Raw genomic sequence first — 144,179 nt, forward strand, 5'->3', positions numbered from 1 at the left:
CTGACTGTGCTGTTTCTACATGTAGCCCCCAACCTCCACCTATAAAAGCTCTTGCCCCCTGACTGGCAGTGGGGGTGGGGGAGGCGGCCTTTGGACTGGAGTCCACCCTCCAACCCCCATCCACACCCCCTGTTGTCGGCATCCAAAATAAAGCAAACTTTCCTTTCCACCAACCTTGTCTCTTTACTGGCTTTTGAGCGGCAAGCAGCCAGACACCACATTCGGTTACAGTTACTGCAATTCAGAAAATTCACAGAACGAAGGAGATAAAGAGAATTATTATCACAAAAGATTCAGAAAAAGCATTTGATAAAATTCAACATATATTCATGATATAAAACTCAGAAATTTGGACACAAAGAAGCATCTTTACTCTTAAAAACAGTTGGCAAACCATGGCCCTAAGACAGTGCAACTTGTCTTTGTTATAAAATAGAAGTACTTATGCACAGAGCTACATTCATCTGCATGTTATCTCTGGCTGCTTTTTTGCTCCATTGTCAGTTTTGTAGTAGAGATAGAGGTTGTATGGGATACAAAGACGATGATTCACATACCTCTCCCTTTACAGGCAGTTTGTTGACTCCCGAACTACAATAAAATGACTGAAATTTCTTGGTGAGATTGGGTGAGATTTTCTTATTGGAAGGATGCCTGCTATTCTATTCACTATTTTACTAAAGGACGTAGCCAGTACATTGACAAGGAAATAAAATAGAAGGCATAAAGACTGGAAAAGAAGACATAAAAATGTCTTTATTCACATATGACATTATTGGGTACATAGAAAATCTGTAAGAGTTACAGACATTAGTATATTTCATAAGTGAAATTGTCAGGGTCACTAGATAACCATCAATACAAAAATTAACTTTATTTCTATATTGCAGTTGCAAAATATTAGTAATGAAGAGTTAAGATATTTTCAATATATTAAAGAATTTTAATCACTTAAAAATAGCTCTACTGAACAGTATGTCAGGTCTTTACACAGAAAAATACAACATTATTGAGATAAAATAGAAAATACCTCAATAGGTTGAGGCTTATACTATGTTACAATATTGAATGCTCAATATTATAAAAATGTTTTTCTCCCAGTTTGATCTATACATTCAGTGGAATCTGAATAAAGGTTCCAAAATATTTGGGAGGGCAGCAGAGTGGGAATTAATACCCTTATTTTAAATGCACCATGAAATGCCAAGAAACAAAGATTGTAAAGAAAATTTTGAAAAATAATAGTTATAGAATTTATGCTGTTATATTCGTTATAAATCTGACTCAATATGTATAGTCATTTTATGAAGAAAATTATTCACCTGTATTGAAAACCTTTAAAGAAGACCTAAATTAGAAAAATTAAATATTCTTACCATGATAAGGCAATATCATACACACGTCTATTCTCTCCTCACAGGATGTTTTCATAAAACTTGAAGTCAATTCTAAAGTATACATTGAGAAGCCAAGCTCCAAGAACAGCCAGGACACTCCAGAAGTAAAAGTTGGTGGGAAAATGTCTGACTGGTATCTTTATTTATTATGAAACAATTTAATTAAGACGGGATGGTCTTAGGGCAAGATTGGAAATGTAGATCATTGGAACTGAAGAAAGCTAGACAGAACCAGACATGTATGGACATATAAATTATAAGAAATGTGGCATTACCAAACAGTGAGGAAAGATCAATCTTCTTAATTAAATTTTCTGATTCAATGAGATATCTATATAGGAAAAAATGAGTATTTACCCCCATTCGTAGCATAAAATATTAAATTGAGTTCAACTGTAGATAGAAATGTAAAAAGCAAAAGGAGAAAATAAATTTTTTCAATGAATACATGTGAGAATTCCTTCATGAACTTGATGTAGGAAAAAACTTTTAAAGAGTTTACACAAACTTCTAAACAGAAAATAAATAATTCATTTGAATACATTAGATTAAGAGCTTCTGTTCATCAATAGGAAATAGTAAGAAAATGAGCAGTACACCACAGAGTGAGGGAGATAGTTATAAAATTTATAAGTAACATAGGTGTCATATTTATAATACATAAAAAGGGTCAATACATAAATAAGAACAAGACAGCTAACTCAAAAAATAAAAAATAAAAAGTACAAAACCATGAACAAGGAGATCACAAATGATGCTATTCAAATGGCCAATAAACATTTGAAAACATGTTCAAACCCATTATTCATCAAGGGAATGCAAAGTAAAAACTGGGAATATTACACATACTTATAAGAATAAATAGATTTAAAAGTGACTGCTGATAGGAACATAAATTGTTTTAAAAACTTTGGAAGTCCTTGGGACTTCCCTGGTGGCGCAGTGGTTAAGAATCTGCCTGCCAATGTAGGGGACACGGGTTTGAGCCCTGCTCTGGGAAGATCCCACATGCCACGGAGCAACTAAGCCCGTGCGCCACAACTACTGAGCCTGCGCTCTAGAGCCCACAAGCCACAATGTGCCACAAGTAGTGAAGCCCGTGCACGTAGAGCCCGTGCTCCACAACAAAAGAAGCCACCGCAGTGAGAAGCCCTTGCACAACAAAGAGTAGCTCACTGCAACTAGAGAAAGCCCATGTGCAGCAATGAAGACCCAATGCAGCCAAAAATAAATTTAAAAAATAATTTAAAAAAACAACAACAACAAACTTTGGAAGTACTTTTGGCAGTATATAGTGAAAATGAACATATGTATAACCTGTCACTCAACAATTTCACTCCCTGGGCAACAAAATACGTGTACGTGGATGTTCGTAGCAGAATCACCTGTAATAGAAAAACAACTAGAAACAATGTAGATGCTCAACAGTAAATTAAAAAATAACTTTAGAACTGGATGGTGGAATGTTTATATAGCAATAGAAATGATTTAATTATTGCTACACCACCACCATGGATGAATCTCTCAAGCATATACAGCTCATACTGAATGATTCCATTTATATAAATTTAAATAACAGGCAAGCATGTTTATGGGTTTAGAATTTGGAATAGTAGTTACTTCTGGAGAGCAGGAGTGATTAGCAATTGGGAGAGCTTCTGCAGAGGGCTATTGGGCTGCTGGGCAGTTCGTGTAACTCATCAAGCTGTACACTTGTGATATGTGTACTTTCTCTATTTATAGACCCCACATCAATAAAATAGCTAATAAAACAAGAAAAAAAAGACATCATTTGTCAATACAAAATGACCTCATAGTTAAGAGTGCAGATTCTGGATGCACAATATCTTGGTTTGCACCCAGGCTCTGCCAGGTACTATATGGATAATCAGGAACAGCTTACTGCCCTCCTTCTTCACCTGTTTCACCATCTGTAAACTGAGGATAATGTAATTCCTATTTGTTCTGAAGATTAAATGAGCTAATACACGTAAAGCCACTGAACAGTGCCCAGCACTTATAAAGCTCTAATTAAATGTAGACTATTTTTGTTTATTAAGATTCAACTCTAGGGCTTCCCTGGTGGCGCAGGGGTTAAGAATCCACCTGCCAATGCAGGGAACAGAGGTTCGAGCCCTGGTCTGGGAAGATCCCACATGCCGCGGAGCAACTAAGCCCGTGCGCCACAGCTACTGAGCCTGTGCTCTAGAGCCTGCGAGCCACAACTACTGAAGCCTGCGAGCCACAACTACTGAAGCCTGCGTGCCACAACTACTGAAGCCCATGCACCTAGAGCCCGTGCTCTGCAACAAGAGAAGCCACTGCAATGAGAAGCTCACGCACCGCAACGAAGAGTAGCCCCCGCTCGCCACAACTAGAGAAAGCCTGCGTGCAGCAACGAAGAATAAAGGCAGCCAAAAAAATAATAAACAAATTAAAAAAAAAAAAAATTTAACTCTAAAATGAAATGATTTATTAAGGTAGTCTTTGTAAGGAATCTGATTGAGATTTCTTCTCCAACTGGGTCCATTAGAAAATGGAGGCCGTAGGGAAGGGTATTGCTCATGGCATTAATGGTATTAGAAAATAGGGGCCAGTGAAATGCTTTTCCTGCTCTTATGGGCAGGAGGGTGAAAGTGGGATAAACATATGAAGACTGGAGCCACTCTGTTGGCCGTATGATTCACCCAATCAAACAGAGTCCTTGAGAACACCCCCAAACAGGCGTTCTGGCTTCATAGACACATAATCTATGCAGGACGATAGGGTCCCACAGTTGGTTTAACATTCTGCTGTTGGCATGTTGAAATTCTTAATAATTTTTGAACAAGAGGCTCTGAAATTTCGTTTAGCACTTGGTCCTGCAAGTTATGTGGGCGGTCCTGCCCAGAAGTGTTCTGTCAAGTGCATAATCTTTGTCATATATACAGATTTGTTTGAAAGGACTTGTATGGGTGGTAAGAGTGTCCAGAGTTAGGAGAAAAAAGAAGTTCCATTTTCTGCCTATTTGGCAATAACTCACCACCCCATTCGCACTCACCTGTAAAGAATCCTAGCTCTCATGACAGACTATGAATGCTCTTGAATACCTTCGCTCTTTGTGGGAGATTGATTCTAATCTCCCTGAGAAAGCTATGGAAGTTCTTTACAAGGAGCTGATGATTAAAGAAGACTGTATTCTGAATACCAATCTAAGGTATTACAAGAACAGGGGGAGAGAACATATCTATATTTATTTGATTGATATGTTTACGTTTGTGAAAGATTGCTAACAATGTGAAAAGTTCAGTGAGAAACAACGTGAATATTTCTTTCATAATAAATTCCAGATAATAATTGGAACTGACTCTATAACAAGTCTTGCTTCTTTTTAAATGCAATATTTCACCAATTATTTTGACATCATAAGAACACAATGAAAATCTACAAGTTCCCAAAGTTAAGGTCTAAAGAATTGCTGATATTTTGAAATAAGACAGAGGAGCTTAAAATCTAAAGGACAACTTCTTGATTTTTCTTTTAAAAACTCTGAAATTTGCTCATGATTGTACAGACTAAATATATTATTGCTTGAATTTTTGCCATTTACGCTGAAAACTCTAATAGGCCTAAATGTAAAATTCATTTATAAGTCAAAATTGTCTTAATACCGACTTAATTTTACTTACCTTTTTTATTCCAACAGGTTTCCCATCCTGTACCTTTACTATAGTTAAAATTTTGAGGACAAATTGTGAATAGACTGGTTTACTTAAATAATGGGTAATATTTTGTTGCAAATGTAAAAAACCCAACTGAGCCCAATTTATTATCACATAACACAGGCACATCATATTACCTGCACAACAAAGATTTCTATGATTGTTGAGGATGTGTGCATGTGTCTGTGTGTGTGCATGTATCCATGTGACATGTGAGGACGTTTATAAAGCATGTTGAATAGAATTTCTCTGCAAAAATTTTCTTAAGTTTCCCAAGCAGCAAAAGTTAACATGGAGTGAAATGAATGTTTTCACAAAGAGAAAGGACGTAAACATGAAATTAAACATAATTTAGAGTTATGGTAGTGATGATACCTACTATATCTAATATCAGCTAAAGCTAAGAAACAAAAGATTATTCATTGAAATGATAAATAGAATGACTAAGGTAACTAACTTGAAAATACTAACATAGTGATGGAAAAAGAGCAATATGACCAAGATTTGACTTTAAACAAAATGCCGAAAACAATGTACTTTATCTGTTCAGTAGAGGTCACAATTATTTCCATTGTCTAACACTTTTCCCCCTAATTTCTAGATATATTTAGACAAATCTTTATATGAGTTTCTCCAGTTTATTTGAATAAAAATTCCAAACCTGTAGAATAGGTGTGAGTCCAAAAACACTGAAGGCACAACTTTAGACTGATAAGGAAAGCTAAAGGATATATAATTATTCAAAATTTAGAAGCTTAATAATACTTATAAAAGACTGGGTAGTTGTATGTAAAACCTGGAAGCAATAATGGGTGGCATTTAGAAAACAGTTATCTAAATTGCTTGCAAATTGCCTGCACCATATCATTTTTATTCTAGGCAAAAGTTCTTACTCCCATTCCTAAACTCATCTGCCCTTTCCAAGTTCTAAGGCCATTACTGAACTAGAAATTACTTATAAAGAAATGATTTGAGAGCTCTGTATCAGTGTATAGTGATGCAATATCAAGTTACACCTTTTGCTAGTATTTTGTTAAGTTAAAATAACTAGCTCTGATATATTCCACAGTTCTATTATTGGGTCCACCCTAGTTACTATATCCCATGTTGTACTTTTCTGATTAGCATACATCTGTTTCATTTCCTTTTGCTTACCCACCTGTCTTAATGTTTCACCTCTTGTCTGTCCTCCCTTGAGACCTGAGGAGTACCTGATTAATTTTCTTGGATGTCATCTCTCCACCTCTATGTTTCTGTCGTGATCCCCCATAGTGTTGTGGATGGTTCTGCTACCTGCCTTTTCTTGCTGTGCTTTCAACATGTGACTTGACCTGAACTTCTCCTGGTTGAGCTTTACTAATGCTATCCATTCAATTGTAATTGCACATGTAGCTATAACTTTAATACCATGTTTGTTTAGTTTCCTAAGGCTTCTGTAATAAAGTAGCACAAGCTAGGTAGCTTAAAATAAAAGAAATTTGTTGTCTCACAATTCTGGAGGTTAGGTATCTGAAATCATGGTGTTAGGAGTGCTGGTTCCTTCTGGAAATGCTGAGGGAGAAGCGGTTCCATGACCCTCTCCTAACTTCTGGCAATTATCAGCAAAACTTGGTGTTCCTTGGCTTATAAATGCATCACTCCAATCTCTGTCTCCGTCATCACATGACATTCTCTCCTTCTGTGTCTGTGTGTCTTCTCTTTTTATAAGGATATCAGTCATATTGGATTTATACCACTCTAATCCAGTATGACCTCTTCTTGACCTGATTACATCTACAAAGACCCTATTTGCAAATAAGGTCACATATACAGGTTCTGGGGATTAGGGTTTCAACATAGTTTTTGGTATATACAAATAGTACCACGACACTATGCTTTAATCATCTAAAAGAACAAAATAACAGCTAAAACATGAGTATTTATTATACATCAGAAAATTCTCTGAACACTTTATACATAACATAAACTATTCCTAACACCAAATCTGGAAAATAGATATTATTATGATAATCCCTATGTTACAGGTGGTAAAGCACTACATAAGAATGCTTATTGCCTAACGTCACAGAAATGCTAGTTACACACAGGGCTGTTACCTTAATATCTGCATCATACAATTCCCCAAATTTATAAATACCATTATTCTTATGTTTATTATTTATGTTAAATATAGCTAAATATTTTCTAAGTATAAAGTATATCTAAAATTCAAATCTAATATTACATTTTGCATTATTTATATCTGATTTATTTTCTGTAATCATTCCTCCTAAATAACACCGTTTTCTTCAGACCAATCCCAATATTAGAGCATATTTTCTATGCTGACTATATAATGACTTGGAAGTCAGAAAATTTTTTTTCTGGGAACAAGTAATTTAAAACTGTAAGGAAATGTGACTAAAAATTTTTGAGGCTGGGAGCAAACCAAATATAGGCAGCTGCATGTTTGTATATGTCTGTGATTGTGAAAGTAGGGAAAAGGGTCCCAAACCCAATTAAGGAAGCATAAAATGTAAAACCCAAAGTGAACAGGAAGGTAATATATATCAATTTATGTAGTAGGGACATGGATGGCCAGAAATTCAATCTATCACATATATCAAAAGTGAAGCTTCTTCCAGGATACATAAAAAATCTGAATGCAACCGACACAAGAGATTACATTCTTAAAATCCACAGACAGGAAAGGAAATGCTTAAAATCGTATGTCGTGCTGATTTGGAATGAAATTGGATTCCTTCAGTAACTGACCAAGGTACTGTCAAATCCAAATCATCAAACAATGCACTGTGCACTTCAAAAGAGGGATCTCTCAACTAATGAATAAAAATGCCTATGGCTAATTCCTTTGTCATCATCTAAGGATCACTGTCACTAGAGAATATTAAGAAAAATATTTTTGAAAAGCCCTCCATTAAGATTATAGATTACTGTTTCTTCTCAAAAAACCAAGGCAAATGTGAATATAGCTTTCTAATTCTTAATGCAAAATTTGAAGAGTTTACAACCGTCATAAAAGCTTCTGTATTTTCAGTCACACTTCAAATTTTTCCTATTTTTCCTGAAGGATATTACATTACAATAGCTCTTCCTCCTCAACAGCTTTTATCTTAAGAACCAAGATCATGAGTTGGATTAATCTTGTCTGAAAATGGAGTAGATCATACTATCGTTGAAATAGGAAACAGCCATAGGGGTCCTGCTTTAGTGTCTTTGTGCTAAAGTAAACTGGATAATCATTGTATAATTTTCGCCCTGGAAGAGGGACAGTTGTTTTTGATTATTCTTGTCAGTAGATGTGAAAGATACATGGTTTTAGAAAAAATTTATTTTTAAAAATAAGCATAGAATTAGTCAATGCATTTTCTGCCATAATTGGTGTTTCTTGTGTGTTTTTTTTTTCTCTTTTTACATACTCTTAGCTTCTCTTATTCTGCAAAAATTTCCTCATTCATTTTAAAGTTCTTTAAATTTAAAGTTCTTTAAGTTTAAATTTCCTCATTCATTTTAAAGTTCTTTTTAGGTAAACAAGACAGTCAGGTGTGCCAGAAAGCCACAGAAATGCTCATGGTTCTCAAGCTCTGAATATATAATCCCTTTGAAATATATGCAATTAACAAGAAGTATAACGAGTAATGTAGACAGAAGATAAAATTCAAACAACAGGGAGACAGTCTTGGGAATGCACTGGGACTTATTTGTGCTTTCATCAAATAATTAGATACCTGGCATGTATCAATGATGGTTTTAAAAAATGAAATACAACTTGGGTTCAAAAAAGGATATTATATATACATGAGGATAATTTATTAGAACTACTGAAATTTGTTTTTAAAACTGCTTAGATTTGATGACTCACAAACAAAATTATGTGGAAGGGGAAAATAATTGAAATACTTAGAACTAACACCAACTCAGTGAAAGGTGATTAATCCTGTTTCAGAAGAAAAGAAATAGAATCTCAGAACTGAAGGTCACCTCCAGACATAGCTATGCTTATCTACTTGGAGCAGATTTTTTAAATCCTATATTTAAAGATATCTGTGATTGATATCTCATACCTTTCTCTAGAAATGTAACCTTCTCTTTAGTCAAATGTCCAATCAATAGCATCTGCTTAGGTCTAAGTTCCTCCAATATTATACTTAAGAGTCACCTGAGAAGCCTGTTAGTAACGCAGATTGCCAAGACCCACTCCCAGAATTCTGCTTGATTTAACGGGTTTGGAGGCTGAGGTAAGAGACATTATAACAACTTCCCAAGTGATTCAGATATAGGTGGCTTGTGGACCATACTTTGGGAAACACTGCATCAGTTAACCCAAACCCCTTTAAAATCCCTTGTCATGACCTTCCAAATTCCTGACTCTGGAATCTAGCCACTCTAAATATATGAATATCCTTTACTACCTGTATAGGTATAGGCATATTATAAAGACAAGGGAACTTGTGATACTAGTCAGGAGTATATTAAACAGCTCAGATTAACAGAAGTGGTGATTTAGCTTCAGGACAGACTTGCTCTTTGCCCTTATCTTTTGGTTGTAATTTTCCATTTGCTTCATTTCTATGATCGATTCCACTCCTGTATTATATTTCCAATGTAAATATTAAGTCTATTACTAACTTACTAAGAAGATCTAGTCTTTCTTGAGCTTTAGGTCTTTCTTTTTTGAATACATTTTGACTTTCTTCTAAGGTCAGATTTCTACTTGAACCACTCACCTATTGGCAGATCCTTTTCCATCAATGCTCAGTTGTACAGTATTGACCACCTTTGAGCCTACATGTCTGCACATTAGCATATGCCAGCGCTCCTTAAGTGTCCCTTCTACAACCTGAAATGATTTCTAGCTGTTAGCGTTACAAAGCCCCAGCATCCCATTTATGTAGTAATATATGCACACAGTACCTCTACTATAAATTATTCTAAATTATTCCTCAAATCACTGTCATGTAAAGTCAGATGACTTCCTCAGTATCATACAGTTTGACTTGAGAAACAGGCTTTATTGGGAAAACTTTTGGATCAAGTTCAAATAATAGAAATCACAGGTTCTCCAACCCATTCATCATCGCAAAGAGGCATGCATTCAGTGGAAGAGGGTCTCTCTCCATACCATTGTTCTTTCTTACAGGGCAGGCAAGAAAGCAACCTGGTCTGTCAGAAGATTAAGAGAATTTCTGGGCACTAAGCATTTACCTGTTTCCTGGAGTTGTCAAGAAAAATCTAGCTGCCTAGAACTTGAAGAATTTGTGGTGCATGGGTGGTGAGTGGTAACTCTTCCTGCCACAGAGGAAAAAGCCATCAATACCCTTAGACTGGAGAGAATGCTGCCTGAGTTATTAAGAAAAGGGGGTATCCACTGGTCCTAGTTAGCTTGTTCTCCAGATAAACTAGAATGACCTACAATGGTCGTTTAACACAATTCAGTAAGCATAGGTTTACTTATGTTTATACAGACTATCTTCCAACAACCGTGGTTTCAACCACAATTTCTACCATAATTATATCTAAGGAGAGTTGGAACAAGAAATTTTACTAAGTTACAGTGTTGGTCATGTAGTGGACTATTCATTGCATTTTTTTTTTGAATTTTATTTTTTTATACGGCAGGTCCTTATTATTCATCAATTTTATACACATCAGTGTATACATGTCAATCCCAATCGCCCAATTCATCACTTCATTGCATTTATTATCTAAATACAAATTAAATAAATATATGGCCACTGTTTTTTTTCAAGTAAACATTCAATAAACACAAAACCTTTACAATGTAACAATTAAAACCATCTTGTTTATAACCCTTTTGGAAAACAATAGTGGAATAAACAAAGTATTGAGGCAAATTTTTGACTTCTAGACTGAGTTCACAGATTATAAACTTCAGATCACCTGACTTTTTAAAACTTTAAGTTATTTTTTTTAATAATGTGAGCAAATTGGGTTTTATGTTCTCTAGATCATTTAAAGCATTAAAATTGTATGCCCCTGAGTTTATGTGTTAACATAAACCCCCTAAATTAGCTATAAGACAGTTATTAAATGGTATTTTTCTCCATAGCTTTAGGTACTGTGATATGCCTTCAGTATAGAAATGTCTCCAACTTCCATAAGGTGGGGCTGTTTCTGGTATGTATCTGCTCACAGAGGAATAGCTCTACCCTATTGGGTATTCTGCTTTTCAGTTACAATTCTTTCTAAATTGGTTCATTTTGATAACAGCTGTTTGCCCATTTTGAAACACTTTTCATGTCTTTTTTCTTATTCTACCTCTGTATTGAGATTAATAACAGCTGACTCTTGTCCTTCTCATTAATATTTCATATGACTGAGCCAGTTAATATCACCCATTTTCCTATTCTTCTGGAGTCTAAACAATCTCAACTTACTGAGATCTTATGGACCATTCTATCTGACTAATTTATCAATTTAAATTTACCCTTTTTCTCAGGAAAAAATTATAAAATTAATATTCTAATGAGGATTTCTTAATGTAAATTGTTTTAGTGAGAGTACATCCAGGGTGAAACAAACTACTCTAAGTTTTTTTTTTTTTTTTTAGGTCTTTGCTGGCTATCTGTTTTAAGTATAGTAGTGTGTACACGTCAATTCCAAACTCCCAATCTACCCCTCTCCCGCACGCTTCCCTCCTGGTAACTAAGTTCTTTCTCTAAGTCTGTGAGTCTGTATCTGTTTTGTAAATAATTTCATTTGTTTTGTTTTGTTTTGTTTTTTTAGATTGTGCATGTAAGTGATATCATGTGATATTGTCTTTCTCTAAGTATTTAAAATAGAGGGAATTTGATGTAGATAATTGGCTTAATAGATGATGGAACAGCTTAGACAACAGAAGTCGTGATATTGCTGGAGCCCAGCGGACAGGCCCAACAGGCAAAATCTGTCATTACAGAGATTTGCTTGGAGATCTCCTAGTTAGTAAGAGGCGGCAATGACAAGAATCTGCTAGACAGAAAGTAGGGAGAAGTAACCAGCACCTCCGATCCTTTTATCCTCTAATATCCTACAGCACTTCACATTAGACCAACCCAGGCAGAAATGAGTTGTCATCAGCCACTGGGCAACATTGCCTTTGAGGGTCATTCCCCCAGTGAGGTTAAATAGAACAAGTAATAGGGCATAGAAAGTGCCTGAGGGCAAGTTTCACACCTGTCAATTAGAGTATGTATATTTCCACACTGCTATAAACATTAGTGGATAATGTTGATGGCAATAATTATTGGCTATTAAAAAAAACCTAACCCCAGGACTAATATCAGAATTTTTAAAAGTACATTTCTTTTATTTTGATGTTAAACTATTGGATATAATATAACTATGAGTACAGAGTTAGCCAGTAGAAATATTCAAATAATATAGTTATAAAGCATTGGGAGGAGATAGGAAAATCCGAATTAAATCTTCGCATGTAATTGTGAACATCAGTAAATATTGCATAAATCTGTCAAATCAATAGCTGATAGCAGTGGTAAACAAAGAAACACAAATAAAATCAGAAACGTTTGACATTAGTACTGATTCAGGCAGAAGGCTGAGCTAACATGGATTTTTCTTCAGGCAAAATGGTATAAGATTTATGGTTAAAAATAGATAGTACTATATTGTGAAAATATAGAATTGAGCTTGAAAACAATGTCATGGTGACAAATATCAATAGAGGGCCCCATAGAGCTTTTGAGGTACAGGGCTTGAACAGCTCCAATCATTCGCTGCACTTGCCACATATTTTAAGATTATTATTTAATTTTTCTCCAGAATTCACTTTAAAATAACTTTGCTTATTTCTGAGGAGGATTCTTTTTGAATTAAGTTTGAGAATGCATTGGATTTATAGATTGAATTAAGGTAACTTGACATGTGTACACTGTTGAGTCTTTCTCTCAAAGGACAGAGCTGGAAGTCCAGGGAGTTTAAGGTACTGAGAGTCACAGGGCAAAGTATTTGAGAGGAGAGAGCTTCACAGAGAGAGAACCAGAGATCTGCAGGGGGTTCCCCTGAAGTGGAAACTGTCCAAGCAATGTATTAGTCTGCTAGGGCTGCCATACAAAATACAACAGAATGGGTAGCTTAGAAAAGAGAAATTCATTTTCTCACAGCTCTAGAGGCTAGAAGTCCAAGATTTAAGTGTCAGTAGGTTTGGTTTCTCCAGAGACCTCTCTCCTTTGTTTGCAGATGGCTTTCTTCTCACCATATCCTCACGTGGCCTTTTCTCTGCTCACACGTATCCCTGGTGTCTCTTCCTTTTCTATAAGGACATCAGTCATATTGGATTAGAGCAACAGTCCCCAAACTTTTTGGCACCAGGGACTGGTTTCATGGAGGACAGTTTTTCCACGGACCGGGGGCGTTGGGGGGGCCGGGATGGTTTCAGGGTGATTCAAGCACATTACATTTATTGTGCACTTTATTTCTATTATTATTACATTTTAATATATAATGAAATAATTATACAACTCATCATAGTGCAGAATCAGTGGGAATCCTGAGCTTGTTTTCCTGCAACTAGAAGGTCCCATCCGGGGGTGATGGGAGACAGTGATACCCAAAGTGCTTTGCTTAGGTCCAGTCTATGCCGTAATCTCGTTGCTGTCACTGCAGAAAACCCTGCTTCACAAAAATAGGATAGTGGAGGCAGGCTTTTCAGCTTTTGTGGCAATCTCAGGCTATTCCGCTTTGACTTTAATCCAGAACCTATGGAGATTTGAAGTTGTCTCACACATACTTTTAAGGCCACCGTCATTTGCCATCTCAAGCAGTTGATCCTCTTCTAGCACGGACAGAATCGATTCACCTGGCTTATTCACAAATGGGTAGCGGATACATTCCTTCCCAGTTCGGGGATCTTTTGTGATTGGGAGGTAATGCTAAAACTCTTTTGAAAGCTGAGATAGGTGATCATGCACCGGCTGGGAGAAAGAAGGCCCTGGCTCAGTCTCTTTCAAAATCTCTGCTAATGTTTGAAACATGTCAAAAATCCCAGTGTTCACTCGTCACCGCCACAATTCCAGTTTGGCTTTGAATGCAGCCACTTTATCTGTGGACTTGAACACAGCTGTCGGTCTCCCCTGAAGTGACAGACTGTGTTCGTTGAGCAGGTTGAATATGTCACACAGTAAGCAAGTTTTGTGACCCATTCTGTGTCACTGAAATGTGCCGCCAGTGGTGACTGTTTTTCTAAAAGAAATCTCTGGAACGGGTCTCATAACTCAAAAACTCTGACCGGTGATCTACCTTTAGAAAGCCATCTCACTCCTGTGTATAAGAGAAGACGTGTGTGCTCTGCGTCCATCTCCTCACAGAGCTGCGTGAAGAGACATGAGTTAAGGGCATGTACTTTATGTGGTTGATAATTTTAATCACATCCTGCAAAATGTTGTTAAGTTCAGGTGACATTTTTCGGCTAGCCAGCATTTCTCTATGGATGACAGTGTGTAGACTCACATTCAGAAGCGACCTCTTTGACCCGAGTAGTGAAACCAGAAAGACGTCCGGTCATGGCAGCCACTCCGTCCGTGCATATACCGACACAAAATGACCAATTCAGTTTTCCTGATATGTAATCATTCAGAGACTTGAATAGTTCTGCAGCTGTGGAGTTGGTTGGCAACAAAAGTGCACATAACATATCCTCATGCACATCTTCCTGAAAAATATATCACACAAAAACATGCATTGTTGCCTTATTGTCAACATCAGTAGACTTGTCATCCTGGACTGTGTACCACAGTGACTCATTAATCCTAACAGTTGTGCCTCAATATTCTCTGCTATTTCATCAATTCTTCTAGGTATGGTGCTAGTTGAAAGAGAACACGTGCCACCTTTTGAACTTCAGCCTCTCCCAAAAGTTCACAACAAATGTCCTTAGCATCAGGCAGGATCAAATCTTCACCAATAGTAAAGGGCTTCTGAGCTTTAGCAATGTGGTCAGCCACTAAGAATGATGCTCTCAGTGTAGACATATTTGATGAAGTGGTGTGTCACCTTCAATAATTGCTTCTGTTATTCGTGTTCATGTTTTTTCTTTTGAAAAACTCCAAAGACTTGCCTTTTAATGCAGGGTGCTTGGTCTCCATATCATGAAGCAGTTTTGAAGGTTTCATGGCTTCGTTGGATAGCCGGTCACCACATATTATACAAAGCAGACTTGGAGAATATGAATCACCTGTTGCAATGAACCCATAATTTAAGTAGGACTCTTGGTATTTTCTTTTAAATGCAGCTTTCTTTTTGTTGGCAGTCTTAGAGTCTTTTGCTGTCTCATCATTGGGTCTTTCCCCCTTTTCAAAGAAGCTCTCCAGTGACGTTTATTTTTTACTCATTTTGGCTAGGGTTAGCTTGTGGGCTTAACAAAACTGTGACTGAGACAAGTGCATGGTGTGGGAAAGAGACACGGATGTAAGTGGTAAATAAAATAATGGGTGGGCCACAGGCAGACTAAAATAAGTGTCGGATTCTGACTTAAAGCCTGTCACCAGATGCAGCTGTACAATTGAAGTACATCAACTCACATGCCACTATAAAGCCTGCCACCAGATGCAGCTAATTGTCACTTGCCACTCACTGATAGGGTTTTGATATGAGTCTGCAAGCAATTGATTTACTGTGGTCTCTGTGCAGTCAAACCTCTCTGCTAATGATACTCAGTATTTGCAGCCGCTTCTCAGCACTCGCATCACCACCTCAGCTCCACCTCAGATCAACAGGAATTAGATTCTCACGAGGAGTGCACAACCTAGATCCCCTGCGTGCACAGTTCACTGTAGGGTTTGCGCTCCTATGAGAATCTAATGCCGCTGCTGATCTGACAGGAGGCGGAGCTCAGGCGGTAATGCGAGCGATGGAGAGCAGCTGTAAACACAGATAAACCTTCACTCGCTCACCCGCCGCTCACCTCTGCTCTGCAGCCTGGTTCTTAACAGGCCCCGGGCCGGTACCAGTCTGTGGCCCGGGGGTTGGGGACCCCTGGATTAGGGTTCCACTCTTAAGAGACCTCATTTTACCTTAATTACCTGTTTAAATGCCCTATATCAAAAAATAGTCCTATTGAGAGTTAGGAATTCAATACAGGAAATTTGAGGGGACAAAATTCAGTCCATAGCAGCCAGGGAAAGAAGTACCCAGAAAGTGGAGAGAGACTGTGAATCATACAGGACCAGGAATAGTTCATGTCTAACATCCATGGTAGAGAATCTCCTAATTCATAGAGTACTAGATAGAATACTCAGAAAGAGGGACTTCCCTGGTGGTGCACTGGTTAAGAATCCACTGGCCAATGCAGGGGACACAGGTTCTAACCCTGGTCCGGGAAGATCCCACATGCCGCGGAGCAACTAAGCCCACGAGCCACAACTATTGAAGCCCGCGCTCCTAGAGCCCATGCTCTACAACAAGAGAACCCACCGCAATGAGAAGCCCGTGCACCACAACAAAGAGTAGCCCCTGCTCGCTGCAACCAGAGAAAGCCCACGTGAAGCAACAAAGATCCAACGTAGCCCAAAATTAATTAATTAATTAATTTAAAAAAAAAATAGTGACCTTTAAAAAAAAAAAGAATACTCAGAAGGATATTGCCTCATTAGTGGGACAAAATGGCCCCAGACAAATAAAGATTAAAAGTAAGTGTAATATTATCAAATTTAATTTAAATAACATAATTATATCCCAGAACAAAGCTCCAAAAGTTTATAGGGATACAATATAGCTGGCATCCACAAAGCTAAAATTGAAGATACCTATATTTCAATCAAAAAGTACAAAAGAACTGGAAATGCAAAAGAACTGGAATGCAAAAGAACTGGAAAATGTGACTTACAATGAGAAAAAAATGCAAAAGAACTGGAAAATGTGACTTACAATGCAAAGAACTGGAAAATGCAAAAGAACTGGAATGCAATAAAACTGGAATGCAAAAGAACTGGAAAATGTGACTTACAATGAGAAAAAAATGAAGAAACAGATGCAGAAATGACATAAATGATACGATTATTAGAAAAGGACATATAAAAAGCTATTATAATTATATTCCTTATGTTTAAAAAAGGGAAAGGGATATATTAAGTAGGAATATGGAAATTATAATAAAAGGACAATCACATTTCTAGAGATGAAAAATAAAATGACTGAGATGAAAAAGAGTGGATAAGGTGGTGGGCCCCCCAAAATATGTCCATATCCTAATCCTTGGTACTTGTGAATGTTACCTTCTTTGTAAAAAGAGTCTGTAGATGTAATTAAAGATTTTGAGATGAAGAGATCACCCTGGATTATCTTGGTTGGTGGTAAATCCTATGACAAGTGTCTTACAGGAGACACACTGGAGGGCAGGATGAGCAGAAAGAGATGCAGCCACAAGTCCAAGTATGCTGCGAGCTGCCAGAAACTAAAAGGAGCCAGAAACGATTTTCCTGTAGCGCCTCTGGAGGGGAAGGAGTGGGGCCCTGCTGACACCTTGATTTGGGATTCTGCCTCCAGAACTGTGACAGTATAAATTTCTGTTGTTTTAAACCACTCAGTATGTTGCAATTTGTTAACAATAGCCTCAGGAAATTAATATGGGTGTTAGCAGAGATTATATTACTGGGAAAAAAAAGTCTTAGAGCAATAATAATTACTCAAAATGAAACAAATACAAAACAAACAAACAAAAAAAGACAAAAGAAGAGAGCACCAGTAATTTTGGAGAAAACTCCAAGTAAGCTAATATGAGAATCCTCTCAAGGACAGGGCAAGGTGATAACAAAAATATTGAAGAGATATTGACCAAAATATTTCCTAATTTGATGAAAACTATAAACCCATAGGTCCAAGATATTCAATGCACCCCACACATAAGAAAAAAATAGCAAAATACACTGTCATAATATAACCAGTTTGCTTAAAATCAATAATTAAGAGACCTTAAAAACAGACAAAAATAGTATGTATTATACGTAAGAAAAAAGATAAGAATGACAGAAGACTATTCCTTTTAAAAAACCCAACCAGAAAACATTACATCAATTTCAGTAATATTATCTATGGGAGAGAGAGTAGATCCGATAAGTTTAAATTAAATCGTATTTTTTTAAAAAAATTTCACTTAAACGTGGCTCTATATTCATATTTGGCAGGACTGGCTATTACATTAATCTGTTTTTTATTCTGTTTACAATAATTCATAATTTAAATTTAAAAGTAAAATTAATACAGATGGCCAAGAAGCACATGAAAAGCTGCTCAACATCACTAACTATTAGAGAAATGCAAATCAAAACTACAATGAGGTATCACCTCACACCAGTTAGAATGGGCATCATCAGAAAATCTACAAACAACAAATGCTGGAGAGGGTGTGGAGAAAAGGGAACCCTCTTGCACTGTTGGTGGGAATGTAAATTGATACAGACACTATGGAGAACAGTATGGAGGTTCCTTAAAAAACTAAAAATAGAATTACCATATGATCCAGCAATCCCACTAATGGGCATATACCCAGAGAAAACCATAATTCAAAAAGACACATGCACCCCAATGTTCATTGCAGCACTATTTACAATAGCCAGGTCATGGAAGCAACCTAAATGCCCATCGACAGACGAATGGATAAAGAAGATGTGGTACATATATACAATGGAATATTACTCAGCCATAAAAAGGAACGAAATTAGGTCATTTGTAGAGACGTGGATGCATCTAGAGACTGTCATACAGAGTGAAGTAAGTCAGAAAGAGAAAAACAAATATCATATATTAACGCATATATGTGGAACCTAGAAGAATGGTACAGATGAACCGGTTTGCAGGGCAGAAATTGAGACACAGATGTAGAGAACAAACGTATGGACACGAAGTGGGGAAAGCTATGGGGGGGTGGGGGTGGGGGTGTGATGAATTGGGAGATTGGGATTGACATGTATACACTGATGTGTATAAAGTGGATGACTAATAAGAACCTGCTGTATAAAAAAATAAATAAAATTAAATTTAAAAATTAAAAAAAAAAGGGATCCTGGAGATCTCCCTTTCCCCTTCCACCATGTGAGGACACATTAACCAGGAAACAGGCCTTCACCAGACATTTAATCTGCCTGTGCCTTGATCTTGGACTTCCAGTCTCCACAAATGTGAGAAATACATTTCTGTTGTTTCTAAAGCCAAAAAATAAATAAATAAATAAAAGTAAAAATTATTTTCCTTCCAGAGGCTGTAACTTTGGCTCTGGAAGGATGAGAAAAGAGATTTCTGTGTTAACAATAAATGATTCCATATCACTTATGCTCATGTACATATAAAGTGACAACATGAAATGGAAAAACTCTAAAATTAAATATATGTATTTATATTTGTATAAATATATATGTATTCGTTCTGTATACAGAACGAAAAAGTAAGCTACAGATCAACATTCCTAATCAATGTAGATGTAACAATTCTCAACAGAATGTGAGGATACTGAACACAGAAATATATTTTAAAATACAATATTTACCATATTTTAATACGTGGGAGAAATGCATTCTGTATTGATGCATTTTTGTCACATCCAAATTAAAAAAGAAAAGATGTGTACTCAGGATCCAGGGTTCATCAAATTAATAGTTTCAGTAGTACTTCACTGGGGACATCCTGAAAGTATACTGTCTTTATTTGTGATAAGGTGCCAGTAGCTTTAACCATCATTGCTTTGACACCATCAGTGTAACTGACAGCACCCTGGAAAAGGCAAATAATATCTTAGTATTATTATAAAAATAGTTTTGACCTTACAAATTTTTAAAAGAGTCAATGTTTCCTTAGGTGGAAAGTTTACCTGTAGCACAGTAATTTGATCAGATTTACTTTAGTTTCTTTATAATTCCCCATATTCTGATGAAAATATTTGAGTTTTAAAATACCAATTTAATTTTCCTCCCACTGAACAATTTTTTTTTAACATTTAATATATTTATCCATCTAGTCAACTTTATATGAATGATCCTAATATGTTAATGCTTCTTACATATGAATAATGAAAAATTGTGCATTTTTATTACTAATATGTGAAATAAATATTTTTCCTTCTGCATGCATTAAGAAAGGAATATATATGTATGTATTACTTTTATAAAACTTATCATTGCACTATATAGTGGAAAAGACCTTTGCAGAAAAACAATAGCAATTAGGTCATAATATATAACAGCTACTTTGGGTAGAAATGTTCTAAGAACTTGCCAGCCCGGCATGAGTGTTTCAGTTCCCCAATGAACAGAAGAGTATCACAGCTCAATTCAAAGCTGGCTGCATCAAGCCCTTCAGACTTGCTTCTTATTCAACAACTAAAGTTATCTAAACTGGTCTATTCCCATTTGATGCAATTGATGGGCAGAAAGCGTTTGTTGGCTCTTCCTTCTTCCTTTTAATAGCTGCATTCATCAAACATTTATTGCATCTACTATTTACTGGACACTTTGCTAGGCACTGGGGATGAAGAAATCATATAAGACTTTGTCCCTGACTGCAAAGAACTTGTAACCTAATTTACAGTCTAAATATGACTTCTCAGCCCCATAGCGCTACAGTTGCTCTCAATATAAAAAGGGATTGACTACTTTCTATCATCTAATTCATGGTAAGACTGTTTTGGGGAAATGTGAGTTCATCTTGGGCTCTAGTGATGGATAATTAGTCACCTTTTAGTGCACATTTTCTATGTACCAGACATTAGGTTATGTACTTACAAAAATAAAGAATATTTCATTTTGTATTCATAAGTAACTCCTGAGAGACATTTGAATCTCTTTGTTTGACACTGGTGAAAACTGAGGCTTAGAGAGGAAAAGTCATTTTCCTAAAGCACGAAATACATGGGCTGCAGATCAGCCCAGGTCACTTTATCCACAGTTTGTGCTCCTCTCATTCTATTAACTGCCTTGCTCAGGGACAAATCTACTTATGCTGATGAGAGTTAAGCCATCTCTAAAATATTCTAAAAATACTGAATTTTAATCCTGAACTCAATACACACCAGGAAAGGGGATGAGGAATAGTTGTCAGAAGCAGGTTTATTATTGTGATTGATGCCAGGTTAGTATCAGGGCTACTAAGAGCCTTATTGGAACTTATGGAGTATAGCTGACATTATAATGCTTGTTTTACAATCATCCTTTATCATCAGATTTCATGTAATCCCTATATATATATAATGTATTTGGAAATGATCTGAAACTAAAGATAACACTGAAACTTGAAAAATCACAATTTGATTCTGGCTTGGACCTGTTCCTCAACTGGACCAAGAAACATACAATTAACATGGCATTTGTTGTTTTTTGTTTTTTGTTTTTTTCATTTGTGGTTTACATCTTTCTTTCGGGGGTTGTCTCATTGTTTTTTGGTCAGAGGCCACTGCAAGAACTATGCTTTGCAGGAATACTTTTCATTCCAAAATCTTTTAAATTTTGGTCTGTGGAAGATTTGTAACTAATTCAAGCTTGATTTTCACTCTCTTCATCAATTTCAGCTAGTTTCTTTTCCTTGGCATTCACAAAATACACCTTGATTTTTTTCTTCTTTATTTATAAGATTCTCTCATTTGGGGGATACAATATATGTTCTACAAACTATTTAATGGCCATCTCAAGATAAAACTGACCTCTGATGTCTTCTTTGATTTATCATGACTCAGACTGAGTTCGTCCCTACTTTTAGTCTGTTGCCACATTCCCAAAACCTTTTCATTTGCTTTGAAGTCTAAAGTTTTTTCACATGTGTTTATTTGATCTATACTAATACATGAATTCTTTTTGATATCTGCTATCTTAAACTGCTTTATTCAGTCAATGAAAATGCGATACATTCTTAAGAAGTACTGTGTGTGAGAATGATTTAAAAACAAATCCAATAGCATTGTTCCACAGAAAACATTGAAGGACCCAAATTTATAGCAAATTCCATGGCAGTTTTAAAGTTGAGCTGCTATAGTAAACTGGGCATTCTTGATACTTGAACATGAAATGTGTGCACAGGGAAAAGAAATAACATTGTACTTTACAAGCACCGTATTGTAAGTGGAAAATACAATGTCTTAAATAAAACTGTATTTAAAATTGGAAAAAATAAAATAAAAAATAAATCCAAAATACCCACTTTTATAACTACTGAACATTGTCTCAAATGTTCTATTATTTTTTATTGTTTCAATTTTAATTAGTAAATTCACAGTGTATTTACCTCACCTTACAGTTCACAAACTAAAACATATTCACATCTGTTATTTCAATTACTTTTACCTAAATTTCTGGAAAATAATACAGGCAGATATTTTATTTTTCCGGTATCATAGTTTATAGGAACAAAATTAAAAATTTTTAATTAACTTGTCCAAAAAAATCACATAAACTTTAGGCTGTGAAATTGGCACTGGAAATCAAATCTTCCCATGTCAAGCCTTTGTAATTCATCTTGATGTTTTCCACTTCTTAGGGACATACCATGATATTTTTTTTATCGATCAACAAGAATAGATGCAAATGAAAAAAAATTTTAATGGTCTTGTCTTAAAAAATTCTTGTTAAACCAATATCACGAAACTGTGTTTTACAGATGTGCATTTGAATCAGTAAAAGTCATATCGATGAATTAAGATGTTGTTTAAACTTTCATCATGGATCACAGACTACTTCAGGACAGGCCAACCACTCCCAAAGCTTGCAAAATAATGCCCTTTAAATGTCAAACCTCTTGGCAGTCTTTTCAACATTCGATTAGTACTGTTTAGAGTAGACATAACCCAGCAGCTCAGCTTTTATAGTAAGCCTACGTACTCATCTAATGGTGAGATGTGAGAAAACTGTTATCCTGCAAAAACTGCCCTTGGATGAGTATGATCAAAAAGTACTGACCATATTTGATCTTAGAGCAACACAAATCATTTACAAAACAAATCTTGCTGCATTGAGAGGTACATTTACAGATTCTCACCTTCAGTTTTTTTTTTCATTTGTATTTATAGGCATAATACCTGAGATATCCTATATCCACAAATGATATTCTAAAGAAAGATTATCTGAACCCCTTTTTCAAGAAATGTCAGAATGCTGGAAATCTGCAACTCTAATTTTTACAAGTCAGTTATCCTGTAGAATGGCAAGCCCTTGCTTTGTGAAGGCAGGTGGTATATTAGAAAGATGTCAGCACTTGGAGGCAGAAGAAAAATTCTGCCATTCCATTACTGAGATGTGTAAGTGTTCTAGGTCTGGTTGAGGAGACCAAAAAAGGAATCAAAGATAGCTCCCGTTCTCAAGAAGCTTGGCCTAATTGATGAATTAACGTGAAATGTAAATTTAGAATTATCTACATGTTTGAAAGGTATAGATTAGGTATTATGGAAGTTCAGATTAGGGAGAGATTTACCACAATATTACGGATTGCAGAAAATTTTGAGAATTACACGATAGTAATTTGGAAGGCTTCAGTATATATATGACTTTAACTTGTACAGAAAAAAAAGGAGTTCTGGATAAAGTGAACTAAATAAGTAAAGGAAGGGTAGCAAGAAATTACGGGACACAGTTTGCAGGAAGATGTGTATCAATTTGGTTGGTAGAGAAGTTACATAAGAAGCAGCCTTAGAAATCAAACAGGGCCAATTATTTCAGACAATAAATTCAACAGAAAATCATGAATGCAAAACTAAAGTATAGTTTACTGTAGAAATAAGAAGCCATTGAAGGTTTTGAACAGAATTAGGATTAATCTTAGGGAAGTCTCGTCTGACGTTGACATATACATTTGTTAACATGAGTTAGAGACTAAAAGTAAGGAATTACCTTTGAGCCACTACAACTTCATTAAAACAGATTAGAATTAAAGTATAAAAGAAACACTGCCGAGAATTGGTCTCAGAAATGTCCTGGAGGGAGCTTTGACAAGGCATGGCAACAGATGGAATAATCACAACAATTTTAATTTTTTTAAACTTTGATTCATCAAGTATCTGGTGAACTTAATATGAGACAATTTAAGACAAAAAAAATCACACAGCAAAAAACACTCATTATTAATAAAAATGTTGCCACTCCATGTTTTGCTTTTTATAGGCCACTTTATTAAGTATTGTACATATATTATCTTACCTATATTCTGAACTATTTATGAAATGTTTTACTCATATTTTATAGTGAGGACGCAAGGACTCAAAGAGGATAAATATTTTGCTCACATATCAGAAAGTGCATGTGGCAGATTCAAGATTCATTTTTCAGTGTTTCAATCCCAGAAAAACTAAACAATTTTCACTTTGACCCTTGCAAGCCATTCATCCACTATTACTTTTTCCATCTATCTTGTTAAACACAGGACTGACCAATCAATGACCTCTAATCTGTGACACAAGTTTTGATGACGTTTGTCCTATATTAATATCTGAATATCTTTATACCTTCCAAGAATTTGAACAGTGAAAAATTCTCAGTACAAACCTGTACTTGATCTTTGTCAATCTTCCTTATAAATTCTGAAATCTGATTGTGTCCCCCATGGCATTCATTATAGAGCTGTCCGCATTGTACCATTTTAATAATGGTGGAAGCTAGTGGTTTTGAATGGGTTTTCTCCGTCCACATGCAGACATGGAAAAATGTCGATAGTAAAGTACCTTAGAGGAAAAATATTGAGAAGAGACAATAAATATATTGAAGTGCAGAAAGGGAGCTGATACAGAGAGAAGACGGTAAAGGGTCATGCTTGGGAAACAAACTTGTGGAGATTTTCTCCAAGAAGGAATATGAAGTTCACTTTTCAGTATCCAAAAAAATATTAGCAACTTCGGGCTTGTATTAGGAAAGGACTGATAAATGAGAGGATGCATTCAATCAGATTGTGATGCAGATTAGAGGAGGTTTCAAAGGCAAGGTCAAGTCATTATTGGGCTTGGGGGAGCATCATGGTTATATTTGACCACTCTATTGCGGACAAGAAACTAGAGAATCAAAGAGTGTAATATGACCAAGTTCTTATAAATATTTGATACCTGGAATACTGGCTTTAATGATTCATTTTACATGACTGTTTTTAATGTCCCTTTATTTATTCCACATTTGTGTAAGGCAAATTAGCCACTTGCCTTTCAGCAATAATATTTAATTTTTGCCTTTTGTGATATGTTTGCTAATATAATTCAATCCATTTTTTTCTATTTTGTTGGCTCTATTAACTTTGAACATCACAGCAATTGAATATATATAATTTGAAACAATTTTATAATAAATGAGGGGTCAAATTTGAAAGAATTGAGAAATTTCATATTAAATGAGAAATACTGTAATATTCTTACGTGTGTGTGCATGTGTGTCTGTTCTCCTGTTCACATAACGAATGCGAGTTTCATCCATGAGGTTACGTATATCAATACACTGTTTTTATTGCTGAGTAATATTTCACTGTATGACTATGCAACAATTTGTTTATTCATCCTTCCCCTGATAGACTTTCTTGTTTTTTGTTGTTTTTAGTCTTGGCTATTACGAATAAAGTTGTTAAAAATGTTCTTGTAAACATCTTTGTGAAATATATATGTATATATATACACATATTTATAAAAGTTTTAAGATATATAGAAGTCCATATGTATATACGTATAGACATACACATAAAGTTGGCTCAATAGCTATGAATAGAATTGCTTAATCAAAGATAGTTGTATATTTAACTTTACATTATACTGTAAAACTTTTCCAAAGTGGTTGCATTATTTGAGACACCGTTAGCAATGTGTAAAGTTGAAATCACCTACTTTTTTTTTTTTTTAATTATTTATTTAATTATTTATTTATTTATGGCTGTGTTGGGTCCTCGTTTCTGTGCGAGGGCTTTCTCCAGTTGTGGCAAGCGGGGGCCACTCTTCATCTCGGTGAGCGGGCTTCTCACCATCGCGGCCTCTCCTGTTGCGGAGCACAGGCTCCAGACGCGCAGGCTCAGTAATTGTGGCTCACGGGCCCAGCCGCTCCACGGCATGTGGGATCCTCCCAGACCAGGGCGCGAACCCGTGTCCCCTGCATCGGCAGGCAGATTCTCAACCACTGCGCCACCAGGGAAACCCGAAATCACCTACTTTTTATCGGAATTTTCCATTCCTTAAATTTAGCTTATGGTCATTTCTTGTCTAAATAATTAAAATAGGCTGTCACTAAGTCTCCCACACTACAGTCAAGCTATTCTCTATTCAGCGTCTTCACAGTGAATTCAGATTGATAATGCAAAAATACATAATGTAATACTTCAGTTCTTACTGCACATTTTTAAAGTCCGTCAGCCAGCATCTTCTCATCTTTAGCATAATATCCACTTTTTATGAAGAAGATAGCATTGAATGCCATGACTCTGCTTATCATAACCTATATGATCCAACCATAATTAATTTCTTGCGGCATTTCTATTTTTTTATCTTCTTCCTGTCTCTGACACTCTCTCTCCCTTCCCCTGAGCTAGCTATCACCTTTATATTACGCTGGAAACAGTATAGCCCTCATTTCCAAAGGCTTACAAAACTGACTGAAAGTTTCTCTTTTACAACTGAGACATTTTTACTTATATCGATATTAAAATTGATTTTTGCAATAGATTAAATTTTCCATTGATTTTTGTCTCCCACATGAGTTTGGCAGCATCTTGAAAGTAAAAACAGTGTCTTATTCACTGTCATGTATGTGAGAAATAGAAATTAACATAAATATTTGCTTTATAGTGATGCATGAATAAGTATAGTTATTAATAAACAGTTAAAATTAAATTATTATGAATCTGAAAAATATCTGATATTTTTCAGGTATGGCTACAATTTAAATTTTGTTGCGAAAAGTGTAATTGAAGAGTGATAATAGTTACCACTTAGAGACACCAGTGTGACCATTATTTTTATATAGCACATATTTGGAGCTGTATTTTGTTAGTTATTGAAGTGAAAATAGAGCCCTAGAAATAAATGTCAGGTAACTCTCTGGAGGTAACTGTTGGATGTAAGATTCAAATCCAGCTGTCTCAATCCAGATGGTATTGTCTCCAATAATATTTTTTGCAACTATTGCATTGAAGGTGGTACTCTTTGATAAGACAGTCTAAGAAATACTGAGCAGGACATTTTTGGCATTCTTAAATAATGATACCTCAAATATTATCTTCTCTGCCTCTGCAAATTGCTAGATCTTCTTTATTTTTTATAAATGAACAGGAATAATGATTTTTACAGATGAGTAGGTATATGTTAGCTTAGATGTGTTACTATACAATACATACGTATATATATTCTTATTTATGTATTTACCTGTGTGCAAATATATGTATATGTACATATGTGCATATATTTGCATGTATATGTATTCATATGAATATCTATTTGTTTATGTCATATATTTATATAAACATATTTCTAAGGTATATCTGCTAAGTCCTCTTTGAATAAATTTTCTCAAACTAAGCATCTCCCAGGTTCTACATGACCAAGTGAGTTCTCACTGAATACTGGGTATTCACTTTAACACTTCAATTAAGGCACTGAATCTATAAGGTAAATGGAAGAACATCTTTCTAATATATCAGTTCTGAAGCAGAGCTGCTTGTGCCTGGATTTTGTAGGGAGTTTTATAGATGGTCTCTCTCTCTCTCTCTCTAATTCAAATGCATGATTTGCCTCTTCATTTGGCATCTTATTAATTCTCCCTTTCTCCCAGGCATATAGGATTCCAATGATTTGAATCACTTAAAAGCAACTTCAGTGGCATGATTTACAAAATGATCCTTCCACCCACTACCTGCCCTTGCAGCCTCCACTAGGGATTTCTAAATGAGCCAAGTATATTGAGTCTTATGCTTCTGTCTTAAGTAGTTTTTTCTCACAGGAGACTTTCCAGTCTAATGTTAGGTTGCCCCATCAATGTCCAATATTTGTCCAGACCCAAAGCAATAAGAGGTTACTTGTTCCTCAGGAACAATTATTGGTGGGCTTCCAACAAATTTTCCTGAAATGAACGTCCATACTTGAATCTCACCTAAGCTTGAGATATGATTGTTATATATTTTAAATTATATTTCCAAACTGGATAGAGTCAGTATATTGAAAAACTATTGATTTTATGTACTTAGTTTGAGGAGAAAGATTTATGAAATTAGCATATTAATTCTAACATATACTTCTATACTTTTGTAAATTATACTTCCTTTTATAATTTTGGTTATTTGTTTTAATTTATATGTTTACCAGTTTGGAAGTCTCTTTGTTGTGAAGGATGGATCCACTTCCAGCATTTTCCCTTGTACAATTAATTTTATTTTTCCTTTTTTTTACCGACTGTCTTCACATGTTCCACCCTCTATCCTGAAGAACGATAAAGCAACAAATAAAAAAACTCAATTTTTGCTCCTGGAGGAATCTTCTTGTCTCCTCTCTCCCCTTCTCTCTAACGGGCTATTAAAACTATCAAACACTTCTCTGAACACAGCTATATGAATCTACATATTGATATGTTATTCAACGTGCTAAGAAAAATTAAATAAAAATGGTTAACTGTCATATTCAGATAAAGCCACTGTACACTAAAAATAAAAAGCATCAAGTTTTTTTTAAATAACTTTATTTATAAGGGAAAATAATTCAGCTGATCTCAATTTTCTCAAAAGCAACCTTCAAAATCACAGTCCAATTGAGTTACTCCTGCTGTATAGTTAGAGAAGGAATGTGTTATCTGTGGATTTTACAATCAGTTCAAATTTCCTCAAGTATAAAGCCAATATAAAAATTATTTTAAACATGCAAGAACTCATTTTGTGTTCATGAGAATGACTTGGGAAATTACTACAGGATGAGCTTTAAGCAACCAAGAAATGACTTGGGAAATTACAGCTAAAGGACAAGCAGTGATAATTGAATATATTTATATGAAAAGTAAATATTAAAACAAATATGAGTATTAGAGCAACAGAAGGATAGCAAATGTTCTGTCTTCTAACCAAATGGATATGATCAAATTAAAACAAATTAGCTGAGGAAGAACAAAGATGAGAAGTAAAGTGAGTCCATGGATTGTCTCCTTTATAATATTGAAAGTCAAATAGTATCAGTTGGTTGGAATACCAAGTACTGAAAAAATAAGAAGAAAAAGAAATGTGCATGTGTGAGCATTTCCTTGCCCTGGACAGACGCACAAGAATGCAATTATAGTACCTACAATTTGGGGAGGAATGGGGCAATTGAGATTAATATGTAATATATTTAAAAAATCATGCACCAACATAATACTGAATATTTTATTTTGTATTTAAATTTTGTAACCTTCATAAGATATGTCTATTTATAACTACATATATCTTACATATCTATTTCTATAACTATAGTCCTCATATATATTTTTTATGATAAATATATAATAATATATCAAATAGAGTATGCATATAATATATGCATTATAACCATTGTATTATGATATTTGACTTGTTTACAGCTTGAGCTATTAATATTTATGCCTCTAAAACATCCCTGTACATGCTTTTTTTTTGCACCTATGTACAAATTTGTATATATACATAGGAGTGAAATTACTATGTCAAAAGACATGTCTAGATTTAAATACAAAACAATTTTCTGAAGTAGTTGGATTTGCAAAATATTTTGATAATTGTTTTAAAGCTGTGTTAAATATTTAACTACTCTATTTTATTCAGTTATTTTTGTGATAATATATGTTATATAATTAAAATAGCAAACATTTGTTGACTACCAACTACATGCTAAAGGCAGGTGTTATAAAGCCGAATAAAATAAGGTGACTGCAAGGACATCACAAATTTGTTACAATTAATGGAATTACAGCAATATATTCAGGTTGCATGTGGCATTGACATGTTTCATATCTTACTAAAATAGCTCTTCACTGGAAGATTTTAAACAGCAGATGGCTACGTCTACTAAAACTAGGAATATCAGAATCAATAAAAACTATATTTTTATTTGATCCAGGTACCTACTTTGTACAAACCATATTGCATCATAATTTTCCACTTGGATTTAAATTCTGGTATCTGTACTCATCACAGGCTTCAGGGAAATCAGCAACAAAATAAAGACATAATAGCTAAGCTATTAACTGAGAGATAGATACAGCTGGATAAACAGACAGATAAACCACAAACAGAGCAAATAAAAAGCACCAAAAAAAACCTCTATCTGAAATTCAAAACTTTATGTTCTATAGCATTGTTTCTTCATTGGCATACTATTTTATCTTGAGAACTATTTATCCAAGCCTTGAAAATGATTTAGGAAATTAATTAGATCCACAGAAATTTCATCAGCTTAAAATTTTTTTCATAAGCTTTGACTGAACACACAACACCAGTCCCAAGAACTGCCAAATACATGCACATGTTCAAAGTTATATTACACAGAGACATGTAATCTCACATATTATTACCCCTATATGAGAGAGCTACATCCTTCAAATCCTTCATCTATATGGACATGGGATTTGCATATTTTAGTTGACTGTCATAAAGGACATTCATTGAAATCGCTTCTTCTTCACTTCCATAGCTCAAGACTCTCCGCCGGCTTGTGTGTACTATCGCGGTAAAGTCCTGATTGATCTGTTCTCTGTGGTCTTTACCTCAACTTCATTTCTGCATACCTTCCTTCTCCTATAATCATTCTGAAATATAGGCATAATCATATTTTAAGCTCCTAAAACACTTGAGTAACTCCAACTTTGTATAAGCATATTTCATACTCCAGTTCTTTATATAGTTTCAAACACTAAGTATGCATAAAAATTATTGGCTAAGGAATGAATGTAATGAAGAAAAGGTAAGCATGGAAGATTGTTACAAATTATATCTTTCAGTTTTTAGTTTTAATATTTCTCATATAACATCCTCTTTTAGTTTCCCACCTTATAGAAAATCTTTTTAGTTACTGCCCATTTCTCAGGTAAGTTTTTTCTACATGCCCCAAGTTTTATAGTATCAAAATTGCAAACTTTGTCATCCTTCAGACAACACTGAGTTAGACTATGATTAGGACTAGTCTGTGTGTGTGTGTATATATATATACATACATATATTTTTTAAAGGTATTTATAAGTACTACATTATGAAAGAACTAAAATTGAATTAAGGTTGTCATTTATCTTAAAGTCACATATTTTTTATTTTGAATTGACTCTGATTTATAATGCTATATGCCAATAGTATTTACTAGAATATGAAAAGAGATCAATCATATTTAGTATATTTTGTGTAGGATGCTAAATCTGTCATATTTTATGCTTATTAACTTATTCATTGCATAGATATTAATTGACTACTTATTGTGTGTCAGATATTATTCATGTCAAAGTTTACACTATGGCTGAACAGTTAATTGTCTTACTAAAACAGACATCTTTGCAACTCCAGAAAATGCAAATATAAATATTCTCTGATGTCATGAACTGCAATGATAGGGAACAGTAAAAAAGCAATTTTCATGCCTATAAATTTCTATCATTTTATTTTATTTTTTTGAGTTATAAAGAGATCAAACAAAAATTCTTTATTATCAACCAACAGAATAATAAAGAATTTTTATTAACTTTTCTCCAGGAGGTATTATTTGTTGCCATTATTTTTTTTTTTTTTTTGCTTCTTTTTCTAATTTGATTGCTTGGAATGTAGCAGGAGTTTTAGAATTATATCTGAAAATAAGTTAGGAGGAAAGTAAAGAAGAAACTATTCATAGCACAAATTTATTGAGAGGATTATTGATTTAATTAAAATTTTAAATTGTTTTAACAAAATGATTTATACTTCCCAATATTAAAGGACAATTATTAGTTTTACAGATTCATAAATAGAATTTGGGAATTTGTGTTCCAGATTCTAACAACTGTATATTGTATGGCCCTCTCTTGATGCCTCTGGACAACACATTATCCTAGGTTTGGAAGAATTGAGTTAGGAAAATATCCCTTTGGTAAAGTTGATTTTACATTGAAGTTGAATATATTTTATTTATATTTGATTCTGTATATTTTAATCCTAACGACTGAAGGAATACCAAATTTTATTAAGTGTAAAGTGAAAAAAAGATCATATTGACTTACATTTTTATTATGACTGAGTGACACTGAAAATCCACCTGCTTATAATGTAGATGAATGTTAATAGTTTTAGGAAAATACTGTACACTTTTCTCAATTGCTTTAATACAAATGTTTTAAATAATACTGAGTAATATGATGAATTTCAGCTGTAATTTAAATCATTTTAAAAAGTTTAGAGGAACAATATGCAGTATATTCTTATCTTTCATTATTCTCAGCAAAATTGTTTTTATGTGATCATGAGATATCTAAGGAATATACTGACCTCAAGTTGTTATATTTTCTTTTAATTCTCTCTCTCTCTTTTTTTTTTTGGCTGCGTTGGGTCTTCGTTGCTGCTCACAGGCTTTCTCTATTTGCCGCGAGGGGGGGCTACTCTTCGTTGCAGTGTGCGGGCTTCTCATTGCAGTGGCTTCTCTTGTTGTGGAGCTCGGGCTCCAGGTGCAAGGGCTTCAGTAGTTGTGGCACGTGGGCTTAGTTGCTCTGCGGCATGTGGGACCTTCCCGGACCAGGGATCAAACCCATGTCCCCTGAATTGTCAGGTGGAATCTTAACCACTGTGCCACCAGGGAAGTCCAAGTTGTTATATTTTCATTATATTGCTATAAAATAGAAATTAAAAATAAGCAAATACCCGTAAACATTATAATAATTATATTTGTGTTATAGCTGAACTGATGTTGTCTTATTTATAGAAACAGCTGAATCTTTGAAACTTTGTGATTTATAACAATTGAGGTTGATTAATGTTTATTTTCTTAAGTTTTAAATAAATGAGATCACATATACATTATAACAGTACTTGATTTATTAAGATAAGCTAATCATGGCAGCAAACGTTTAACATGATAAGACGTTGACTATAGCAGATGACTGGGAGAGTTTTAGCCGAGAAAATTCTTTTTTTTTTTAATGAGTCAAAGATCAGTTCCACTCTCTGGGGAAATGGAGTAAAATATACCATTTTCTCTAATAATCCCATCAAGTATTTGTCAATATCACCAACATTATAAGGTTTTTTCATTTGATAAATATGTGAAAATGGTCAAATTTCCAAATCTCAATGATCCTTAATTTCTTAATTAAAACATTCTAATATTCCTGAAATAAAGTAACTTTTCCATAGGGTTGAAATAAGGATTAAAATAAATAATGTAAGTGAACTGTTAATTAAAATTTAATACATGCGGATTATTCAACAAATATTATCATTATTAATATTTTTATGGACCATTGTTTTGTTGTATGTGAATTACACTATGCCAGATGAAATACTGAATTAAAGTGAAATATAATAGAGGTTCTAGTTTTAAATTAGCTTAAAATTTATCTGGGAACAAAAATATTAATAAATAGATAAGAATAAGAACACTGACACACATACTTACCCACACACAAAAATAGAAATGTTTAGATAATAGGTGGATTGTAACAACCCTAGTAAGCATGTAAAGTATTCTAAAGATTATTGTAAATTCTAAATTCACACATTGTTATTCAAAATATTGTTATCAAGGGAATAAATAGGCAAAGTGTGTCATAATTCCCATTGCTAAATGACTGTGTATCTGTAGACAGAAAGAAAGATAAAGAGTCCTTAAATATGTTTGAAGGAGGTAGGGTTTCTTTCTTTCTTTCTTTTTTGTGTTCAGATCAGATGTGACTCCTTACCTGTGATGGCAGAAAAAGAAGTAACTCTACCTGAGCCTTTTAGCAAAACTGCACAACCCAAAAGGACAAATTCGAAGATCATTTGTGAATGTATTTTCAGATAAAAAATGCATCACGTTCCCCTCATTCTTAATCTCTCTACTGTCTCATTCAAAACTTGAGGAGTGAGACATTTTATTACATTCTGACCTCCTCCGTGACTAGACAGAATGGTGCCACTTATACAAAGATAATGGCTATTTTATTTTAATGACAATCATTTTTGTACTCAGGTGTTCTTAGTATATAAAAAGAAATGCTTATAATTCCACAAAGAGATGATCATTGTGGCTAGATTTATTGAGAGAAGCTGGGACACATACTAGACTGAAAAGAGAACAGGATATGTCACAGACACATGGTAAATGAGTTGTGACTAAATTCTCGATTTTCATTTTCAAGTTTTGTAGAGCCTGCAGTCTCACTCTAGGGGTTGGTACTATTTTTATGGTAGAATATATCTACAGATGATCTCCTAGGTGTGATTTTATTAATATTTAAACAGATTTTAACAGCAAGCCAAACTAATTGTTAACAGCATTTTTTTCATATTTATTTTATCATTCTGGCTCCAAAATATTTACTCAATATGGTATCAACATAGTATCTCAAATTTATGAAATATTACCCTATGGAAATCATTTTAACTATAAATATTCAGCAACTGGACCATATTTAGCTACACTTACATCAATCAGCAACCTATCCTAAAACAGAAAGCCCACCCACAGTAAGATAATTAACAGATTAAGGAGTCATTTACAAAAGAGTAGATGGGGTATTGAGCAGCAAGAGGATAGTGCATTCATTGTTGTTTAGCCACATGGAGCTGTGACTGCCTCCCTGGGGAAGAGGGCACAGGCCCGTTGCTAGAATCCAGAAATACAGAACAGTATACTTGTGAAGTACAGTGTACTTTAAGTAATGAATTTCACACAGCAATACAGGCAGCCCATAGTGATTGCACAGAGGCTAAGGGGAGTAAGTGAATGAATCCACACTTCTCCCTTACTTTGATATTCTTCCATGGTGTCTTAGTCTGTTTGGCTGCTCTGACAAAACACACAGACTGGCTGGCTTATAAACAACAGAAATTTATTTCTCACAGTTTTAGAGGCTAGAGGTCCAAGATCAAGGCATCAACAGATTTGGTGACTGGTGACAGCCACTTCCTGGTTCATAGATGGCTATCTTCTCACTGGGTCCTCACATGGAAGAAGGAGTGAGGGGGCTATTCTACTCTCCTGGCCTAATCACCCAAAGGTCCCGTGTCTGAATAACATCACCTTGGGGAATAAGTTTCAACTTATGAATTTGGTGGGGGACACAACCATTGTCTATAACGTTCTGGTGTTGGGCCCCCAGATTCATGTCCCTCTCATACGCAAAATACATTCATTCGACTGTAATATCTCCCAAAGTCTCAACTTGTTCCAGCAGCAACTCAAAGTCTAAAGTCCAAAGTCTAATCTAAATATCATCCAAATCAGATATGGGTGAGACTCAAGGTGTAATTCATCCTGAGGCACACTCTTCTATAGCTGAGACTCTGTATAGTGCTTCTAAAACACAATTGTGAAACAGGCATAGAATAGACATTCCTAATCCCGAAGGGAGAAATAGGAATGAAGGAGTGACAGAAAGGAGTGATTCTGATAAATCTAAAACGTAATGGAACAAACAGCATTAAATCTTCAAGCTCAAAAAATAATCTCTTCAGCTCTCAGGGATTGGAGTCTATGCCTACAATTCTTCCAGTTTTGCTTCTGCTGTTCTTCCCAGTTGGGCCCTCCCACCTGCACTTCTCCAGGGAAGCAGGTTGCTCTTCTGATTTGGACTCTCTGAGCTGACTCTGCCTTCTCCAGGGCTCTCTGCTGGGGCCCCACCCACCGAAATCTATGTGAGGGCGGCCTTGCCCACATGGCTGAGCTCGTGTACTCTGTGTCCCAACAGAGAAAGCACTGAAGACACCGCCAAAGTTTGCTACCTGCTCCCTCTGGAGGGGTGGTTACTGTGACTGCCCTTCACTGAGGCTGGCAAAGCCCCACCCGGGGTAGCTCCAAATGCAGTAAGTGGAGCCTGCCATTTGAGATGGTGCCAGCAGGACCTGCTGAGGTCCCATGAATGCCAGCAGCCCCTCCTTTGAACCCAGTCTGCCCATTGGACGTTGAACCCAGAGCCCCTGACAGGAGGGATAGTCCTGTTGATCTCTGAATTGCCTTTGGGGTCATTCTTCCATTGCTTTGGACAGTAGTTCCTGCCTTCTGTTGAGATGACTGACTGATCTTCTTATCAAATGGTCATTTGGCCCTACCCTTAGTGTTCTCTCCCAAACAGACTTTCTCATGCCTTTCTCATTCTTGTATGAGAATTTTCCAAATTTTAAAGTTCTGGTTCCTTTTTGACTCAAAATTTCATTTTCAAGTCATTTCTCTCATCTCACATTTCATTATAAGCAGTCAGGAAGAACCAGGTCGCTCCTTCAACACTTTGCTTAAAGATTTCCTCTGCCAAACACTAAATTTCATTTCGTGCAATTTCTACCTTCCACAAAACACCAGGACATGAACACAATTCAGCTAAGTTCATTGCCACTTTATAACAAGGAACACCTTTCCTCCAGTGTCCAAAACCATGTTCCTCATTTCCATCTGAGACCTCATCAGAATGGCCTTTATTGTCCATATTTCTACTGACATTCTGTTTAGGATTACTTACGTGTTCTCTAAGAAGACTAAGGCTTTCACTACAGCTGTCCTCTTCTCTTTCTGAGCCTTTACCAGAATCTCCTTTAAAGGTCTATTTATGGTAAGATAGGTTTTGGCGTGCCCCTCAAAACTTTTCCGGCCTTGGCCTCAACCAGCAGTTCCAAAGTCACAACTACGTTTATATATATTTATTACAGCAGCACACTCACTTCTTCGTACCAATTTCTGTCTTAGTCTGCTTGGGCTTCTGTAACACATGCCATAGAAGTGAGTAGCTTAGAAACAACTGAAATTTATTTCTCACAGTACTAAAGGTTAAGAAGTTCAAGATCAAGACACCTGATCAGATTCCATGCCTGGTGAGCTCCTGCTTCCTGGTTCATAGACAGCCCTAGAGACAGGCACTCTCTAAGTCTCTTTTATAACGGCACTAATCTCATTCTTGATGGCTCTGCACAGGTGGTGGTTGACGTAGCCCATTTAGGTCATCCACTTAATACACAGAAAATGGTGAAGAAGATTGGAGAATGGATCCCAGTTGCAAAAGGAAAACATCGTGGCACACCATTTTTAATTAAAATTTAAATTATCAGTTCAACGACTATTATCAGTTTGTAGCTATTTATTCAATGTTAAGAATAAGCAAGTTATTGGACTTGACTTAAAAAAAGATTAACATAGGTATCCTTACTTTCAATAAATAGGAAATTTTTATAAAGGAAATGTAATGAATATGTGTTATAACAAGACTGGCGATGTAAAATACTATGAGGACTATAAACAGAATGTTAAAGAACTGATGACAGAGTAAATAAATCCCTACATATAAGTAGAAAAACCTTTTAGAACAGGGAGAGAACAAATTGAAATAAAAATTTCTTAATTTTTAAAAGCATTATTTAGGAGTTTGAGAAGAAGGTAATACTTGAAGAAAAGATCGTCATATAATGATATATTTTCTTTTGCTGGTTTACTGAGTTTCTACAAAATTCTACCTATTTTGCTTAATTTACATGCCTCTATAATCTTCTGAGATGCTAGTATTATCTGGAGCCCCAGTGCCACCCAATCTATAGTATTTTGTTATAGCAACCTAAACTAAGACTAAGACAGTGATATTTTCCCCCATATTAGTGATTCTTTTGTGAGAATAGTCCTTCTGTTGACTCAGTCAGTCTTGTATGCCATGCTGGTAAGTTTTCTCCCATTTTCAACAAATGTTACAGAATTAAAACTTGCCAAGTTGTGACTTATGACTTTTCTGGTTTTATCTGATGCATCCAAATATTTCACAACTTCTGCCAAAGTGGCAATGATGAGAATATAAAAATCACAAATTTAGATCCAAAGAGTTTGTATTTAACTTACCAGGTAGTGAGGAGATACATAATATTTTGAAGTCATGGTAGGAGCTGAGCTTTAGAGAGATGATTAAGATGACCATGTATAGAAAAGTTGAATAAGTACAGAATGGAGACTGGTATTGAAAGTCTAAGTCAGGAAAGATTTGATTATGTGACTGTGAAAGGAACAAAAAACATACCAATCTCAGTGGATTAAAACAACAAAAATTATTTCTTCATATCACATTTCTATCACAGGTCAGCCAAAAGTCTCTGCTTATCATGGTTATTCAGAGATTAAGACATCTGCTGCATCTAAAAACATGCTACCATGGTTACAGAGCCAGGGAAGCTAGAATGAAGTGAATGACTCTTAAGGGTCTGCCTAGAAGTGTCACACATCACTTCAACTTATGGTTTATTGGGTACAGAAAGTAAAATGACCCAGTGTAGTTCTTATGGGACAAGAGTAAATCTCCATGTGCAAGAAAAGAAAAATCAAACTTAGAATGAGAAGAATTAATGACTGCCACATAAAAGTAGGAAAGGAATTTGATTGCATGGATAATGTGAGGAATAGAATTGATTAAGTAGGAATTTTTAAAGTACAGTCTATAAGACAGTTAAATCTGAGACTGTGTTTCCATTGTTTCTTTTGTCTATTTTTAGTAAGGTACCCACATTTCCCCTTTTGCTTCTTAAGGACTTCTAATATCAGCATCTAATAAAGACTTGCATTAGGTTGCTGTACACCCTCTCACATGTGAGAGGTATGGAAGCAAACTAATCCAAAAAGTCTTTGAAATTCTAAACCTGACTATCCTAAAAGTTTTCGGGGCAATTTATTCAAAAGAAAGCTATGAATACAAGCTTGCTTTGAGAAAAAGACCACTTTTTTAGGCATCCAAAATGAGATGGGAAACAGGATATAGATTTGAATCTAAAGACAAACATTTCAGAGTCAGCAATCTCCAAGAGAGTTGAATCTCTGATAAACCAAAAGGTTATGTACCCACAGTTTGAAATGTCATCAAGTAGTGATCTGGAAATCTAGGCAAAAATAGCAAACAAGTGAATTAATGACCTAAACTTCTATAATTTTATTGCAAAAAAATAAATAAAGGGGGATTTCTTAAGGTTAAAATTAAAACATAAATTCAGATTAGAATACAACAAAAGCAAAATTATGGGAATCACATCTCTTATCCACCTATCTACTTGAGTGTTAGTCAAAATACTCTGACAAGGTAGAGATAAATTTTACTTTTGCATTTTAATTCAATGCTCAGATTGTTGGAACCACCTCCACCTGTTTAAATGTTAAAAAAAAAAAAAAAAAAGCTGGCAAGAGGCAAGTATAACAACTTAAATTATAATACAAAATTTAGAAAAAATATTGTCCTTTCACCTAATCAATATTTAAAATCTTATTATACATTTTACAAGGGGCTGCATAATAACAACAGCAAAAGTCATCTGATAATCAGTCCTATCATTTCATGTGTATTTGATAGTTAATTGATTCCACTGAGAACCGATTAGTTAATAGTAGAAATCAGCTTCTATTTATGTCATGCTTTAAATAACGGTAGCTGACCAGAAATTAGGTTTGTTAAGTTTTTAAGATATATGGATAAAAAAACATAATAATATGACATGGGATTTCTTTTTAAAGAAAATGTTATCTGAAGCCATTGCTTTAGTGTTTGGGGTAGCTTTTATTGCATAGCCATCCTAAAAATTTTGCATGCACTAAGCCAATGCATGCACTGATTATTTTCATTCTTTTCTACCACAGACTAAATACCATATATATGTATAATAGCATAACCTTATGAATTTATGGTTTCCAAACTCAACTAGACCAATTTTTCTATCTTAAGTCTACCTCTACTCTTCCTAACTTACTTCCAGGAGAAACATGCTTAACCTGACAGTACGATAAACATAGGAGTAATGTAGATCAGGAGAGATATGAAGTGAAAGGTTTAGAGTACTGTATGTATGTGAAAACCTATAAGTAAGACAGAAAGACAATATGTATTGGAAGATGTCTAGAGTCTGCAACATGCAGAATAGCAGAATTATTGATGAGTTAGTGGGCAAGTCATGGTAATTAATTTGATCTTTATTCTATATATATAAAGGAAAGTCATTAGATGACTTTAAGGAGAATTGCAATTCAATCTACACTTTTAAAAATATAATTTTCTCAACTTGGAGAAGAATTAATTGGAGGAGAGCAAGGCTACCAAAGACAGTAGGGAAGGAATAAAGTAGACGGATGGGAGAAATACCTGGGAACTAATTGAAACAGCTTGATGACTGACTAGAAGTGGAAAGATAAGGAATAAGATGGCATCAAAGATGAAGCCAAACTTTTTACTTTAAACATGTATTTGGATATCATCTGATGAGAGAATGAACCCTGGAATGAATAACTATTGAGCAAAATGTTACTTAATTTTACTTTATAACATGTTTGAATTGCAGGTAGGTGGTTTAAAAGACATTTGTGTTGGACATGTGCATTATGAGCCACAAGCCTATATGTGACAGTAAATCCAAAGAGAGTATTTTCTGCTTAGGACGTCTGTGTCAACTAGATGTCCTGGAAATGAGCTGTTAGTTATATCAATATTTTCAGAATGGATAGAGGCTGAAATGTCAGCAAAGCAGGATCAATATATATTTGCTAGAAAGATAAGAGGGAAAAAATCAGGAATGTGTAATCAAAGAAACTGAAGTTGCTGGAAATAATGAAGATAGATAGAGGATTGTATGTCCAAATAGCACAAAGCTCAAAGGAGATGTTCAGTTTACAAAATGGTGGAAAAGTCAACTATGTGGACCCTGCCTTTCAACCATAAAGACAGAGCATGAAGTAGGGCATGGCAATGTTAAAAAACTGCCAATGGACCAAAAAAAAAAAAAAAAGCATCTACTAATAGATCCAGAGAATATTTGAATAAAAGTTGAGCTAGTTCTGACTTTGCTGTTTTATGTAATCACACCTTTTACAAATAAAAATATGACATCTCAAAATCAAATATATAATTTTATTTCTTATAGTTTATAATGTTTGGATAGTTGGTTATCATAACAAAACTATTGACTGGTAACAGATTACGTACACTGTGCCTTTAAAAATGCACAATTAAATGCTATTTCCCAGTAAATTATTTATATCAATAAATAGTAACAAAAACAAATTGACAAAATTATCTCAATGTACCAATGTGATAGATAATTCTTATTGAGTTGATGAATTTCAATATGCCATTCAATACTTTCCATTAATGAGAATTACTATGATAATAAATACTTAGATTAAAAATCAAAATCCTTACAGATTATCACAGTCCATATGATATAACATTTTTCACGTACAAGTTACAATGAAGAGATTTTTCAGTTGGTTTGCAGAGTTCTATATAAGGAATCAAATACTTGAACCTGAATCTTATTTATTTAAATGACTCCCTTCATAATGCCATGCAAAATTTGTAGTTTTCGTAAAAATCAAATGTAACTATTATAAAATGCTCTATGAGCTATGATGTCAAACACACAGACGAATATATACAAATATATATATATACACACACATGTGCACTATTAATGTATTATTTTATTTAACTTTTATAAGAAAACATAACATACAGTATCACATATGTCAATTTGTTAAACTTGTTTTCTTAAATGCAATCATGACAAACATAAAAGTATAAAATTTTATCTAAGAATGCTCATAAAAGGCTTTTTTAAATACTTAAATAATTTGATTCTGTGATATGCTTTATAATTATAATGTAGACTATTTATTGATGGTAAATGAACCAAAGAAGAAATTTCAATGTTCCAGCTCTTCTTGAGGAATAATGCTAATATGAATGCATGTTTCTGATCAGCTTAAGTGAAGTCAGGAAAAAATTGTAACTTGCAATCTTCATACCAAAATCTGCTATTACCTCTTTAGCATTCCAGATCTGTAATGATTATTAAATTATTACTTATTACTTATTTATTTATAAAGCATTTTCTAAAGCTATAGTCGACTTTTTTTTCCAAATATGGTGTAAAAGAGAGCAGGACTGACCTGGTATTGCATACTTCCTCAATTGCTTTGGACTCGAATTAATTCTTACTGGTATCTGGGTAACCAGAATATTTCTTGCTTTGATAACATATAGCTCAATAATTTTCAATGTTGAAAATGAATGTAATTTCTAAACTATACTATCTTTTTATGCATTACAAGTACATTATTCATAACTTATACACTGTGTGGGAGATATTATAATTAAATAGCAAAATTTGCTTAATGATAATTTATAAATCTAAAATTTAGTAGTATGAAATATAGGAACATTCCTCATTAGCACAACAGTTTTAAGGCAAAATCTCCCAATCTGTGTTACGTGAGGGACAAGTTATGGGAGATATTAATAAAATCTTTGTGAAAAAAAAAGGAGTTCACAGACAAACTGGTAAACAATACATATTCTACCCCCTCTTCATGACTTGCAATATTCACCTGCTATTATTAATATCTGTCATAAATCAGCAGACAAAAATATACTTAATATAGTTAAGATGGTATCACCTAAATCAATTTTAGTACAGAATTATTTTGTCACAATGTGACTATGGTTTTTTTGCAGAATATTATTTTGCAGTCCTACAGGAAGGCACTTTGAAAGATGCTTACTTAAAGCAAATTTTAAAATTGAGAATCTAATTGTGAAGTTCTGTGTGCCAAGTATTGTTCTAAGAACTTTAGAAACACTATCCAGTGTAAGCCTCCTAACAAAGCTATGAGAGAAGTATGATTTTAATCTCTACTCTACCAGTGAGAAAACAAGCACAGACAGGTAAAGTAAATTTCCCTTAATCCCATAAGTGCAAAGTTCTTAGGATACGGACCTGGAGGTTGTGGATCCAGGGTACAGATTTAATATATTGTGCTGGATTTCATTACCATTTTATCTTTATTTATTTTGTTTCATCTCATTTCATTTTACAGACTGTAAATACTAGAATTGGTTGTACAAATTAGGTTGAGTGTATCTATCCACACCTGCATCCCTGCTGGGATACCACTGCATCTTGCACAATAGAGATAAATTCCACAGGAAAAAGCAGTTCCAAATAGAGCACGGGTTAAAATTTTAACAACTCTCTTGACAGCCGAGCAATAGCAGATCCCAGTGAGAGCTAAAATACATGGTGAGAGAGGTTTGAACTCTGAACATGACTAGCTTGAGTGGACATATTTACGATTCTGAAAAGGATATCATTTGGACATTTTAGAGTGGGATTGAAAAGTAGCCCACAAAACCCAGGTGATTACTGCAGCTATCAGAATGCATCTGTATTAACAGTCCAGGTAATCCCAGAGACTCTAGTACCTTACTCTTCTTTGCCCTCAAAAAACTGAAACGTATACAAAGGGAATAAATGTTCATAGGTGAGGGAGTCATTGATTCTGCTATAAATTAGAAGGGTGTTAGATGAATTTCCATTGAAAAATGCATTGCATAGGTCTTTAAATGAAAATAGTGTTATTCCTCCATCAGTTTGTGATTAGGTTAAAGTGCTAGTCATTGAATCAGTTGGGACAAGAACTGAAGAATTTGCACTACAGATATTCTTGTTGTTATGAAATAAATAGATCAACATTTTCTGAAAAAGTTAAGTTCACCACACTTGGACTCAGGAGACTGACTTATGTTGGATCTTTCAGTTACTAGTGATTTAATTTTTTGATATATGATTCTTACATTACTTGATTCCTTTCCCTAAGCGTGTTCAAACGCATAATTTCTAAGGTATTTGAAAAGCCCAAGGTCGTTTTGTAGTCAGATATTAGGAGACGCAGTCATGAGTTTGCAATCGCATCTTCTCTACAAATGGTCAGACACCAAAGGAGGTTAAGAGGAAGTTTCTGTGATGTCCTGTGTTGAAACTCAATGTGTTTACACACAAATGTGTTGTAAACAGTAGGGGCTGGGTAGTTGCTCTACAGTCACATTGAGAATCTCCCATACCAAAAAAAAAAAAAAAAAAAATGCTCATTGATTACCTTCTATGTACCAGTATTGTGTTAGCATTACAAAAATCAGCAGTGAGCCAGATAAGTCCCAGCTTTCACTGAAGTTCCACAGTACTTGTGAAATTTGGCTTATGAGATTTCACAACCAAGAGCTTTCAATGCAAAGATAGGAATAAATACAGTGTACAGGTAGACTAGATGAGACAGCACAGGCTTTGTGAGTCACTAGAAATTTGTTTCCATAAGTAATGACATAGAAACTGAGACAAGAGGGATTCATGATCATTATCTAGGTGAAGAAGGCAGGGTATTACAAGATGAGAAAAACACAAATTTCAAAGACTGGAGGTGAGATGAATGGTGTATTTGGGAATTGCAATTAAAGTTTGACTTGAGTATTGAATTTAAGAATAAGAAATGGTACTGATAAGGCAGAATTTGTTGGCAGGATCCAGGCCATTATGAAATTTCCCAAGCGAAGGCATTAAAGGAGAATGGTTCCTTTAAGGTGTAATAATTTACATCTGAGCAGTGCTGGAAAACAGGAACAGAAACGTGTTCCTGATTTCTATTGCTCTTTCCAAACTACAAGAGGTTGAAATTAAGTTCTGTTAACATACGATATTACTCCCATTCTCTCTCTTTCTTCCTTCCCCTCAACCACTTGTCCTAGATGTAGAAGACTTTTCATGGACCCATCTCTGCTGTTTTTGAATGTTCTTGATGAAAAAATGGATGTGATGATACTAGTCTCGCTAAGTTCATGCTAAATTGCCTCAACTATATGCTCCAGGCGTAGCTGTCTGTCGGGCACACCAAGAAGTCCAGTCTCAGCAGGAATCTCCAGAACCATCAGAGGGTCCTCATGAAAATGGTCTCAGTGCCTTGTTTAGTCCAGAGAATTCACCATTGTTTCTTCATTATCACATCTTCATTATCTCATCACAATGAGAATATTCTAAGATTCTTCAATCTGTAAGTGTTCTTACTCTCTGCAGTTTCTTTTTCCCATTTACTGGAAAAACAAAAAGATGATTTGAGTCTTGCCTCATTTTTTTGATGTTGTACTTTTTAAAGGTTCATTTCAAATAAGACTTTACCAGACAAGGGTACAATTTAGTTTGTCAATATTTTCCTTAGACTGCCCCTTCTAATCTTGCAATTAAAATATTGATAATTTTTATTAAGTATATTTTATAAAACGTGAATAATTCAAGCAGTGAAGCAGCAGAGAGAATGATTGCTTTATAAATCATTTATTCAACTATATAATCAGTCATATGAATTAGAATAATCACAAGTTAGGGGTAAAATATACAAATTAAGCTGAATTTGGGGAAAGACTGGAAAAAGAGACCCTTTTAAATACAGCTGTTGAGGTTTATAATGATCAATTAATATTTCAAACCTTATTTGGTAACATAACTGCCATTTGCTAGAGTGTTATTATCAAATCATGATGGCTTTAGGCTATTTCCAAGAATAAATTTCAGCTTCCATGGAAAAAAATCTTATTACACTAAAAATATTCAAAACAATACATTTATAGGAGCTATTAGACAGGAGTTTCAGAAACTCCGTGGAAAAGCTGACCTACTTATTTGGGTCAATATGTTTTTTAAGTGTCTCCTTGAAGAGGGTAGTGCTCTAGGAAACTGAATTTACCAACGTTTGGTGTCAAACATTAATATCAATAATTAAAATGTTAAAATTCATTTCCTATAAATTTTCTTTAGAAACTTGCTCAAGCATAAAGAAATGAAAGGGAAAGCCTTACTTTGAGATGTCAATTATAGATTCTATTGAAAATACTACACAGCTTATTAAAATATTCAAAATCTCATTTAAGTTGAAATTATTATATAAAAATACCTTTTAAAATCACCAGCTCTCCTGGTAATCAATGTTCAATGGAAGAATGGATAAGCTCAACATTTAAAGAATCTTTCAATTTACTGCCAATCTTCAAAATAAAGACTTTTAATTATTTTGGCACACCTCAATTTATTATTCAGTATAGAAAAGAAAATGATCTGTATAATACAATTGCTTCTAATAACTTTGGATATACATAGAAGGAGTGTGAAGTATAAGGGGGAGCAGTTGTTAGGCCTTTTAAAGCAAATGATAGTAAGGAATCTTAAATTTTTCTTAGGACCCAGCAAAGTAACTTTACCTCTGTGTTTCTTAGTCTGCAAAAATGGAAATGATGATGCTATTCCACAGGTTTCTGTGTGTTTAAAATGAGAAAACTATGGGTGAAAACATTTACGAGCTGTAGAAGCAAACCATCTGATTTCTTTTCAGTGACAATTGGTAAAATGAACATAATGCTATACTGTAGGATAATTTTGAAGATTAAATGAGATAACTCATAAAGTAAATAACAAAGTGTCTGACATAGCGTAAGCACTGAATAAAAGGAGATTTTTGTCACAGTAAGAAAGTAATAACATCCCATTTTGTACTTATTTATAATATCTTTATAAAGACAAACATCATATTGAAATATAACATATGCTATTGATGAAGGGAGAATACATTGTTTGTAATATATTCTTCAGTTTTATTATATATTTCCTGTGCCAAATCTAAAATAACATTAAACAGTCAACATTCATCTTGCCCTACAATTTGTTTCTTTATATATAATCTTGTCTTTCTCCTGGTCTCTGTCAGAAACTTTAGCAAAGACTGCTTCCCTTTTAAAAGAATCTGCTAGGTCAATCCCAGGTCAACATTTAACAACTCTCTAGTGGTCAACGTGTCTTATATCTCAACTCAAGAAAAAAAAAGAAACATAATAAAGATGGTCATAAGAGTGCTCCCTACTTGCTACTCTGAGACCAGTGTGATTTAAGAAAATGGATGTGATAGCCATTTTGTAATGCATGTAGAGAAGTGTTGCACAAAAAAACATATGTAATAAAGGTGGTTATAAAAGAAAAAAATTGAAATTTATATCTCAGTGCTATTTTAACTCTATGCTTGAGATCATATCTTTTATTAAATAAATGTTGAGAGGGTTGGCACACAGGGACTAAAGTGAGGGTGTAGGTAGGAACAAAGCTGCTTTTTCTTTCAGTATAAATGAAATATGAGTTTGCCAAGGATGTGGAATAGAAATTTTGGATCTCTTAACTATCTTGAACAAGTTGCATTTAAATTTGATGAGATAATACTTCACCTATAGGAACAAAATATAATTTACCTAGTGTAGCTCATTCCCTCAAAGTTGAAAGGCTTATTAAACGTTGCATTATGTAAAAAGTTTTGAAGTCTATTATAAAAAAATGATGTCTGTTATGTCTTCACTGTTCTAAGACTGATTTTTAATATGGCTCTCTATCCACTAATTTCAAAGTCAGGTCAAAGCTTAATCAGCCTTTTCTTTCTCTTCCCTGGTAGAAGAGCATTTGTAAAACTAGATGAGACTCTGATCTAAATTAACAATTAAATTTCAAAGCGCAAAACCCAGCAATGCAGGTACTGAGTGAAGAATTTGATAAAGCCAAGTAGTTTTGAAATTAGTAAAAAAAAAAAAGAGAAACTACAAAGTGAAAAATGGAATATAAAAGGTTAGAAAAGAGGTCTGTCTGAGCTTTTTCACTCAGGGTCAAAGTGACTTTCTAGTGCAGTGATAAACAGGAATTATGAAACAAAATGATGTTAAAATCACAAGGAAAAATAAAAAGCGTTGTGACATTATCTCTGTGCCTTATTTCATATCTATCAGCCTCAGCACAAATGACAATTGTAAGCAGATGTTTTGCTGAATGTTTCTTCTTTTGTGAGAAATAAGAAAGTTAGGGAATAAATATAAATAACTGCATTGAAGATAGATCAAAAGGTAGATTTCGAGCTAGGCATAAAGTCATATTAAGCTTAACGCCTTCTGAAGAATTTTCAGTGGTATAAGTTATCATACAAAAGGGCCCATATTAATGTAACAATTTTCAGATATACATTTTTAATATCTGAGGAAAAGAGTGGTAAACAATGCAAGCAATACAATCAAATATAATCTTAACTCTTTGGTAGTATTTTAAAATCATCTGAAATTTTATAAAAAATGTTAAAAAGATCTGGTTCTATTATATTACATCCTTCTGTCAATGAGAAAACCTGGAATACACCATCTTAAATGTACAATTAAAGATTCAATTCACTCTAAAAACGATTTTGGGAGAGTAGTAATTGATACAAGCTTGTGAAACTGGGTTAAAATTTTCTGTGTCTCTAATTGTAATTCACATACATTAGTCAATGGAAACAGCCATTAATAAATCTTCTAAAGTTTAAATCACTCATTTAAAGTTAATTATGCCCTAAAACTTTGCCAGTATTATGCTAGGTCTGAGAATAAATAAAGGAAGAAGAGGCTCTGTTTTTAAACAACTCAAAATATTGTGGAAAAGAAAAACAAACAGAAAATAAAAATTCTATGTAAACCTGGATGCATGAACAAGATAACAGTTCAGCATGGAAAGAAATGCATGATTTCAGTGCACACTGGCCTCTGCTGACTAAAATGCAGCTGGGAATCATCAACGTGGCTGCCAAGGCTCTGCCTGATCTGGCTCCCAAGTTACATGGCCCTTGATTATTCTTCAACCTGTATTACACTGATATTATGTGCACTCACAGTACCCTAGCCACACCGTTCTTCTGTCCATTGTCTGTTCTGTCCACTGTCTATTCTACAGGCTAGGATTATTCCCCTCACTTGGAACTTTTGCACTTTCTATATTCCTTTATACTAAAATAACTTCTTTACGATTCTTTTCATAGGCAACTCTTTATTTTTTTCTAGGTCTCATTGTCGGTATCAACCCCTCAGAAATGCTTTCTCCATCTTGCTATCTGAAGCAGCCCCTCTGCCTGTTATTTTGAATAGTTGTACTCTTTCTGTTTTTCTGGAAATTCTTTGTTTCTTTACGCGGTTGTCGGTTGTCTTCTCCACTAGAATAGATGCGCTATGAAGGCAAATAACAAAAGTTTATTTTTTGTCCTGCTATCCTCAATTCTTAGTGCAGTACCAAGAAGCCCCAGTTTCCTAATTTGTAAAATAGGGATAAGTTATAATATGACTTCATGGTGGTGATTTTTTGAATTAAATAAGAAAATGCATCTAAATATTTGAGTGACTATAGTGACTGCCAAAAAATATATATTTTTTCACACCTAAATTTTTGTGCTGATAATCTTCTACATGCTACAAATGTTTGGCTGCAGAGGGGAATAAATACTGTATTTAAAATACATTCAGTATATAGAGATAACAAAAGTTTCTTATTTTATGTATAATGGATACCAATGATATAATAATTTATACACATAAAGGACATTATACACATATACAATAATAATCAGTGTTATAAATAACATATATTACATATCTATCCAAATACTAGATGTAATTCTTTATGATGTGAATAAAGTTTTGTGTTAAATATCATCATGTCAACAATAAAAATGACTAAAATAAACACATAATACTTCTGACTCTCTATACATATATATTCAATTTAATGGGATGGTCTTGTGAAAGAATAAAATTGGTCTTAAATGTAATTTAAAATTGTAAGTTAAAAAATGCTATTATGAAGCAAATGTAAAGTAAAAAAGAAAATAATTTGTCTTTTACTAAATTTCCAATTTTAGGATGACTTCTTTTCTTCTTATTATCAGAGTGTCTGTAAAAAATTAAATGAGTATAATGATGAGCAATTACAGAATGAGATATCTTTGGAAATCAAATCAGCCTGTATCATTACTGCTTTCTTGAAAAACTGATACTGTAATTGTTAGAATAATACCTGAACCTGTGGTGAGCTTATGATCTTACGAATACATGGGGAAGGCAAATGAGAGCAGTTATAAATATTGCACCATTTGTCTCTCACAAAATTTAAAAAATGAAAAAAAAATAGTAAATTCGAAGAATAGAAAAATTCTATTACTTTTTAAAAGAGCTTTTTATTAAGAAGGGCATAATTTCCATTACTGTACCTTATAATTACCTTAAAAATTGGCAAAATAATGGTTGTAAATGGAAGATAAATTTAAAATGAAAAAACAGTCCTAGGTTGAAAGGATGCAGCACAAAACAGGGGATTCTTGTGAAGGGAGAGAATATCAGTGGTGGGTGGGAAGTGGGAGGAAGATTTGAGGAAATACCTTAGATACACATTTTACACCAAAAAAACCCCACGAACAAACAAACAAAAAACCCTCAAGCACACCATTAGACTACAGCTGGCCCTGAATAATCTTTTCTGAAACATAATGTTTGAAAATATATTCAAAATGTCACTCTTTCATTTGAACATTAATTAAAGTCATGGCCTTTAATTTTCCTGACTTTATAAAGAGTAATGAAATTAATGTGACATTCTGTGTTTTATCTTCTCCCCATCTTCACCCCATCATAGTTCATATGATCACTTTCTCGATAACACTTTCTGCTTCTGTTGAATGCTCTCTCAATTAATTAAGTTTTCTTGTTATTTTAAATATTAGTTATCTATGCTTCTTTAGTAATTTTATGCTCCATTTTCTCAATTAGTAGTTATAGCTACAGACAATATGCCATTAAGAGGAGGGTTCATAGGTTATAGATTATGATCTTCTTCTAAATGTGAGCTGACTGTTTAGATGCCATGTCCATAGTAAGAAAGAAAGAGAGACAGATTTATTGTAACCTTTTTCTTGTTTATATCTGCCTTCAGGTTTCTATCAGACTTAATTATGTTAATACAACAAATATTTTCAAACACAAAATGCCTTTGAGGAACAAAGAATAGAAGCAGTTGATAACTTAAAAAGTCAGCCTTGTCTTTACTTTAAAAATATGTCAGATTTATGGAACTGGAGTGATGGACTGGAAATTTTGTTTTTCAGAATCTTAATTTGTTAATCTGACACAAGCCTAGTCATATAGTTCAAAATAAGCTTATTTTTCCTTTTAATTTCTATAGAATTATTTTATGTTACATTTTAAATTAAAATTTTTTAAATGGTCATTGTGAGGGACTTAATACTGTACTTTGTAAGAAAAAGATCTTTTGTTTAAAATACTGGGCAACTCACTGAATCTGTGGTAAAGTTGAAATATTGTCAAGATCTAGAGATCAGGGATTCTAGGAAACACTCATCGTAAGGAATACACACCAACCATTTTCAAAGTTTACTTTTTGGAGAATATCCTTGAATTGGTCTACTTTTTTTATCATAGTTTTTCCCCTCTGTTCCAGAAAAGAAGTGTATCTAGATTAACTTCTGGCGTATACACAATAGTGTGAAAAGTAATTCTCTACCCAAAAGGAAATTTGAATTTTTAATCAAGAGATAATTTGGGGACAGTAAAAATAATTCACAACCATAATAATAATAATTCACAAAGCCTCTTTCACTTCCCAACATTCTTTTAAACTATTATCTCTGATATCTCATGAGTAACCCAATCATTTATTCTCTCAGTGGCTACAGCAGGTAGGTGTTTTTGTTGTTGTTGTTTGTTTGTTTTTTAATCATGAAGGTAGTATAAATAGATTCAGATGAAATTCAGCAGAAAGTAACTTCGTATGTTACTGGTGAGGTAGCCAAAATACCAGTAAACCACTACAAAAATTTTCAGATGGTAATTAACAGAATTCCATCCAAAATAACACCAAGGAATTAGTCTGGTGAAGACACAATTGCCACTAATATAGAACACTGTACCCTGCAGATTTTACCAATTGAATTGAACATGATATTGCTGTGAGCTCCACTACTACTGCACCACAAATACTGGACGCTGCTGCAACAGTGCAGATATGACGTCAAATACACAAGCAGTGAAAGAAAACTAAATAAATTAGATTACAGCAAAATTTAAATCCTTTGTGCTCTAATTGCTACCATCAAAAAGTGAAAACATTTGGGAAAAAAAACCTTCAAATCACGTATCTCACAAGGGACTTTGATCCATAAACTATAAAGAACTCTTACAACTCAATAATAAAAACACAACCAATAAAAAGACAAACCAATAAAAACTGGGTAAATGCATATTTATGGAATCTAAAAAAAAAAAGGTACTGATGAACCTAGTGGCAGAGCAGGAATAAATATGTAGACAGAATTGATTTGACATGGGGAGGGGGAGGGGGAAGCTGGGGTGAAGTGAGAGAAGCATCTACATATATACACTACCAAATGTAAAATAGATAGCAAGTGGAAAGCAGCCACATAGCACAGGGAGATCAGCTCAGTGCTTTGTGACCACCTAGAGGGGTGAGATAGGGAGGGTGGGAGGGAGGCTCAAAAGGGAGGTGATATGGGGACATACGTATGCATATGGCCGATTCACTTTGTTGTACGACAGAAACTAACACAGCATTGTGAAGCAATTATACTCCAATAAAGATGTATAAAATAAAAGTATTTAGAGTTTGAAATAAAAAATAAAAAAACTGGGCAAAAGATTTAAATATGTTTTCCACAATCAACTTCTCTAACTTTATATTAATTTTTTAATCTTTCATAAATACCCACATCTCTTGCACATTGGATTTCTTGCCACTTTTTTATGTTATTTTATTTTGCTATTTTTTGATTTGCTTTTACATCCCCTAGGCCTTTTATTTATTTGCTCCTCCAAGTTAAAATGCAGAGGGAGAACTCCTATCATCCTGTAAAATTTCTACGTGCACTTCAAGACTCAGATCAAATATATTTCACTCATTAACATTCATGAAAACGTCTGTGGTGAAATTAGTCTCACCATTATTTTACCCATGTAGTAGTCTATTTGCATCTTTATATTGTTACTTATTTTTGTGGGTCATGTTTGTGTACGTAACTGCCTCTCTTTTGAAGGCAAGAAAAATACCTTGGTTCTCACTTTTTTGAGCTTTGTATTTCCCAGGAATCTAAACAGGGTCCTATAAATATAGAAGTTCAATAAATTTGAAGAATTGAATTCAGCACACTCATACCCAGTATTATTTAACAAATCAAGATATATTATTTCACACCTATATGTGAGGTAAATGTTAGTTATCACTTGGGAATACCTGGATGTATACTTTGCTTATGAATGCTATACACTTTACAATTGTGTTTTGGAAAATTTCCCTTTCCTAGGATAGGGGGTTTATTAAAATTTATTAATTTTAAAGTTAAAATCTCTTGGTTGAAACAGGGGTATAAAAAGGTATTTCAGAAATAAATTTTAACAGAAGTTAAAATGATTTATATTTTTAAAGAAAGAAATTTCAAAACATTCATTACCAGGCAATTGCATAATATGATGTATTCATAAACTCTTCTATGATTTTAGTTTTAATTAAAATGTACATAAAGTGTTTAAACATGGTTGGTGTGTATTTTCAGTATTACTCAATCATTAAATAAACTGTGAGGAAAAATGCTAACTTGAAGGCAGCAAATATATTCCTCCTACTTGTTTAAAAATAATCTCTACAAAATATTACATATTTAGCATAGTGATTTTACAATAGTGTTCAGAAAACTCTGAAATATCAGGCAAGGTTCCTGGAAGTTTTCCTCTTGGAAAGTTAATTCAAAGCTCCCAGTGCTGTTTCCATCAGAAAAAAACAACTTTTACATACTGGAATTTCATATTTTTTTGTGTTTGAAATACAGTTTCACTGGTAAAATATTATTTACAAATATTTAGTTTTATTAAATGATTGACAATAACCTCTGATATATGTGAATAAAATATTTGGTTCAAAATTATTTAAATATTTCAGTACAGTTTATTATCCCAGAATTAGCCACATTATAATTTAACCACCTTTCAGAAAATATTTTGAAATAGTAGTTTTTGGGGATCAATAAGTAAGCTATTATATAGAATACTGAAAATAATTTCCCTTTATTTTAAGGTGGCATATATACTAAATCTATGATATTTTATAGTAAAGTGCTAGGAGTTTTTTTTGTTTTGTTTTGTTTTGTTTTTAGGAGTTTTTAAATAAATGGAAAATTATGCCAATTAATGATTCCAGGTGGTAGATATCAGTCATGAGAATTAATAACACAAAAGGCAGTGGTTCACAGACAACACGTTTGGTGATATTTAAGTATAGTTTATAGGCAGAAGAAATGTGCTAATTTAGGAGACCATGAAGGAACGCTGAGTAATAGACTAGGAGGTATAATTTCAAACTACAGAAAGACTATCAAGGAAGGAAAGACTATCAAAGAATACAGCCTTAACTGATATTAATTTGCAGTGTGACTGAGGAGACTGAAGACTAAGAAAATATATTTCCACTTGGCAACAAGTATATCATTGCTTAGTTTTGAGAAACGTTTTCAATAAAATAATGTTGAGGGTCAAATGATAGATGGCTAAGCACTAAGTGTTTGATGACAATAACAGCATATATTTTGTATAAGAAATTTTGTAGCATAAGGAGAATAGATTAAAAAAATTAAGTAGGAGTGGATTTGAAAATTAAGCAGGGGTGACTCCGAAATGGAAGACATAGATTTAGAAAATGATGAAACACTACGACCTCATACCCACTAGAAGAAATAAAGTGGGAGAGAAGTGAAAACAGATGAGTATGACTGAAAAAAATAATTTGCAAATTCTTGCAAACCATGTCTTCTTTCTCAGATAAGGTAGTATATATATTAATTATGTTTATATATTAATTACGTTTTTGTGGAAGATGCTAAAACAAAGTCTTAGATTAGATAAAAAATCAAAAACTATACATTAAACTAAGGAAAAGTTTATTTCAAACCTTTGGATATTTTCAAACTCGGATATTATTTCAATTACATGCTCTGCAAGTGTTTCCTTTAAGCCAAGATGATCTATTAAGAATACGTAGAGAGTAAGATGAATCACAATTATTTTAGATGGTTTCTTTCAAACCGGATAATCACCACTAAGTTCACAATGAGACCTGACAGCTATAAAAGTACTCTAATATTTTCTGAGGAGAGTATCACATGCTGGCACCTTATATCGCTGACTAAGATCTAATCGAAAAGTTTTAAACTGTAGCACATGGTAGAATAACAATCAATCGATCTTAGGAACACCTTTTTAGGTAAGATTTTATAAACTTAATTTTTGGGTATTTTCCAAGTTTCTGTGCAACCCTGGTGTTATATGACTTCATAATATTTCATTATGATACCATTTATGCCCATGTCTAACAAAATGTGTTAATTAAAAATGTTTATTCCCTAGCACTGACCTCAGTTTGAATTTTCATATTTTTCCCTTCCTTATTTTGCTATCATAATGATACTAAAAAAAAAACTGTATGTATTTTTGTATCAGGCAAGGTTCTCCAGGGAAACAGAATCAATAGGATATATTTCTTTGTTCGTTTATTGTAGGAATTGGCTCACATGGTTATGAAGCCAAGAAGCCCCTTAATCTATTGTCTGTAAATTGGAGAATTAGGAAGCCAATGGTGTAATTCAGTCTGAGTCTGAAAATTTGAGAACCAGGAGCTGTGATGTCCAGGAGAAGGTGGATGTCCCAGCTCAAGAAGAAAGCAAATTTGCCCTTCAGCTTTTTTCTGTTCGGGCCCACGCTGATGAGAGTGGATCTCTTTATTCAGTCTACTGGTTCAAAAACTAATTTCTTCCAGAAATATCATCACAGACATACTCTGAAATAGTTTTATTAGCTATTTGGGCCTCTGTTAACCCAGTCATGTTAACACAAAATTAGCCGTCACACTGAATAGTTTTTTCCTTTCCTTTTTTAATGTTATGGATTATTTTCTTAAAATAAATACCTGGGATTGAGATTATCTGTCCAAGATGTGTAAATATTGTGTGACTTAAAAAAATGAACCTAAGCATTTATATGTATTCATCAGTATAGAATCATTATTCCAACTAGTAAACCTTTTGCAGTCAGTACCCGAAGGGTTTAATGAGTTCATCATTTAAACCACATTGTCTGCAACAATAATATTTATATGCTAAGATACTAAAATATTTTCAAATGTATATGATTTGGTGCATGTTTTTCAGTGTAATAATTTTTATAAATTATAAGAAATGCTACCTATGACAAATAAACATAATTTATACTCTAGCCTTCCATGAATGACTAGAGCTTAATAGAAGAAAAAATGTATTCTTGTCAAGATTTATCTCAAAAAATTATAATTCATATTAAATGTCCTATATACTAAAAAAAACTTTTTTCTAAATAAATATTTATAAATTCATATTATTTTATTTTCTCTCTTATTCCAGAAATGTAGCTGGATTTAATTTTTGAAGAATTTCAACATAAAATTATTTATTTTGTTCATATTTCCTTATGTTCTAAAGTTGTGATTTTAAAATTTGTATTCTTATATAGGTGATTTTAAGCACATGCATTTAAAAAGATGCAGTAAGAGAAATTACACATTTTATTTTTATATTTACTGTAGCAGGGGTAGAATATTTTACTGTGATTTTCTTAGATTTTTCTCATAAAATAGACAAAATATGGTTTGAAATTATCATGAACAAGAAGAACTGGTGATAAACCATCTAAAATTACTGGGACCTCTTTGAGTAAGAACAAATATTTTTAATATGAATATCTTTTTTTGTAGCCAATCAGTTGATTGTAAATTTATGTCATGTATAATTTGGTCATTTTAAATTTCAATTAGATGCATACTTATGACACTTAATTTGAAGTATTATCATGACAATACTCTGAATTTTAATTAGATATTTAAGAGATGGCTTGACTATGAGGATATGTTTTATAATACTTAAATATAAAAGTACTTTTACTAACAATTATATTTTTGCTTATATTTCATTATTTATATAATTTATCTTTTCATTGAAAGGCAGTTTACGTCCAAAACCTAATGCAATACATCTATTTTAAGGAGAGAATAATCAATTATCTTTCCTATATTTTACACTAAATATATTTCTTTTATATCTGTGTATGTTAATATATGTGGATCTCCTACCAAGAATGCATTTAGATGCATATATTCTTGTATTTTTCCCAGCTCTCTAATGATACATATCTAGGTCAGTTCCTACTCTGGAAAATAACAAACACCACTGCATTGCACATTCTTATAATGTCTCCTTGCAAATGTGTGCGTGTGTTTCTCAAAAAGGTGAATAGTGGGAAAATTGTTGGGTCACACTGTATTACTATATGTCATCGACTATATTTATAGACTATTCATTACATGCTCTCAAGAAGCAGTTATCCCAAATTTTCATTAGTATTTCATATTATTTGACTTTGACTTTTTCAAATATCAAAGGATCAAGTCTATACCTTTTAAAAATTTACCTTGCATGCTAACTCATAAGGTTATAATCTCTTTATAGATTACCTTCATGATATGCCATTCTATGAATAGCTAACTCACATTTACTGCTCATTTTATTCTAATTTATTATGTTATTTAATTTTCAGGAATTTATTGGAGAGTGTCAATAGCAATTTTTGTCAGCTCTATTTATTGTAAGTATTTCTCTCAATTTGTCTGCTCTACCAAGGATCAGAAACACAAAAACCAGGATTGGTTTACTTGAATGTTAAAATATGGACACCAGTTTCAAACGCCATACTCATGCTGCCTCAGTATGAGCTTCCTTCCTTACATAAATATAAGACACAATGTTCAACTTTCTCTTTTCCATTCAAACAAAACATTTTTTTTACTCTTTCATCCAGTATCCATTGACCAAAATCTTTTTATAGTTTCATTTTACGTGAATATATTATATGATATTGCTCAGTAATCATTAATCTATTTAAACAACTTTAAAAGGACTCTGTTCTTAATCAGTGTATATATTATATTTATATAGAATATGAATATAAATAAGATACATTATTTATATCTTCATTATTAATATAATAGATAAAAGAATTTATGCTTACACCACCTATATTCTTTTTTTTAAATTAATTAATTAATTTATTTTTGGCTGTGTTGGGTCTTCATTCCTGTGAGGGCTTTCTCTAGTTCCGGCGAGCGGGGGCCACTCTTCATCGCGGTGCGCGGGCCTCTCACTGTCGCGGCCTCTCTTGTTGCGGAGCACAGGCTCAGTAGTTGTGGCTCACGGGCCCAGTTGCTCCGCGGCATGTGGGATCTTCCCAGACCAGGGCTCGAACCTGTATCCCCTGCATTAGCAGGCAGATTCTCAATCACTGTGCCACCAGGGAAGCCCCTCACCACCTATATTCTTAAGATTTTTTATTTTCTTCTCAGACAACCTAAAGTTCACATACTGTTAGCTTTCTGAGAAAGCTTCAGTGAAATTCCTTAATCATGTTAATGTAAAATTAAATTAAATATAAAGCCTTAAGTATAAGGAAGAAATATACAATTAAATTTAAAAATTCAGAACATATGTTACTAAAAATCATGGTTAAGTATATCATATATTCCTGAAGTAAAGAGTGACTTTTAACACTAATGAGAAAACCTGTAGAGGCAATATGTAAACACATTCTAAAAAGTAAATTTTAAATACCTAGAATGCTTCCAAATTAAGGCAATAAAGTTTAAATTATGCAAGTTAAAATGACTTTTAAAAATAACATTACATAAACCCATCCCACAAGCCAAACACTGTCAAAATCTTGGTGTATATTCCTTTATGCATATACTCTATGTATATAATAATGCAAATTTTATTTTATTAAAAATATTTTAGTTTATCCATCCTGTACTTTAACTTGCTGTTTATTCTCTTTAACATTAAAAAGGATATAACATGCAGAATTAAAATTACATTGCAAACCAGTGAAATATCTATAACACATCTTATTAAAAGCTATTTAAAAGTAAAAATTTAGGAGATAAAAACAACAAAAAAAATTGCCAAAAGATAGACTGGTTACAATTACCTGAAAAATATATTCAACTTCACTAGTAATTAAATAAATGCAACTTAAAATAGAAATTTAATGAACTTTAATTTGTTCATAAAATAATTTTTTAGTTAAAATACTAATTTTTTAATAGAGATTTCTGTACAAAGATACTTGTAATTCACCCATACTGTTTTACACGATTGAATTGGCAATATATATCAAAAGCTTTAAATATGTTTCTATCCCTTGGAAGTGGTGACTGGTTAATTAAATTATAGTAATATTAAATATCAAGTCATTAATGGCACTGAAAAAGTATAATGCCATATTTTAATCGGTAAAACAAGTTTAAAGAACATTCAAACATTTTCTTTAAATTATGAAATGCACTTATTTCTATTTTTCCTCTCAACTCACTCTCTATCCCCACACCGCCAACTGCCGTTGATGGCCTGGGATCCTCAGCTGATTATCCTGCGCCTTTTCTCAAACAGCCCATTTCACATACCTCTCAGGAAACAGTAAAGTTTAGGTGAGTGTTGATTACCTAGTCAGCTAACAAAATGTTTCCCATTAGCAGAATAGATCTAGGGAATCCTTTGTGGCACAAAGGATTTGTTTAATTTAATGCTTTGCTATTGGCCCATGCAAAATAAAATTGTATCTTGTTTACTGGCAAAGACAAAATAGCAAAAGACGGCCAGTATTGAGAACTGTGTTATAGAATAATGACACCAGCATGTATAAGCTGGGCATCCTGTAGTATTAAAAGCGACAGGCAACATTTTATGAATTCTTGATTTGTTCGAAACTTGGTGCGCACTTTGTATAATTTACACATTTGTTTTTTATAAGCCTAAAAATAAAAATAAATATAAATATAAAATGTGCAATAGCAGTTTATAACATATTCAGACTCTTTTTATGTTCCTCTAATAAAGGCTGAAAATTAATTAAGGCCTTTCTAACAAAAGGCCTTAATTAATTAAAAAAGTCATTTTAAAACTTCAGATCATTATATCTGCACAGTCAAGAATATTTTTGTTATTAATGTGTTTACCTCTTACTTTTATACTATGTAAAACTGTGTGTTGGGCCAGAAAAAAACCTCACTGGAAAATGATCCACCTAAACCAGCAAAGATTCCAAATACACATTTTAGGTGTTATTCTTACAATAGTATATGAAGAGTATATAAATGGCTGCCATAATTCATTGCATGCTCTTAAATACATACTGTATTTTAACTTCATAAAGCATTTGAATCTCGTATTATTTGTTGATTCCTTTTATATAGTGCTCTTTATTATTTCTTAACCTTAAAGAATTAAAAATGATCAATGATATAGTTGAGTGGTAAAGCGTGTTGGCTCTGGAGTTAGATTTTGTTGGTAGAATCCTGGCTCCATCAGTAAGTAAATGTGAGAAATTGAACAAGATACTTTGTCTTTGAAGAGTATATAACACTTCCTAAGTGTACAATAAATATACCCAGATATAAATTAAACATTGCAACTGAGGTAATAATTATTTTATTTTACATTTGCTGAGGCATAGGGGCCTGGTTTATACATGTACTTTAAGTAAGTGAAAGCTAATTTTTTTCCAGTTTTGGTATTTTTTTTCATACTCAGAAATACACTTAGTTTATTTCCACTGGTATAGTGAAGTGAGTCAGAGAAAATGCCTTTCCACATTTCAGTTTATTTGGCATCTCTTAAAGAAGAGTTCCAAAAAAGGAAACAGCTACTTGTGTGAAATTTAGCAATAAAAACTTGATTTTCTCCTTTGATTTTCTTCTCTAGTTATTCCTAAAATGCTATGATATTTCTATTCCCCAGAAAACCTCTTCTGTAAACAAAATTCTGGTAAATATAATTGAACAAATCTGAGCATTAAGATTATGTCAGTAAAATACAGCAGAAAACAAATTTGAAGTTGACATTAATATAGCAATAAAGGTAATAATTCATTTTATTGTGAAAAGAAACTCCAAGTTTATATAGTAAAAATTAGGAATCCCCATTAAACATTTGCTAATTTAACTTAATTTATTATAGAAATGTTCTGAGGGAAAAGAAAGATGGACTTCTGGGAGTCTATGTTCTAACATATCATCCTGCTACTGAAATCACTTTAAAGTCCTGATGATCTCTTTACTTTTAAAATAACTAGAAGCCATAATTTAGAAATTGATGAAGATAATCTGTAGTACTCAAATACAGTGGGAGAAATGAGACAATCAATAATTTTAAACTGCACTTCCCCAGTGTAGCAGTATTTCCTCAATGTCTGGTACCATTACAAAGCAGGCACTTAGGGTTTTTGTGTGTATTTCCTCTACTCTTTAATCAATTTGTGTAATTCAAGTTAATCCACATACTAATGACTAGAGAAAGTTTAATGTGTTTCCTTCCATATATATTTCATTAAGAAAGTATAAGGTATCAGAGTGACAAAAGTGCATTGAGTAGTCTATTTTAACACTGCAAGAAAACCATATAGGTAGTTCTCTATCCAATAAACATTGAGACATAACCCTACTTACATTCATAAATTGTTTTACTTGTATTGGGCGTTCAAATGTGCATGCTTTAGAAGTTACTTTTGTATTAATTCCAATATCAATTTATGTGGAAATATGTAAATTTTAGCAATTTGTTTTTAGTTTACCACTTCCTCATAGCTAAATAGATATTTTAATTTTATGTCCCATGTGCCTACTGCAATCACATGAATCCTCTGGGAATTAATAATGTATTTTTCCATTGAAAACTTGCTTATATTTTTTAGGTGACTGTTTCAATTTTTTGCATTATGGGAGGGTTTAACCAGCATGACCTATTTCATTAATGATGCCAGAAGGATATATCTATTAAATTATCCATGACTAAAAACAAATTAAAATTGTTAACAATACATAAAAAGTGTACATTGACAAAATATTCCTAACCACAGAAATATTAATTAGAAAAGAAAACTCTACTTGAATAATTGTGTTGAAGGAAGATTAACTGTAGAATAATTTTTACCCATCCTTATCCATTTTTTACCCATTCTAAAATAAAGCTAAATAATATGTTACTTCCCTCTTCTGCTTCAGAGTAGAGAATAAGACTTATGACTTACCAAGTTTACGTCTGGAGTAGCCATGACATATGAATTTCTTCATTAACTGTACACAGACATACCTCAGAGGTATTGGGGGTTTGGTCCCACACCACCACAATAAAGTGAATATCACAATAAAGCAAGTCATGAATTTTTTATTTTCCCAGTGCATATAAAAGTAATGTTTACACTACAGAGTAGCCTACTAAGTGTGCAATAGCATTATGTTTTTTAAAAATACACATACCTTAATTTAAAAAATACTTTATTGCTAAAGAATGCTAACCATCATCTGAGCCTTCAGAATTCGTAACATTTTTGCAATACCAACATCAAAAATCACTGATCGCAGCCTTTTCTCACCTTCTGAGATGGCCCACACTCTGTCTGTGGAGTTTCTCTCTAAATAAATCCACTTCTTACCTATCACCTTGTCTCTCACTGAATTCTTTCTGCGATGAGACATCAAGAACCTGAGCTTCATTAAGTCCTGAAACCAGGTGTGTGATCTCAGTTGGAAGACTATGGGTTTTGGCTGAGTTCGAGTCCTGGCCGCTTGGGTTCAAGTCCCAACCAGGGTTTTGGCCGGGTTCGAGTCCCAGCCACGTGGGTTCAAGTCCCAATCAGGGTTTTGGCCGGGTTTGAGTCCCTGCACGTGGGTTCAAGTCCCAATCTGAGGTGCACGGTTTCAGCTGATGACCACGAGGGGACAGTGTTAAGGTAAGAAAATGTTGAGAGTTAGGTCTTGGTCCTAAAGAGGCCCGTGGGGCACCGCAAGCCAGGCGTACTGGGGAGAACACTCTGCCGATATCTGCTCATTTTTTGACTAGCAGGTCAGCCCCGTATACTTAGGCACATCCAACTGCAGATCCAGGACAGGATTGTTAATCTCTATACTCTTCTCCTTGACTCTGAGGTTTTTCTCCTACATTTTTGCATTCTTATTCATTCCTGCTCTATTTCTTTCTTTCCTCTGTTAACCCCAGAAGACCTGTGTGACCACCAAGGTGTACTTTTTATTGCTTTTACTCCCCTCCCTCTGACCCTTATAAGTGCTGAGCCTTTATTCAACTCCCGCTCATCGTCAACACTGCTGGGGACGTCTTCTGCGCCGTTTCTTTGAGACTTTTTGGGCACTAACACCTGGTTGGGCACTAACACCCTTGGAAGGCTTAGCATCTAAAATCATAAGTGCAAATCTTGACCAAATTACGCAGTGGATTTTGACGTAAGAGTGGAATTTTGGATAGCTTGGGAGTTAGAGACGTCACCTCAGGCTTGTCTGAAATGGGTCAGGCTGCATCAAAATCCCAACCAATACCCCTCTGGGCCATATATTCCTGGATTGGAAAAGATTTGGACAACAGGAATTAAAAGGAAAAAACTTAGTAGGTTATATAATCAGGTTTGGCCACAATATGAGTTAGGAAATTTAAAATGGAGTGAAGTAACCTATGTTCAAATGTTCATGGCCTTATATCTAGGCAATGGAACTGAAAAGGAATTTAAGGCATGTGTAGCTCAGAGGGATGACTCTAGGCAGGACACAGAGGACATTTTAACTGACCCACCCTACAGGGCCATGGATCCTGAAAGAACATGGATCCCTCCTCCCCCGAGGTACAGGCCCTTTTGGCTATACATTTCATAGCCCAGTCTGTCCCAGACATCAGGCGCAAAATTCAGAAAGCAACTGCTGGTCCTCAGACTCCAATGAATGATTTGTTCCAATTGGCTTATTTGGTTTTCAGTAATAGGGATATGGCCAAAAAGGCTGAATGCACCCAGAGAAATATGCAAAAGGCCTAAATAATCGCAGTGGCTTTGTCTGCTCAGAGACCACCAAAGGAGAAGCTGGCTTTTCTGGGCCAGTCTGGCCCTGGAAGACCACAAGGCCCACGGGTACCCATACAAGTCCAGTGTACTCAGTGTGGACAAAGGGGACACTGGAGGGAGGATTGTGATCGATGTGTCCTCTGCAAACAGTCAGGGCATTGGAAGAGGGAATGCCTCAGATTCCAGAGGGCGACCGGGGCCCCTCAGCCATTGATGGTTTTGCGATAGAAGACTGAAGGGGCCCAAGGCCGAAAGTGGCTCTGCCTAGAGATACCAGCTACATAACTAATGTTGAGCCTCAGGTGGCCATTGACGTGGCAAATCAATGTGATAGAATTCCTTATAGACAATGGTGCAAGCTTCTCCGTCTTAACCCAAAGGATTGGAAAGCTTAGCAATCATAAGGAATATGTAATGTGGTTGTCAGGGAAGAGACACGGGCACAATTTCTTGGAACCCCTTTTGTGCAAGATCAACGGCCAGCTGTTTTTACATTCCTTTCTGTTTGTGCCTGACTGTCCCATTCCTTTAATGGGAAGTGATTTATTAACTAAGTTAGGGGCCACTCTGTTTCTCGAGGGGCAAGGGAACCACCAAATGGTTCTAACAAAAAGCAAAAAGGAACAGATAAAATCTGAAGCTAAAATAGAAGCCTTAGTAGACCCTGCAATGTGGAATATTGAGGTTCCCGGCTTGGCCAAAGATATCCAGCCAGTGATTATTAAATAAAAAGGGTTATATAGTGTCTAAATATAAGGTACAAATTTCTTAAACCTAGGGAAGATCCTCAAAAATGTTTGTAAGTAGATTACCAAAATAGGAGGCCACTGGTCTGACTAAAATGACCATAGCTGATATTCAGAGCCTGACAGGAATTTTGGAAGAGCCCTTCTCCCCTAAGCTAATTGAGGAAAAGTAAAACTTTCCAACATAGGTGATGGGTATGTCAGTCCTTCAATATCATTGAGGTAACCACCCAATTCTTTGAAAAAGAAAACAAAACTGTCCTTGTTTTACAAATGTAGTCCTTACAAGACCAGAGGTGTGGCTCCAAAAATAATCCAAAACCCACCAATCCTTTTACCACTCCCCAAACTTCCCTATTTATCATAAGAGGCTTGTAAATATTAAACAAAGGGGAAACAAAGTCATCCTAGGAGGAACTTGCCTGTACCTTTGAGATGCAAATGTCCTACCTGGTCTTCTCAGGAACCGTTATTTCTGCCATCTTTTTAAACGCAAATTTTAAAAAGAGGGTAAAGTTATTTAGAACTTGACTTGTCAAGGATAAATAGAGATCTTAAGTGTCTTTTCTGTAAACACTAGTAAAAAGGGTTTAGCCATCTAGGTAAGCGACCTTGATTTGTTCCATCTGCTAGAAGCCCAATTTGAACCAACCCCTTGCAACTGATGGCTTTTATGTTGTACATGACTCAGGGCTGAAATTTTGGTATGGGAACTGTGAGGCCTCTGTGTTTGTTTGTTTGTTCATATGTATCTATATGTACGTTGTAGGTGTATGATATTGCCAAAAATTAATTTGTAAAAGAGCTCTACTTAATTGGCTTTTAAAAAATGAAGCGCTTATATAAATACTCAGAAATAAAAAACAATCTGGCCAGATTGAATTTCAGGTTCATGTCATCTGGAAAATATTCAGTACTAAACTGATATCTGGTACTGAAGGTGGCTTAAGCTTGTTGGTTTGATTACTATAGACATGTTAGAGTCATCCATGATAAATATAATACTTCTTTTGTACCTAGGTTTATTAGAGGTCAAATAAGACCGCATTCTATCTGTTACAAATTTGTCAACAAGAAAAGTAACTCAGTGTGAAAAAAACTTTTAAGAAAACTTTTACTAAAAAACTTTTAGTAAAAGAAGGTGTGAAGAATGAAAAATACTGAAAAGACTTATGTATGATCAGGATTTTATAAGATTGGATTGAATTTAGTTGGGTAAATGGATTTTGTTAGGAATGGGTTAGAACAAAACTGGATTTGGTTTCTCCCTCCAAAGTTTTCTTGAAATGCTGCTTTTAGTAACAGATAGTATGAATTTCTTTGCCTTTAAGTGATCTGTATTTGCTTTTGAGATCTTTTGTAACTTTGGTTAAGGAATAAGTATTGTCTCACAGAGACCTATGATCTTATTTGACCAAGTGTTTTAAAACTTTTTGCCAAACTTCCCAAATACCAAATTTGGGATATACCAATTTCCTTTGATTTCCGTCTAACTTTGGTTCACTTTAGAGGGCCCCTGAGGTATCTTAAAGAGAAATATTTAGGAGTATTTGGTATGGTAAGTTAAATGTAATCATTCATAATCCTGGTAATTGTAACCAAGTTTCTTTATCAATTACACTGTATTCAGATGTTTAACCACGGCTTTTAAGTCTTGTCATTTGTAGATATTTTTGTACTCTGATGCTTTCACAAAAAGTGCTTCATCATCAAGGAGATTCATAGAAAGGCTATGGAAGCTGTTACAACAGTTCCACACCAAGATGATGGCTATGTGAAGATTCCAGCCCACACTGCCTTAACCCGAGGAGCTGTCCTGCCCCTGGGGCCCCTAGATCAGGCATCCAGAGATTTTTACTCCTTAACAAGCAGGGTCAACGCCCCTACTCAGCCTTGAAGTAGTTACAGAAGATGGACCCTCGCCCTTCTGCTTCCTATAAGAATATGGGAGTAAAATCTCTGAGGGGGGAATGAAACAGGAGTGAAGGGGGCAGGGCACAACCTTTGAAAGAATGACATAGCCCGAGGACATGACATAAACGGATAAGAACCAAATGGGTCCAAGATGGTGGAGAAGTCGACTTCCACTAGACCTTGAGCCTCGGTATACACTCATTGTAACACATCAGCAAGCTAAATGACACACCCACAGGCTCCATGACAGTTCTAAGGCAACCATAAGAATCAAAAAGTGGGCAGTGACCCAATTCCTGGAAATCCCTGCCTCTTCCAGAAATAGCTGGAATACTCCTCCCACTCATTAGCCTATGAAATTACCCACCACTATAAAAACTGACAACCCCATACCCTGGTGCCCTTTCTCACCTTCTGAGATGGTCCACTATCTGTCTGTGGAGTGTGTTTCTCTCTAAACAAATCCACTTCTTACCAAAAAAAAATCACTGATCGCAGATCACCACAACAAATATACTAATAATGAAAAATTTTGACTTATTACAAGAATTACCAAAGTGTGACATAGAGACACGAAGTGAGCAAATGCTGTTGAAAAAATGGTGCCATAGACTTGCTCAACACAGGGTTTCCACAAACCTTTAATATGAAAAAAATAAGAATATCCATGAAGTACAATAAAGTACAATAAAGCACAATAAAACAAGGTAATTATATTTGTCATTGTATTGAATTTTCTTCCATAAAAGGAAATATTTTCATATTTTATTTCATATTTTATTTTCTCCCACTCCCTAGTACTGTCTGGCACACAGTGATTACTTTTAAAAAAAATCAGGAAGAGAAATGCAGTTCATTTATGCCTCAGTATATTGGTCTATGACCTTGAGATCAGAGATCTCAGAAAAAAATGTGTTCTATTTTCTGACCTACAAGGACTTTTTTTTAAAGTATGTTTCAGCCTCAGGGTAGATGTACATTTACTGACAGTAGTTTGAGATCCATCTTAAGCTTGTTGCAATATTCCCACAATTTTCATCAGCTGTGATTTCTTCCCATGAAGCTTTGTTGCAGGATGGGTGTCTGAGAGAGTGTTTGCTGGGATTTAAAGTGTTTGATTTTTTATTTTCTTTTGAAGTTTAGGCATTCTCTATCTTCAGTTTATACTGAAAGCAAGATTTCTGTTGAGGTTCATTTTATTAACTTTAATTATTCCATATTTTTTGGGGAAAAAATATTGGAAGATTTTAACCTTGTTATTTCTCATCATTGTTAGCTAACCAGAAGTCCCTAAATGCCACTCTGATATGAGAATACAAATTATAAGGAAAATATGACTTTAACAGATGGAAATCCTGGAGTTTCTTGAAAATAACATTAAAATTAAATTTAAAAAGCAGTATGAGAAACTAAGAATTTGCATGAACTTACCTTTACAAAATGGGACATCATTTTATACAGTACCTGCATATGAGCATGTTTGTTTTAATTTTAGCAGCACTCTCCTTGAGACGAGAGTCCTATAAATGTAAAATATAAGACATGAAAAAAAACTTTTTAAAGCTCCTCATATTTCTATTCATATTAATATGGGCAAACAAGTTTATAGGTCCTTTGAGTTCCCCAAATGCCATTTAGTATATGTAACAAAACTGCAAACCAATTAATATAATCTTGCTTTCTTTTTCTTAGAAGAGAAGCAATGTTTTTAATAATAATGTGTGCAAGACGATTTCAGGATTTAAATATTCACACAAAATATTATGGTATATCTTTTAGAATAATAATCCCTATTTCAATAAAAATGTTTTTAATATACTATGCAAATCAATATGTTCTGGTTTGGGATATTATAATCTCAGTATTTGCTTCAGCGAATATTGTTACTAATCCTGAGGCAAACAGGAGCATATTACTTTTTTGCTAAGCCTTGTATATTGTACCTAATGACTGAAAATGGATCACTGGTAATATAAATTATTTCAACAAATTTTTAATATTTTAATATCTACATTTTAGCAGCAGCCTAATATTGTAGCTTTAAGGCAATAAAAACCATTTAACAACTGATCAATTTACTATTATCCAAATTTAATTATAATGTATCTACATTTATAATTTTATTTTTTATTTGTTATTTTTTTGACAATAGACAAAATTTTTATCACTAGTCTGTATCTGATAACAGTTTTATCTCTAAAAATTAAATTAAAAATTATTTTTACTAACAAAAATGTTTTATCCAAAGAAGCAAAGCAAATTTATTTTGGTATATAATAGTATAGAAATTCATCAACAACATATATGTGTCTATCATGTCTCATAATACAGTCACATCAGTTTAAAACAATCTACACATTTGCCTACCAAAATCTCTTAAACTTAAAATGCTCAGGAGTTCTCTATGATTATGAAAATAATGTAATAAAGGTAATAGATAAATGAAAACTTTATTTAATTAGTTATAATTACACCTGAATATAAATTTATTTGGCAATATTTGTCTGGAACATTATAGCATTGACATATATACACTACAAAATGTAAAATGGAGGGCTAGTGGGAAGCTGCTGCATAGCACAGGGAGATCAGCTCGGTGCTTTGTGACCACCTAGAGGGGTGGGATAGGGAGGGTGGGAGGGAGGCACAAGAGGGAGGGGATATGGGGATATATGTATACATATAGCTAATTCACTTTGTTATAAGCAGAAACTAACACAATGTAAAGCAATTATACTCCAGTAAAGATGTTAATAAAAAAATCCTTGTGGATTTTACTTTAATAATTCTGTATTTTTTAACATAGTTCTATAAAGCACTGTAGAAATGCAAACTTCTAACTTTATTATGATTTATTTGCAATCCAAATAGGAGGAATTCTTCTCTACATGTCCCATGTCAAACAGATTAATTTACAGTTGGAAGATATACTATATTTTGTCTTTATGCTGTTTGATTTAGTGCCATAAAACTCTTCATGCTAGCATAGAAAGTCTATGCGGTTTCATAAAAATAGCACAATGCAATGTATTGAAAACAAAACATGAAATTTTACAAACTCATAAAGTGTTGATTACAATCGATTATGCATTCTCCTTTCAGTTCACATGAGAGTTTAGTCAAATTACTTAATTGAAATTACATGCAAAAAAATTCCAGATTATATTCAATGTAAACTTTTGGCCACATTTTTGTCAGAAACTATAAAAATTCAACAAATTTCATATAAATCATGAAAATATGTCACGGACTACATACTAGAAAACAAAGACAAATTATTGTAGAACTCAATGTAAGAGAGAGGAATATGTGAGGAATTTGAAAAGAAAGCATTAGGAATGAAGAATTAATGCTCTAATAACTGAAGAGAGGAATAAAAAATCCACAAATATACAGGAGATTTCAACACTCCTCTCTCAGTAACCAAGATAACCCGTAGGTAGAAAATCAGCAAGGATAAGAAGAACTGAACAATACAATCAACCACTTTTTGTTTACAGCTTTTTAGGCAATCCTTTTTTTAAAAACTGTTATTTAAAAATCTCTTATTGTTTTACTATTACAAATAATGATGCAGTTTCATCCTGTTCATGCACCTAAATTGAAATATTTTTAAGTAGAAGTTCTAGAAGTAAAATTGCTGAAGCAAAGTTTATGTGCATTTTATACTTGATAGTTATTGCCAAATTGACCTTTAAAAATATATGCTCCCATCAATATTGCATGAGAGTTCCCGTTTCTTCAAATTTCCTGCACTAGTTATTATAATCATTTTATTTTTTTCCCAATCTCATTGTTGCATCAATATTCATTTTCCTGATTTTTTGTGAAGTTGAGCAGCAGTACTTCATTGTGTTTGTCATTTAAATGATTTTGTAGAATAATGGATTTCTATTTATAATTTTTTTCTATAAGATTGCTTATATTTTATTTTTTGATTGCAGGTTTTTTATAAATGATGAATTTTAATCTTCAATCTGTTGTGCATATTTAAAAATTATTGCTCCCTGTCTCTTAACATTATTCATGATACTTCCAAAATAAATCCCATTAATATTTTAATTGATATTGTACTGAATTTATAGGTCTATTGAAGGAAGAATCTATCCTTTTCATAATGCATCTTTGCTTTTAAGGAATTATCTACCTTTCTCTTTAGGTCTCCATATATACTTCAAATGAATTTTATAGTTTCACTCTTACAGAAATGACACTACTTTTAAGTATATACCAACATATATTATAATCTTTGTTGTTTACATGAATGGGATACTTTTCATACATCATTCATACTTTTTAATTGTGGTGTAATAGAAAGTTGATGAATTTCACATATTCACACTAAGGGACACTGTATACACAGATAGTTAAGATCCTAGCTGTGGATTGAACTCTATTTGACTGCTCTCTAGGTGTACATCCTTAGACAAATTGTACTACTGACACCAATCCTCAGCCTCACTGTAAAATGAAGCCACACATATACAGGGCTTCTAGTCATTGTACTGGAAATGCTGCTAATATTTTATCCTTAAGAATGAGGTTTTTTATAGATTTTTTACAGGTATTTTAAGAGGAAAACACAGTAACCTTTAATTTCTAGGTTACAAAATATTTGTTTTCAATTATTTTTGTGAGATTTGGTGAGACTGGACAGGCTGAAAATCTGAACATTACAGATTTTGACCAACATTACAGGTATACTACAATGTTTAATACAGGCAAATTGCTTTTATTCTTTAAAATAAAACAGAAATGTTGAGGTCTTTGGGGAAGGTATATTTTTGTATATATTTGAGAAATACTAAAAATTTTTTATTATTGATTTTAGTCTTTTTCAAAAGAGTTTCTTTTTCCAAAACTCAGGATTAAGTAAGCAATTGCAAATCTTTTCCTTTTGATCTGCTTCCTTAATTAAATTTAATCACCATAAAAATGCATTTCGATTTTTATTTACATATGCGTGAATGAAAATTTAAAACTAACTTGGACACTATAAAATTTAATGTTAATACCAACCACTGTATTTAGAACCATGGTTACATTGTTATGGTTATGCACAGAGAAAAAGAATATGGCTTTATATATTTATATTCTAAACAACAGGGGAAAAAAGTAAATGATTTAGCATTTGAATAACAAATACATAGCAATGTAAGTATAGGCATTTCATAAAGTTTATGTGGAAAAGTCTGTATGAGAGAACAGCTAGAAAGATTTTGAAAATAGAATGGTCATATGAAGACCTAACCTTACTAGCAATTGAAATGCCTTCTAATATTAGTATGTTTAAGCTGGTGCTACTGAAAGAATAGCAATCATAGCAATAAAGCAAAGTTGAAAGTACAGAATAACTGTGGGAACTTAAACTATGCTAAAGATTATATTTCAATCTAACATGGGAGAGTAGATGATTTAGTAAATTGTTTTGGAAGTAGCTATTTTGAAAAGTAAATAAAGCTAGATACCTACACAAATCCATTATCCCAATAACTTCTTCATCAATAATCTAAATTGAAGACACATTAAAACTACAGAACAATACAGAGACTGTATAATCAAAGGAATCCCACAAGCTATCAATGGAAAGGCTAATGAAATTGGACACACACAATAAACAAAAATTTAAAAAAACAACTTTTGTGGAATGAAAGGGAAAAAAAAGCCTAAACACACTAAAATTAAATATAGATACATACACCTACACAGAAAATATATAAATATAAAATATATAAATATATCTATATTACACACTTATATGTGCATATAGTCTATGTAAATTTTAACATATGTCTATTTAAATAATAAATTTATGAATACCTGAGCATATTTTTACAATAATAGGAATTTTTCTTATTACAGTAACAGGGACTATTTCTAGAACTGGAGATAAGAAATATTTCACATCTATACATTTTCACACATAAGCCTACATACATACATATGCACTCAAAGACAGTGAATGAGTTAGAAATACTGTTAAAGCCTTCTTTGATACAAATATTCTTTGCATTCTCCACTTCTGGGAAGGTGGTATGGTCATGTGACTTGCTTTGGCCAGTGAATTGTGAGTGGTTATGAGTAGCATATCTGTAGAATAGATTTCTAGACAAACAGTTTTGGCATCGAATAATAAATGCAGTTTAAACTTCAATAGATAGTTTTCAAATAAAAGAGACTGCATAGATGTACATTCTGAATTTTTTTTTTTTTTGGTGCAAGTGGGGGGAATTAAACTCCTGAGATACTAGGCATATATGCACTGCAGCATAGTCTAACCTGATCTGATACCCTGGTTAGGTGGTAAGCCTTACTTTAGATAAAACTTCCCTTTTTATTACTTATTAATCTTGGGAAAGTAACAATATCTGTCTAACCCTCAGTTTTCTTACACCAAAAGTATTAAATGCAATTACTTATATGAAAATTGATGTCTTCTTATCTACTTTCAATAAGAGAAAATTAGAAGTTGAATGGATCTCTGATTCATCTGTCTAACTAAAGTACTTCCTACGATTTTTTTCCTCACCATTTTAGGAAACATTTTTTTTTTCCAGCAGTCTTTGACATTTCCCACTGATGTGAATATGAAACTAAGATTGTCTATTATGTCCTGGGATTTTTTAAATAATTTATTTATTTTAACCTTCATAATAGTTACATAATACTTCTTAAGGCTCCTCTTGTGACTATAAATTTTAATTAATATGAAGACAGGGCAAAAGAATGTCACTATTTATACTTGTAAATATTTTCAGTAGGCATTTCTTAAGTTTTCTCAGTGAAACCACCTTGAAAAAGAAAAATCTAAATCCTACCAATGTTTAGACTTTAGGAATTGATATGTTTAGTTTAAAATATGTTTAGTAGAAACAATTGGAGACAATTCTGAATTAATCAATTGGACCTAGCCAAAAACGTTTTGATTTCTATTATTGAAAATTTCTTTTTCTCTGAGTTAGATAAACTTAAATCAAGGTTTGTTTCTCTGATTCATCTCAATACAGTACACTTAACAGAGGGTGCTTAGTGGAGATCTGAGATCTGTTCCTGATGAAGTCCAAAGCCTCCATAGGCCTAGAGGGGATGGCTAGATGGGAAAGAAATCACTGTAAGAGTTTTGAGCATTAGTTAGTTGTGGGAATCCTACACAACTTGCTTCATCATATGATACTTGGAGATCAAAATGGCAGAAGTAATGATTTGGTCAACGAAGGGTTATTAATACCATATCCATGTTTAACACTGAGTAAGGATATCAGGATTACCAAGGTGTGTTACCTTAGGGTAACAGTTACTTTCTTGCTAGTGGAACTTAATATAGCCCAAACATTAAAATAAAAATAAATAAATCTATTAAAAAATTTATATATATATAGCCCAAGCATTAAAACTACTCAAAATGAAATATAGTGTGGAAAATTGTATATAATTTAATTATAAAATTAAAAAAAAATAGATCACAATGTTGGGTCCATAGATATTTAAACTTATTCACATTTTGATTTATTAGTGCTGTTATTATTATATAGTAAACACATACTTCATAATTTACTACTTTCTCAAATATGAACCTCCATACTTACATTTTGAAATTATTTCTGAAAACAATTGCAGAAAGAATGCTGTCCATATACACTAAAATTGAGTCTATGCTAATATATACTTTGAGGAGAGGGTGTTCACATAGAAAATTTTTTTTTTTTTGCCTCAGTCCAAGTATACCTTTAGGTTATGTGCACTTTGATGGCAAAATAGTTCTTAAATATATAATTCAAGGTTAGAATTTCAAAGATGCTAAATGAATGCATGTTAAAAAGTCTTAGAAAATATTTAGTCCAGGTTGAATTTCACCAGGGCTAGATTAATTGTCTTGGTTCTGAATTGATTAATGAATTTGACTTCATTTCTAATGAAAAATATTGTTTAAATATTTGATAGATTTTCCCTAGAATGACTAATGGAATATAAAATATACATTCTTATTACTTCATATAGTTTATTCCTCAGAGAACATTTTAATTCAGTTTTTTGATTAATAACAATGTCCACAAGAAAGGCTAGTCACCAGCGACATACTGCATCATTGCTGACAACTAAAAAAAAAAAAAACAAACCCATGAATATTTAATGTTTAATAACAATTTACAAAATTACAGACCATAATAACAAAAAGAGATTGTGATAGTTGAATTCAGTCTCTTGGTACTAATCATGTAGTACAAATAATGACACTGGAAAATGTATTGAAGCAAGATTTTACAGGTGCCTATATTCTAATAAAACTTTTTAAAAAGATAACTAGATTTCAATAATCTTAAAGTAGTTCAGGAATGTTGTTTTTAAATGACAGAAACTAATTACCATATTCTTACTTCTTGGAACATGATTAGTACTAGAAATGAATGCAAATATTGAAATTGGCCTCAGATGACCTAACCAATAATACAAAATGCAAGGGGCTAATTAGGTTCATTTCATTAAACACAAAATGAGGGTGAAATTCCTCTCTCAAAATTAAAACTGTCACTATTTTAAAGTCCTAATCCTACATTATAGAACCAGTCTTTAACTAAAAGATATTTATTAGTTACACTATATGATGAACACTGTATTAGGCCTAGATTTTCTCATTTTCAAATTTCAAAATTTAACTAAAATGTATAGCTGAACTTTTTATCAAAAGTTACATATACACAGTAGAATAAAATCACTTTATCCAATAGTATCAGAAGGTGAGCTTTTGCAAATGCTCTAATTTTATATGCAACTGAAATCTTGTTTACTAAGTATAAATGCTTGTTATGATTAATCATTGATGTTAGGTTTCTTACCAATGCCTTGAATTTTTTCCCTACCTCTTAAAACACAACTTTTCTATTACCTAAGTAGTCTAAAACATAATTATAAACATAATTATTTATATGATTATTATTAAAATTATTTTTAATTATTTTTAATTTTAATTAAATTATTTATAAATAATATAAATATTTTAATTATTTAATTTTAATCAAATTATTATATAAATAATATTTATATAATTATATAATTTATATAATTATTTATAATTATAAATTATAAATAAATCCATTATTGTATGGGACAGTGATGTATGCAAAGGATGGTTATTAAAATTGGAAGCATAAGAACTTCAACTTCTGATTAAAATGTGAACATAAAAAATCACACTTTATACCATGAAAATATTTTTTAAAGATAAAATAAAAATGATATACTTCTATGATGCTTTCAAAGAGCAGTGGATATTAGGTAGCCTCAAATAGCTGAATTACATAGATAATAAGCCCTTCAGAGGGAAGCAGAAAGCTGTTGTTTTCAATAATGGACGCAAGTACATAACATGTTCATTATATAGTAGCCAGTTTTACAAGTTTCAAGTAGGTAAATAATTCTTAGGGCCAAACTATTAATCATAAAAGAGAAAAATGATAAATCTAATCTCCTCAAAATAAAAACTTATTTTCATCAGTCTCAATTTAAAAAATGGGAAGAACCAGACAGTGAGAAAATATTTCTAATAGATTTATCCAACAGAGCACTTGTATTAGAATACATAATTACTCTTAAAAATCAATACAAAATAAACAAGCAACCCAACTAAAAATGAGTAAGGACTTAAAAGTCCTTCACACATACATATACACATACACACAATATACAATTAGGCAATAAATACAGAAAGAGAAGAGCAACTTCATCATTCTTCATAGAACTTTGAATTAAATTCCAATGAGATATTACTTAGCCATAAGAATGAAAAAAACTAAAAACTGTGATAATGCCAAACGTTGGCAAGGAATTGGAACAATTGGAATGCTAAGGCGTTCCTGGGGTTGTTGTGAAACAGTAGAACTGCTCTGAAAAACTGTTTGTTTTTTAAGGGTAAAATATATCTGCTTGATGATGCAGCAATTCCATTCATAGTTATTTTGTTGGCATCAGAAAAGTATGACCACAAAACACTCATACATGACAGTTCATAACAGCTATTCATGATAGCCAAAATCTATCAATAGAAACAACCCAAATGTTCAGGAACAGAAGAATGATAAACACAATGTGGTATACTCATTCAGTGAAATATTATTCAGCAGTAAAAACACACTGGTGACACACAAAATGCCACCTATGCATCTCAAAACCATTATGTTGTACTAAAGAAAGCAAACAGAAAAGAGAACGTACCCCTTTATTACCACATCTATGAACTTTAAAAATGGGTCTAAAAGTAATCATGGTAATAGAAATCAGAAAGGGATTACTTTGGAGTTTGGCGGGTGGTGATGCAGGATTGACTGAAAAAAGTCACCGAAGGAACTTTCTGAAATAAGAAAAAGGTTCTATATCTTGATTGGTGGGTTGGTAACATGGGCATATGCATTTATCAAACTCATCAAAGTGTGTATTTTAAATGGATATAGTTTTGCGTATGTAAATTATACCTTAATAAAAATGCAAATTATATTACAGGATATTGGGACCAGAAAATATTGTCATATCAGTTATAGCACATAGCTATTTAAAATTCATCCCTGGAAGAAATAAATTTACTTGAGTTAAAGCAACAATGCTTAAAAGCTGAAATTCTTTCTTTTATTTATCATTTTGATGGTGGCTGAGGGGAGATAGGCTCAACGAAATGGCAGAGACACGAGAGAGACATGTTCTCCAAGGAGCCTAGGTATTTTGGCGTGGGGATTTCCTAGAGATATTTAATGTTGAGAGCACTGTTGTCTGGTGGAGGGGGGATGTGAGGCTTAGGCTCTGAGGCTACTTTCTAGTATCTTCTGATAAACAGATGTCAGAGTATTATTATTGGCAGCAGTATTATTTAGTCATATGTATCTAACTAAACTATCCCTCAACACGTAATCGGGTGTTAATATTTATACTTAGTTATTTTCCGAGCGGGTTTTTATCGATAAGCTGCCTTTATTACAGTTTACTGCTAAGTTCTAAATTCTGTGGAGCCAGAAATATTTTTATCTAGTAAGTAGACTTTAATAGACAATCTCAAAATTTGTGAAAAAAAGAATCACAGATTTAAAAAGAAATAGATCCATGTTTTCAAAAAATTTAAAATGCCTTGTTAATCTTATGAAGAAAGTGGTTAGGTATAATGTTTATGGGTGCTGAAAATTTATTGATTAATCAAAAGATTTTTGCAATACCTACTATGTAGTAGGACAGTCACTGTGTAAGATGAGAGATGTTTAGCAGAGGACCTCACTTTTCTGCTCACATCACCCAGTACTCTACATTTATATGCACATCAATATCACTTCTTTTTTTTTTTTTTTTCTTGGTGTCCAAATGCAATGGATCTAAGGAGGAGTTCATAATGGCATTACAGCTCTCTTGGTATTTTAATGTCAGTTTAAAGAGTTTTCCTGGGGAAGAGTTGGAGACAGTAACATGCTTCTTTAAGTCAAATGTTTGGGTTTTCAATTTCAAGCACTTTCTTTGGCTACAGGACCCCACTCATACCAACCTAAGTGCATATACCAAGCAAAGTACTAGGGAGTTAAGCAATCTCTTAGAGGAGTCCTTAGCCAATATCTGATGGATTTATCCTTTGTTTGTGATAAATTTGAGGCATTAGCCATATTGCCTTCTAAGGTTTCCCAGAAGAATTATAACTTGTTTGCTCACATTAGCACCTACTCGAAAGGAAACGTCCTTTCTTTTCCTAATTCACTCCTTCATTCTTACCAGTAGACTGGAACAGCTGCAGATAGCAAGGGTGATTGAACTGGGGAATGTGCCTGTGGCCTTCGTTTTGATAGTCACTTGGTTTCCTGGGTTCTTCTTCATATTGCATCTTTTAGGGACAGGTATTCAGTTCCAATGCATGAAATCATGAGCTTATTGTTTTATAACACTTACTCAATTCTTGGGTTGAATTGTTATGCAACAATAGATTAATGGAACAAGTAAAAAGATACCCACTTTCTGTTACCAATATAGTGGTCACTGTGATATTCTGCAGAAGACTAAAATGTTCAGGGTCTTTCCTATTATAGGACTGAAAGCATGAGAATTAAAATATCCATTGGACAACTCAGTGGATGTGTAATGTTCTTATTTCCATGTTAATTTTAACAATTTTTTAGGCTTTTTCTTGAAAAGGATCTAAATGATTGCTTCAACAGATCTGCATACCTGGTGCCAGAGGCTATTACTCTTATTAATATGTAAAATCCAGATGAAACACTTGCACAGAAGCTGATAGTCAAGCTATAAACTGGGTAAGTTGATAGTCAACCACTATCATTCACCATCCACCATCTGTTTCTTTTACTTATTTAAATTTTTTTTAATTTTTTAATTTAATTTAATTTAATTTTTTTACAAATGTAGTCTTTTCATTTTTAAATTTATTTATTTATTATTTTTGGCTGCATTGGGTCTTCGTTGCTGCACGCGGGCTTTCTCTAGTTGCATTGAGTGGGGGTTACTCTTTGTTGTGGTGCGAGGGCTTATTGCAGTGGCTTCTCTTGTTGCGGAGCATGGGCTCTAGGCACGCAGGCTTCAGTACATGTGGCACGCTGGCTCAGTAGTTGTGGTGCATGGACTTAGTTGCTCCGTGGCATGTGGGATCTTCCTAGACCAGGGCTGGAATCCATGTCCCCTGCATTGGCAGGCAGATTCTTAACCACTGCACCACCAGGGAAGTCCTACAAATGTAGGACTATAAACTGCGTAAGTTGATAGTCAACCACTATCATTCACCATCCACCATCTATTTCTAATTTGTTTTACTTATTTAAATTTTTTAGAACCTGAACTCATTAACTGAATAAGAGTATAATAGGGATAATCTCCCCTCTATTATTTAAAATTTCAATGCTGGCACTTAACCATGCAATTTCACCTGAGATGTGTTATTTATTTTGATTTATTTATTCTGATTTAATTAATACATAACATATAAATAAATATTATTTATTACTTATAGTAAATAAGTTTCATGGGCCTCTCTCAGCTCATTCCATCATAATAGCTCTTACTTCATTGGTTGACAAGTGATGTGAGGATTCTGACAGCTGTCAATAATGTCTTTCAGTTATATACCAACGGACTAGAGAAATGAACACAGGATCAGTTTTCAATGGAGCAACCATGAAAAGAAATAATCTTATACCTACCAACATGACAGATATTTTAAAGCCTGAAAATTCCAAATGTTGAGGAAGATATCAAATAATAGGAATTTTAATTAAATATTTGTTTGAATTAAAATTAGAATGCAACTTTTAACAAAAAATTGTCTTATAATAAATTTAAATATATGAATTATAAATTCTGACCCAGCAATTCCTTTTCTAGTTAAAAATTCTAAGGGAGTTCCTTTACAGCTACATCAGAAAGAATATTCATATCAATATTTGCTGTGAGTTAAGCAAAAGAAAATTAGAAGAGAGCAAATTCTCAATAGACAGGAGAATGAATAAATAGGTTGCAGCAGATTCATTTAATGGCTTGATATACAGCAATGAAATTGAGCAGTATATCTCCATTTATAACCTGAACGGATCTCAGAAAATAACACTGAATTCAAAAAATTTCAAATTAATATACATAGCATGATACATTTGTATACCATTAAGATAAGCAAGAGGATGATAAAAGACAGAGTTTGGAATCATGTGTACACTTAGGAGGAGAATGTGATTAGGAAGGTACTCAGTACGGGCTAAAGGTATTAGTAATATTTTATTTTATTTCTTAAATTGGGTAGAAAGTACACAGATGGTGTGTGTGTGTGTGTAAATGTGTACATTTCATAATAAATAAAAGTAGAATATAAATCAAAGTGTTTCTAAAAGGAGGTAGTGGCCAAATTTGTCAGGTGGCTAACTCCAGTCAGTAAGGAAAATGTTCCATATGTACATTTTGCTTACAAAGAGGTAATGAATGACTTTAATAGGAGATTCATTTGAGTTGTGGGAATTAAAGCATTGTTGGGTTGGATTTAAGACAGTGGGTTTCATTGAGAAGAAAGTGAAGACTTAGTGTCTGTAAGTTCAGATATCTTTGCTTAGATTTACTGCAACGGGACGAAGAGAGGGTGCAGTGGCTGATAGTGAAAGAAGGGACAAAATAGATTTTGTTTTGCTTTATTTTTCTTGTAAGTTTTTTAATGAAAAACATTACAACATGCTTTTATTGACTCTGCTAATAGAAAGAACTTTGTGATGCAGAGAATTAAGGCACAATTACAGGCGTGGAGTCTTTGAAAAGGTGAGTAGAAATGGGACGAAGGGGACAAGATGGGTAAATGGTGGTTATTCAGAGAGAGTGTAACACATAGAAGCTGATACATTGAGAGACCTGGTGATGGGATAACGAGAAACTTCTCTCATAATTGCCTTTTTAATCTCAGCTGAGAGGGAGGAGTGGCAATGCTAGAGACTTGAAGAGAGAGAAGATATGAAATAATTTTCCTATGGCAGGATGGAGGGAATCATTTTGAACTGTTGTAGGATTTCCAGCCACTTCCTAAAAACAACTGTGTTTGTAGTCATTTGGAGTTTTGCCTAATGAGTATGAGAGGGGAAAAATAGAGCTGGCATTATTGAAAGTGATGCAAGAGATAATTACAATGAGCCACGGAATACAGGGTTAATAAGAATGGAGTTAGGTTATGAAAAGTCAAGGAACAATGTGCTTTAAATATAAAAAGCCTAAGAGATGTGTTTTTATTATCACTGTGACAATCACTGAACAATATCTTTGATTTCTTTTTTACCCATGCCCTGTGATAAAATTTTATTTACTGGAAGAAAACAATTGAATAACAAACATAGAAAAGAAATTTAGCAAAGGTTTAGAACATTTTTCTGAAAATACACATAATCTAGTGTTTAGGGCAACATGTAGAATATTGTGCCATTCTTACGCTATTTTTATTGGGTTAAGCATTGACAAATAATTTTTGAGAAAATTTAATGATTAATAGTTACTACAGATCTTTGTTGTAATTAGACATAATCAAGATTTAAATTACAAATAAAAACTATCAAATGAATATATTTTTCTAGGGTCATTTAAACTTTCAGCAAGTGCATTGTAACAAATACTCTCCCAGAGTAATATTTGAGCACACAGAGTAAAAAAAATTAGGTTTCACATTTTTCTTACAGCAAGAAATATATTTTATTCCCAATTCTTAGTTGGAATATTTTTAAATTCTTAGAAGTTTTAAAGTTTTGCTTACTTAATAAATTAGCTCTCTTTTTTTTGTTATTATTGTAAAAATGGAAATTTATATCATGTAATCTACCTATCCACACACTTTATGCAGAAGCCAAACAATACATCTTAATTGTGGTTTAATCTTCAAATTGACCTTCAAAAATAGGGCAATACAGTAAATTCCCACAGATGTGTATGTCAGAGCCTATATTCTCATTTTTCTGTCATTTTCACATTTGCATTTACCTGATAACAGTGAGCTAGACAGTCATTTTAAGTACTTAGGTGTGCTATTGGCATTTCTTTCTTTGTTAAATGCCTTTTAGACACTCAGCACTTTTTAAATGGATTATTTGTCTTTTACTTATTCATTTATATTTTTAATATAATTCCAATGTTAATGTCTTTGCTCTCACTATATTTCCAATAGCTCTTGTAATCAATCTGTGCTTAAAATATAAATATATTTGTCATACAGTGTTTTCTAAATCTCATGTAATCAGGTCATGTTTTCTGTTTAGATTCTTGGTTTTTCCTTTCATGAATTCTGGGTTTTTATATTACCTAAGAACTTTCCCCTTTCAAACACTGTAAAACATTATAATTTTAGAGTTTCCCTATATTTCTTTTCTAAATTTATTTTGGATGTGCTATTTAAATAAAATTAATATTTTAAATAGATTATGAATTAGTAAGAGAATATTATCTTCCTGGGGCCAATTTCCCAAAAATTATTAATATAATAATCCAAGATCATTAACAATCATCCACGCCCAGATATCTGGTTAAACATTATTTCTGAGTGTGTCTGTGAGGGTGTTCCTGGAAGAGATTGGCATTTAAATAGGAAGACTGAGTAAAGAAGGAGGCCCTCCCAAAGGTGAATGGCATCATCTAACCCACTGAAGGCCAGAACAGAACAAAAATGTGGAGGAAGGGAAGATTTGTTCTTTCTCTGCCTGACAGAAAGCTTGACACAGAGCTTGAGCTGTGACATCTGTCTTCTGCTCTCAGGGCTCCTGGCTTTCAGGCCTTCAAACTACACCACTGGCCGTCCTGGGTTTCCAGCTCGCAGAAGGCAAACCATTTATACTTGACAGTAGATTATTTCTGAGCATTCTCATCCGTAAGAATTTTTGTGTCAGATAACATACAGCTCATAATGAATGAGTAGTTCTGAATGACTGATATTTTATATCCCACTATTACGCACTCAGTCTTTACCTGATTATAGTAGCCAAAGTCTGCTTCTCAAGAAGAGAATAATTATTGGAAAATGAAGACATGAATATACACAAGAACCTTAGAGGCCAGTGCTGGGATTTTCCCATTGGTTCTTGCCCGATGTTTCATAAAGTACCCTTATTTGCCACAGACACATAAAGCACCATGAGATCTGCTGAGTTATAACAACCAAGCAGAAGAACAGAGTGCAGTGAAGCTTGGATGGGCTGCAGTGATTTCTCCTGCTCTCCTTCCCAGTCAAAACTAGCATGCATGCTTATGGTTTACACGGTAAGTGCTCTACTTAAATGCGAAACACACTGCTACTATATTCAAAAAATCTTACTGATAATCATGCCTCATTTTTAGTGTTAGGTATTCCAAGGTGAAATAATCTGCCTTTCACCATGGAGAGGAGATATTGACATTTTTCAGAAAACTAGTCTTTATAAACTTGCACCAAAAGTTGGCCCTAAATTGTTTAATTTTTAGTGATTTATTTATAATTGTTAGAAATACATATACACATATATGTAGGTATATTACAATAAACATATATTATAATGTACATTTTATATATGTATATATTCATATATGTATACTTTGTGTTGCACATAAAATATTTGATGCCAATATAATCACAATTCTTCTAAATTATTTTTTGTCTCCTTCCAGAAGGCTTTATTTTAGCATTTTTAAAATATTCTTGACAATCAAAGACTTCACCATAATTTTTGGTTGAGTTTCTCCCACTTTAATGTTCTTATAAGGTACGTGATGGAAATTTTCCACCTGGAGCTTAACACTTATTTTAACTTTAGTGAAAATTCAAATATATATATATATCTATATATATATATATATATATTTTTTTTAATCTTTTGTGCTTACCTCAATTTTTTCTCTCATATTTTCACTCTCCTTGTATTTTTCTTATATACTCTGAAAGATATTTCAAGTATATCTTTCAGAATACTGCTTCATTTTTCGACTGTGCTAACTTACTGTTTTGAAATTTTGCTGAATTTATTGTTTTGAAATTTTTGTTTTTAATTATCATGTTTGCTCTTCTTTTCATGCCATTTCTTTCTTTCTTTCATTATACATGTACAATTCTGCAACACAACACATATCTATTTCCTCTCTTTATGTCTTTTCTACCAAACCTTATGCTTTGGTGGTCATGAGGGATTAATCTTTTTTTTTTCCTTTTGAATATTTATTTATTTATTTATTTTGGTTGTGTCGGGTCTTAGTTGTGGCAAAGGGATCTTCACTGCGGCACATGGGATCATTAGTTGCGGCATGCATGCGGGATCTAGTTCCTCAACCAGGGATGGAACCCAGGCTCCCTGCACTGGGAACACGGAGTCTTACCCAGTGGGAAGACTGGACCACCAGGGAAGTCCCCATGAGGGTTTACTCTTGAAGTTCTTTTTTCTTACCTTTTATAGAGGCCTCATTCCCACATAAGTTCAAATATATTGGCATCTTCTAAATTTAATCTTCAATCTATAACTCTATGTGGAACTTCAGATGTATACATTCTTATGTCACCTTGAAATCTGGAATACCTGAGATATTTAACCTGTTTAACCAGTCTCAACTTGAACTTATGATTTTTCACAACAAATTTATTCATACACTAATGTCTTCTATCACAATAAATAATCATTCAAGCAATGTTTTTTCTGGAACCTTAATAACAATAATAAATCACTCCTCTATTTTACCTCTTTAAATAATTTCAAGTCCTGGTGATTTTAAATATGTATGTTTTCTCCTCTTTGTTTACACTGTTCTAGACTAAGGTAACGTTATATCTCACCAGTATTCTTGTCTTAACCTCATTTTTACCAATAATACATTTTTGTATTCATCCAATAGATTTTCTAAAGTGCAGGTAAGGTGAATTTTTTGAAGTGTAAATTTGATGTGTCATTATCCTACATTAAATATTTCAGTTTCTACTCACTAGCTTTTAAATACAGAGGTCAAATATCTTTATATGAATTAAAAGACTCTCCGTAATTGGTATCTTAACTCCTTCTGATGATTCATCTCTGGTTTTTTTAATCTTATATGGTGACACTAATTATCAGAATATTTTTCAATTTTTATAATTAAGAGAGGACACTGAAAAAGAGAGTGGATTACACTGACCTTACACAGTAAGTAATATTCTTAGTTTGGTTGAGTATTCTCAATTGATTTCAATGCATAAAATAGTAATTTTACACACACAGATATCTGTAATAACAAAGCACAACCGTATAAATACTCATATTCTGAAGAAGTCATAGTAGACATGAGTGTTAATCTTTATTGCTGTACCTACAGAAAATTTAGAAGAGCCATCACTTTGACCATCTGCTCTACTTTCTACTCATTCATTCTGATGGAAGAGAAAATCTAGAAAATGTATTGACTGCCAAGAATATAAATATACCTGCTGGCAAAGATTAATGATCTGTTACAATGGACAGTGAATCAGCTATAGGATGAATTCCATCTCACTTGAAAAAACATCCTGAACTGTGAAAAATAATATGAATTATACTTACAAAATGGTAATGAAAAGGTTTGATATAAGAGATGAAAGCAATGAAATTCCAATTGCCTATTGAATTAATTTATTGATCAGTAGCTTGGTAAGTGTATAAATTAACAGAACAGTTAAATAGTTAATATCTAATGCTACCAAGTAATAAAACAATTCTGAATATGAGATATAGTGATTTTACTAAGTCATGGTAAAACTAAGCTATAAAATTCCATTAAAAATATCATCTATATTTCTATCTATCTATCATCTACACACATACATATGTGTGTATGTGTACACATATATATACATACATTGTAAAACCTTATAATATTTACTGAATATGTATATATATATATACACATTACAAAACAGTATTAGAATCTCATTTGAAAAAAATTTGAAAAGAAAATGGAGGTAAAGGACTTCTTTATTTTTGGTTTCTGCAGAGTTTTATAAAGGGAATGCTAAGCAATAATTCAAAGAATATTGAGGATGAGGATAAACCTCAACTGTAAATTCTTCACTAATGCAAGAATTCCATCTTGAATACCTCAGATAGAGATCCTTGGCACTTAAAACTGTCCATCAATGCAGTGTTCACAGGGAAGTTATTTCCATTTTTGGTCAATTAAGTTTTTTAGAAGATTTTATCTAATGATTTTTCTTTTTAACTAATTGAATTTTACTACCAACATATGAAATCTCTGTTCAACTTTCATTGAAAACTCTTGTGAAATGTTAAAAGAATATGACCCATTAATATCCACGTAACTTTCTAGGTACCACAGCCAAGTCGTTATGAAAAGCATAATATAATACTAATAATTCAAAATTTTTGAAGTATAGCATGTTATATTAGTGTATTCAGTAGGATGTTTGAGGGTATAATAACTAATCTTTTAACAGAATTTGTCTACATAGAATTTACTTGCCTAGTGAACATCACAGTTTCCTTTAAGATACATTTTCACTAGGAATAAATGTAACACGCTAATAAAGAAAATGAAAATATCTAGGTCAAGTTTGGAAAGAAAGAAATAAAGTCTGATCACTACATTATTTCTGTTTTTAAATACAGTAAATATATTTGCTAATTTTATGCTTGAGGGACCATGAACTATAAAATTTTTATACTGCAGGATTCAAGTGACATTTGTAAGAGGATGTGGTCCTATCATCTCCCTCTTAGAATCTAAACTTTAAAGGATCAGCTGATGAAGAATAAAAATTATGGGGTTTTTTGGGGTTTTCTTGTTTTTGAATTTATTTATTTATTTATTTATTTATTTTTGGCTGTGTTGGGTCCTCGTTTCTGTGTGAGGTCTTTCTCCAGTTGCGGCGAGTGGGGGCCACTCTTCTTCGCGGTGCGCGGGCCTCTCACTATCGCGGCCTCTCTTGCTGTGGAGCAGAGGCTCCAGACACGCAGCCTCAGTAATTGTGGCTCACGGGCCCAGCTGCTCCGTGGCATGTGGGATCTTCCCAGACCAGGGCTCGAACCCGTGTCCCCTGCGTTGGCAGGCAGACTCTCCACCACTGCACCACCAGGGAAGCCCAATATCTTTTTCAAGACAATAAAAAAATGGATAACTTATAAGTTAGCCAAATGTGAAACATGTCTTTCCCCGTAAGATAAAACATATTTGAGAGAAAATTAAAACTCACAGGTTCTATGCAAACGTTTTCTAAATATAAATATTTCTTGTCTGAATATTGATTTAACTATAGTCTTGCTGTATTCATGGGCTTCAGCAACCCAAATACGATATAGCAAAGGGGACCAAGAGGAAAAAAATAAACAAACGAACAAAAACAAAAATAAGTAAAGAGAGAAACCAAAAATGAAGGTGCACAAAATCAAAGATAAATTATTCAAGAGAGAGATGAACTGGTGGAACACGTCCAATCTTGCTGCCAAGTCAAGTAAAGTGATGTCTGAAAGTGTCCATTGGGTTTGGTCCAATTTTGGTCATTGATGAATTTGATAAATTTAAATGCAATAAAGGAGAATGAATTGGATGGAAGAGTAAATGGAGAGAAATGTCTTTTCTCGTATTATTGCTGATAATGCATCTGGTTTACATAACACCTGAAAATGTTTGATAATACATATTTTAAGTCATCCATGAGCTGATAAATTTGTAAGGATTTATCATGCTAACCCCAGTGAAGTAAAGTAAAATAAAGGCTGATTTTTCCTTGAGGAATTTAGCGAAGAAGAGAAACTCAAGCACTGGTTTTCACAGACTCAGTTTTTGTGGAAGACAAAGCTTTATGCCAGTACATGTGTAGTAAGGTTCTTGCCCATAATGTTGAAATCCCTAAGCGTTGTTCCCCTATCTCAAAGGGTCACAACAAAAATTGTTTTGGTTTTATGCGAAGTGGGGGTGGGATAGTCTTTTAGAGAAGTTTTAAACCAAAGCTGGTATTCAAAGGTTTTTATAGATATAATTTACATTGCCTGGGATGTTCAAAAACAGCCCAGCTTTGGAGGAAAATCAAACTAAATAGACTGAAACTCCAGCAGGAGTTTATAAGGTAACAGTGTATCATTGAATATTCTCTTCATAGAGAGCATTTGCTAACACTAGACATGGCTGATGATTGAACTTGGCCCTTACAGAAGTACTCGACTGGGTAAAGAAAATCTAGCAAAGATTTGGGTGTTTGTGCTGTTCTGGCACAACAAATTTGAAAATCCAGGCACCCTAAATGTGTGCTTCTGTTTATATTATAGTCCAGCGGTCCCCAACCTTTTTGACACTAAAGACCGGTTTCGTGGAAGACAATTTTTCCACGGACCAGCGTGAGGGGATGGTTTCGGGATGATTCAAGTGCATTACATTTATTGTGCTCTTTATTTCTATTATTATTACATTGTAATATATAATGAAATAATTATACAACTCACCATAATGCAGAATCAGTGGGAGCCCTGAGCTTTTTTCACTTGCCACTCACTGATAGGGTTTTGATATGAATCTGCAAGCAATTGATTTATTATGGTCTCTGTGCAGTCAAACCTCTCTGCTAATGATAATCCATATTTGTAGCCACTCCCCAGCGCTAGCGTACCACCTCAGCTCCACCTCGGGTCACTGGGCATTAGATTCTCATAAAGAGCGTGCAACCTAGATCCCTCGCATGCGCAGTTCACAGTGGGGTTCTTGCTCCTATAAGAATCTGATGCCGCAGCTGATCTGACAGGAGGCGGAGCTCAGGCGGTAATGTGAGTCATGGGGAGCAGCTGTAAACACAGATGAAGCTTCACTGCTCGCAAGCCACTCACTTTCTGCAGTGTGGCCCAGTTCCTGACAGGCCACGGACCCTTACTGGTCCATCTGCCAAATTCTTGTGCTAAGTAGCAGGTTAAGAGTTTCTGTAAAGCGAAATAAAATTCCTATAATCTTGCAACATTTAGAAGAAATATTTACACCTAGAGAACGGGGCCTCTCTCAAGTGCACACCATGCTTTTCACTCACGACTTTTGTTATGATTGGAGTAGGGTGCAATCGAAAGAAAAAACTACAAAGCCTGAAACCGCCAAATAACAGACTCACACAATCCTTCAGTTGAGAATAGAGAGAGACCCAGTAAGATTCTCAGATAAAAAAATTTTGCGAACATTGCTATACACTGAATTTTGTGCCCCCTTTCCAAATTCTTATGTTGAATCCTAATCCCAAGTGTGATGGTATTTGGAGGTGGAGCTTTGGGGAAGTGATTAAATCATGAGGGGATTAGTGCCCTTACAAAGAGACCCCAGAAATCTTCCTTGTCCCTTCTCTCATGTGAGACACAGAGGAACGATATTCGTTTATGAACCAGGAAACAGGCCCTCTCATCAGATACCAAATTTGCCAGCTCCTTGATCTTGGACTTCCCAGCCTCCAGAATTGTGGAAAATAAATTTCTGTTTTTCATAAACCACTCAGTCTATGGTATTGTGTTATAGCAGCCTGAATAGACTAAGACTAACATGCACGAGGAATAGGAAAGAACAAAAGGATAAATGATTCTTACTAAAATTTCAACCTTGTCCTGACCAAATGAATCTCAGATGGATTGAAGAGATCCATCACTTACTCTGTCTGCCTAACAGTAGAAAGTGGGAATGATCTTGTCGAAAGATATCATTTGGAGCTTTTTTTGTTCCTTTCTACGTTTTGTCTAAGATAACATAAAAATTATTGCACACGTCAAGAGATAAGATGATATGACTCATAATAAAGAGAAAAACAAACATTAGAATGAAACCACAGAGAATCTCGACATTGAGATTAACAGATAAGGATTTTAGAATAATTGAAACAACATAAATATATGGAAATTAACAAAATATGTTAGACAAATAGATGAAAAGATGGAGAGTATTGCTATCAATAGAGTGAATCACCTATACATGATACAAATATGAAACAAAATAGCTATAATTTATAACCCTCTGAATAGGTTTAATAGTAGAAAGGGCACTGTAAAATACTACTAGTTAAGATAAGGTGGATATAAAAAGCTAGCAGAAAGGGAAAAAATAGGGGGTGAGGGGAGAAGAGCAGAGTCTTTGACACAAAGACAACATCGTAAAAGTCTAAAATAAGTGTAAATGGAGTTCCAGAGAGGAGAAAGAGGAAATGTAGCAGGAGAGACATTTATCAAAGCTAGCAACACACAGATTCAAGAAGCTCAGTGGACACAATGTGAGAGAAATACAAGGAGAGGCATGATTGGATACATCACAGTCAAGCCTCTGAAAAAGGAAAAGGAAAAGCAATTTTTCAAAACATCTTGAAAGGAAAAAGACATGTTACCACAAAGATCACCAGAAGACTTATAGAGAAGACTTTAACAAAAATCAGTGAGTCAGAAAATATGAAAAGGGTAAAAATAATTTCAAAAAAATTACAGATATTAAAAATCTATACCCAACATAAATTTTCCTGGAAAACTCATGTGAAATAAAGTAATTTCAGGCAAAGAAAAGGTGAGATAATTTGTCACCAACAGTTTTGCGCTACCAGAAGTGCTTAAATTCAAACCTAACCTCTACTTAACTAGCTGAGTGACTTTTTCCAAGTTTATTTACCTCTCTGTGTCTCAGTTTCCTTATCTACGAATATGAGATACAAATATTGCCCAACTTACAAGAACAAGGTTTAAAGGATTCATGGATTTAACATATTGAAGATACTCAATCTATTCCTAGAATTTAAAATATACTTAACATTATTTTTATCAGTTTTAAACATTGTACTGAAAACTACTATTTATTGTTGCATAGTATCTCATTACTGGGAGAATATGTTTCAATCACTGAGAGGCAAGTTTTTGTGGATATCATGAGCCAGCAATTGGGATTTAACTTGAATTATTTCCTTGATATAAATCTTTATCTTCCAACATCTCATTTGTAATTCTGGACAAGTTGTATTACCTCTTTGTGCCTCTATTTCTGCATCTATAAAATATCAATACTATATGTAGCTAACATTGTATGACCATTGTGAGTTTTAAGTTAGGCAATGTATGTTTAGAGATCATAAACATATAGTATTTTTAGTAGTATTATATATTGTTTTTTGTAGACCTTATACACAGTGCTGTAATAGCAACTACTACACCTATGTCTATGTGCTCTTCCAGGATCAATTTCCAGAGATAAGATCCTCAAGAGTAAACATCTATCAACATTTTAAGATGGTAAGTATCATTAGACTGCCCTTTAGTCTATCCTAGAAACTAAAATGCTCACCAGGAATGTACAAAATAGTACATTTCTACACATCCCTGAAGAAGATGGATAAAAGCATTGTTATATCATATAAATTTTTAAGTATTTTACAGCTGAAAAGAAATAACTCACATTCTCCCATTTTTCAGCTAATAAAATATGATAAATCACTATGATTAATAATATACTGTGCTCAATGAACATATTTTAAAAGTAGTATTCTAACAGAATTCAAATTTAAAAAGCCATTCAGAATACTAATTAAACACAATTTGTTTTGATTTGATGATTGTCCACATACAGTTATGTTTATTATAGTGACCTCTATCTGATTGGTAAGCAACAATGATTTGCATAAATAATTTTCATTGGAACAACATAATGCTCCCCCCTTTTAAACTTCTGACTTAATATTTTTCATTACTGGACCTAATTAGAACTCTTTTTCTTCCCAGATGAAACAATAACATATACTTGTGGTTTTGTTCTTATCTTCTTTGAACTAAGAACAAAATGAAGTCAATAAAAAATGTGCTGAAGCTAATTCAATGTGGAATGGACACCCTGAACTCAGATTGTTAGAGCTTCAGAGGTCCTCAGAGATCATTTTAACGCGATTTTTCCCCCAATGCTGAAGCCCTTCTGAAACTTCCCTAGTAGTTATGCATTCCACGTCTGAAGGGGAATGATTAGCTGTTAGAAATTACTTTCTAATATTGAGCCAAAATTTCTCTTTTTTTTTGGTTGCATTCACAAGCCTGACCCTAATTCTGCCCTAAGATGTCTTAAGGCATCTTCAATACAACATTTTTTAAATGTAAGAACAAAGTTTAAAAACTAATGAAGTCCTAACTTTTGATAAACCAACTTTGCTTTAGATATTAGAATGGTATTTGATTTCCCCTCTTCCTGGCTATTCTCACTAGGTAAATTCAATATCTCAACACCTCTTTGTACTTAAGAAGGGAAATTTTTATTTAATTTCATTTAAGGCTTTTATTTATTTTACTAAATTTTGTAAATTCTTTTAAAAAATCAATTTTGTAAAGATTTATTTTCCACATTGTCAGGGCATCAAGGAGTAGTAAGTTCAATATTTGCATGTCTCTTTATAAACTCCAACAGCTAAAAGAAACACAGAGGCTTACCTTCATATATTGGGCATATTGATCAAAAACATTATTTGATATTGAGCTACATATTATTTAAACCTTTACAGAAAAAATTCCGAAAAGATTTTTTAATTTGAAATAAATATATACGACATTATCATATTCTTTAACATCACCAAACTGAATATTCTTTTCAAAAAAATTCAATTTACTCAGAGCTCTAATGGTAAAAAAAAAATGAAAATCTCTGGAAACATAAATTTAAAGTAATCTCATCTTTTTATTCAAACTAAGTAAACTTGTAGGTAAATAAAGATTAAGAGGAGACAAAAATGTCTTTGATAATTACAGGTTAATTAAATAGAATATAAAAATGTGGAAATGAAAGCATTTTAAATGCTTTGGCCACTTTTTGCCCAATGTCTAATTTACACCTTCATATTTTTAAGCATGAGCCATATAAAATGTGGAATAACAAAACTCACCCCACAGAAACAAAGGATAAGCTTTAAAAAGGCAATTCTTTCCGCTGCTGCAGCTAAAGCTAGAATTGCCCTGCAGGCAACTGCAATTCTCTGGTACATTTAAGTAGTTCTCACTTAACAAAAGTGGAGTAAGGCAAAAGACCCTGAGGAGAAGCCCTTTTGTTTCATTTTTGATCACAGCAGTTTCTATAAAAGATCAAATTTTAATGAAGGAAAAATTAATATATGTTTAGATGATGGAGACAAATAATACAATAACAACAGCCCCTCCAACCAGTCCTTTTGAAAAAAGAGAAACTAAATAATTACTCATGTGAAGTCTGCTTATAGATCTATTTCATAGCATTACAATTATTTTTGGATGAATAAAATTGCTGGAAGACATATTTCTTCTCTTCCTTCTTAAAACTGGGTAATAATCTGTTAAAGTCATAGCTAGGTGTACTTTTAGACTTGCTGTGTTCTGTTTCTAAACAACCTAGTTTAACTCTTATAAATGCAAAACACACCCTGTATTAATCCTTTCTGCTTAGTCGCTCAGCAGGATGAATTTAAAGTCATCTTAATGGCCCCAAGCAATATTTTAAAAAAGAAGCATAGAAAAATCTTAAGAGATCATCTGGATCATTCTGATGTCAGAAAAATAACACTCCTAAATACAGACTTCAGTGTTCTATTTCAGACTCATTTTCAAATTCCCAAGTAATAGAGTTTTAATAACAGGAAGAGATGTTAATCAAGAATAAATTTATAGAGTTATACAAAAATAGTTCGGTGAGAATTTGCTCGTTATGGTACTAAATTTGAGATGCTCCTCATACCGTGTGCCCCAGGGGAACTGGTTTGTATGCAAAACTGATGAATTTGATAAAATGAGGAATGATTTAGGTTCATCATAAATAATTGTAATAATATGAAAATTCTTTAGAACAAATGAAATATGTCACAGGTAAAGAATATGACAAAGTAGAAGTAATTACTTAAAATTACATTAATATTGTTCATATAAAACTTGAATGTTCTTTCAAAAATAATTTTGTTAGTAGATATATAGAGAAACCTATTTTGACCTAAAATAAACATGTATTAATTTGTAAATTATAGGAAAACCAGATTTTATGTACTTTATTAGAAATTTAGTTGTTAAACATTTATTTCTGGTTCTGAATATGGTGTTTGTAGGGTTATAAAACTGGGGCTAGGTATTTATTATAAAAATAGACAAGGTCTATTGTTTCCTTTTTTATTTGTACACATGAGGAATATATGACTAAAGGTGTTGGAGCTGATTGGAGAGAAAGCACATACATTTTTCCTCTTATAGGAATAAATTTTAAATCTATTAATGCCAAAGTTGCATTATCATATATATATTTTTTTAAATTAATATTCTGTTTGAAATCAAGTGTTACTTTAAACTGATAAGAAATTTTCTTAATTATTCAGAGAAGAGGCTTGGAAGTATTTGCATAAATGAAATGATATTTTAGGAATGTTTGGATTTTTATAAAAGAATGATAGAGATAAAGACATGATATGTAAAACAGAGAAATAGTGTGATGTGGAAGCTATACCATGTTAAAAGTTTAGCCATTATGTTATGACCATTCTTTTGAAATTAATTCCTGGTATTTTGACCCATATATTATTTTATAACTTACTGAGAGAACCACATATTAGCTCTGTGAAATTGCATAGCCCACGTGTTTAAAGCACAAATTAGCAAAGAAAATTATCTACATTAACATTTGGATTTGGAGAAATCATGAGATTTAATGATGTTGTACTGAAAGTATTTTATCATCTATATTTTTCCCTCAGATGAACATATAAAGTATATATATATTTTTTCTGCTCAAAATGCCAGCAGATTTTGTGCTCTGGTTCCAGGTAAGATGGAGTAAGCATATTTCACCCTGACTCTTCCACCGAAAGAATGAAACATTCCAAAAATGGATTTAGTAACTCTTTGAGGACTCTGAAAAGTAAATAGTAGCAGACTGACTGGGGAAAATTTCAAGCAGCACTGAACCAATGGTGATTTACCAGTTGTTTTCCACTGTTTTTCCAGGGCCTGAACACTACACAGCATAAAACACAAAAATAAATTCTTCTCTACAGATAAAAGAACACCAGGAAAAGCCCTCTTGTTTGGTTCACAGAGCTAGAAAGTGACTTTTTAAAGATCACCAGACAGGAAATCACAAAGGTCACAACAAGAAACCACAGGAGCCAAGACTGTGAGGAAGAGGAACCTTCCTTTTTGATTGGTGGAGCTCTGGTGCCAGGAGGTTGGAACAAACCACTGGTGCTTTTTGCTCTCTCTCTGTAATTCTGGCACTTGGCCATGGATGTGGACATGCTCACTGAAGTGTGCCAGAGCCGGTGACTAAAGCCCAGTCCTCCTAACAGAGAACCAAAAAGGAGAGCCCCAGAGAACCCGAAAATACTAGGAAGATTGCAGAGGGGAAAGCGTGTGAGAAAGTGACCCCTACAGTTGTCTATCAACTCCTGGGCTTGCTCTTGAATTGAAAGAAAAAAATGGAAAGTCTCAATAAATGCACTGAAGAATACAAAAGCGAATCAAGTGGAAATACTACATATAAAATATGCAACAGATGAAATGAAGAATACACTGGATGGGCTCAGCAGCAGGATGGAAATGACAGAGGAAAGAAGCAGTGAACCTGATAGATCAACAGAAATTATCCAATCTGAACAAAAAAGAGGAAAAAAAAAAAGAAAAAATAGAACAGAAAAGATTCTCAGGAATCTATAGTAAACAAACAAAAGGCTAAATCTTGATGTAATATGAATTCCAGCATGAAAGAAGGTGGTGCTTTAAAAATATTTACAAAATTAATGGCTGAAATGTCCTAAATTTGGCCAAAGACATAAAGTGACAGGTTCAAGAAGCTCAGAGAATCTCCAACAAAACAAATCCAAAGAATGCTATGATCAGGTACCTAATAATAAAACTGCTGAAAACTAAGACAAAGAAAAAATCCTGAAGGTAGAAGAAAGTAGAGCACCATTTTTAAAGTGCTGAAAAAAAGTTCTATATCCAGTGGAAATATCCTTCAGGAATGAAGGTGAAAGACATTTTCAGATGAAGAAAATCTAAGAAAATCCATTACCAGCAAATTTGCTCTAAAATGATTGCTGCTAAAAGGAGTTTTTCAGACTGAGGGGAAACAATGCCAGACAGAAACTTGGAACCTTAGCAGTGAAGGAAGAACAATGGAAATGGTAAATATTTGGGTAAATATATTATATTATTTACCTCTGGGTTTTTATAATTTATTTGATGCTTAAAAGCAAAAATGCTAGCACTGACTGATTTGGTTTTTAATGCATATAGATGCAATATACAAGAGAACTGTAACAACAGGAGCTTAGATAATGGTACGTTTTCTATATTTCTCATCAAATGGTAAAATGTTGGTTGTAAGCAGACTGTGAAATTTGAGTATGTACGTTGTAATCCCTAAGACAACTACTAAAAAAAAATTATATGGAGATAAACTTAAAACTACGTAACAAACCTTAGAGTGTATTACTAAAAATTAATCAAATACTGCAAAAGAAAATGGAAAAGGGGGGAAAGTAATAACAAGAAGGAACAAAAAAATTAAATTATAGAACTAATTCCATACATCAAAAATTACATTAAAGATAAATTATATAAATGTAAATGATCTAAGCACACCCACGAATAGATAGAGAAATAGGGTTGTTTAAAAGTACAAAGAAGAATAAAGATATATCGTGCAAACACATCAAAACAAAGCTAGAGTGGCTATATAAATATCAAAGAAGCAAAAGAGCAAAGGACGTTACCAGGGATAGGTGAGACATTGCTTATTCACCAAGAAGGCACATAAATCTAATATTTATGTGCCTAAAAATGAAATTTCAAAATACAAAAACTGGCAAAACGTAAAGGAAATTAAGACAAATCTACAGTTACAGTTAGAGACTTCAATATTTCTCTCCCAATAATACATAGAACTATTAAACAGAAAATTGATAAGGATATAGAAGAAATGAACTCCATCAATCAACTGGATTTTATCAACAATTTTTAGAACATTATATCCCAAAACATCAGAATACTTTTCAAGAGCATGTGAAATATTCACAAAATGTAATCATTTTTGACATATTCCAATATATTAATACACTATTTCTTATTGCCTAAAAAAAAAAAAAAAAAGCAAAGAATGAGTCAGTAGTAGCCTCACTCCAAAGTTAATCTCTTTAACTTCATCGTAAATGGCATGTGCTTATATCCTTTAACTTGATGAGTCTATTAGACATATTAGTGGCTTAAAAGAATTGTATTTAAGGCTCCCAAATCTGTGTTGAACCTTAAGTTTCAATCAAAAACATATTCATAAACTCTGGAAGGAAAGGAGAAAGGAAAAGAGTAACAGAGAGAATTTCCCCTAATGTCTAGCAGTCAGGTCACAGACAGAATCAGTATTCAGCTCTGGAGCAAAAGAATTTGTATAGGGTGTGAGGTGGTATTTCAGTTCACTTTGAGGACATTATTGTCTAAGATATGAGGATACCTTGCAATCAAACCTACTCCATTGGCAAAATACTCTGAGGAGCCTAAGCCCAAGGAACAACAGTACAACACTCTTCAGGGCTACATGCTTACCCAATATTTTAATGACAAATTCTGTTAGAAGCTGAGTAGGAATATGGGCTTAGGTTGGAGATTTTATCAGGAACTTCTATTAGATTTTTCCATGTAATTGCAAATATTTTTGAGACCACCATGTGCAGGTCTGCCATTGGTGAGAGAGAACAAAAGTATAAGCATTGGTTTTCCATACTGCATCTTAAGGCCTACATTTTGAAACTTGTTCTTTACTGCACTATAATGACCAGACACATTGTTGTTCAGTAATATAGTTATACCTGATTTTTTAAATTAAATATATAGAGAATGTATACACATATATATAATTCTTTTTTTAATTGAAGTACAGTTGATTCACAATATTGTATTTGTTTCAGGTGTACAGCTTAGTGATTCAGTATTTTTACAGATTATACTCCATTAAAAGTTACTACAAGATAATGGCTATAATTCCCTGTGCTATATAACATATAATTGTTGCTTATCTATTTTATACATAGTAGTTTTTATCTCAATCCCATATGCCTATCTTGCCCCTCTCCCCTTCCCTCTCCACACTGGTAACCACTAGTTTGTTTTCTATATCTGTTAGTCTGTTTCTGTTTTGCTATACACATTTTCTTATTTTATTTTTTTAGATTCCAGATATAAGTGATAACATAGAGCATTTGTCTTTGTCTGACATATTTCACTAAGCATAATATTCTCTAGGTCTGTTCACATCACTGCAAATGGCAGAATTTTATTCTTTTTTATGGCTAAGTAATATTTAAGTTTATATATATATATATATATATATGTATATACACACCACATTTTCTTTATCCATTTGTCAATTGATGGACATTTGGGTTGCTTTCACATCTTGCCTATTGTAAGTAATACTGCTATGAACATTGGGGTGCATGTAGTTTTTTGAATTAGTGTTTTCAGTTTTTCCAGGTAGATACCTAGAAGTGGAATTGATGGATCATACGGTAGTTCTATTTTTAGTTTTTGACGAACCTCTATACTGTATCCCACAGTGGCTGCACCAATTTACATTCCCATCAACAGTGTACAATGGCTCCCTTTTCTCCACAGCCTTGCCAACATTTGTTGTTTGTAGAATTTTTGATGATAGCTATTCTGACAAGTGTGAGGTGATATCTCACTGTTATTTTGATTTACGTTCCTCTAATAATTAACGATATTGAGTATATTTTCATGTGCCTGTTAGCCATCTGTATGTCTTTTTTTTGAAAAATGGCTATTCAGGTCTTCTGCCCAGTTTTTGATTGGGTTGTTTGGTTTTTTGATATTGAGTTGTATGAATTGTTTATATATTTTAGACATTAACCTCTTGTCAGTTATACTATTTGCAAATATTTTCTCCCATTCTCTAGGTTGTCTTTTTGCATATATAATTTATTTCTTCTGAATGAAGGAAACACAATTTAAAAACATTATTTGGATAAAGTTATAAATAGATGCTTGAAATCTGGACAGTTAGATCAATAACATCCCATATAGGATGTTATGGTTAACAAGCCTTATTTCTGTATATTTTCCTTACATGTTATAGTACCCTAGGCCATTTACTCTCTATAGTCTCTGAAATGAGGGCTTTAGATTAGATGTGCTCTGTTTTGCTTTTTGACTCTTTGTTTCCGAGTCATGGAGGCAAAAGGATTTTAGCTGGGAACCCGAATCAGACTGATGCTTCATTTAAACTTTGAAGGATGTCTATTTAAATAGAAGGTAATTTATATTTAGAATAATAAAAGGTGATAAAGCTGAAAACATAAAAACTGTCAAGGTAACAGAAGTGGTATAACAGAGCCAGCTTGTACCTGCTCGTAAAAGCTGTTTGTATGCAACTATTCCCAGTAAGTAGGATGATATCAGTAATGGTAGAAGAATTTACAGTATGGAAAAAACAAAAACAAATTGTGCCCACACAAATGGTCCACTGTTCCAGCATTACCTGAGTATAGCACCAAAATATACCAACAACAAATAAACAAACAAAAAAAAATCTAACAATTGTCCAGAAGAAAATCAGAGAATTAATAGACATAATGCACAGAGTCTCCAAAAATGTTTTCATATTCTTAGCAAAAATTAGAAACCAAATGTAATCAAAATAATTATTTTGAAGATTTAGCCAGAATCCTCACCTCACTTCTTCCTTCCAGTAAGCCTAAAGGAAAATTCAGATTTCACTGTATGAACTTATATATGCTTTCACTTGCAATAATTTCTGTTCTGTTGGAATAGGCAGTTCTGAGATGGATCTTTTCTCTTCTTCCCATTGAAATGTTCGATCATTGTGCTTCAGCTCTAGCCTCTTCCAAAGACCCTTTTGCCAAGCTGTACTGCTCAGAATCAAATTTTTCAGGAAACATCTGACCCTGTTCCAAAATTTGCAGCTATCTCCCCTTAAGGAGCCATGTTCCTATTTTGTGGTAAATAGTTTAATGATCTTTCCATAGGATGTAGATATTTTGCTTCTGTGGATTTTTTAAATGCAAAAGAACAGATCACTGATGGTAGGACCTCAAGGATCATATTGCTTTTATAACTTCAGGGAAGAATGAAGCATGTTGGGGCAAACCAGTAGAAAGAAAACTCTTTGAAAACATTGTGTTCTATAGTAAATATCTTGCTTACTTCCAGCGACACAAAAGCCCTTGGACATAGGCAGACATTTATTACCTCTTTAACACTTTTTCACATTCCTGAAAATAAAAAAATACCCATGACCACAATCATGTTTATATCAATGATAATCAGATAGACAAAGACAACTGTTTAAACTGGGATATACCCAAAATATTGCATGGATTAATTTATATATATCCACAAATATTGCCAGAATCCTTAAGGATAAAAATTATAAAAGCACAGGCATAGTTAGAGATTCACTCTTTTATATCGCTTATAACTAATTTCAGCTACAGTTTAACATTCAGAATATGTGCAGAAAACTCCCTATGCAATTTCTCAGTCTTCTTCAGTATAGTTAAAAAATTTGTCACATTAGAAGAAAATTCAGAAAATTCTAACAATTTTAGTTTAAGAGCAAATATCTTAATGTTGTGATTATTATAACAAATCATGCCTGCTTTCCAACTCTGACATTCATTTACACACCGACCACAAAGATGAAACATTTGTATTTAAAACGTATCTGCTATATGATTAATATGTAAATTGCATTCAGGGCACAGAAGTAGGCAAGGGAGAAATGAAGATCAGTGAGTTGAAGAACTTGCTCTCAGGGGACTCAGAGTCCAATAGGGAGGCCAAGAGACATGCATACAGAGTTACATCTCTTGATAATTGCCTGGTTACACAGTGTTAGCAAAATAAGCCAAGAGAAGAGTAAAGAGATCCTAATTTGCTAGCAGATGAACATACCTAATGGAGTCTGTCCAGTATTAAGCAGACATATTGCAACATGCTTTAAATTACAGTATCAATACACTAAATTCAAGGTCAGTCAGCCTTGAATTAATGGCCATTATTAAAGCAGGTGTATTGATTTCTGTCAGTAATATAATGAATGTTATTCAAATGGTCAAATGATGAGTACAATTTTTGATCACAGTTAAACACATCTGCTCTTGGGGTACTGGAAATAATTAAATAAATATTCTAGATGAATAAATGCCATGGGTAATTGATTTTATATGATAACTTTAAAATACAAAAGAACTATTTTTTGTAGGGCAGGGGCCATTTTGTCCAGTGTAATGTCTGAAAGAGTTATCTATACCAAAATTTCCCAAATAATATTTTCAGACATTAAAGCATATTAATAAGCCTTAATTGGAAATAAAATAAGTCTAATATATTACTAATCTTATCCACTGGAATGGGCAAAGCTGTGACATGGACCCATCAGCTGGTCAGTTAAGCTTGAGATTAACTTTGTGTTTATTTAATATAAGTATACACATTTTAATTATTTATAAGCATGCCACTTCGTGAACATGTTTGGTAAGTGCTGTTCTAATCTCAGAGACTATAAAAAGCAATTTTAGGGACTTGGTACACCAAAATAAATGCTCCTCCTGAGTTCTCTGGTTGTTCCAATGAAATAGTAATTGTACAAAAACCTAAACACAAATCAGGAATTTGACCTAGATTCTTCCTCCTCCCTTATCTCCTTTATGAAGTTATATTTTAATACCAGTGAACACTTCTGTTAGGAATAGCACGAGGCATTCACTCCTCATGCTAGTAAAACACCAGAAAAAAACCTATGGCCTCTCTTCCCACCCTTGCTCTTCCATGGTTAGAAATACTCTAACAATTTTTTTAAGATTGGGAAGAGGATGCCTCATTATGACCTTTCTTTCCACCTCTCTTGTTACTACTATTTCCCTGCAGAGAGAGGCATTCTCAGATTTCTTTCAGCCATACATTAAGTTTTGCAAGGTAGGTTCAGTTACTGAGGGAAAGATAAATTAAATCCAGAGGTGTCCTAGAAAGGAAGACACTGGCCATACAAAAGGTCTGTGTCTGCTATTGAAAGTTATTTTATTAAATAAAGCCAACATTTTGATCACTCTCTGTTTTTCTTTTGTATCTTATCATTCACTCCCTAGGAGGACTCATTTAGTTTCATATCTTTAAATTTAATCCATTTCCTGATGACTTCTACATGCTAATCTCCAGCCCTGTTTTCTCCCCAGAATCCTAGACTCATTATCCCACTGTAACAGTTTGGGTATGTATAACAGGTAACTCAACCATAAATGTGCCCAAAGAGGGAGGAGATATGGGGATATATGTATATGTATAGCTGATTCACTTTGTTATAAAGCAGAAACTAACACACCACTGTAAAGCAATTATACTCCAATAAAGACTTTTTTTTAAAAAAGCAATTAAAAAATTTTTCTAGAAAATATAAACAACAATTTTCCTTCTAAATTCCCTATTTCAGTTAAATGAATTTTCATTTCTCCAATTGCTTAGGATAAAAATTCATTGTTGACTCTAATTTTTCTTTCCTATCCATCCCATCACCTAAGCAATCTATCAACAAGTCCTAAAGAAGATGTCTTTTAAATATATGTAAGCTGCAACAACAGACCAGGGCTCGAACCCGTGTCCCCTGCATTGGCAGGCAGACTCTCAACCACTGCGCCACCAGGGAAGCCCTGCAATCTCATTTTGTATCAAAATATATGTCCTCACCATGGTATACAAATCTTTTCAATACACAGAATGATTATGAAATGTGCACTACACTGTAGCATTCATAAGACATAGTTTTATTCTTTACATTATTCTGCATTCACAGCAACACAGAGTAGCTAAAGAAGATTTTAAAATGGACTTCAGCATCTCAGAGATGTGGGTAAATATTTATATTAGCTTATAAATTCTTGTCATAAAGATATAAAAATTGTCCTTAAAAGAAAAACCATGAATTCATTAGTAAAAAAGAGCAATAGGAAAGAAGTGTATTACAGGATATTAAAGTAAACATCTTAAAGAATGAGAGAAAGTATCGTGATTTCTTTATAAAATCTTAAAGCATTCTGGCTGTCACAAAAATATGTTGTGACATTTGTTTCAATCCAATCTGTGGCTCCCTGGCTGTCATTTAGCATGGCTGGGAAACTCCCTTGGAAAAGAAAAGGCAAATTAAATTTTCATTTTAATATTGCTCAGGAGTAGTCAGAATTAAATTGCTAATTATAGAATCACTAATTAGAAATACAGCATCTCTAAACATAAAACATTTCTTTAAAGAAAAGCAATGCACATTTTCATTTAGAGATAAGCATTATGTAAAATATGATCCTAAATACTATTCTGAATTTCTCCAAAGCCACATAGAATAGTTAGAAATAAAAGGATTGGGAAGGGCTATTTAGCTTAAGTTATTTTGTTGTTTAGTAGAAGAAGCATCATTCTAGTTCCCTGCATATTGAAAAGTCCTCTCCCTTGGTGGAAACCATTTAAATCCCTGAAAAAAAGTACATTTCAATATTGGGTTTTTATAATTAGCTTTGCATTATATACACATTTTCAGTAATCAAATCCTAACTTGTGGTACAGAATATCAATTTGTTTTGAAAGCATTGTTTATAGCGAATATATCCCTTTAGACAATGCATAACTTGAACAACATACCCAAACAGAAAGGAATAGCCTGTGGGGAAATTTAAAGCTTTATTGTTTTTAGAACCATGACATTATAATACCATGCTTTGTGCAATACTGATTTATAATTTATGTTATCTGTCTTTTTTTAAAAAACTTTGAGAGTGAACTCTTGGGATAATGTTTAACTTATTTTAGATGTGTATTAAAATGCTCAGCTTCAGCATTTATAAAGTATTTTGATAATAATTTTGCTTCAAGCTGTATTAACTATTAATCCTAAATTTATGTGTTTACATTGAGAATGCATATTCCGTATGTATAACATTTATCTAAAATAGCAAAATAAATGAGTAAAAATGAATTCCTCATCAGCAATATCCCAAACTATCAACCACAAGAAACTATTATTTCAACATCATTTTAATGAGACAACTTATTGAAAGAGTATGAGAATAAAATACCAGCTAAAATTTGAAATATAAAATATAGCTCTAGGAGGAGCTATGTGTCTATATAGGAGAGGAGAGGGAGTTAGTTTCCTTTCATTATTATTTAGTAAGAAAAAAGTTTAAATCTCAAAAATAGTTGAAAATAACTTGATTTCTTTATTTTATCTGCAAAGTATGTTTAATTTACCATCCTTATTGTTTGGGAAAACAAAGATGATACAAAAGGTATTAAAACACATAGGTTGTTACTAAAATTATATTTTATTTTAATTGTGATGTATATTCAAATTATAATATAGCATAAACAGATTTATTTGATTTTCTAAAAGTGGGAAGAAGACCCTGAGGTTAATTATCTGAGGATCTAAATCTTTTGATTTCTTTCTTGTTTTAATTTTTACTATATTTGCTACATTCAAAATTTTCTTTCCCAGCACGCATTACATCAGATAATATGTGCTCTAATTTTTAATCAAGTGATGCAAACATAGTTATCAAAAGAACACATTTAGTAGTATATTTTATAAAGTTTACGGTTGATAGACATGATATTGCACCTCTGACATTCTATCATCAATAGGTAGACCGGCTCTGCGATTGGTAATTGATTCAAATAGAAGAAATGATGTCCCAACTTTATGTAGAAGGAAAATTCATATTTTTTGTAGGAAAAGGCCACAAAGTTATTTTTTTAGAAACATTAAGGTTATGTATCTATCAGGAGCTTCACTGTAATCGTGCATGTGTCTTGCAAAGTCACTGCAATTTCAGCATCTTAAAAAATGAGATTTGTGTGTGCATGTGTGTGTGTGTGTGTGTGTTTGTGTAATTTTACGTAACTTTTATTAGTTTATTTAAGATCACAGCAAAGGGAACCATTTTCTGTTCACCTCAAAATTATCCACAATAATAAGTATTGGATGAGAGTGGGCTTCTTCCTCCCATGTCTGAGAGATGTAAAATCATGCTCCTCACACTTAACAGATATAAAATAAAAGTAATTGTGATATTATAATATATTCAGTTATGTATTTAATTTAAAGCATCTATTGAGCAGCTGTCAAGTTTTACATATCTTTGATTTGTAGTTTAATTAGGCACGTTTTCTATCTACCTACTGCCCATGTCCATGGACAGAGCACATACAATTAAATAATAATTGAGCCAACTCTTAGCCTAAATATTTTGTAAATGTCCATAGAGTCATAAAATATGATTAATATAATATTTTAGAAATCTAAACATATTTATATGAGATCTTTGGAGTTTATTGCTTGGTTCTTTTCCTAATAAAAATATATGTGAACTTCTCCTGTTTTGGAGTGATCTTTTTACAACTGGTCTAGTCCTAGAAAGGCCTGAGATTTACTCTAGGAAGCTCTTGTTCTCTGACTAAATCTACACAGAAATACATAATATATGATTACTACTTTGAAGATTTAAAGGATTTAAAAATTCAACAATAAAAATATTGAAGAAGGCCCAAAATACATGATAGTTATTCTAAACCAGTTTATTCCAGAGTAAAAGGATGTTTAAATTATTATGTATTAAACACTCAAAGTGTACCAGGAGCTCTAGTAGCTGCTTCATACATTCAATTATCAAAACAATCTTAGAATATATTACTATTCCTTTTTTACATATAATATTACATAACTTGTACAAGATTGTATAGCCAATAACTAACCTACCTAAGTGGGTCTTGGGCATAGGTTTTTGTGACTCCAAATAGTTTCTTATTTCTGAAATAATACTGATCATTTACAAACACATATTTTTGAAAATGGTAAAATAATTTAGTTCTAATTAATGTATCAATTCATTAGAGTTTCACTATTTCATCCATTTGATATTTTTATACTAATTATCTACAACCTTTATCATACTGTGCAACATATAGAGGACGCTGTAGTAAACAAAACAGAAATTGTTCCCACCCTCATAGGTCCTATGCTCTAATGAGTAAAGCAGGAATAAAAAATGAACATGCAATTATTTGTTTTTAGTGATTTTGTTAAGTGGTATAACAGAGAAGTAAGTAGTGTCATAAGCATCTACAAACACAGACCTGAATTGTCCACTGAAGCAAGGGATGGTTTTCTGATTGAAAAATGATTAATATGCAATCTAAGTTAGAAGAAGGTGTAAAGGGTGACAGGATATTCTAAGTAGATGTGGTAGCAGAATAATGGCTCCCCAAAGAGACCCACAACTTAATCCCTGGAGCCTCTGAATATATATTATGTTACATGGCAATATTTGTAGATGTGATTAAGTTAAGGATCTTGAGATGAGGAGATTATACTGGAGTATCTAAGTGAGCCTAACATAATTACAAGTATGCTTGTAAATAAGAGAGAGACACAGAAAAGTCAGAGTCAGAGAAGGAGATGTACTAATGGAACCAGAATTCAGCATCTGAGAGATTTTGGAAGCTGCTACCCTACTCACTTTGAAGATGAATGAAGGATTCATACCCCAAGGAATTCAGGGGGCTTTGAGAAGCTGGAACAGGAAAGGAAATAAATTCTCCACTAGAACCTCCAGAAGGAAGACAGCCCTTTCAAAATCTTAATTTTAGCCCAGTAAGACCCAATTTGGACTTCTGATCTCCAGAATTTTAAATTAATAAATACATTTGTGTTGTTTCAAGTCACTAATAATGTGCTAATTTGTCATAGCAGGAATAGAAGACTAATATAGCAGAAGAAATAGAGCACATAAACCCCAAGGTAGGAATGACCATGCCATGTTCACAAAAATAGAGTTTACTGCTGGAGAAATGGAGAAAATATTTAAATCATTTTAAAATCAGATCCTTATAAAGTTCTTTATTCTTCTCAAATCTCCTTGAACCTCATAAGAAGGTTCTCAGATGTATCTTATATCTACCAAATGACTGATGCTTTCAGCACATGTGGTATTTTAGATTGCTAAGGCTGCTGTAATAAAATACCACAGACTGAACGAGCAGGTTAAACAAAAGAAATTTATTTTTTCCAAGGTTCTGGAGGCTAGAAGTCCCAGATCAGGGTGCCAGGAAGATTGGATTCTTCTGAGACCTCTGTCCTTTGCTTGCTGCTTTTACAAATGGTAGTCCTTTGTGTATATGTGCCCCTGATGTCTCCCTGTGTCCTAATCTCGTCTCCTGATAAGGACACGAGTCAGATGGGATTAGCTCCCACCTTAATGGTCTCATTCTAACAATTAACTTTTTAAAAGCTTAAATCCAAATAGAGTCGCGTCCTGAGGTACTGAAAGTTAGGACGGCCTTTCTGCCAGCTCACTGTGCCCTCCTTGCTTCTGAATTTGTAAGTAATAAACCTGACTCTACTTCCTTTGTGTGGGTGTATTGAAACTCTGTCTTCAGTCAAAATAAGCCCTTTGGTTTCACTTCCCCAAAGTGGGAGTTTTGATGCTAAAGAAGTTAGCTGCTGCCCCTGTGTGGGTAGTTTGTGCCTCTGAATTCAGCAGCTCATATTCTGCTTATTCTAAATTCAATATACCAGCTCCAGCTTCTCAGCACCTAGAGCTTCAAAATATTAATTCTGGGGGGGATACAATTCAATCCATAATAAATGGTTACAGAACATCATCTACCATGGCTGCTGTGGTAGACACTATTAATAGTTTCCTTAAATTCTTGACATAAAAGATGATCACTCCTCAAGATCCACTGAAGTTAGCAGTAGCCATATGACTTACTCTGACCAAAGAGATATGAGAGAGAGTGACACTGGAGGTATTTAAGCTCCTGACCCTTTGGGGGCTCTTCCTGCAGTTGCCTTAACCAGTGAGATTCCAGATGGCGGAGGCTCTCTCAGTCTACAGGCTGGGCTAGGTAGAGGATAACTGAAATCAGAGCCTCATGCCATGGGGATGAGGCATTCTCACTTCTTTGTAAAGCACAGGTACATTTTCCTCATTTTTTTACTACAGCATAGCCTAGGTTTTGCTAACTATGTGCTTTATCTCAATGTATTTTGTGCATCCATTAGCAAGGTGTGTCATAAGGTAATTGCTTCTTTGCTTTATGCCATTTCAGTTTAGGAAAGGTTTCATAGGAATGTTACTTTTGGATGGGGGGAAATGTGTAATGTGCTTGCGTGTATCCACATTTTTTCCCGGAATGATAAAGAGGGAGAGTAAAAAGTAGCAACAGCAATAGAGCTGCTATTCTTGCTGCTCCCGGAATATTTATGATGTCTTACTCTGTGCCTGGTTGTGCATTAGAGTCCGTTCATGTCATAATTTCCTTTATGCTTTCTTACTGTGCCTTGGTTTACATTTGCACTTAAGTCAACTTGTCTCTTTTATTATTTTCATCTAACTAAAGCAAAAGATCAGTATTTTCCTTTCTGTCACTGTGATTTTTTATTGTTTACTTGAGCCTCTGGTATTGATTAATACACCACCCAATTTCCACTCTGATCATGTTAGGACGCCAGACATTATTGATTCAGCAAATACAGCTGAATCTAGATGTGTCCTAGGGTTTGATTACTCTTGATAATTTCTTCCAATACATTTTGAGAGGTTGCTTTTAGCTTTGTAAAATACTCATTTTAAAGAAGAAAAATATTCATGTTTTGGATTCCATTTAAATAGTTTACCAAAACACTGCTTTATATCAGCAAAGACCTTATTTTTTGGCAGAGGAAGTTTATCTTCAGGAAGGGCATATTGACACTAGGACACTAGAAGAGCTAAATATAGAGAAGCAGAAAGGAAACTTGTTCCATTAGATGTGAAGCCATATTCTAAAGACAAGGTAAGTAAAAGAGTATTGAACAAAGAAGTGAAAGTCCAGTAACTTACATGAGTTACTATATTTGCATTTTGGTTTGTGTGGAGGGGAAAAAAGAGAGAGAGAGAGGGAAGGGAGAGAGGGATATGTTTGGGTGGGTTTATTACCCAATTAGGTTTCAAAAAAAGTGGTGCATCATGCTTTGTTACACAAACCAAGGCTTTTTTTTCACTTGTCATTTTTAATCCCATAAAGATTGGTTTTATTAAATTATTGATCCTTTAGAAGTTAAAAACATGATTTTTCAGCCTACATTGTATATCAGAGATGCCATATGTCACACTTGTGGGCACTGAGTCATAAATTAATTACTCCTGTCTCTTTCTCACTCCAACTGTGTGGATCTTGAATGTGAAGCTTAGAGGTTGAAGTGTCATCTGGAAACGACGAACACAAAGTTAGTAGCCAATCGTTAATAATACGAAAGAAAAATACAGGTATCCCCCACTTTTCAAAAGATCGCTTTACGCCATGTCACTTTTACAAAAGATGCATATTAATATATGTTTTCACTAACAGAAAAAAATTCAAAGATGATTTTCACTTTTACAAAAAAAGCTGAAAAGTGAAAATAATGTTCAGTGTTGGTTTTGCAGCAAGTCATAGTAGAGGCAACACGCACCCTGAGCAGTGAGGGCGGCACCAACAAGTTCCTTCCCTGGGATCTATACTCAGTGTCTTAGCATCAAACCTCCATAGCCTTGAACTGTGTCTGTGAGCATCTGCGCTTTATCTCAATTTATTTTGTGCATCCATTAGCAAGGTGTGTCATAAGGTAATTGCTTCTTTGCTTTACGCCATTTCAATTTAGGAAAGGTTTCATAGGAATGTTACTTTTGGATGGGGGGAAATGTGTAATGTGTTTGTGTGTATCCACATTTTTTCCTGGAATGATAAAGAGGGAGAGTAAAGAGTAATTACACCTAGAGAGTGGGACTAAAAGGCTAATATGAAAGAGTAGCTTGCTTTATATTATACATTTGAACTGGTGGGGTCTTTGAACATATTCCTGCTTAAATATACATAAATAAATTAGAGGAAATAAAGTAATTGCTTTAAAGTAAAAAACATACATATGTATGTATTTATATAGTATATATAATTTTACTTTACTTACTTTAAATGATTTAATTTACTAAAGTCCTTTCTTCCTAGGCAAGAAAATTGGGTCACTCAATGGAAAGAAATTCCAATAGGCACTAAACATGTCATTAGCAACATTCAAAGTGAAAAACAATAGAGCGACATCTGTGCGATACTCAAGGAAAGAAATTATGAGGCAAGAATTTATATGCAGCTCACCTGTCCTTTAATTATCAAAGCTATAGAAAATTTTTGGAAATGCAAGAATTCAGAAAATATCACACTAACAAGATCACACCCTTTCCAGGAAACTAGATTTAACTTCATCTACTTAAGAAATGACTGTGGAAACCTCAGGAAAGGGACTGAGCATTATATATGTTTAACTGTAGATCTAAAATTAAGACAAGAGAGAACTTAATGGTTCAGTATTGCTGTGCTTACTGTGGATGATATTGATAATAATTGAAATTAATAAAATGTTAAAAGACAAGGCACAGGTAAAGGAAGAATAATATAAGTTTCTCAATTGCCTCATAAGGACAGTTGAGTTTCAAATAACATCATGTAAAGTTTTAAAATTTTGAGCAAGTGTAGACATATGCAACAATTCATAAATAGATGCTTAGGAAGATACTTGTATTGAGTAAAATGGATGCTGGAGGAGATTAGGGCAGAGGGTTACAAAGATATTACAAGATAATTTTAATATTACTTATAATGGAGAACTAATCAATATAGTACAAAGGAGGAAGGCCCTTATGAGCATCATTCATCCATTAGATTGCTAACAAAGTAAAATTCAATTATATTTTAGATATAAGGCACAAACATGATCAGAAGTTTAAAAATAACAGGATGAATAAAAGAATACCATACAAAGTCAAACGAACAAAAAAAGGGGGGGGGGGAAGAAGTAATAGTTATAATCTCAATAGTGTGCAAAAGTAAAAATCTAGCCAAAATTCTAAATGAGAAAGAAAAGAAAGAAAGTCTATAGGCCTCAATGCACAACAGAATTATAACACTTATCAACAGCTATGCACAAACAAAACAAAAAAAAACTCAATAGGAATCTTTTTGAAGCAGAAACTATGGGATATGAAATATAGAATGGCACAGATAATAATAGGAGGTAATATTCCTCTGCAGTCCAAGACATATCAAGTGTATAAAAATTTGGTATGGATATAGGAGTACTAAACAATATAAGATGAAAAGGTAAAATATATATATATATATATATATATATATATATATATATATATTTATATATACCAAAGCCTGTAATCTTAAAGATTATAACTTTGTTTCAGCTATATACAAAACATTTACAAAGAAAAGGACCCTATAAAAAGTCTCAAAATAATCCTGATATGTTTTTTAAAATTTATATAATGTCCTTTTATCAGAATAAAATAAAACTAGAAATTAACACAAACTTAAAATACTTTATCTTGATGTTGAAATCATGATATTTTTCCTTTTAAAAGAAACAGCCTTTGTGTAAAAAAAAATAATTTTGAATATTTTCCAGAATATAATTGAAATGAAAAAAACATATCTAAATATTTGATATAGCTGAGGCAGTTTTAGTAGGAAAATTCATAGTATTCTAATACCTACATTAGTAAAAATAGTAAAGGAATAAAATGTCCAATAACAAAGCTAGAAAAGTGACAATAAACCAATAAGAAAAAACAGTAGAAGAAAATAATTCAAGAATAAGAAAGCAGTAAACAATGAGTTAAAAAGCAGAGATAAATTAGAAACAATAACTAAATATATACTATTTGGTTGTAAAAAAAAAAATCAACAATAGAAACAAACTGTTGATTAAACTAATCCAGAAAAGAAGGGGAGGGCTTTGGTTACTTGCATATCACCACTGAGTCCCACACCACACTTTTATATATTCTGTTCTACAAAACTGTGATTGTAATCTGAAAACTGTATATCCAAGGACCCTTTGCTACTTTGCTTTTTACTAGACTTACACTAGAGTTCAGAAGGTGGTTGGAAGAGAAAGTTCCTTCTTTTGGTCCCCAAAATATGTCTACTGCAGGCAGCTTCAGTGTGTAATTGTAATGTCAGGGTCTAGGATTCTAGATCTGCTCAAGCCAGCATGTTTGAACAATCAAGCACCAAATGAGAACCAAACTGGAGAAAGAAAGTTCAGAAAAATAAAAACTGAAGACCAAACTCACATATGGCTATTGGTTCAAAATTACAACCAGTAAACACAGGCAAAGAGTATAATAAAATAATATAATTTTTACTGCAAATATCATCTGGTTGGAAGATAAAAATTAAAGAGAAATCTCATCATAAATAGTAACAAACAAGAAAAAAATGCCTTAGAAATGATGAAAGTGTGCTAAACCTAATGACATACAATCTTCTCTTATAGGAAGACTCATTAAAAAGAAAAATTCTTGTCAAGTACAGTTATATATTTGATGAAATACTAATAAAATGCCAAGAGGATTTTGTGTCTGAAACTAGAAAAATTGATTTTAATTTTTTTATAGAAAAATATACAAGGTCAAAGCAACCAGGCAAATCCAAAAAGAAGGTCAGTGATGTGGCTGAGGCAGAATGGGACTAGCGCAAACAAAAAAATAGAACTATAGTATAAATATTTTATAAATAAAGCTGTACGATATTGACACAAGAAAGATTGCCAGAAAAAACACAACAGCGCAGATCCAGAAATAGATTAAACAGTTAGTGTATGATAAAAGTGCTATTTCAAATTAGTGGGGAAAACAACATTTTTCTAATAAAGAATTTTGAGACAGTAGGTACTAGTCTCAAATAGAAAAATATTAAAAAATAGAAAAATATTTTTTTACTAGAAAAAATAAAATTTGGAATTGTACTTCATAAAACATATCATAAAACCTCTAAGTGGTTGGAGGTCCAAAAGTAAAAAAGAAACATAGTATCAAAATAAGCAAGATTTAGAAGGAGAGATGAGTGAGTTCATTTATATACTGGAAATGAAGAAAGTTTTTTAACTAGGATTCAGAACCCAGTAACAATTAAGTAAGTGACTGATAAATGCAACTACAGAAGCATTAAATTTTAATGTATAATATGTATGTATATATGCTCATCATATTTAATGTATATATGTATGTATATGTTTAATGTAATGTATATGCATATATATATTCATTTATCTATACATCTATCAATAACCCTAAATTAAAGACTGAATATGGCCAGATAAGTTTTAAAATAGTTGTAAATAGAATTGCCTATGTCTACTTTGCCATCACCTAATCACATTCTCCCTTTATTATATGTAAAATTTCTAAGGAATTTCAGTACAAAATCTTATACAAGTACTTTCGATAAAAATGTATACAGTATGTTGAAAAGAAATCGTAAATAATTATTTGAGGCCTACTCATTTGTTCCTCATTTGTAAATATGGAACAATCATAATCATATGTATCGTGGTATTTGTAGAGAATAAACATCATTTTGTCCCTTTTTTCTCTGGGAAATGTATGCTCCTTTTTGGACCTGCCACTATTTCCCACTCATCTCCATGATGATTGAAGGTGCTTCACCAAACATTCTGGGAAGGGAATTGAGCAAGAGAAGTCTGTCTTTCTTTCATTTTCTGTATCTATGTAGCAAAGCTTAAACCTATCAGTGGAAGCATTTCCTACCATTCAGACATGAGAAATGGGTAAAATTAGAACGAAGAATTAGAAATGGAAGAGGATAGAGGGTGAAAGAGAGTTGTTAGTTCACAAACTGGCCCGTGTACTTGGAGGGTAAGGAGAGACCTAGGAAAGAGGCAGTCCACTCAACATTGGTAGGTGGCAGGTTTAAGGAGCAAGGGAACTTACTACAAGGCTTGCCTTGGGCCACTGAAAGACGAGTAGCTCTCCACACCCACCCATCAGAATCCTAAAAGCTTATGTAGAAGCCTTAACTGGGTTCAGCCATGTATACAGTCCAGATGGTCTTAAGAACACATTACTCTCTCAAGGTTGCTTCCTTGAAACGGCTCCAACTATGGGAACTGTGCACTGAACATAGATTCCAAGGATGGGGAGGGGATAAAGAGCCTCTGATTGCCAGTGTACAGATTCCAGGTCGATCTGTAGTCATGTCCTCTCATGGACCTCCTCCCCTTTTCCAACAAGAGTACACACATAAGAAGAAGCAGGAATGAGAGAACAAGCTCATGCTTTTAAACTGTTGTCTGTATTTGTTCCACAACCACACTTTTGTCCAGCGTGTGGTTGAACCACACTGAAGCCATTTTGTCAGCTCCGTCTTAAGCCTGTAGCCCTACCCTTTCCCCTTTCTGCATGACTGAGCTTTAGCCTACTCACAAGGAATGTATCCAAGCTAGATAAGGTCCCCATCAACTTTCACCCTTGCCTTCATCTGCTGTAAAAACTGGAAGAGTGCCTTTTGCTGACGCAGATGGTTAATGGTCATGAGATCGCTGGGGGAGAGGAAAAACCCCTGGCTCCCATTGGTGTAGACATGCTTCTCCCTAGTGGTCAGACCCTATTTTTAGCTTTGGCCCCTTTAAATTCCCCTGTACCTCTTGTGGTGTCACAAGCAGCTGCAAATGCCTCTGGATCATTGTCTGTCTGAGCCTGCCTGTATGTAAGTTACCCACAATAAACTTCATAATTGCACTTTATGGAGTTGCTGGCTTTGTTTTTGGTCTCAAATTTCCTTCTTAGTTCAGAGGATATTATTCAATATCTCCATCTCCCAGCAGTCCACTAAGTTCCAAATGTCAGCTGAGGACCCTTATAATAAATTCATGTAAATACTTAGGCTAGTATAGGTTAATATGCCTGTCATGTGCAATCAAAAATACCCTTACTTATTCGGTTATTGTAGAGATCAAATAAAAGCACCTCATAAACTATGAAGCCCTATACAAATATATGGTATTATTATCATGATGACATAATACTTTCCTCATGTTGACTCAGTTCTTATGAGTGGCTTTTTCACCTTTATTCAGAGAGTTTTAATGACTAATTAAATTCAATTAGTAGTGAAAAGACACAATGATACTACTCAGTGAATTTTCAGATCCAAGGAAAAAGTGCAGCTATGAATGGATTTGAAGTCTGAGAATTCCATTATAGCACTTTATGAATAAAAGTGAGATTTAAATTTTTTTATATTAACACAATGATTACAAAGCTATGAAAAAGAACACTCTTTATTACTATGCAAAAACCAAAACTGTTTTAAATAAATTATCACACATTAATTTTAAAATATAGTGCTAAGACAAAGGAACATTTTGAACCCAGTAATGGACGGTAAAGACCACTTTGCAAGCATAGAGAGTACAGTGGCACTGTAGAGGATTTTGGAAAGGTAACTTATTTAACAACAGTTTTACAAGCCAGTAATACTTGATGTATTTTTATATGTTCGGGTTTTTTTTGTTACCTTAGCAGAAATAAAAAACAAAATACTTACATTCAAACAGAATATGCATACCATTGTTGACTTTTAGGTTCCATAATGCAAACAGAATTTACCTTAAGCCTTAAAAACTCTATCCTCCGAATTTTTCTCCTTTATGTTCATTCCTGCTTCCCTTTCAAGCTTTGATACTCTGTCCTTTTTTTCTTAGATGCTCCAGTTCCCCCAACCACACACCCAAGACAAAAACTAAAACCCAAACCCACACATATTCTATATCTCAAAAAAAATATTCAGACCATCATAAAAGAAAATCAGGCTCCACACATTTGTAAAATGTAATTTCTGCTTTAATTCCTCGTATTTTACTCCAGGGAGTACATCAGTGTGATAATAGGTATTTGTTGTTTCTAGGTCACAGCACACTATCTTCTATTTTTCCCAATGTTATCCATTTATGAAAATTAATAAAGTTTTTGTTTAAAGAGATTCTGAACCTATTCTACTTTAGTAGATTATTTTAGAAAAAGCAGTTCTTTCTGTAAACGCTCTTCAACAATACTCATGATGGTGGTTCACTGAATCAAATCCACTTAATTTCTTTTTTGCCTAGTATATGACTATAACAGACTTTAGTAGATGTGGAAGGAGCCTGGTTGAAAGACGAAAAATAATCAGATTGAGCTCTAATGTATATAAAAGGTAGGGCACGAAGCAACCATATCCTGGGATTCCCCAATTACAGAGAAAATAAATGCCCTTTTTTCTTAAAAAAAAAAAAAAAGTTGAGCGGAATTTCACTCACCTGCTAGTGACAGTGAAAGGACTACTGTTACTGACTAACATTTATTGAGTGCTTATTATATGATAGATGTTAATATATTCTAGATACTATTTTAAGCCATACCTTTCCAAACTTTGTCATCACCTTAGATTACCTGGTGAGTTTATTCCAGTTTGACTGTTGAGATGACTTATTTCCTACTTTGATATATCTTTGTGACTCAGTCTCCAAAATATGAATAACAAAAAAAAATAATGCATAATCACCCAGATCATGGTTTAAAAGTTAACAATTTTTTCTGGTTCTTTCCTTTGTATATAGTTCCAACCTTCCTTGATCTTCAAACAAAAAGGCTTTTTTCAGAACAATGAGTAGTTTTTCTCCAAGTTTTTTATTTCACACTGTTCCTCTTTAGACCATTCCTAAGATGATTTTATTACGATGTAAGTTTTCCTTTTATGTTTAATGTTTAAGATTCCCTTTCAAAAGCCTAATTAATGGTTTCCTATTTCAAGTTCTAGTTCTAAAGTCTTTCCATCTTGCATTTCACTGTTTTATTTTTAGTTCTTAAAGCTAGTGTGTTTCCCCCCCATCTTTATTCTTGATTTTTACAGAAATGTGTTTGAGTAAAGGTAAAGTTCAGCAGAGAATCATTAAGCTTTGATTGAATTTAGGTAATATTTGTAGGTGCTAAAACAGAAATTACATCTATGTGGAGTCAAACCAAGGGAGCTTACAGAGTTGGAGGATATAAGAGACAAAAACAGAGCAATTGCAAAATCATAATACATCAAGTATGGGTTTGAGATGTTTTGGATTGGTAATTGGAAGTTAATTCTTGTGTGGAAATACCCTACTGTAAAAGGTAGAAATTCGCAAATTTTCTTAAAATGTGAATTACAGCTATAGTCACAGACAGGATTAACTATATGATTTTCGGGGCCCAGAGTAAAATGAAAAGGTGGGGCTCTTTATTTAAAAATCATTAATAAATTAAGATGCCAACATCAGAGTTTTAAACTAAGCACAAGCCCTTCTAAACTGAGGACCACGTGTGATGGCAGAAGTGGCATTCCCTTGAAGCTGGTGGGAATCATTGTCGTGAGGATATGCCAATCAGATCTCTGACCCCAGGGAATCTAATTGACCATTGGTCCCAGCTGCTGTGCTTTGAAATCCATCACTGCACTCTCAGTGAGCTCATACTTCCAGTAGTGTCCTCTCAGCAAGGACTGAGAGTGTCAGGGTCACTGAAGCTGGCCTGTTCTTGAGAGATATGTTATATTGCTAACTGGTGACTTTGGCTTAAAGACTCAACATTGCCCATGCCATTAACTTTCTTAGAACTGTACCCCGTCTAAGAATTTTTTTTCTATCTAATCTTTCTTACTTCCCTCTCTCCTCCACAGGAGTCAGACCTGCATTATGGTCTGATAGTTTTCCTGACCTTCTCCAGATTTTTCCCATTCTCTCTCACCCAATAAATCTCTTGTATGTCTAATTCCATATTGGTGTCTGCTTCTTGGAGGACTCAAACTAAAATATATGGCACCAGTAGTAATCTGCATTCTGGGACCACTTATTCATCACCTGGTGGGCAAACATGATGATATCCAGAGTAGTATGTATAGCACAGATAGAGTGGGAGTGGCAATCCAGTTGCTAAAGAATTCACTGTAGGTGCCCTGGAAAATTGTTACAGATGTGGGAAATGCCCTTGCAGATGCAATGATTCAGGCATCTGAAAAGTGTGAAAGACAGCGTTAAGTGGCTGGATGTTGTTGACACTCTCCAGAGGGATAATGAGTAACTTAAAGCCATTAATAGCAAATAAAGAATAAGTTTGAGAGTCAAAGGGTTGTTTTGTTTGTTTGTTTGTTTGTTTGTTTGTTTTCTTGCTTGTTTTTAGATTACAAGTATGTCCTTATAGTGGAAAGATGAACATAGTTGAGCAGAAAAGAGAACATCAAAAATTAGAGGTACAGAATCAGTAGGTATTAAATACTCATCCAAGACATAGTCAACAATGGGACTATCTGAGGTATTGGATATTGAGGATGCTAGGTCAAGAGGGTGAGTATATAAAAAAACAGGTAAGTAAAAATTCATTGACTTGAGAGTACTTTCTAGGGATTTGGGATTTAACAACCTGGCAAAGATCCTAGGAAATGGATCGAACTCTCTGTCAGGGTGGCTCTGAGAGATGTGGAGAAATTGATGACTAATGCTGAGCAGAGTAGAAATGATCGTTACTCCGTAAGTAGAGGTAGAAAGAGAAAGGCTGAGGGAGGTGGGCATGCTGAAATCAAAATCTTCTCTGAGGTCAAGAAAATTGCCAGAGTATTGTGTTCTATTGGAAAGTAAAAAGGACACACCATTCACCAAGGCTGTCAAGAATGTGTTGGTGAAAAGGACCAGCTTCACTGGGAAGTCAGGTTAGGCACGACATCAGGGTAGTGATTGCAGTGCTCAGTCTGTCAATATCCATGGGCCCCCAAACTAATAGAGGCCAGGTGACAGCACCTAAATGCCAAGCCAGAAGGCTGCAATTGCTATAATGAATAGCGAGTTTGGAGGGGCAGACAACAGGGCTTCACCAGCAAGGAATTTTATGAACAGTTAATAAAATATCATGTCCCTTGGAACCGTCAACAATGGTGCAGGAGCAGGCAGCTAAGATTGGTTACCTCAGTAAAAATTCATGACACTTGCTCGGTTTTCAGCCCATAACCAATTTTCAGTTCTGGAATCTATTGACTGGAGAGGTTGCAAAATCCTTAAGAGGAAGTACTCTGCAACTGTATAGCAAGTTTATACCACACTGATTCCTCCCGTCGTTATCCAAAAGAACCTATGGCCATTCACTCAGTTTACTGTACAATGAGGAAGGAAGAATAATCCGATATTTTGAGAACTAATGAACAGAGGGTTCTGAGATGGTATGGATACCCAGAGACGCGACGTGCCAGCACTGACCTCCTGTTAGAGGTATTTTATGGGGACCAAGTAATATATAGCATCATGGGTAACTCTTGCCTGTGAGGGTAAGGGTTAACACCTGTGAAACTGGGAACCCCATGTCCCAATTTCACAAAGCAATATTTGCTCTGCTTTGGTAGGAAAATGAATGTACTAACCTGGAAGCAAAGAGAGAGGAAGGTACTCTGATCCATCAAAAGCTAACAGAGGTAGAATAAGGATAAATTGAGAATTAAGTTAAAAATATATCTTTAACAGCTCTGTCTGCTTCAAAGATTTAGAGGAACAACAAGGGAAATTAAACATTAAAGAAAGATTATAAGTATATCTAATTGATATAATAAAGGAGGTGACAAGTAGAGAATGTTTATGCAGTCACTGATGTACTGCAAGTTATTTAAGACCTGGGAAACTCAAACGCTGAAGGACGCCAATGTTTTGGGGAGGACCACCGCCTAAGTACATGTAGTTTCTTATTGGATGCATAAGGTTACAGAATTTGGAAGCATCAATAAACAGCTTCAGTTCAGAAATCTGTTAATGATGATTCTCCAGCTGGTATAAATGTTCAAAGAAGAGGGAAGATTTTTCAAAAGGCTGGATTTATGGACCTAAGGCACTCAGGAGGAGAAAAGAAAAAGAGTGGAAGATAGACACCCAATAAAATACATTCCAAAAACGCCTTGAGTTTCTCCTGTGATTGAAGCAATGCAGACGGAATAACATGAGGTGGGATTAGGGTAAGACTACTAATGTCACCTGTGGCTTGTCCTCAATTTAGAGTGCCCTGCTTATCATAGAGGATATATTTATGCATTGTGATTCCTGCATGGAGTTGTTAAAGAAGAAAATGTAAATAGAATGGTTTCAAATATTCAAGAGATTCATTGAGAGGAGAAATTGTATCAAACTGTTGTCATTACAGCTAATCTGGACATAGGATGAGGTCGTAATTAATCTCCTCATGGATGATTTCTGTCATCTGATTTCAAGATCTCAGTCCATAGGATCTGGTCAAGTGGCATAGACTGGTTAGATCTGGTACAAAACTAAGATGAATTCCTCTATTTTCTATTCTTTTTTCTAAAATGCAATGTCTAACAAATACTAGGTAGAGATATTATTTCAAGCAATATTTTTGCTGCAGTACCTTGAAATATAAGAGTGTAGAGATTGAATTTGATATCCTTCTGTCCTTTTGAATCACTAGGCAGATCTGAGGCAGACATTTGCATGAATTTGATAAATCTCTTTTGGTGTATTCCAATAGACTTCTATCCATTATCAAGAATAAAGTCCAGGGACTTCCCTGCTGGCACAGTGGTTAAGAATCTGCCTGCCATTGCAGGGGACACGGGTTCGATCCCTAGTCCAGGAAGATCCCACATGCCGCAGAGAAACTAAGCCTGTGAGCCACAACTACTGAGTCTGAGTGCCACAGCTACTGAAGACTGCGTGCTGCAACTACTGAAGCCCGCACAGCTAGAGCCCGTGCTCCACAACAAAGAGAAGCTGCCACAATGAGAAGCCCGTGCACCGCAATGAAGAGTAGCCCCTGCTCACTGCAACTAGAGAAAGCCCACATGCATCAACGAAGACCCAAAGAAGACCCAATGCAAACAAAATTTAAAAATAATAAAAACAAAAAATAAAAAATAAAATATATAAAAAAAAGAATAAAGTCCAAACTGAAGCTACAGACTAGACAGTCTAAATAATAGTGTTCAGACCATTACCTGAAACCTATAATACTTTACTTGCTCAGCAGCTGCCCTTCAATCCTTCTAAAACCATTGATTTTGCATCTACAAACAAGGCTCATATGATAATTATTACCTTTTAAATTCTTGTCCCCTTGTCTGATATTTTGACTGATTCAGGGGTCTTGATTTCATCAAAGTAGACTAAACTGTTTTCCAAAGCTAAGAAAAAGTTCAAGTGTTTCTCTGGGGACAAACCTGCTCATTTTCTGTGTGTCCTTGTTTCCTGACATGTGTTGGAAGCCTGCCTGGAAAATGAAACCAATAAGCGATGGGAAGCAGAGGCAAGAAATGAGATGAAAAAGATTTCATGGTGAAGGCCGTGGTTCCATTAGTACTGAGGCTCTGCTACTGTACTGCTTTTTCTAGAGTTATGTGAGCTTTCTAAAAAAGCTTTTTGACCAGAGTTACTTGGATTTGGGATTTCTTCCAGTCTTTGTATTGAAGTGAAAAAGAGGAGAAGATACATTTTAAAGACTGGCTTTTCTGAAAGGGTTTTGTAATACTACTTTTTTCAACTCTAACTTATTATTTAAAAGTAGATAGCACTTGAAATTGGGAGAGAAACGGTAGAATTAATTTCTCAGTGATTTTATTATTGCTGAAATCATTTAATTTGAGATGTGTTGTCATTTATTTTGTTAGATCAAAGTTCCATAAAGGAAAGGGAGTTTGTCTGTTTTGTTTAAATATCTAGTCCAAGAAGAATTCGATAAATGTTTTATGAAACTTTAAATGTACTATGCATTGTAGAAAACACACTAAGAGTTAAGATGGACAGTGCAGTTGGAGTAGCTTTTTTAGAAGCTTCTTGAACTAATAGAAAATGAAAAATATGGAAGAATATTTAGAGGTTTAGCTGCCCATATAATTAGTCATATAAAAGTCATATAAAAAAGTGGCACAAGTTGAGAAGATTTTTACATGTTTTTACATGGAAATGGTATCAGATTCTCCCCTGAGGAGAACATGGTGAACAGTGCCTTTGATGATAAGCTAAAGAATTTAACAAAATGGGGACTTCCCTGGTGGTCCAGTGGTTAAGACTCTGTGCTTCCACTGCAGGGGGCAAGGGTTCGATCCCTGGTAGGGAAAGTTCCACATGCCACATGGTGTGGCCAAAAAGAAAAAAAAAAAGAATTTAACAAAATGAACTAAATAGTGAGTGGATGCTTTCTTCCTTTCTTCACTCAGCAAATAATTCATTCATATCGTACAGGGGGTTGGGCACTTAATGTGTTTTAAAGCAAGACACAGATGGAGAAGCTTTCTTCCTCTTTTCTTGGATTGAAAGCTGCTTTTTAACTTGATACTGTTGCCAAAACTCGACCTCTGTTCACTGGTGCCAAATAGAAACGCAGAGAGAGTTTTGCGTGAAGTAGAAAAGAATAGCTTTATTGCTTAGCCAGGCAAAGGGGGCCACAGCAGGGTAACACCCTCAGAACTGTGTGTCCCACTCTGGAGGGGGTAGTGGGGAGTCTTACAGTGTTCAAGGAGCAGGGCGTGGTCAGCGCATGGACATTCTTCTGATTGGTTTGTGGTGATGCAATTGGGAGTCAACATCATCAACCTTCTGGTTCCAACCTGTCTGGGGTCTACATGCTCGTGGGCACCAGTTAACTTCTTCTACCTGGTGGGGGGTTTCAGCACCTGCAAAACAGCTCAAAGGACACGGCTCAGAATGTCATCCGTAGCCCTTCAGGTAGAACTAAAGGTCCTTGACTTTGCTTAATGGCTAGAGTATTATTTTGTCTTGCTTGACTGTTTTCCTCTCTTTCTGCATTGTCTCACTTCTTTGATTAAATTTATTCTTCGACTAAAGTTTTCCTACAGGCAAAAGGTGGGTGGAGGACATGGATGGCGGTCTATTTTGGGAAGACCTCATAGGGTCCTGCTGGCTTACAATACTTCCTTCCATTAGCAAATATCCCTTTTCCCATGCAGAAATTTCAAGTGTAGAAAGGCCCTATTTCTTAGCAAGTTAAGTCTTTTTTCTCTGAATTCTTATAATGCCTGTTCTTAAAACACCATCATAAAAATCTCTTTATTTATGACTATTACTTCTAAGAATATTAACAATTTAAGGTAGAAACATCTATTACTTTTACCAAAAAAAAAAAAAAAAAAGACAATTGGTAGAAGAAAATATTTTGTGGTGATTTAAAGTTAATCAAACACATTTTAGTGAAGCAGGTAAAGTATATTTTCCTTAACTGCTATATCTGACTCAAAAAAAAAATTCCTTAAAGGAGGAATTCACGAGAATAGTCATTATTGTACTATACATGATAGCAAAACATTTTAACAATTGAACATGGAAATTAGATTATTTACAAATGAATTTATTATATTCCAAGTGAATACCAAAGTATCAAAAAAAAAAACCCTTCTTATAACCAATCAAAAACCAGTTAAAACAAATTTAAGAGTTTTTGCTTGTTTTAAGAGCTCTTATTATGAAGAGCCCTAGAAATTAAACATTAGCTGAGAAAAAGAAAAGATATGAGGACCTATAAAGAAAACCCCAATCTCTATTAAGCAACCTAAAGGCAGACCTAATTACTTTTGAAGCTCTTAACTAAGTTTATCTGCAAAAGAAAACACACCAAAAATACATATTATATTAAATAAAAAAGAAGTTCAATAAGGGGTGTTGTTACTTCGTATGTATTAAGGACAAGATAAAATAGTGGCAAGAGAAGAAAGAGGCCACAAAATCGTCTTACTGGGAACACATGGGAGGTGTTAGGCAGTTCCGTTGGCATCCACAGCCAGTAACGTCACAGCTGGGAGATGGCTGGCTCTGCTATCAAGAAACTCATTCTCTACCAATGAGAAGAAATGTCAGTAAAATGGCATGTCAGGGGGAAACAAGTTTGGGACCTAATTGGTACAGCTGTGCCACAATGTCTTTTCTCTCCATAAGATGTAAATTAAGCCATAGAGAATACTAGAGGAACTAGAACTTCTTAGAAAAATAGAATTTCCCTAGGGAATTCAGGGATGCCCTGATTAGGGCATATAAAATACAAAAAAGCCCCCCCCCCAAAACCCTAGAACCTCTTCTTGTGCCAGAAAGCAAGGAAGTGCTCAAAAAATGAAGGGGAAATGTCAAATGGACACAGAAGCCAGCCATTTGACAAATAGTCAAGTCTGGGACAATTTAAACACCTAAATAAATTAAAGTAACATATCAATATTATAATCCATTGACCAAATTTGGAAACCATGACTCCATACTAATCTAAATTACTACATTAATAAATACTTATATAGTTTCAAGTAGTCTCTCTACAAAATATCTATTCATTATGAAGAGTAAAATAATAACTTTGCAATGGAGAAATCTGGCCAACAACACATTAATCAGGTGATCAAAGTGAATATCATCAGCAATGGGACAAATCAAACCTGTGATCTGGCAGGACACAAAGAGAAGGAAGAACACAGCATCACTTCTCTCATCTTCTTGCCAAAGATGCATAACCAGAATCTAATCAAAAGGACCAAATTGAAGTATATTCTACAGAATAACTGACTGGCAATCTTCAAAAGTGTCAAGGTCATGAAGACTGAATAACTCTTCTAGACTGAAGGAGAATAAAGAGACATGACTACAAACTAAATGCAAAGCGTAATTCCTCACTGTCTGGGTCAGCTGGCATTTGGCTGATCTAGGCTGTACTTCACCGGTCTTGACTTCAGGCTGTGGACTGAGTTCAAGTCTGTCCCACAACTTTCATTCTCTGGATCAGCAGGTACCTTAGGCACAAGTTTTCATGGACAAAATTCAGGGCAAGCTCAAGTGCACAAGTATAGCTGAAGTTCCTGCTCACTTGACATCTAAAAACATCTAATTTGCTAATGCATGTCACAAAGCCAAGCCCAATATCAAGGTGTGGGAACACACATGGCTGTATAATACTGCTCTAAGAGAGCAGTGAAGAATTGAGACCAATACTTCAACACGCCTCACGTACTATGTGCCTTACGCTTGTGTAGACTTGCTATACAGTCTGGCACACAAGATGAATTCTTATTCCAGGTATGAATCAGTGCCAGTCACATTGCTGAACCCAAGGAAGGTGCTTTTTCTTACTAATCTATTGTTGTAAAATGTTCTTTTTTTAACTCTCGTTGATGAAGTGACTATCATGTCAATGGCCTCTAACTATCTAACAACACAGTACATTGGTTTGAGGCAAAGGTGGCCTTCCTGCAGTTTGGACCTATCATTATAAAATCTGTAAACATTTTGTATCATCAGTTCAATTTTTTCTGGTCTGGAAAAATACTCACAGATGTGATTTAAATTTTTTAAAAAAAGACATAAACAAGGGTGCTTATTAAAGCATGGTTTGTGAGTGATAAAGTAGAAAATCCTAAAGGCCCTCAACAAGGTAGGAGCTAAATATTGCTGGTTTATTCCATGGAAGTTAAAAAAGAATAAAGAATAAAGGAGAGTTAAAAAGAAAAAGATAAAAATAGTGGTGAAATAAGCTGGCTTTAGGATCACAATGCCTGGGTTTATGTGTTGGCTCCAGTATATAGAAATTCTGTGACCTGTTGAAAAGTACCTAACCTATCCATGTTAATATCCTCTTGTCTAAATCCAGGTATGAGGAACATTTATTTCATGGGATTTTTTGAGGATTAAAGGAAATAACGCAGATAATGCTCACAAAATGGTGCCTGGCACAGCCCATTTCAAAAGCTCCTAGGGCTTAACACTACTATTTAATAATTACTTATTATGACTTTTAAGCATGATAATAAAATTAGTCTATCACTAGTTCAAAAAAAAAAGTAGATCAGGGCTTCCCTGGTGGCGCAGTGGTTGAGAATCTGCCTGCCAATGCAGGGGACACGGGTTCGAGCCCTGGTCTGGGAAGATCCCACATGCCGCGAAGCAACTGGGCCCGTGAGCCACAACTACTGAGCCTGCGCGTCTGGAGCCTGTGCTTGGCAACAGGAGAGGCCGCGATAATGAGAGGCCCGCGCACCGCGATAAGAGTGGCCTCCACTTGCCGCAACTAGAGAAAGCCCTAGCACAGAAACGAAGACCCAACACAGCCATAAATAAATAAACACAAAGTTAAAAAAAAAAAAAGTAGATCAGTAAACTAACATAAAATGTCCCTAATATTTCGTTATATATCACTATATACATTATTATGCATATATCAGCTATATATATATAAATACATCACTAAATATGAATTACCTATGATGATGTGCACATATCTCCTAATGTCATTAGAAAAATTAATTTTTAAAAAGCAGTAATCTAGTTAAACATTTGGAAAAAAAATAAAGCTAGATTGTCCTTCCCCAAAACATTTTAGAACCTATTCCATAGATTTAATTAATCATATATTAGTACAGATCTATATATTTTAACATATAATATCAAAGATTTAATACAAATTCGGTAAAACTTCCTTAGTATGAGGATGAGGACAGAAACTACAGCAATCTTTTTTTTTTTTTTTTTTTTTTTTAATTTTTATTTATTTATTTATTTATTTATGGCTGTGTTGGGTCTTCGTTTCTGTGCGAGGGCTTTCTCCAGTTGCGGCAAGTGGGGGCCACTCTTCATCACGGTGCGCGGGCCTCTCACTATCGCTGCCTCTCTTGTTGCGGAGCACAGGCTCCAGATGCGCAGGCTCAGTAGTTGTGGCTCATGGGCTTAGTTGTTCCGTGGCATGTGGGATCTTCCCAGACCAGGGCTCGAACCCATGTCCCCTGCATTGGCAGGCAGATTCTCAACCACTGCGCCGCCAGGGAAGCCCAGCAATCTTTATTAAATAATTTTCTACATGAAAACAACTCCTTTCTGTAACAAAACAAAGATTACACAAATGTGAATACATGTAGTGAGAAAATGCATTATAATAAGAAATTTTAATGAATTAACTATCTTTAAATTTATCAATAAAAAAGACAAAATTCCTATATTATTTTTTAATAATGAAATGCAAACTAAATGAAGTGTTCAGAGCTTTGTTTAAATCACTAAAAAAAAAGAAAGGAGGGGTTTTTTTTTTTTTAAATACTATAAGCATTCTTTCCTATCTCTAAGACAATGTGCTCTTAAAATATTTACTTTGTAATGCTTTGTTTCATTACATAATTAAATTGCTATAAAGTCAAAGTTTCCACTAGTTCCTAATTACTTTGTTTCACTGGACCCAATACTACCAAATAAGTTTAATTTCACTGTGTTTAGAAGCACTTGTAACAGAGACCACTTCACCCAATCCAATTTAATATGACCAGATATATGAATTAACTTGTTAATTATTTCACTCCCACACTTATTCATTTATCCATTCAAAATTAGTTATTGAATATTAATTATGGGCAAGGAATAAGATATAGCACTTTTTTATACTTATTTAAGTTAACACTGTCAATTGTTATATTTTCCTTTTGGCTACCACAGGGACTTATTTCACACACACACACACACACACACACACATAAAAGGTCCCAACTTAGTGTAATCTTCCTATATTTATACATTCATTTAATTAATTCATTTATTTAACTCTATTTATTGAATATATGTTGTATGCCCTTGGTTATTTCATGGACTTTACATTATATGGCAAGATATAATAAACAAACAAATAAATAAATATGATTAATTAAGTAGAAAAATAAAATATAAGATGGCGATAAGTATCATAAAATAATAAAAGCAGATTAAAGTGATAGAAAAAATATTCAGTGATGGGTACAACTATAGCAACATTTTACTCACTATTATTTTATATCAAAGGCTTATAAAGTTTTTGAAAATTATTTTTAAAAATCACACTAACTTTGACAGGATTATTGTTTGATTATTATTTTTTCAAATGTTAAATATAATTGGACCTCCATTTATAAGAAAATAAGATCATTTAACTTGCTAGTTGACATTCCAAGTAATTATTAGTCTCATATAATGCTGTATGATTTTTAAGACATGCGTGCATGTTCTTTTGTGTATTTCAATTTTGATAGAGATATCAATCTAATTTTTTCATTTTCAAATATTCCTAATGTCAAGGTATAAATATACAGATACTTTCAAAATAAAATAACAGACTACCATTGTAACTAATATTCAAATTACATAATTATTATTTTTTTCACAGGTACAAGTAAGCTAGCTAGTTCAGGGCAAAATAGCAAGCTAGCTAGTTCAGGGCAAGTAAGCTAGCTAGTTCAGTAAGCTAGCTAGTTCAGGGCAAAGAAATGCTTTGACTTCAAAAATTAGACCAAGGATTTGAATACTTTCCATTAAAATATTTTATTAATTTATTTTCCTCCACTTGTGACTACAGATGAGCCTTATAATAATTCTTCCTTAATTGAAATTTTGTTTCTTATAAAAGGTACTTCATTTATTTGTTTACCTAAGACTCTGTCCAACACATTCCTTAATGCATGTATGAATGCATTAATTGGTTATTCTATCATTCATTTAATGCCTAGTTAATGAGTACCTTCTAGGTGAAGGGCAATGTCCTAGGAACATGAATGGACACTGAAATCAATGATGTCTGTAAGACATGGCTTTGGTATTCATAATTTAACTTCATAGAATCTAAGAATTATAGTGCATGATAAATTACTAATGGCCTCTAAACTGTCATGAAAATGCTCTTTAGAACAAGCTGACATATTACAATGGTGCATTATCTGCAACATCATGGCATTGCCTTCTAAGACTCATTAAAGAGGGGATTCTGAAATATGAAGGGGTTTCAGATGTTCTGCTGTCAAGAAAACAGTAAAGTCTATGAGACTGTTTTAGGACACCACAACATTCCAACCCCTCTCTCTACCACCCTAAATGCACTCTGGGGACAAACTTGATTCCTTGCTCATCCATGAACACACCACCGCTTCTTCCTAGTCTCCGTTTTATTTTTCCTAATTCTAAGATGTGCAATGTTTCATCTCCATTAGCTACTGGTGACTTAGAGAAACTTTAACTTCTCTCTCCCTGGCTTCCCTCAACACACAAGCGTGCACACATGCACACACATACACACACACACACACATTCACCCCAAACCTCCAAACAGTACAAACTGTTGGTAAAAACCAGTGTGCACTTTCTATGGAAACATGTCTTCCAGTCAACTCTTCTGACCACTTTCAAAACATCAACCCTTAAGTACTAGCAGTCATCACGGCCATCTTCAGTCCACCTAGACATCAAAGACTGACTCCCCAGGGAAACGTGTTCTCAGTACTACTGAGCCAACACTTTTTATTTATTGTAATAATAGTAACAGCAATGTCAAAAACAACAGTAAACAACAATATAGCTAAGTCTCTGATCATTACTTTTCATAACTGATAATCTATGTGATGAAACTAAAGTTTTTGTCATACTTTTTGCTGTTGGGTATACTTATAAATTTATTATATAGATTGTTACATTTTAGAGGGAAAAGCCTATATGATATTAATCTATCTATCTATCTATTTATCTATTGTTGTGCTTTGTACAGTGCCCTATAAAACAGGTTACTCATTACATATTTATTGAGTTTAGTAATTAATAGAAAATAATTCATGAGTGCTACAAGAATGTTGACTACTTCATTACACTGTTTAAAAGAATTAGTTTTGTTTCCCATCATCCCCTCATTACATTTAATGCTAAAATTAATTATATTTAATTTTTACACTTGGAGAAAATTGGAGAAGAGTGGAAAAGAGTTCTGATTTTGTCACAAAGCCCACTAATAGCTTTTGTATAAATTCTGTTAAACCTTAAATCAGTTTTTTTTTTTTTTTTTTTAAAGTTCAAGTGTGTGGGCTGTGACCCTGACAAGCTTCTGAAAAATTCTTATCAGATTCTAGTTGCTCTGGTGATCAACCATCTGTTTATACACCTGCAATTTTATTTCTTTTGGAAGATTAGAATAAAAAAAGGAAATGAGAGCTTCTCTGCTTATTTTTTCATCATTCTATTTTGTTATAGAACTTTTAGTATTGGAAATTAGAAATCGTGATCATTAGAACAGTTTTCAAAAGACATCTTTTGATTTTATCTGAAATTAAAAAGATAATGACCTTTAACAGCTTATGGTAATTCACTAATAAGATCATTTTGCTAGATATGTAAGAATTAATATAAATATAAATCTTATATAGACAAAGACACAGAGGAAATGGAGAGTTTTAATTTTTTTTTTAATGTTAAGAGAGACACTCAAAATGGTTGTTTTAAGGTAATATGCCAAGTACAAATTCATAGAAAGGAAGAAAGGAGGCAATAAACATAATTGAACCACTTAAATGGGCGGGATATGAAAAGGAGAAATTGGAGCAGAAAAAAAGGAAGAAATATTAACTGCTTGCTACGAAAATTTCTAAATTTTGTAAATTTTATAAAATCATTGTGTCTATAAATAAACATGATTAAGATCCCTCCCTGTACCCATGAAGAGGCTTGTACAAGTCAAATCCATAAATTCTGAGCTTCGTTAGCTTCTTAGTAATTCTGCCTCTGGTAAAGTTTACTTAAATTTTGGAAAATCTTGAAAACTAAAGGAAAGAATCCTCTAATTCTGAATGAGAATATATGCCAGGCTCAGAGTAAGAAAGCTGTAAATCTGAAACTTACCAATTACATAAACTAGTTAATGCACAGCTGTATTCAATGAGGGTGTGCACAAATAAGTTTATGAACTTCATAATTATGAATAATTCTTACATGAAGCTTATTTTTATTTTTAAGCAAAAACTTCAGGGAATTTGCTCATTACCTATAATATTGACCATTGAGGTATGAAACCAGAAATTGTTTCCCAGGAGCTCTTTTGGCTAAAACGATAATTAAGACTGACTGAGGAACCCAGGTAGATATAAAGACATTTTAAGGAAAAGTAGAGCAAAATCAACATTTTCATTGTAGTAGTTTAACTTGTGTTTGATCCCCCTAATGGAGAGAGAGAATCAAATACTTGCTGTGTGCTAGAATCAAAATGGCCTTTGAATTATAGATTCATTTCTGATAAATTAGATAATTACTGCAGAAAATTTTACATGCATACATAGATGTATTTTAAACCATTTGTAAAATTGCCTTATCCAGGAAGTATATATTTTTCATAATACTCTTGACCTAACGGTACAGATTTTCCTAAGTTCTCCATTATCAAATATCACTTCTGGTCCTTCCTCTTCTGGAGTGAAAAATACATTATGCTTTATATTAGTGATATCATCACTAAAAAGTGAACCCCAGGCAATGAACTCTTAACTGAAAACAAGGGTGTAGCCAAGAGAGTCGTTTCTATGTAGTTTGTAAATAAGCCTGGGTCTGAACTGTACTTAAGGCCATTAAGAAAAATTATACATTATGCACATTTTTTCTTAATGATCTAAAATCTTTAAAAAAGAAAAGAACAAGTGGGCTACAGTTTAATAAATAAATAGACTTTCTTTAATTATATGTTGACTAATCAAAATAGTTTCAGAACTATTCACTCATTAAACGATTCATGCCAATTCATCATTGGCCCACTTCTGCCAAATTTGGCTAGCCTAAAAGTTCCATCTGAATTTTCCATGCAGCATAACAGGTAAGACTTTTCAATGTACATCCCCATGTGCTTTATTTTCATATATTTTCAAAGGGTACACTAATAATTATTTTTTTAAAAAAAGATTCAAGAATATTGATTGTTCCTTTCAATACTTGAAGCCTGATACTTTGAATTAAGGGTTGACTTATGTCATAAGCATGTGACAGATTCAAATATCCCTTTCAATTAATCATACTCCAATCAAGTTAATTAATGTCCATTATGTAGAATTACTTTTTTTGAATTCTATTCTAGCAGAATTATGCTGGCAGCACTTAGCGATAAGAGCTTACCTAGTTATACGTATAGGACCTACCATTTTTTCTGTAACCAGAGTGAAAACCAGTTGACACATTGCTACTTCATTGCAATGTAAAAGGATGAAAAAAATGGTTATACCATGTTGTTTTATAAATGGATTCTTGCTTTACCATATCAGCATGATGGTGTTGGTCTAGTAAATGCAGCCATTTTTCATAAACAATGTTGCGAGGAACATTATAACATTTTATCCTCATGGTGTAGTCATCCATCTAACTATGCAAAGGAGTAGGAATTGTCTTGTTACTTTCAGGATGGTGTACAACAATCTTTCCCCTGAAATGTTTAATGAGGTATGATGTTAGTTTTACAGGCTCATCTTAGTTCGTGTTAATTTAATTTTTAACAATAAGAGAAATATAATACACCAGGGTTTTCTTACATCCATTGATACTACAAACATTTCATAACTTCTGTTAACGTTACTGGAAATATCAAGAAAATATAGCTGCATAATGTTGCCTAAAAGAGAATTTAAGATATTGGGGATTTTTGTCCTCTGTGGTGAAGATACCTACACTACATTATATTCTACCGTGTAAGTTTTCACTTTTTCTCATGTTATGTAAAATGAAGTTTAAAGTGGCAACCTTCCCTACACACATATAGAATCAAAATTTTGGAAATCTCTACACTATGATGTCTATTTGATTATGTTATATCCAGAAAAAAAAAATCTATACTGTTTATCAACTACCCAGCTAATAGTGGAGGATAATTTATCAAGATCAAAAATGCATCAGAGTAAACATTAATACAATATTTGAAAATAAGCAATTTTTTAAATATGTGATTTGTCCCTTGGCTAGAAAACTTAGAGCAACAACTGTCAAATAAGTATGACGGTACTTGATAAGAAATAATGAGAGGAAGAAAAGAACACAGTATTCATATGCAACAAAGATGAATTGCAGTACACTCAAAATGAATTGTATGATTTTTTTAAATTATAATGAATAGACTTGCAGCATAGCAAGTCATAGTTGCAGCATGCAACTAACTCAGTGATATTCTATGTCTAATTCACTTTTCTGAATCTACAGTTTGTGAACAAGCTATCAGGAATAACCTCTTGTACAGAACTTCATGAGATGTGTGTATTGACCTCATCAAATCCATTAGCTGTAACCAATATCACTGCTCCTTGATTATATATTATGCTTTAATGTTGCTGTCAAATTAGCTAATTTCCTTCTGTTGTTATCATCATTGATTATTGTTCACTAAGTATATCAAGAAAAAGGTCAGGCAATTTTAGCACAGAGATCTCAGTTTAAACATCCAAATTTTATTTATTTTATTTATTATTTTTATTTTTTATTTATTTTATTTATTTATTTTTATCACTCTTTCACTCTTTAATTCTATGAATTTGACTATTTTAATTCTATGAATTTGACTATTTCATCTTTGTGTTTTAGGGTGAATACCACAAAGGCATTCAACTTCTTTTCCAATACAAAAGGAAAAAAGGCATCCAATAATTGTGGTAACCCACCCAAGGGCAGGTGAGTTCATCAAACTCTCCTTTAAGGCTTTGAAGGCTGTGTTTTCTGATTCTTCCCATAAAATTGGGCCAGGGTTGTTATTGTTGAGTAAAACAGAGAGAGGTCTGGCCATAAGAGAGAAATTTAGAATCAGATTTTGGCACTAACCAAGGAACCCCGGAAAACCTGGCACTAAGTTTTGGTTTTTGGGAAACTTAGGACACTAGGAAGTCTATCTTGATCTAGATGTAGTCCTTGTTGTGATATCAGATGTCCTCAATATCTAACCTGGGTTTAGGCAAACTGCAATTTTTCTTTGGTGACCTTATGTCTCTTTAAGGTTAAAAGCTTTAGCAAATGGACGCAGTCTTCCTGTGAGGAGGCTTGAGAAGGACAGTAAAGAAGCAAATCATCCACACAGCGCAACAAAGTAGAACCTCTGGGAACTTTATATCATCCAGATCAGCCTTTAGGATTTTTGAGAAATAAGAAAGACTATCAGTAAAACCCTGAGGCATTACTGTTCCGGTGAATTATTTTTCTTCCTAAGTCAAGGCAAAAATGTATTGGCTAGCTTCTTCAACTGGAATACTAAAGAATGCACTGCATAAATAAATTACAATAAAGAATTTACTTCTGGTGGGAATGGATGTTAGAAACTTATGAAGGTTAGGAACAGCAGAGTGGAGAGGAATAACAGTGTTGTTTATTGCTGGGAGGTCCTGGACAAGTATCCATCCTTGGTTTTTAAGTTTTCTCAGGGGTAAAATGGGAGTGTTATGGGGCTAGTACAGAGGATAATGAGGCCTTAAGACTTGTAATCTTCTATTGTGGGCTTTATGCCTGAAACACTATTTTATTTATAGAGTATTGCTTCATTCTGGGAAGAGGTTTTGAGGAGTCTATTTGAATTTTGATGGAAGAGTTGCAGCAAATTTTGCCAATTTGGAGTTATAGTTGGAGTTTTTCTCATATGAAAAGTGATAGCTAATTCAATAAGGACAAATGATCAATGTTTCCAGAATCTGCTCTAGTGCTATCAGAGATGGAACAAATTAAAGATGTGAAAGGGTCATTTAATTCACCTGGTTGGTTACTTTTATGACTACTGTCAAGTTCTAGAATTACTTCCCCCTTTTGGGATGAAGGAATTCCAGCATTATACTTCTCTAAAAAGTCTCAGCCTAATAAGCTTGGTAGGGGCAGAGGATATAGGAAGAAAAGGATGTGTATGTCTCAGCCAGCCTAAACAAAAGGAAATGGTTTCAGAGACAGGAACCTCTTGAAGTTCATTACAGATCCCCACTATCTGAACTTGTTTAGTTGTCTGGGACTGTTTTATAGTAGAAGGGTTGGGCACCAAGAGTGTGGTTCTGGTATCAATTAGGACTGGAAGAATTTCATTCCCAATGTGGAGAAATGTTTCTCTATGGCAATTAAAGAGGAGGATTAGTGAGACTTACTGTAATTCCCTGGAGCCTCACCATTGAGAATTGAGAGGACGTTGGAAAGGCTGGTTAGAAGGTTGAAGGTGCCTAAAATGCTTAAATTTGTAGCAATATCTTTTCCAGTGCCCCGGCTCTTTGCAAAAATTGCAGAAGCTAGGAGGGTTTTGGTTCATTTAGGAGCCCCCTTTTGCAGGAGCCCCCTTTTGCAGGAGCCCCCTTTTGCAGGAGTTGAAGATTAAGAATTTTGGCAGTCTTCCTTTTAGGTGACTCATCTAGACTAATATAGAGCTGATTTGCCAGATTAACTAAATCTGGAGTGGACATAGTTCCTCATTCCATCCTGGTCCTTTTTACCAGAAGGGAAAGATGCTGTTTCAGCCCATTAATAAACATAGAATTAAAAGCTACTCATGTTGGATCAATATCTGAAGGAAGACCAGAATTTTCTTTAAAAACAGTCTGAAGTCCATTGTAACGTCATGAACTGGTTCATCAGATTTCTGTGTGCAAGGCTGAATTTTGTTCCAAGCAACAGGTTTTGGAACAGCCCTAGGACTTGCTCTTTGAAATTGCCTAGTAATCTTATAATAAGTCAGCATGATCATCTCCCAGTTGTAATTCTAGAGACCTTTCAGGATTTTACCAATTAGCAATTTTCATCCAATATTGGGCCTGGCCTTCATGAACTAGCTGGTATAAGTCAGAGAAACCAGGGTGATAAATTTGAATGATTATAGTAAATTCCTCAGCAAATCTATGAGGATCTTTGGTTATTTTGGGAAAATCTTTGACCACGGCTCGCATTTCAGGTTTAGTCCAGTGAGTACAAGTTAAAGGTTTAACCTCTAGATCCTCAGAAGGCTTAATTTCAAAGGGACAGATTCTGACAAGTTCAGAAGAAAAGGGAATGGGGAGAGTTTCAGAGAAAAGGGGAATTTTGGTGAAAGAATTAGCATGAGACAAAGAAGCCAAGGTCGACTGCAGGAGCCATTTTATCTTTCTTTAATTGTTTGTTTACCTTTGTTAATTGAAAAAAAGGTTTTTTTTTCAGACAGGCCATTTTAGACTTCTGAGAGCCATTTGGAGGCCTCAAAAGGCCAATCAAAATAAGCATTCCTCCAGTTCTAGAAAGTTCTGAGCTATTGTAGTCCAATTCGATTTTAAGGAAATTATGTTTGGAGATTTCAAAAGTTCCTCATACAGGCCATTGATATTCTATGTTGCCTGAGGCCAGGTCAGTCCATTTGGTTAGAAATGCACATGAGGAAGGACCTCAGTCTTTATACATAAAATTGGTTGGAGTTTCTGGTGGAGGGCAGCACCTTCAAAATACAAATAACTGGGATCCCAATTCCTAGCAATTTTTTCTCTATAGTAAAAAGCAACTTTCAAACAGTTTAAACAGCTTACAACACAAATGGCTGAATTCAAACAGCTTGCCAATCAATCCTAGTCAGTTCTAAGAAGACAGCCTGGTTTCCGAAGAGCCAGGCTGAAGTTTTGTTTGTTTGTTTGTATTTTTTTTTTTTTCCAGTCGGTCTCCAGAGGGCAGCCCTTCCAAAGGAATAGGCAGAAGACTGAAGAATCTGGCACTGTTTCCACGAAACAAACCCTGTTCCTGAAGGAATGTGTTGAGAGCTAGCCAATTTCAGAAGTCCCGGCTCTGAAGGGAATGGGCTGAAGGCTAGCTGATTTTAGTGGAACAGTCTGATCTCAAATCAGACTGAAGTGCCAAATGCATATTTGCGCATAGAACAAGGTCTTAACCAGAAAGACACAACTTTTAAATAGATTCCAAATAAAGCCTGGAGAGCTTTAGATGCGAAGAGAGTGTTAGCTTCCCCCGAGAGGAAGAAGTACCTTAGAAAACAGTGAGCGGTAGTGGGCTCAGTTACGCGTACTGCACCTGTTTGCTCACCGGCCTCGGAGCCCTCAGGAGTCTCCTCCAGTCCCCGAATGGGCCACCAAAATGCTGATCGTAACTAAAAAGATGGCCAGGTACTTCTCCAGCAAAGATGAATTTATTTGGAATTAACAGAGAATAGCTATCATTTGGGGTTCTGCCACCGTGGTGAGTTACTTGCTCGGCACAACAAGGAGGGAAGGAAAATGCTTTGACAGAGGGAAAAAGGAAGTTGGAAGGGCTCTAAGTAAACAAGGAGCCCATGGCTTTCATTGGCTGAGTCCTTGCCAGGAAAATAGTGGAGTCTCTCTTCCTGTGGGCTGTGCAATTGTCGGAGGGTGTGAGAGCTCCTGCTTCCACTCTCAACTCTATCTAATCGAGGTTTCTATTTATTAATTTTTTACATTACTTTGATATAAATATGTAAGTGTAACCAACACTTTCAATCATTAACAGAACTGATAATTTTAACAGCAATATTCATTTAAAAATGTATCTTTTGATTAAGCAATTAATGACTTGACTTGCCATTTAAGCTTTTAATGACATATCAAGCCAGATGTATGTGTATGTGTGTGGGCATACATACATATATACATATAATACAGTTTCATATATAGTGAATTAAAAATAGGTAGAAGATGGTAAATCCAGATGGCTCAATATTTGAGAATAAGAGATTCTGAGAAAACATACTGGATGAGATAAAATATATGAACTAATTATGTCATAAAAATATTCATAATTGAAGAAAACAAAAAGGCTTAGAATTATAAGATAAAATAAATGTCTAGAAGCCTGACATCTTAGAAGATGTGTGTATGTGTGTGTCTGTGTGTGAGAGACAGACAGACAGAGAGACAAGGTCACATTTAAAGGCAAGGAAATCAGACTGATATCACACTTCTCAACAGCAACACTAGTTGCTAAAAGATAATAGGAAAAAATAATTATGGAATTTGGAGGACAGTATATTTTTAAATTATGCTATATCAGTCAAATATTCTCTTAAGTAATACAGTTACATGCATAATTTAATGACTTTTATAGAAAAAATGATTCAAAAAATATGGGCATCATTCATCCTTTTTGAGAAAACTAAATGTAATTGCAGTCCAACAATATTAACATTCAAACTAAGAATGGGAAAGCTTAGGATTTACAAAAAATTGGAAATGAACAAGAAGAGTAATTTTTTTAAAAAAACTGTAAAAGTATTTAATCTAAAAAGCAATTATTTCAAATTAGGTAGTAAGACAATAAGATCTGAAAAAAAATGTCCTCAGGAAGAAAAGAAAAATATCACGTAACGAAGATAAAATGCATATACTTTGTAACACCTTAATAAAAATACACTTTTTCTCTCAATAAAAGTAATTAGGGTCTCTAAATGAAAGGTATATGTAAAACAGAATCATGATCCAAGTACAGAACTGAAACATGACATTGTTTTAAGAGCTGGTGCACTAAAAAGCATAAGCAATTTGACCTTTGAACCAGACACTGTCCACACAAATTTCTTTTATTCCATATGCTGCTGAGTCAATGATACCTGTGGGCTCTGAGCAAATCCACACGTGCATAACCTGACAGCATCTTTCCTCAGGATGACACCTACACCTCTGATCTCCTCCCCCAGAGATTGCCTGTTGCCCCACCACAGACATCTCCTCTGTATTTATGGTTTTGTACCTTAGAAATATCTCCTAAACCTCACCTTTGACTCTGTGAGTTGGCAGCTGGTGGAAGGATTTGTCCCTGTTTTGCCTCAAGTGATGGTGCTGAACTTCAGCTTCTCTGAAAAAAGACCAAGGGCACTGATAGCTCAGGAGCATTGGCCAGCTCATAAATGCCTTTCCTTAACGGGTCTCTACACCTTTCCTGCTTCATTCTTCTTAGCCCTCACTCCTGATCCTTGCAATTATATTCCCCGATTAAAATAATGAAAAATAAGACCTGTCTTTATGCTCAGCTATTTTGGGAACACAGCTAAAACAATGATTAATTCAGGATTTTTTTTCTTTTTAACACCAGGAATTGAAATCACAGGCACATAGAGAAATAAAAAAGAATAAATGATCACTAGTAAACACTACTTACTTAATCACAATAATACAAATAAAGGTTATTGTGTTTAAAATACTGTGCTTAAAATAGTACAAATAAAAGATTATTATGCAAACTGGAAGCCCATGGGCCTGATATTAACTGTTTCATTAGAATGAATAGTCTGTAGAATATTTTTTTAAATATTTATTTGGATACAAATGTCTCAATTTTAGTCATGCACTATCCAATCCATCATTATTTGCAGTTATGTTAAATGAGTCTCCACTTATGTTCTGTTCACTATTATATGTTTATTTTCTATTTTATTACTTTTAGATCTCTCTTTTTAGTTCATTCCTGCTACTTTCCTTGGGTTTACTCTGTATTTGTTATTTTTTTTTTGCCTCTTGAGATGGATATATATCCTCTTGTTTTTGTTTTTGTTTTGTTTTGCTTTTTGTTTGTTTTGTTAAGACTTTATTTTTCTAGAGCAGTTTTAGGTTCACAACAATATTGACAGGAAGGTACAGGGAGATTTTTCCCATATACCCAGTACATTAATTTTTGTTATTGGCCTTATCCCTTTAAATATCTGGTTTTGTAGCACTGCAGCAATATGATTAAATAAAGTTACTGAACACAGTGTAAATATAATATATCTTGATAATTTAAAAGTAGGTGCATAACTGAGATTTTGGTAAGTGGGCAAGAAGAAGGATAATTAGGATAAGTTCACAGAAGTGTGAGGGTTACACATGCTGAGAAATCTATAAATAATTTTTTAAATAAATGGATCAACAGATGGAGAGTTACATATATTATTAAAACTTACAAAGGTAACAAAAAAAAGTGTTTACTAAACACTTAGTAAAACTCAAACATTTTTTAAAAAAGGAACGTTGACCTATTACTGTTTTAGGTGTTTGAAATTTTAATTTTCAGAGTGAGGTGTCAATGTATAATGTCTAATCACTGGTTCTCAGTAGGGGTTATTTTGTGTCCAAAGGGACACTTGGCAATGTCTTGAGCCATTTTTGATTGTCATTACTTGGGGGTCTGGGGTGGGAGGAGGGTGTGGGAAGCGTGCTACAGGCAACTCGTGGAGAGAGAGCAGGGATGCAGGATGCTCCAAGACATCCTGTAGAGCTCTAGGAAACCCCTGTAATGAAGAATCACCTTGTACAAAATGTCAGTATTGCTGAGGTTATGCAATTGTGGTCTAAAGTTAGTATATCAAGAAACTTTTATTAAGCAATTTAGAATTATGGAGTTTACCACAAGAAACCCAAAACAGAAATGATTCAATTGCTGCTCTTAATGAGAGGAATGGATGTGGGAGTATTAGGGTAGGGAATTGATGCTTTTCATCGTAACTCATCTATAACATGATTTTTAAAAAATTTTTGTATAGTTTGGTCATTTTAAAACATTAATAGCAATGATGACTGTTAATTGTCAGGTACCAGGTTTTTTGGGATAATTGTGTGGATTTCAATCCAACATATTATCAAAAATTATAATAAACAGATGGTGGTTTTTGAACATGTTGAAGAAAGTTTAGCATGAAGAAAACAATGTATGTTGCCAAGTATGTAACATTGGCTATTATTATATACATGGATTTTATAAGCAAGCATCAGTATAAAAAGAAACACGGAGTTAAGTAATGAGAATTAATATTTTTAAAATAACATAAATAACTTGTTCCAACCAACTTAAAACAATGTAGTTCCAAGAGTTCTTGACTAGGAGAAAGAAAAGAAAATGGGAGATTATAGCAAGAACAATTATTTTTTGGTTTTGGAAAATGTCCAATCCAATTAGAAAAACTGTCATTATGTTGATTATTTATTACACAGACTACATTAAAAGTAACAACCCATGTTTGGGTTTCAGCAACTGCATGCATTAGTGAATTACAATCTCTATGGATGCTTACATAATTTAGACATTTTGTAATACAAAAATGCAAATTTTAAAAAATGAAAGGAAAGACATCATTGATTTATAGATTGTCATAGTATAGTTTGCTTTTAACATAGCTTCGTTTGAATAATAAATTGACATCTTACCTTTTAAAATATTTCCTTTTTGAACCCAAAATAAATTAGTATTTCAGTATATCTGTTGCATATATAAAATGTTCTCATAAATAAAGCTTATTTAAGATGCTTCTTACACAACCACAGTGATTTTTTAAAAGATTCTGAATTTATACTTGTAAACTTGGATGATTATACATTATCAAAATAGAATTACATGGACATAGCAGAAATAAACATTATAAATCATACTCAGATTGATCCTAAACTTATTTTTATACAATAATATGTCCATAAAAACAAAATTATCCCTGAATGCACTTATAATTTCAGAACCTCAAGTAATAATGCTTAATTTAAAGTACTACTCATGACAAAAAAAGTAACATACAAATCATTCAATTTTTTTGTTGATGATGATTCCTAAAAGTAATTATGCAATGAGGAAGTGAAATATATAGAGAGAGTAATAGGTAAAGTGAAGTAATAGAATATTCATTTTATATTACTAATTTTTAACCTCATCATGTTCCTGAAAACATGTGAGCTAATTGACTAAATACATACAATGCTCCGTAAAATATCTGCACTTCCCACAAATTATTTGCTAAAAACTTACATCAATAGAACCAGATTTGAGAAAATTTCTAGTCTCCTGTACACAACATTCCCTCTTGGGAGTTTCAGGGGTTTCTAAATCTCAAGATGATTAATGGAAATAATATCTATCCTACTTTCCATGCTTCCATAGAAGGTAGGAGATCACAAATTGACTCCACAAAAGGAAAATAAATGTGTGAGAATAAGTTATCTGATTTGTTAACTTAGGAAAAATAGTAGAATCGCCATGGCTGAGTTCCCTGTGTATCCTCCTATTTTTGATACAACTCGAGTGCTGAAACGGTAAATTCTTGTCTGCTCTTCATTATTTTGTATACTTGCTAGAGCAGATTCTGCCTTGAAAAAGAAAGTTCTTTGGGTTGGTGAATTTAGTTTAAGTGATGAGGGTAAAAAGAATCTCTTTGAGGCCATGTGTCTAAGCCATATTCTCAAGAAAGCATATATCATTAATAAATCAAGTATTTGTATCTTTATTTATTAATGGGAAGAGGCCAAAGGGATATTCATTATGGAACCCTTCAAATCCTAATGTCTGAAATCAATGATAATTATTTATACAGTAATTCAAGAAATATTATATCTTCATAACCCAGTACCTTTTACTATTTAGACATATTTTTCTGTGGACAGAAATACACCATAGTAGAAACTTACTGATATTTGGGGAGAAAAAAGATACCCAGATATATCAGTTTGGTTGTGTTATGTAATAAATCACCTCAAGATTTAGTGGCCTAAAACAAAAAATATTTATTATTTCTTACAATTCGTTGGTTTTGCTGGGGAACTCATTTTGTCTGAGCCAGCTTGGGTAGGGCTGGATGGTCTGGAATGACCTCCCTGGCATATTTGGAGACTCAGCTGAAATGGCTAAGGTTATTCTTGGGACTTTTGGAATGGTCAGTTCCACTCTCTAAATGCACTCCCATCCTCCAGAAGGCTAGCTCAAATTTATTCACATGTTGACAATAGGAAAGGGCAAATCCCAATGTGCAAACATCTTTTGAGTCTCTACTTATATCACAATTGCTACTGATTCATCGGTCAGAACAAGCCACCTGACCAAAACCATACTTATTGTGGAAGAGGATTAACCCAACTTATGAGTACAGGAAGGAGGGTGATCATAGCCATTTGTCAAAAGATCTACAACACCAGCCAAAGAAGAAAAGAAATTTGTCATTGTTTCATATATACCAGAATGCCAACTATTTTTATATTTAGATATCAGATATAAATATTCTACAAAAGCAGTTTTCAGAAGTCTTCCAAAATGAAGGTATTGCATTAGGTGAAGGGGCTCTATTTTCCACAGTATATTCTTACCTGTACCCACTAAATGAAGCCAGCTTAGACAAATATTCCATCTACATATTCAAAGCTCAGAAACCAGCTTCTAGTTCTGGTCAAAATTTAGTAAGAAAGATATAATTGAGGAAACCAATACTAGGAATTTATCTATCATTTTATATCAGCAGATGTTTGAGGAATAATATGCAGTAAAATTCTAGAAAAATAAGCAACCAATAAATGGGCAAAGATTATATAGGCACACAGGTGTTCTGAAGGTAGTGTAGGAACAATGGCACAACTAAACAATGCTTATTGATATATTAAAAGTAATTCAAGATAGCATTAAAGTTACAAAAATGTCAATGCATGGTGAAGTGGACAATCATGTATTCTTAAAAATGTTCAAGTACAAAGTTTAAATTTTCAATAATTTCAACTGCCAAGCAAAGCAAGACTAACTCCTAGATTTAGCTTCAAAGCCTCCGTCTGTGGTCTCTACTCTATAAATATTTATTTTCAAATATATAATAATATATATAATTATTGGTTATATACAAATTATAAATTACATACACACACATGCAACTATTTCAAACGTCTGAATAATTTAAAGGATTCACAAGACTCCACAGATATTATTCACACAAGATTTTAGTTTTAATGCAGAGAAAGGATATGGTACAGCAGGAAAACAAAACACAGATAAGAACCGAGCCTTTGAGACACTTTTTGTTGCACAGAATATGGTTCATAACTGTATTGTAAATCACCAAGATATGTACAAGGACTCTTGGTTTTTGTAGAGCTTGAACAAAAGTTTCTAGCAAATTTTATGCCCCACTGGTCACACAGGCAAACAAGAATTTGTAGCTGGGTAAACCAGGGGGAAAGCATCATGTAAACATCCTTAAACAATATAACCACTTGGCACAGGGTGCTTCCAGAGGAGGAGTTTTAAACATTACACAGAGTACTATAGATTATTAATATCCCATATTGTCTTTCAATTGGCCAAGAGTTGGTACCACGCTTCTATGTGTTCCTAAAGATCAGCATAAAGCTGTGCTTGTCCAGGTGTACGATGACCCTACCTTACATATATATATTGGCAAGTGTACATTAGTGAATGATAGAAGTTATTTTTTAATAATCTTACAGGACACCATTTTACTTTTACAAATGCACAAAAAAATATATCTGATTTAGTTGCAAATAGTGTGTTATTTTTGGTATATTTATGAACAAGAAAAAGAACTCCAGCATTACTTGGAATTACAAAATATAAAAATTACTGGAAATATTCTCAAACTCTATCAAGCAGAACTTCAAACAAAATTAATTTTAGTACAATGTAGACATGACAAATGATGAGTGCTAACAGATATAGACAAGACACAGAGATAGAAAAAGAAATCCAAGTAATTTCAATGAATTAGACATAACAGGTGTGTGTTTATGTGTATTCTGTGATATTTAGATAAAATAATTTTGTACGTTTCTATGCATATATTTATGCAGGTATGATTACATGTATTGTGTGTTCATGTACATATAATTTTTT

This window comes from Balaenoptera ricei, chromosome 18, assembly GCF_028023285.1.
Source record: "Balaenoptera ricei isolate mBalRic1 chromosome 18, mBalRic1.hap2, whole genome shotgun sequence".
NCBI lineage: Eukaryota > Metazoa > Chordata > Mammalia > Artiodactyla > Balaenopteridae > Balaenoptera > Balaenoptera ricei.